This window comes from Orcinus orca, chromosome X (genome assembly GCF_937001465.1).
Source record: "Orcinus orca chromosome X, mOrcOrc1.1, whole genome shotgun sequence".
Lineage (NCBI taxonomy): Eukaryota > Metazoa > Chordata > Mammalia > Artiodactyla > Delphinidae > Orcinus > Orcinus orca.
The window spans coordinates 1,569,803-1,711,316 of NC_064580.1; the positions used below are offsets into that span (position 1 = coordinate 1,569,803).

At 48.2% G+C, this 141,514-nt stretch overlaps 4 protein-coding genes and 1 long non-coding RNA gene across 25 annotated transcripts in view; 3 read left to right on the forward strand and 2 right to left on the reverse strand.

Annotated features, from left to right (window-relative positions):
• Nucleotides 1–16,260: 16,260 nt before the first annotated feature.
• CD99 (CD99 molecule (Xg blood group)) lies at nt 16,261–49,418 on the forward strand. 5 transcript variants are annotated; one of them, XM_049704903.1, is made up of 10 exons: nt 16,261–16,407; nt 31,330–31,362; nt 32,642–32,680; nt 33,944–33,985; nt 34,623–34,691; nt 35,965–36,009; nt 39,161–39,205; nt 41,191–41,304; nt 47,557–47,613; nt 47,941–48,891. In XM_049704903.1, exons 1-10 carry the CDS (start codon nt 16,341–16,343, stop codon nt 48,030–48,032), a joined length of 603 nt encoding a protein of 200 aa, XP_049560860.1. In that variant the 5' UTR covers nt 16,261–16,340; the 3' UTR covers nt 48,033–48,891. The 5 variants fall into 5 exon arrangements, with proteins under 5 accessions (XP_049560860.1, XP_033276157.1, XP_012386945.1 ...); XM_012531490.3 differs by lacking the exon at nt 47,941–48,891 and adding an exon at nt 48,898–49,418 and having other exon boundaries at nt 16,263–16,407; XM_033420266.2 differs by lacking the exons at nt 47,557–47,613; nt 47,941–48,891 and adding an exon at nt 46,436–46,937.
• A 4,423-nt stretch (nt 49,419–53,841) lies between these two features.
• Nucleotides 53,842–79,411, forward strand: XG (Xg glycoprotein (Xg blood group)). 3 transcript variants are annotated; one of them, XM_012531495.3, is made up of 8 exons: nt 53,853–54,535; nt 62,173–62,214; nt 64,801–64,824; nt 65,936–65,998; nt 68,965–69,027; nt 71,587–71,622; nt 73,834–73,950; nt 77,202–79,411. In XM_012531495.3, the coding sequence occupies exons 1-8, from the start codon at nt 53,977–53,979 to the stop codon at nt 77,216–77,218; spliced, it is 921 nt and encodes a 306-aa protein (XP_012386949.3). In that variant the 5' UTR covers nt 53,853–53,976; the 3' UTR covers nt 77,219–79,411. The 3 variants fall into 3 exon arrangements, with proteins under 3 accessions (XP_033276151.2, XP_012386950.3, XP_012386949.3); XM_012531496.3 differs by lacking the exon at nt 64,801–64,824 and having other exon boundaries at nt 53,846–54,535; XM_033420260.2 differs by lacking the exons at nt 62,173–62,214; nt 64,801–64,824; nt 65,936–65,998 and having other exon boundaries at nt 53,842–54,535.
• Nucleotides 79,412–88,677: 9,266 nt separating this feature from the next.
• Nucleotides 88,678–124,380, forward strand: GYG2 (glycogenin 2). 9 transcript variants are annotated; one of them, XM_033420253.2, is made up of 11 exons: nt 88,678–88,855; nt 92,243–92,368; nt 95,926–96,067; nt 101,709–101,883; nt 103,578–103,740; nt 105,882–106,008; nt 107,512–107,734; nt 110,368–110,562; nt 119,242–119,346; nt 120,492–120,599; nt 122,585–124,380. In XM_033420253.2, the coding sequence occupies exons 1-11, from the start codon at nt 88,693–88,695 to the stop codon at nt 122,738–122,740; spliced, it is 1,683 nt and encodes a 560-aa protein (XP_033276144.2). In that variant the 5' UTR covers nt 88,678–88,692; the 3' UTR covers nt 122,741–124,380. The 9 variants fall into 9 exon arrangements, 8 of the variants coding, with proteins under 8 accessions (XP_033276144.2, XP_033276145.2, XP_033276146.2 ...); XM_033420254.2 differs by having other exon boundaries at nt 120,495–120,599; XM_049704891.1 differs by lacking the exon at nt 88,678–88,855 and adding an exon at nt 91,219–91,382.
• LOC117199745 (uncharacterized) lies at nt 93,255–93,839 on the reverse strand. The gene is made up of 2 exons (XR_004481062.2): nt 93,725–93,839; nt 93,255–93,575 (listed from the first exon to the last, which is right to left on the reverse strand). It is a non-coding gene; the product is annotated as an uncharacterized LOC117199745 (long non-coding RNA).
• Nucleotides 124,381–135,170: 10,790 nt separating the features above from the next.
• ARSL (arylsulfatase L) overlaps nt 135,171–141,514 on the reverse strand; it is a 23,034-nt gene continuing 16,690 nt past the window's right edge. For 5 of the 7 annotated variants that reach the window (XM_033420250.2, XM_049704886.1, XM_033420248.2 and 2 more), the window contains 2 exons: nt 140,449–140,570; nt 135,171–135,605 (listed from right to left, as the gene is read on the reverse strand). In XM_033420250.2, the coding sequence (XP_033276141.1) occupies nt 135,226–135,605; nt 140,449–140,570 (502 nt within the window). In that variant the 3' untranslated portion in view covers nt 135,171–135,225. Of the gene's footprint in view, nt 135,606–136,549; nt 139,754–140,448; nt 140,571–141,514 lie in introns of those variants that run through there. The other 2 variants (XM_033420251.2, XM_033420252.2) reach the window with 2 other exon arrangements.

A 141,514-nucleotide genomic window follows, 5' to 3' on the forward strand; every position in this document is an offset into this window, starting at 1 on the left:
GGTGGATGGATGGATGGATGGATAGATGGACAGATGGGTGTTTGAGTGGATGGTGGATGGTGTTTGAGTAGATGGATGGGTGGATGGATGGATGGATGGATGGACAGATGGGTGTTTGAGTGGATGGTGGATGGATGAGTGGATGGATGGGTGGAGTTTGAATGGCTGGACGGGTGGATCAACAGATAGAGAGACAAAGGTAGCTTTATAACAATGACAGCCAGAATTTCCCCCTTTGGGTCAGAAAGGGGGAATTACACCTCCAGGCCTGTGTCATTTTGTCAGCATGGGGCCCTCTTCCCAGCCTCCCGGTGTCCAGAGAAAACCCAGTGCAGACGTAGAGTAACCCTGGGCGGTGAGCCCAGCTGTCTCCTCTGTGGGGTGATCTTCCCCAGATCCTTGAACTGTCCTCGGTCTCTCTCACCTCCTTTGTCAAGTGGAAGTCTCTGGGGTTCTCCTTCTCTGTGACATGTGGCTCTTCAGTATCCGGAGGAAGTGGGGGCAGCCTGAGCCTCTCTGGGAACCCCTTCCTGCCCACCACCTCCTATCTCTTTGGACCACACTTGAAACTCTAGGATGGGCTGCTCGGGTTTCTCTTCCGGGGCTGTTTGTGGGAGTCCCCGCCCCACAAATGCACAGATGCCTTCCCTCACCCATTCCATCCTCTCCTTCCTGCCAGTGAGCTGCCCCTGCTGGCATCAGCCACTTCCTGACACAGGGACCCTTGTTCAGAGCTCGCTGACAAGGCGCCGCCGCCTGAGTGGGAACCCCGCGGGGCACAGCCCACTGCAGGACATTTTTGCAAAAGTCACTCAGATGCCTGGTCGTTTACATCCTGTCTGCAAACACATTTGAACATGCTTTCCTTCCCACTGGGCACATGACTCCTTGCCCTTTCACTGCCAAACCAAGGCGGGGAAGGGAGGGTTGTCTATACTGCCCACGGGGTGGCTGGAGACAGAGTCTCCGAGTGTTTGAAAGTGGGGTCAGAGTGTTTGGTTTCTCCTAGAAGCCAGGCATGTGGCACTCAGGGCCACACCAGCTGAGTTTGCGAGTGGCTGGCGGGGCAGCTGAGCGACCAACCAATGAAACGAGGCCCTGGGAGAGTTGGGGGGCTGGGATGCCATTTCCCTGCCCCAGTAAATTGCATTTTTTTGTCCTAGTTCTGGAGTCTTCCAGCTCTTTTTCCATCCCAAGTGGGCAATGGGATGTCTTTGCCTCTAGCCTGTCCCTGGGGTATCACCCCACCGTGCACTAAGAAAGACAGAACATGGACCAGGAGACCGAGCTTTTTCAGTCAGTGTGTGTATTCTTTTCCCCCATGGTGCGCACTAACTTATGGACACAGGCAACAGACCACAACAGTATTCGAGCTGCCTGTGGATTTGTGACCAATCATAATCACAGGTATTTTCATATCACTGCAGCGGACTTTCAAATATCTTAAAGTATCCTTTATGCTCATCACCACAGCAAAATTATCACGGTTATCATGCCTATAGATGCTTTAATTTAACGGATCTCTAAGTGCATGACAGGGTTTACCTGACAGCAAATGAAACCATGATTTACCAGTTGCCCAGGTGAATTGAAGCATGTTTGACAGCTGGGAAAAATCATTCAGGATTTTTAAAAGTCCCCTATGTAGCTGGATTTTAGACTTGGGAGTCAATCTCGTAGGATTTGCTGCCCGATTTTAAGAGGACACACATGTTTGAAGACCTTGACTGTAGAATAGGTTTTGAAATGCCACGTTGGTTTCTAACAGCAGATGGATCTCATGTTGGGGCAAAACTGTATAGCCTTGGTAGTATCTAGTGTACACTTGTGTGGGCACATGTGAAAATTTGCAATTCTTTTCTATATTCATCTAAAGTGGAAGAGAACTGGAAATAGAGTGTGCTTCTTTTGCAATTCCCATACCTCTGCTTTATTCGTATATCAATTTCTAAGAGGAGATAGTGGGCTCTTTTGCCTTTCAGAACAATACTCTTCCCTGACCCAAAATTTGAGCTGACCTAGAACCATCCCCACTGGACCCAACCGGGGACATGCCAGCCTGAATTTTAGTGCTGTTTAAAATACATTAAAACCTCAATTGCTTTTTGAAGAGCTACCTTACCCTAGGACAAATGTGGAGATATTCTCCTGTGGAAATTAGACATCTATCAGAGCAACCCAAGCTCTGCTTTACATAAGAGACCCACAATTATTAAGAAATGTCGATTCCTTGGGATTTGGAAATACAGTTCTAACCAGAAAACAGGAACTGCATGAACCCTTCCTCTAAACACTTTCAGTCGTCTTTCTGTTCAGAGTTGCATTTCCACCTTCTGTACAAATGCAGCGATGACGAGGAGGTCATGAATGCATGACTGAGTTCACTTCTGTGCGACCAGAGAGCTTCCGTGTTGTGAATGCGGGCATCTGTGATTCTCTCCAAAGGTTTCTCTTTAGTGTGGTGAATGTGTGATGGAGATGAAGATGTTCCGTATCCTGAGGATGGTCCATTTTCCTCCAGACCACAGTCAATCACTGTGGCTTCAAAGGTAGATGTTCAAGCTCAGTTTTGCCCACAGACAGAGGCTGGTCATCACCTGTTCAGCAAGGGCACCATTAACAGTTGTGATCTCCCCAAGAGGAAGGTGATGGTTGTTGTCATATTTTTTTAATTTATTTATTTTATTTATTTATTTTTGGCTGCATTGGGTCTTCGTTGCTGTGCGCGGGCTTTCTCTAGTTGCAGCGAGAGGGGGCTACTCTTCATTGCGGTGCGTGGGCTACTCATTGCGGTGGCTTCTCTTGATGTGGAGCACAGACTCTAGGGTCATGGGCTCAGTAGTTGTGGCTCGCGGGCCCTAGAGCACAGACTCAGTAGTTGTGGCGCACGGGCTTAGTTGCTCCATGGCATGTGGGATCTTCCCAGACCAGGGCTGGAACCCTTGCACTGGCAGGCAGACTCTTGACCACTGCGCCACCAGGGAAGCCTGTTGTTGTCATTTTAATCGTGCCTGAATTTTAGCTGACATCCTGGGGGTGGAAAGCTCTGTGGCTGATACCCATTTCTCAGCCAAGGTGAGAAGCAGGGGTCTTACCTCCTGTGTCAGGGGAAGAGGCATGGACACCTGCACAGAATCAGAGTGTGGAGTGGTGGGAAGGCAATCAAGGGCGTCTACTATAAACGTTTATGATGAATCCCTTCCACCTATCGACACTGGTCGAGGTGCATAGCCCCAGAGGGAGGAATACCCTGGAACAAGCAAGCATTGAGGAGAGAGTGAGGCTCAGGGCCTGGGTCCATGCCACCCAGGAGGATTCCAAAAAGTCTCAGGAAGCTCATTTCTGTTTCCTCTCTGGAGGGCTAGCTTCGGCGACTCATTCATCCAACCAAACGTTGCACAGATAGCTACCGAGCTAACCTGTCTCAGAGAAGCAGCCCAGAGGTGGAGACACAGGAGCAAGGGAAGGCTGGGGCCACCCAGGGAGGGCATAGGAGACAAATCCTCGTGAGTGACGTCAGCGAGCGTCACCTTAAGGGATGTGGTCAGCAAGAAAGGGGTGAATTTTCATTTCAGAACGTTTGCTCTGGGAGCAAAGGATGGATTTAAGGAGGACCAGAACAGAGTTGCAACGATGTGTCCTGAAGGCCAGGGGGGTTGGATGATGGGCAGACGCGAGTGTGAAGGTGACGAGGAACCCAATGGTGACGAGTTCATGGAAGGCTATGCAAGATAACCAAGGGTCATCTTTGTCAACTCATTCATACATTCTTCTGGCGCATAAGCACCGAGTCCCACCGTGCCCCACCGAGCATGTGTGTGTGTGAGAGAGAGAAAGAGAGAGAGATTTAGGGTGATGTAGCGGGGAGGAGAGAGAGATGGCAGGGCGCATTTGCTGAGGTGTGAGAAGAAGGAAAGAGTTCCTCCTTGGGACTTCCCCGGTGGTCCAGTGGTTAGGACTCCGAGCTTCCACTGCAGGGGGCACAGGTTCGATCCCTGGTCGGGGAACTAAGATCCCACATGCCTTGTGGTGCGACAAAAAAAAAAAGAAAAGAAGATTTCCTCCTTGGAGGAAGGAAGAGGTTGCCTACATCTATTGCGTTCGTGTGAATTACAAGACTTGGAGTGTCATGTGAGATCTGGCTTGGATGGAGATGCCCACTGAGTACCATATGTGTGATGGCAGCCATGCCAGTCTCCACGAGACAAAGGTATTCTGGTCTCCTTGTACCTGGAGTCCTATGGAGGGCCAGGAAGGGGAAGAATAAAGCAATATTCTCTTCCTGCATCTTGAAAGAAAGCATCACGGGCACCATCTCTTCCATGCAAAGGAGAAGACACACTCCACTCGCCAGTGACGTGGTTGTCAACGCTCCAGTGCAGACGGTCCTAGACTGTCCAACTTTCTTCAGGTTTGAGATGAGTGCGTGAAGGTTCAGGTCTTCAGGTCTGAAGCACGTCTCATCTATTTGGGGAGCGTGCCCTTAGGAATAGGATGACTTATTCTTATGCGCTGGGCAGAGGGGTAAAGATGGGGGTGATGAAGAGAGACAGAATTGCCCAGCACTGGGGCAGTCTCCGGTGAGACACACGCTATTTTTTGCCTCTGGGTCTGTGCTGTGTTTTTAAAAACATCTGTGGCTGATAAAATAACAAAATACTCAAAATATAGGAAAAATAAGATCCCTAAGATACCATAAAATATCTTCAGTTTATAGAGATCACCCTAATGTATCTTCAATTTGGAAAGGATTCAAATAGATACATATAGAAACTGCACGATAGAGTGAATTTTATTCTGATTAAAAAAAGAATAATTCTTTTTTTGTTCTTTGGACAAAAGATTCCTAAGAAGGAATAAGATTTGAAATATCAATGCTTACTATAAAGTTGCTTAAAGAAAAAAACTCAAAAAAAAAATCCATGGCAATGGTAAGAAGCTTTTAAAACCTCAATCTGCTCCCCGATCTAACATTTTTCAGTTCCTGAAAACAAAACCTGCACCGGGGCAGGAAATCTTACTAATCTTCAGCCCTTCATTCTTTGTGGTTAAAAAAAAGCCCGATTTAGAGCTGCACAAGATCTCCATGGAGAAGGTGAAAACAAAACAGCAGAAGCGAGAAGTGTCGGCGGGAAGCCTGAGCTGAGCCACGCGGAGACCCGGCGGCGGCCGGGGCGGGGCAGCGGGCAGGCATCTGGGTGCAGAGGGCCTCTGCTGCTTCGGTATAGCTTTTGCTTGCGTTCCGCTTGGTAGCGAAGCAAAGCAACACAGCCGTGCAGAAGTACCTTCATTTGTCCTGACCCCAAGCGAAGGGTGCTCCTTCTAGACCAATGAAGATCTTATTTTAACACCACGGTTGGAGGGAAAACACGGACCTGGGGTTTTCCCTGAGACACATTTTACTTAATTTATGATTTAAAAAAAATTTTTTAAATTTTTAATTTAACTCATTTTATATTGGAGTAGAGTTGATTTGCAATATTGTGTTAGTTTCAGGTGTACAGCAAAGTGATTCTGTTGTACATATACGTATATTCATTCCCTGTTAGGCCCGGTGTCACCCTGACCGGAGCACACTGGCTGCCAGACAGGCCAGCTCCAGAGGACGAGGGACATATGATTTTTACGTGGCCGGTGATACCAAATGTCTTCCAGATGCTGGATGACCCATTTTTGAAAAAGTCGAATTCGTCATTAGAAAATGAAGAAGTATATGGGTGTCCTTTTCATTTTCATGGAGTAAAAGTCGCCTTTGCTCACACTGATTTTTAGGGCCATTAGTGGGTTGAAACTTGGGGACCCTTCAGAGACATGTGGGAGACCCCGAAATAGGCTAAGCTGGGGGAGTGTTGAGATGGGAAACGGAACTTCGAGGCAAATAAGCACGGCAGTTGGAGCGCTCTCCACGTGTGATTATTAATGAATGGTTCCTGACGGGCTGTGTGTTGAAAATATTAACAGAGCAGATTCACGCGTCCCGGGAGATGAGGAACCTTACCATTTTATTTATTTTATTTTGTTCTCTTCTATTTTTTTTTTTTCTTGGCTGTGTTGGGTCTTTGTTGCTGCACACGGGCTTTCTCTAGTTGCGGCGAGCAGGGGTTACTCTTTGTTGCGGTTCACGGGCTTCGCATTGCAGTGGCTTCTCTTGTTGTGGAGCACGGGCTCTAGGCACATGAGCTTCAGTAGTCGCAGCACATGGGCTCAGTAGTTGTGGCGCACGGGCTTAGTTGCTCCACGGCATGTGCGATCTTCCTGGACCAGGGCTCAAACCCGTGTCCCCTGCATTGGCAGGAGGATTCTCAACCACTGCACCACCGGGGAAGTACCTCTATTTTTATTTGTTTTATCTTATTCTCTTCTATTCTACTTTATTCCTACTTTATTCTATTTATTTAACCTTATTTATTCTTGTTTTATTCTTAGTCGCACTTATTTTATTCTATTTATTCTATTCTACTGTTTTTATTTATTTTGTTTTAGTTTAGTTTAGTTTTTCACAATTTATGGGATTTCTTTGTATTCCAATTTAAGCAATCCAACTGTAATCCAAGTATTTTAAGACAAAGGGTAAAGATATTCCCTACCTTGATATTTGATGAAATTGTGAATTATTGATCTTATTATTTTTTTTTTTTTGCGGTACGCGGGCCTCTCACTGTTGTGGCCTCCCCCGTTGCACAGCACAGGCTCCGGAAGCGCAGGCCCAGCGGCCATGGCTCACGGGCCCAGCCACTCCACGGCATGTGGGATCTTCCCGGACCGGGGCACGAACCCGTGTCCCCTGCATCGGCAGGTGGACTCTCAACCACTGTGCCACCAGGGAAGCCCTGTAGTAGTTTTTAAATATGAAATTTCACCTTCAGAGATACTCAAATATTTATCGATCATTTTTAGGGTGTAATAGTTTTTAAATATGAAATTTCACTTTCAGAGATAGTTACTCAAATACTTGCAGATGAAGTTTTATGATGTCTGGGATTTGTTTGTAAATAATCCAGGGTGAGATGAGCAATAGATGAAACAAGACTGGCTGAGTTTACAAGCGTACACTATTCTTTTTACCTTTGAAGAAAGGAACCTCCTATTTTAAACGAGACACTGAAAACAGATTATACGGCGCACTCACAGGGGTGACAGGGAAGGAATTTGCTGAGTGGAGTTTGGCTCAGTGATGCCTTGACACATCCTAGCGAATGTAGGGCCATTAAGAAGTGGTTCGTGAAGCCCATTGCTCACGGCGGGCTGAACAGAATGGTGACGACTTTCCCACGTCTGGGCCACTCCCCTCCCCGTGAACTCCAGCGCAGAAGCAACCTCAGAAGACATTTCCCAGTTTCCCTTGCAGTTGGAGGAGGGGACCTGAATCCTGGGGTCTGTGACCAGTTGCATCTGTTCCCAGGCTTTTCATGGGGGCCTCGAGACACAGCTGGAAGTCAGTCTCTCCAGAGGCAGAGATGGGACAGCAAGGCTGAGTTCCCGGGGCTGTGGTGCCCAGAGAAGTATCCTCACAGGCCAATTTTGGGGTTTGGTTTGGGGGCATTTTCCTGTCTGCAGGGTCCCAAGGCTGCTTCTCCAGCTGAAGTCATTTTCTGATAGTGCATAACCAACTAGTGCAAATTTAGCATCTTACATCAACACACGTTTGTTATCTCATGGTTTCTGTTGGGCCAGGAGTCCAAGCCTGGCTTAGCTGGGTTCCTGCTTCAGGGTCTGAGCAGGCAGCCATCCTGGGATAAGCTGGGCTGTATTCTCATCAGATGCTCAGCTGGGGTCAGGTCCACTTCTTGTGGTGTTTGAGGCTGTCGGTGGAATTCATCTCCCAGCAGCTGCAGGCAGGGCTGATGCTTCAGTATCTCGCTGGAAGCAGCTCTCAGGTCACCGATCCTTCTGTATCATGTGAGCTCCTCTATCTTGGTCATTTACCTCATGGCAGCTTGGTTTGCCAAAGCCAGTGACTAGAGGAGAGAGAGAGAGAGAGAGAGAGAGAGAATGAGAATAGAGCTTTTCTTGCTAAGAAAGCTACATCGTGTGTAATCATGGCAGGGACATCCCATCCTTTTTGCCATATTCTCTGGGTTAGAAGCACATCTCAGATCTCACCCACACCGAAGGCAAGGGGATTATACAATATTATAAACATATAAACATTTCATATCTGTGCACCCACCGGCTCTTTTAGCAATTCTGCAAATATCCAAATTCCTTTTGTTTTTTGCAACATCATTCAGAAGTCTATTCTTTGCTTGCACCTAAGAAACTGAATAGAGGACAGATCAATGGTGCAGCAGAATGACCCCAAACAACACTTGTGTCCCTTAATTATTTCTGCCTCTGACTGTCATATGTCTCTCCACCCTCCCTCACAGACACACACATAAATGATGATGTGAAGAAAGGCATGTGAGTGCAGAGAGGATATCGTTAAGAGCATGGACTCATCATTGTTTTATGGGAAAGACTGTCAGCACGGGTCTGATCTTTGTATGTATTTCCAGGGGCTGCCAAAACAAATTACCTCAAACTAGGTGCCTGAAAAACAACAGGAATTTATTTGCTCACTGTTCTGGAGACCAGAAATCTGGAATCAACAGGTCAGTGAGGCTAATTCCTTCTGGAGGTGCTGGGGGGAGAATCTGTTCCACGCTGCAACCTCCACTTCATTCATGTGACCTCAGAGGCCCCCTGTGTCTTCAAATAGGTCTTCTTGGACCACCTCCTGCCTATCATCCATCCTCATCACCCTCTCTGCCCATCACCCTCTGTATTTGTCAGGGTTCTCCAGAGAGACAGAAAAAATAGGATATGTGGACATACATATAAGAGAAGATTTATTATAGAAATTAGTGGTGGTCCAGTGGTAAAGAATCCACCTTCCAATGCAGGGGACGCAGGTTCTATGCCTGGTTGAGGAACTAAGATCCCAAAGGCCACAGGGCAACTAATCCCACACACCACAACTACTGAGCTCGAGCACCTCAACTAGAGAGCCCGCGTGCTGCAAACTACAGAGCCCACATGCTCTGGAACCCGTGCACCACAACTGCAGAGCCCACACGCTTTGGAGCCCACGTGCCACAACTAGAGAAGAGAAAACCCGCACGTCACAACTAGAGAGAAGCCCACGTGCCCCAATGAAGAGACTTTGTATCACAAAGAAAGATCCCGCATGCCTCAATGAAGATCCCGCGTGCCACAACTAAGACCCGAAGGAGCTAAATAATAAATAAATAAATAAATAAATAAATAAAATCATTTAAAAAAAAGAAAGAAAGAAATTGGCTCATGGCTATGGAGGCTGAGAAGTCCCACGGTCTGCTGTCTGCACGCTGGACACCCAGGAGAGCTGGTGGTGGTGTCAGTCCAAGTCCAAAGGCCTGAGAACGCTGAGAAGATGGATGTCTTTGCTTAAGCAGAGAGGGAGCAAATTCCTCCTTCCACCATCTTGTTTTCCCATTCTAGCACTCAGTGGGTTGGATGAGTCCCGTCCACATGGGGTGTGACCTCATTCTTTTGGTTTCCAGCTTTCTGGAAGAGCCTTAGCCAACAACTTTACACTCCTGACACGGCCTCAGATGTAAAATTAAAGCCACATGGGCTTGCTTGCCGGCATCTGCTTTTCTGTGTGTACCACCAAAAATGAAGTATTTCTTATTCATGATCATTTCCAGTCAGTGGCATTTAAACAGGAAAAAATTACGGTTTTGACTGTGAAACATTTCCTGTGACTTTTGGCTACACTAGTGTTCTACTTGTGCTTTTTTTTTTCTTTTTTTTTCTTTTCCTTGATACACTCTCTTTATATTAAGAAGCACCAATATTTCAGATATAATTAAAGACTATTTCAAACACTCCTATATACATTTTTTGAGTCTCAATTTTCTAACATCGGTTCGATGACAGATAGATGAGGGAAAAAATGATTCCTGCCAATGAGAAATGCTGACGATAAGAAATAAAGTTCTAGCGGGCAGGTAGCTGTGTAGGTGGGGGCTTGGAGGGGGGAAATGCTTGTGGGCTTGGCCCTGGTGACTGCCAAAGGCCAACGGGTCAGGTGCTGCCCAGGCTTGAAGATTAAAGCCTTAAGCTTGAAAGGGCACTAGAGCTGACCTGATTCAGCGTAGCGGGCTGGCTGAATATACACCAGGTTGCAGATCTGTCAAGTTTGGCTGACTCCCCAAGAATAATTTAAACATCAGGAGAAAGTCTGGTGAACGTGATTCGGTGTGGCCAGGTGCTAATAACATTTATCCCTCCATCCCTCCATCCATCTGACCTTCCTTCCCTCCATCCTCCCATCCTTCCATCCATCCACTCATTGATCCATCCGTCCATCCACCTACTCCCCATTCACCCATCCATGCATCCATCCACCTACTACCCACCCATCCATCCATCCATCCATCCACCTACTCCCCACTCATCCACCCATCCATCCATCCATCCACCGACTCCCCACTCACCCATCCATCCATCCATCCACCTACTCCCCACTCACCCATGCATCTGTCCATCCACCTACTCCCCACTCACCCATCCATCCGTCCATCCACCTACTCCCCACTCACCCATCCTTCCGTCCATCCACCTACTCCCCACTCACCCATCCTTCCGTCCATCCACCTACTCCCCACTCACCCATCCATCCGTCCATCCACCTACTCCCCACTCACCCATCCATTCGTCCATCCACCTACTACCTACACATCCATTCATCCATCCATCCACCTACTCCCCACTCATCCATTCATCCGTCCATCCACCTACTCCCCACTCACCCATCCATCCATCCATCCATCCATCCACCTACTCCCCACTCACCCATGCATCTGTCCATCCACCTACTCCCCACTCACCCATCCATCCGTCCATCCACCTACTCCCCACTCACCCATCCTTCCGTCCATCCACCTACTCCCCACTCACCCATCCTTCCGTCCATCCACCTACTCCCCACTCACCCATCCATCCGTCCATCCACCTACTCCCCACTCACCCATCCATTCGTCCATCCACCTACTACCTACACATCCATTCATCCATCCATCCACCTACTCCCCACTCATCCATTCATCCGTCCATCCACCTACTCCCCACTCACCCATCCATCCATCCTTCCATCCATCCACCTACTACCCACTCACGCATCCATCCATCCAACCATCCATCCGTATATCCTTCCCTCCTTGCTATCTTCCTTTCTTCCTGCCATCCATTTTGTGTACATGTGAGACTTCAAGTTGACCATCCCATATCCTTTAGCCCTTCTTCCACAGTATGGAGCTTTGATTTTATTGCAGGTGGTGATGTAGTGGACATTGTTGATGCTCCCCAAGCCTGGACACCTGCTGCCAACAGCTATGAGTGTTGGCTATTAACTGCCCCTTCTTCACAGAACGGTCCTGGCCTGAAGATGAGCCACCTCACCCTAAAGGTTATGCCCGTATACTCCCTTCCTAGGGTTGAAGGCAGTGCCTGGCCAACGACTGACGACTGGGGTGGACAGAAGCCCCTCTGGCCTCTAGGAGATACATTCCACGCTCCAGAGTGCCCGGCAGGGTCAGGGTAAGCCCCATCCCCAGCTGACACTACCTCCTTGCTCAGCTCTTGGCCCTGTCCTGGCCAGCCTCCCTAACTTTCTCCTCCCGCGAGCTCTCCCTCCATAACCCATTGGCACAAGAAGGCCCATCTCAGGTTCTGCTTCTGGGAATGCAACTCGAGCCTCCTCTTTCTCAGCGGCAGTACTTGATATTTTCTGCCAACTCCAGGAGGGCACTCTGCTCATATATTTTCTGGACTTCAGGCTTCCCATGGTCCTTCTGTCTGTTCTCACTGCTTCCCCGTCCACGGGTGAGAGGGGAGGTCAGACTCCATCCTATTAAATTACCATCATATTTCCAGGACCTCCTTCCTGAACTAGGTCACACTCTAGGGCGTTCTCCAAATTTCCACTCTTACAATTTTCAAATACATTTACCTCCTATTCAAAAATAATGCAGTGCAGAAAATTTAGAAAACACAGACACCAAAACATCCCTCATAATCTAAGAACTAATCCCTACTAAAGGTTTAGTGTATATCCTGCTATTCACTTTCACTTGTTTATAGAGAGTTTCTATAGAACATGCATTGGCTTAGGCTGTGCCTTTAAGATTTACGAGTATCTGCAAATCATTAAACGTTCGTCTACGATGCTTTCAAATGGCTGCAGAGTTTCCCAGTACACACTGATTTCCTGTAGTGCCTATCGTTGTTTTTTGTTGTGTTTGTTTTTACTATTTTGCTGTTGTAAAGAATATTCTTGATGGATGGAGGTGGTTACGGACTGAATGTGTGTGTGTTCCCGAAAATTCATATGCAGAAGCCCTGATTCCTGAGGTGATGGTGTTAGGATTTTAGGAGGTGATTACGGTTAGATGAGGTCATGAGGATGGGGCCCCTGTGATGGGATTAGTGTCCTTATAAGAAGAGGAAGAGACACCAGAGCTGTCTCTCCGTCATGTGAGGACACAGCAAGAAGGTGGCATCTGTAAGCCAGGAAGAGAGCCTGCCCAGGAACTAATCTGCCCATGCCATGAGCTCAGACTCCCAGGCTCCAGGACTGTGAGAAATAATGTCTGTTGTTTAAGCCGCGTGTGAGCGTGTGTTTTAGAGGAAATATATACCTATGCATGAATATCTGGCTTGGAGAGCAGGTTAGGAAGGGACCAAAGTCAGATGCATTAACAGTTAAAAACTGAAGAGATCGACGAGGTCCCAGCTTAAGACAGGGAGTCACCAAGGGTAACGCTGGAACACAGAATTGCCCTTTGCCTCCATCAAAAATGGTCCAACCTTGGTCACGTCCTGTGGTTCAACCAGCATAAGGCACGTGTTACTGAACCAGGTTTGTGCGCCTGACACCGAGCAAGCCAAACGCTGTGATGCTGAGGTCTGCAGCAGAGAGAAAGGGCTAATTCACGAGGCAGCCAGGTGGGAAGACAGGAGAAGAAATCGCACCTTGGCCTCCCTGAAGGTGAAGGGCTTAGGGTATGTATGGGGCAAAGCTGAGGCGTGGGGAGTGTGTGGAAAGGTGACTGAAGATAAGAAAAAAATGTGTGATCACATTGGTCAGAACGGACAACAGTAAAAAGTCTACAAATAATAAATTCTGGAGAGGGTGTGGAGAAGAGGGGCCCCTCCTACACTGTTGGTGGGAATGTAAATTGATGCAGCCACTATGGAGAACAGGATGGAGATTCCTCAGAAAACTAAACATAGAGCTACCATATGATCCAGCAATCCCATTCCTGGGTGTATATCCAGATAAAACTCTTAATTCAAAAAGATACATGCACCCCAGTGTTCATAGCAGCACTATTTACAATAGCCAAGACATGGAAGCAACGTAAATGTCCATCAACAGATGGATGGATAAAGAAGATGTGGTGCATATATACAATGGAATATTACTCAGCCATGAAAAAGAATGCAATAACGCCATTTACAGCAACACAGATGGACCTAGAGATGATCATACCAAGTGAAGTAAGTCAGAGAAAGACACGTACCATATGATGTCACTTATACGTGGAATCTAAAATTTTGTGTTCTAAAACACAAAAGAACTTATCTACAAAACAGAAACAGACTCACAGGCATAGAGAACAGACTTGTGGTTGCCAAGGGGGAGGGGGGTGGGGGAGGGATGGATTGGGAGTTTGGGGTCAGCAGATGCAAACTAATATATATAGGATGGATAAACAACAAGGTCCTACTGCAGAGCACAGGGAACTGTATTCACTGTCCTGTGATAAACCATCATGGAAAAGAATATAAAAAAAAGAATGTGTGTGTGTGTATCTATTTATGTATAACTGAGTCACTTTACTGTGCAGCAGAGACTAGCACAACACTGTAAATCAACTATACTTCAATTAAAAAAAAATTTTTTTTAAAAAGTGAGTTGATCGTCACTCTGAGAAGGTGCAACTAAGGTCCAGGCTTCTTCATGGGACCATTGTTCAGAAAATGTTGGCATTAGCTTGTTCTGAAGGTTGAGTTTTTGGCCCTGGGATGTGAAAATGTCATCAAGTGGACTCTCAGAAATGCCCAGTTGGAGGGTCTGTGGTGTTGACCAGTCTTACCTGGCTTGAGCTCAAACTGGACACAGCTGAACCCAAGTTCCTGAAAAATAACTCTGGCAAACATCTAACAGTTTAGGCTCTGTGATGCTTGGGGAGCGTGTGAGGCTTTTTGTTTTCTGGGTTTTTTTTTTTTGGTAGCAACAATTAAAGTGATCAGTGAAGGCAGGTTCCAAGTTCATTATGTATTAAGCACGTTACAGTTTAACGCATCTAACTGATGACTCCCCTGGGTTCCCCACTCGGAGCAAGAAGCCTGTTCCCAAATGCGTTCCATCCAGCTCCCAGTCCAGCTTATGGACTTCACATGGGTTCTGTGGTGTTTGGATACAAGGGAGGAAGCTTTTTCAAGTAATTTAATTTTCATTCTGGAAGTTAGAGCTTTCTGAAGCCAAAGCATCTGCATGATGTTATGGAAATTTTTATTTTGAACTAAGGAAGGCAGCACTTAAAAAAAAAAGAAGAGAAGTAGCCAAAAGTCATCTTAATAAATTACAGAAGCCTTCAGAATGCCTCCCTGTAGGGACATAAATCTAAAACCTCCAGCCCTGGCATTCAGAGAGCAATGGTGCCTGAGGTTATGGCTGATGATGGGGACTCAGCCCCTCGGTGACCAAATGCACACAGCCTCCAGAAGCTTCTAAAAAGGGAAAAGTGTCAGCCGTGGTTCAGCTCAATTGTCGGAGGCTGGAGATTTGCCAGGTAGGACCTTTCTTTTGAAGGTAATTGGGGTGAGCTGAAAAGTTCCCAGGGAAGGGTCTTTGGAATTTGACCTTGGCAGGAAGCACATGGTTTCTTTATCTATGCTTCTTTCAGAGGCTGGCTTACCTCAAGGTGCCAAAATGGCTGCAGCAGCTCCAACATCCCCTTCCTCCCTCAGAAGTGCCCTGGACGTCCTCTTGTTTACAACTGACCGGGGTCCATATGTCCTCTATTGGCCCCAAGACTGTGGTCTGGGAAAGGGAAAGTGGTAATTGGCAGAGTCAAGGCTGAAAAGCGAGGGGTAGAAAAACATATAGAGAGAAATTTCCCTGGAGGTATGGGGCTCTCTGGCTGAGTGGTCAACCCAGGTTAGCTACAAGAAGGGACACTTCAAAGACGGTTTTTTTGGTTTTTGTTTTCACCCGAAAATGATTACATTACCTTCCTGCCTGTAGTCTACAATCATGTGTTGGGGTTTCAGTTGGCCGAGAAAAAGAACCACCTTCTCCCTGGGTCCAGGTGTGTTTGTTCAGATTGCTGGTCTTGTAAGATAAGCAGTCTGGGGGCCCTGGGGTGTGGGTCCAGGCACCTCTGGCCAGATGTGTGTCTGACCCAGTGGGTACACGTGTCCGTTGTGTATGGCGGCAGATGGCGGCGGAAGGACAGGTGTCAGGAGGGCAGGGAGGAGGGGCCCTGAGTCATCCCGGGAGCCGGAGGGGTGTGATGGGTAAGACCTGGCCCTGGATGGGTAGGGTCGGGAGGGTAGAATCCCGGAATGTGACTCAGGGCTATTTCTGTCTGACACCTTCGTTCCAGTGTCCTGAAGGGACACGGATAGAATTTTAAGCTAATACCTTAATTTAAAAAATATTGTAAGCCCGGGACAGGGAAGGGCACCCACATTGCAGCTGTGGCTTGTGACTGTCGCCAGAGATGCCTCTCCCCCCACCAACCTGGGCGCCAGCTGCCTCGGATGGGGGAGGGGAGACATGTCCCACCCCTCCCCACCTCCGGCTCGGCGAGGAGACGCTTCCGGAGCCTGGAGGCTCCTGCAAAGGAGGTCCTTGGTCAGGCTGGGAAGTAAGGGCGGCCCTGCGCCCGGAAACCCCTACCCGTGCTCTGCGCTCTGCTACTCCAGACTGGACTTTGGGGACCGCGGGCTGTTGCACCCGAGGCAGGGGGTCCACTCTTAGCAGACCCCGGAGCGGGGGCTTCACTCCGTTGTCTAGAGAGGCCGCCCGGGGGGGTCCCCGTTAAAGAGGGGTGGGAGGGTGGAGACGCGGCCCTCCACTTTGGGAGCAGGAGAGACTGGCCTCGCCCCGCCTCCCGAGCGCGTGCCCTGCCCCTGCGGCTCCCTGTGGCCCAGGGGTGGGGCGGCCGCCAGCGGGGAGGGCTGAGGCCGGGGCGGGGCGACCGCGCTGCACCCTGACCCGGCCCCGCCCCGGGGGTGTCCCTCCCGCCGCCACCGTCCGCGCGCCACTCCCGGGACAGACACTGTGCGTCGCGGGGCGCACCATGGCGCGCCGGGCGGCCCTCGCGCTGCTGCTGTTCTGCCTGCTTGGCACCCAGGTGCCCACCCGGGGTGAGTGAGAGGCGGCCGGTGGGGCTCACGGGGGCGCGGGCCTGGCTTGGGGACCCGCGTCGGGGCCCCAGGGAAGGGCCGCGGGAGGGGGTCGAACCTTGGGGGACGGACGCTCCGTGTGGGGTGGACATACTTCGGGGAGCATAGTGCGTAGGACACGTAGTTTTGGGGGTCGCACTGGGGAAGCATGCACCTCGGGGGCGCGCTGTGCGGGGCCTACACACGTTGGGGGGGGGACGCATGGCGAGGGACGTATTTTGGGGGCGCACTGTGTGTGTGTGGGGGTGGCGCGTGGAGGGCGACGCGCCGGGGAGCCCTGAGCCGTCCTTCCCGCCTAGAGGGACCCGCTGTGCCAACGGGTGGCCAACGGCCCAAGGAGGCGGCCTTACCCTTTCCTCCCCGCTTTCTTCCCGGGCGCCTTTGCACTCACTCCGCAGGCGGAATGTCAGCGTTTGTTTTCACATTCACAGACTCTTAAAAGTTGGAAGGCCCCTGGGTGGGGCGGTGGCCCCCGAGTCCCCTCCCCCTCCTCCTCCCCCCGGAGTTCCTTTCAGTTCCCGGGCGCGTGTGTGCGCCTCTGCGGCCGCCCCGCGCCCCGGCCAGAGCGCTGGCAGGGCCCGGGGACCGCGTCTTTGTTCAGGCGCTCGGTGGCCGCCTCCGGGCGCCACGCCCTGCGGCCCGGGACTAAATTTGGACTCGGCCGGGGAGCCTGAAACCCGGGAAAGGGGGAGGAAGCCAGGAAAAACTCGGGGCTCTAGAAACGCTCAGCAGCTCTTGCGGTGTCCGGGCCGCGGGGACTTTTGGCGAGCGCGCGGTCGGGTGCAGAACGACGCCGCCAAGGGACACGTGTTCTCAGCCGATCGTCCGTGTGTCCGAGTAGATAATTCGGAAAACCGCACCCAAAAAAGTGTCAGGAGAAGGACAGGACGCCCGGGACGCCCACACTCCCCAGCCAACCTGGCCTGTTTCTGGTTCTTGCCTGCGTTTTTCTGTCTTTCTCCTTTTAAAATGGAAGTTGAGATCCAGTTTTCCTGTCTCTCTCTTCTTTTAAAAGGAAAGTTGGGATCCTGCTGGGCGTGGCATAAAAAACGGGTTTCTCCGACTAACGGTTGTTTTCTGTCCTTACGTGGTTATATTTAAGCGCACAGCCACTAGGGCAGTGTCTTTTCAGGAGTGGTCTGGTCGGTGGAGGACACGTTTTAGGAGCCAGACACAGGACAGAGAAGGCCCGGTGTTTACCTGGAAATTTCCAGCTCAGCGCTAGAGGTTGAATGTTGAGCCCTGGTCCCCCGCCTGAGTTTTATTTTGGGGAGGATTTGCTAATCGATGTCTGCATTTTTAAAATGTGTGCCACGTATTCTAGAAGTTGTGTGTTCGTTGCAGGCTTTAGAACCAATTCAGCCTGATCCACGGGAAACTCTTGGAATAGTTTACAGCTTGGTGGGGAGGGCCTGGGATGGGTTTCCTGTTTCTCTGTTTCCTGCCCTAAATCCCACCTAGCTGCCTCACCACAGAGTTCTTCATTAGTGGTTTTGTTTTGTTTTTTTCCTGCCGTGTGGTTGAGTCCCATCTGCTCACGAGAATTTTTCGTGCACCCCCCTGGCTACACCTTCATTCACGTTTCGTGAGTTAATTGCCCTCTGAGCCCTTAACTGTGTGCCTCGCCCCAGGGAGATGGATCACAAGGGGTTCTGGTCGCCCAGGAAGGTACCATCTGCTGGGGGAAGGGAAACATCTCACCAGGCAGATAAGACACAGGGCCGAAGAATGGTGACAGTCCCACAGTTCAAGGACTCAGGGGTGGGGAACACAGCCTTGGCCAGTGTGAGGGTGTGGCTGAGTTGGAAGTTGTCTCTGCTGACAGTTGTTTTTTGTTTGTTTGTTTTTTAACAGGTTTCACGTACAGGTTATATTCTACCCTGTATATAAAATGTGTAATTTTTAGAAGAAACCCAGAGCACCGTTAGCCTGGAATTGCCTGGTTTCTATGCAGGTTGCTCCCAGCTACTCGGGGTTGGTTGATGCTTTCAGCCAGCAGATGTTGGGGATTGAATGGCAGGGGGATGGGAGGGGGGCACAGAGCAGCGCGGGGGTGGAGAGCCAGCCTCGCCCCGAAAGAACAGAGGGAGAACAGAGCCTTGATACGTGCTGATCTCTTGGAGGACGCCTCCCCCGCCCCTGCCTGATCCTTCTGGGGTCCGAGGCAGGGAACGGACTGTTCCTAAGATACAAATGAGGTTTTATCAGGAAAGTTTGCTTTCGAGTTGCTGAAGTTCAGAACACACTTCCCTCTAGAAATCGGGGTTTGGCTTCGTTTCCATTCTGGCTACAGACGTCCGTTGAGTCGGGGGTAGATCTTCATCGGGGTGCAGGTAGCACTGGCCTGGTTTCTGAGGCCTTGGGACCCAGGGCTCTTGTGTTCCCAGGTTTTTCTGGAAATCCCCGTGGGACAGCGTGGGGTGGAGAGACACGGGGGCCCTAGAAGGCAAGAGGCAGCTTCGACTTTCAATGGAGCCCTGCTTCCTCCCGCCACCAGGGACCCTTGGCCATGTCTGGAAACGTTTGCGATTGTCTCAACGGTAGGGGGCGTGCTCCCGGCATGTGGCGGGTGGAGACCAGGGCTGCTGGTCCACAGCCCGCAGTGCCCAGGACGCCCCGTATTAGAGTCACCCAGCCCCAATGTCAGTCGTGCTGAGGCTGAGAAACCCTGACCGAGCGTGGAGACTTCATATAAATCATTTATCTATGTATCCATCCATCCGTCCCTCCATCCATTTGTCTACCTGTGGCTGTGGTTTGCAACCTGGGATGACTTGGTTCCCCAGGGGGACATATGACAGTGTCTGGGGCCGTTTTTGGTTGTCACACTGCGGGGAGGGGGTGCTCCTGGCATCCGGTGGGTGGAGACCAGGGAAGCTGCTGCACACCCCGCAGTGCCCAGGACGCCCCACATCAGAGGGTCCTCCAGCCCCAATGTCAGTCGTGCTGAGGCTGAGACACCCAGGAATTTGTGTCACATGTTCCAGGTTGCTGGTGGCTGGGGGTTTGGTTTCCGTAGTCTTCCTCCAGGTAGGACACTTACATCCCGGGTTTTAGAACTCCTGGCACCTGGGCGACCTAAGTGCGGACCGGGTGGGAAATGGGTCCAGGAAGGTGCTGAATCCAGGACCCCACGCTCCATGCCAGCCTCTGCACAGTAGCCAGTGCCGTTCGAAAATCCAGAAACGCCTATAGGGAAAGCGACACTTCCGGGGCAACTGCTGGGTTTCCGGGGATTCCCTCCTCATCCCCGCCCGAGCAGGTGTGGCTTCTCCGGCTTCCCGTCCAGCTATTCCTGTTTCTGCCTGCCACGCAGAGAAAGTGAGTTTCATTGTCCTGCCTGCGTGTTCGGCTCTGATAAAAAGTTAATTGCGTGTTATTTCCTTTAGGGCTTTGGCTTTTTCTTCATTCTCAGTTTATGATGGTTCAACCCCCCCGCCTTTTTTTTCCATCTGGAGATATTAAAATACTTGATTTTGGGGGGCGGTTTCTTCATGGGGGGAGATGCACTTTTCTTCATCTGGGTGATATGCTGAGTGTTCGGAAAAAGAATGCAGGTGGTCGAGTAGTTATATCCATCCGACGTGTAGGAGGCAGGGTTTTCACGGATGAAATGTGGAATTTTTTCCAGCTGAGGTTTTCCTCCCAAAGGAGACTGACTACCACACACATGGAGCCCATGTGTTTGTTCCTACTGAGATTTTCCAATCACGGTGGCTTCTTTTAGGGAGAAAAGAATCCCATGCTTGTGTATGACTTACAGACGGGGTTAGAAAGAAGACGGAGGTTGTCTTGGGGTGAGGTGTCAACTCATTCAGCGTCCTGGCTTTCCACAGAATCCTTCAGACACCCAGCTGTTGGAGGACGCCCAGCCCTGGTGGCAGCTGGGAAGACACATCTGGCACAAGACATCTCACTGAGTCCCCATGTGGTTTGTTCTGACACCCGGGTGTCCGTCCCATGTAAATCAGTGGAGATTGCCCTTTGATCTCCTTTGCCAGTTGTTAGGGTTAACGATGGAGTGTGTGTTTGCAGATCTCCGAAAGTCCTTTTGGGGGGATGCAGTGGTTTTGGAAGTGTTTTCTGCAGACAGAGGGGTGTGTTCTAACCCTCAGAGGATGACACATACTTGAAAATGAACTACCCGCAAGCACTGTTATCAACATGGGTTTCGTGATACAAGTCACGGCAGCCCCTTCCTGGCGGTAGTGTTTACCAGAGCGTCTCTGGTGGAACAGGGAAGGTGTTGTTGGGGAATTAGAATTCAACCCAACATCAACCCAGAAAGCCTCTCTGCCACGGTAAAAGGGAAAGAAACCCATTTTATGATTGAGTGAGCGTGACGCCAGGATGTGACATGCATCACAGGTGACCCACTAAGGCCGCAAAGACGCACTTTTAAAAGTAGCTAAGTAAATGTCACCCGTTCTATACAGGTCGTCAAAACAGGCTCCTTTAGCCACTGAAAATATTTACCCACCTTGGAAAAGGGCAGAGAAAGATCTTCTGGAAGCAAAGGGCGAGGGAAGAGAAGTCTCTTCCTTTGTTTCCACCAGGGCTTTTATTTTTAATTTACAGTCCCTTCCAACCTTATAGGACAAAGACCCACATCACACACACACACACACACACACATGCACACATACACACACATGCACACAGACACACACACATACACACACACACATACACACATAGACACTTCAGTCACAGTCAACAGCCGTGAATATTCTGTTATATTTGTGTCCTTCTGGGAGAATGGCCAGGTTGTGTAGGATACACAAATGGTTGGTCTTAGGAGAAGCTGCCGTATTGCTTCTGATTTTGGCTTTATCCTCCCAGGGAGTTCTGGTTGCCCACCCAACACTACATGTTCTTTTTTTGTTCGTGCCTAATCTCTTGGGTGAAAGAGGTTAACTAACCAGAATTCCTATGTGTATTGACCTAATTAATAGGACAGGCACACCTCAGAGAGATTGCGGGTTCGGTTCCAGACCACCCCAGTAAAAGCAAGTCACATGAATTTTTTGGTTTCCCAGTGTATGTGAAAGTCATGTTTACATTAGACTGTAGTCTGTCGAATGTGCAGTGACATTATGTCTTAAAAAAAAGACAATGGGGCTTCCCTGGTGGCGCAGTGGTTGAGAGTCCGCCTGCCGATGCAGGGGACATGGCTTCGTGCCCCCGTCTGGGAAAATCCCACATGCCACGGAGCGGCTGGACCCGTGAGCCATGGCCGCTGAGCCTGCACGTCAGGAGGCTGTGCTCCGCAATGGGAGAGGCCACAACAGTGAGAGGCCCGCGTACCGCAAAAAAAAACCGAAAACAAAACAATGAACATGGCTTAATTGAAAAATACTTTATTTCTAAAAAATGCTAACCATCCTCTGAGCCTTCGGAGAGTTGTAGTAGTAACATCAAAGATCACTGATCAAAGGTCACCGTCACACACGTATCATAATGCAAAAGTTTGAACGATTGCGAGAATTACAAAATGTGACACAGAGAAATGAAGTGAACAAAAGTTGTTGGAAAAGTGGCACCAATAAATTTGGTCGAAACAGGGTTGCCCAAACCCTCAGTTTGTAAAAAACATAGTAAAGCTAAATGCAATAAAATGAGGTCTGCCTGTGTCTTTCACATCTGCATCTGTATCTGTCCACATAGGGACACAGGAGTTCCTTTTTTTTTTTTTTTTTTTTTTTGCTTTTTGGAATCTCCTGTTTGTATTCTTCGCCTAATTCTTTTTTTAAAAATTAATTAATTAATTAATTAATTAATGGTTGTGTTGGGTCTTTGTTGCTGCACGTGGGCTTTCTCTAGATGCAGAGAGCGGGGGCTACTCTTCATTGCGGTGCACGGGCTTCTCATTGCGGTGGCTTCTCTTGTTGCCGAGCGCAGACTCTAGGCGCGTGGGCTTCAGTAGTTGTGGCACGCAGGCTCAGTAGTTGTGGCTTGCGGGCTCCAGAGTGCAGCCTCAGTAGTTGTGGCGCACGGGCTTAGCTGCTCCGTGGCATGTGGGATCTTGCCGGACCAGGGCTCGAACCCGTGTCCCCTGCATTGGCAGGCGGATTCTTAACCACTGCGCCACCAGGGAAGCCCCTCTTTGCCTAATTCTTATGGCACTTTTGGGAGTCGGTACACGGCTGTGTTAGTTTCAGCTTTGTCTTGAATGACTCGGTATGGCCACCGTCTCGCTACTCGTATTATTTTTTAAAAATCCCGTAAACAGAAAACCAGAAACTTGCTTTTTTTTTTTTTTTCCTCCCCCTAGAGTTAGATACAAGCCCTCTAAGCGGTGTTTTTCCAGTGGCGATTAGGGACCCTTGGACAGGCTGGGAATGTAGTGCACGTCCAGCAGCGTAGAAACAAAGAAGATCAAATAGATTAGAGTAGAAAACACCAGCATACTTTAGCCACGCTTTGCTAAGTAAGCATCGGTGTGGCTTCGGTGCCAGTTCAGCTGTCTGGGTGGACTGGGCCGTGTCGTAAACGCCTTTATTTCCGCAGAAGGCAGGCGGGGGCGTTTGAAACCCGTTGCAGATCTGAACCCCTTTCCATCGCTCTTGCTTTCTGCATTTGGACGTTTTTGATAGAATCCCTCTGTTTTCAAAAAGGGCCGTAAAGCCGCAGGGCATCAGCAACTTTTCAAAGAGCCAAGTAATGACTCCCAAGGGTGCTTTTGAGAAGGAAAAAAAAAGAGAGAGAGAGAGAGAGAATTCATTTTCATTGCTGCCTGTTCACCGCCCTTCGTGAGAAGGCAAAGAGCCAGACCTGTTGTATTCCGGGACTTGGAAGGCATTCGTCATCCGCAGACAATGCAGCCAGCGAATTCCGGCTGTTTGTTTGTGGATCCGCAGGGCGGCTGTTTCTGTTTGTGCATCCGCAGGGCGTTCCACCCTCCCCTCCCCCTCGCCTCCCCTCGCCTCCCCTCGCCTCCCCTCGCCTCCCCTCCCCTCCCCTCGCCTCCCCTCGCCTCCCCTCCCCTCCCCTCGCCTCCCCTCCCCTCCCCTCCCCTCCCCTCCCCTCCCCTCCCCTCCCCCTCCCCCTCCCCCTCCCCCGCCCTGACTCGACTCAATGCTGAGGAATTAATTAAAGACTAGTGGCCTGGCTGGAGTGAGGTAGCGCTGGACAGGTGTGATTGATGATTGATTGGTGCATGGATGATAGATAGATAGATCATAGGTTTATAGAGGATGGATGGATAGACAGACAGATGGTGGAAGATAGATAATGGATAGATGATAGATAGACACAGGATAGATGGAGAGATGTCAAAAGATAGATGATGGATGGATGAATGGATGGATAAAAGATGATAGATAGATGCGACAGATTAGATAGAAGATAGATAGATAGATAGATAGCTGCAGTACCTGTCTCAAGTGGTTGCCAGTTGGAGGGGGCCATTATCTCACTGCTCTGAAACCACCAGCACCTAGACTCACCGTAAGCACATCACCAGGCAGTGGGTTATAATCTCTGCATTCCTACAAGATAAGGAGCTGACTCAGAGTTGGGGGAGGAATCAGCGCATGGGAAGGACAGAGCAGAAGATGAGTCTCAGCTGGGGTGTGGACTGCATCCTGCTACCACAGAGAAAGCTTTCCTGGTCACCTCTTGGAAGGCAGATGCTGGTTCCCCTGCAGTCCTGCCCCCAGATCTCTCTCCACCCTAGGCTAACTTCCATAAATGCTGATAGATCTGGTCCGTCTGGATGCACCCACGGTGTCTACATTGCTCCATATCCCGGGCTTCTCATGATGTTCTCCCAGGCCGGCATGTCCTCCTTCACTCCTGCTTCTTGTGATAGGACCATTTGCCCAGATTCTCAAAATGAAAAGTCAGCTTTCATTCCTGCCAGCTCCTTCTCCCATATCCGACGTTAGCGAATCCTGTTGATTTCATTTTCTAAATCTTTCTCCACCTATGCTCCTGTCTCCATTTCTGCTTTCATTTTTAAGGCTCCCCCTGCCCCCCCAAAATCCTTCCAGGAAGAATACAAGAAGCCCTTAACCAGTTTCTTCCCTGGATGCTCAGGTACTTTGAGAAGGCCTGGGGACTCCCCCTCAGAATAACATTTCTTTTTGACGCATAAAATAAAATACATAGGACCGCCAGGGAAACCGATTATATTAAACCAGCTACCCAGTGTGCAGGGGAAGAAGATGCTGGCCTTAGCTGAGGGTGTTGGCAGAAACTGCACCAGGACAGCAGAAATGAGAGAGAAGGGACCAGCTGTAGTAAGGAGTAGTAAGGAAATAAAAATCTATACTAGTGGCTTGCGAACCGGCCCCCAAAGTTTTTTCTTTAATTGGCCTGGGGCACAGCCTGGGTCTCGGGACTTACGAGGTCTCCTTGGATGTGCAGCCAGAGATGAGAACCAAGATCTGTATTTGAGCTTCAGAAACTGTAATATGCATAGGAATCACCCATGGAAATGCTTTAGTCTGGCTGGGAGGGATGCTGAGGGCTTCCTGTAGGAGGGCAGCCTCTTATCGGGGCTTTGAGGACTGAATAGGAGTTTTCCTGGTATGGACAGAAGAGATTGGCATTTACGGCCAAGTAGAGGATTCGAGGGAAGCCCCAAGGACGGACAAGGTGCCCAAACTGTATGACCCCTCAAATCATTCACAGGATGCTGGGGGGATTGTAAATTTTCGAGGGACATAGAGTGACATCTATTGTATTTCCATAACATCTTAGAGAAAAACCCGAGTGAACTTCTTGGCCAGTCATAGTAGTGATTGTACCATCCATCCTCAGCATTCAGACTCCATATTTGCAAATCTGCCTACTTGCTACAATTTATTGGTAACTCCCAAATTGATGCTGAGTTCGGGGATTTGTGCCCAGCTGCAAAAACACGGAGTCACCTCTCCGGTCTTAGATTGTAAACAAGTATCTGTGTCGTGCCGCATTTTTGTGCTTTATGCTTGCGATTTTGCTTCTAAGCACGAGAAGGTTGCCGCGTGCCTGAAATACGTGTGTGAGATGAGCTTCCTTTAGGCGGGAGAAAGAGTGCTGTGAGCATCAACAGTCTAGATTAAATAAGATCAAATTCCACAGAAACATGCATGAAACAAGGTTATGTGCGATTAACTGATGGCGGTGTGACCTGAGGGTGCAGGGACTTAACCCTGGAGTTCCCCAGGAGCCATGATTGAATATTATTAGCTCATTCAGCATTTCCGGCGACTGTAAGAACAGAACCACTACGGATGACGTGCCTTGACTGTGATTAATAAACAGAACTGTCAGGTCTAGGTTAGGGGCCTTGGGCCAGGTTTCTGGAGATGCAAAGCCTCTGTGGACTGATCAAGTTTGGGGCCTTCTGACGGGTCATTTAGGGCCAGTGCGAAGGGCAGGGCGGTGACCCAGGGTGAAGGGTGATAAAATTGGAAATGGATTTGGGGCTTTGAATCAGATCCTGGAGATTATCTTTCAGGGTGACGATGACTTGGTTTCCTAGCTCAGGGAGACGGAATTTACCGGGGTCCTAGAACTACCTCCCTACAGCCGGGATGAGGGTCCTGGGCCACTCTCGCCATCCCAGCCCACCCACCAGGATCAGCACCACCTGGAGGTTGTTAGAAATTCAGATTCACAGGCCCGGCTCCCACCCACTGAGTCAGTGTCTTTGGGATCGGGGCCCAGGAACCTGGGCTCCCCAAATTCTAAAACTCACTGGTCCACGGCACCCGGAGCCCAGCCCACAGCGTCCCCGGATGCTCTGGGTTCTTCCAAAGCTTGACCCAGCCCAGAGGGGCACCCCCAGGGTTATGGTACAAGAGAAGAACCTTTCCCCTCCTTGTCACAAAATCTGTAAGGCAGAGTGTTCAATGACATGGCTCGAGAAACGGCAAAACTATGTCTGGAGCAATTCCTTCCTAGCTACAGAAAAGTAAGGGCATCTCTAATATTTAGAAATAAAATAAGATCAAACAGCATTCACCATCACCTCTGGCCCTGGACCAGCCCTGAACAGCAGTGACCAGCCTGCACGGGGCCAGGGCCGGGGGGACCCTGGTGTTGCCGTTGACATTGCAGGGGACTGGGGGCGAGTTCTGGGGTCTCCGTTTCTTCCTCCCTAAAAGAGGGTCTTGCAGATCAATGGTATTATCTAGACAGCTCCAGGAGCATGCAGGCCGTCCAGAAAATTCATCCATGGCTACTGTTAGTTTTACGTGATTCTTACCTCATTAGTAGGAAGATCTGAAAGCCCAAGGAATCTTTTAACTGCCTAATTTTTATTTTGATTCTAACTTTATTTCTAGAATTTATTTCTATTTTGTTTGTGCCTGTATTTATATTATTAGGTTCTGTGTGTAAATGATAAAATTTATGTATAATTCATAATTTCTATAATTTATTATTATAAAAATTTAAATTTTATCTCTACCCTTTTTTCTTTCTAGAGTTTGTTTCATGTATACATATATCCATTGATATAATTCATAGGTTCTGTGTATAAATTATAAATTACATAATTTATAGTTCATTATTATAAAATTTATATTTTCTAATTTTATTTCTAGAATTTATTTCTATTATATGTATACAGGTGTTCATTTACATAATTGATAGGTGTTGTGTATAAATTACATAATTTATAATTTAACTTTTAATTTATAATTATAAAAATTTCTATTCTCATTTTATTTCTAGAATTTATTTCTATTATATGTATACATATGTTCATTTATATAATTGATAGGTGCTGTGTATAAATTATAAGTTACATAATTTATAATTTAATTTATAATTATAAAATTTATTTCTTATTCTAATATTATTTCTAGAATTTATCTCTTATATTTAAACATATATTCATTTACATAATGATAGGTTCTGTGTATAAATTATAATTTATATAATTTGTAATTTATTATTATGCAACTTTATCTTATTTCTTTTCTAATTTTGCTTGTATAATTTATTTCTATTTTATTTGTATATATTTATTTATATAGCTTATAAATTCTGTCTAAAGTATAAATGACATAATTTGTAACTTCTATAATTATATTTAATTTCTCTTCTAATTTTGTTTCTAAAGCTTATTTCTACTTATTTTTATATATTTATATAATTTATAAGTTCTGTATATAAATGATAAATTCTATAGTTTGTAATTTCTGTAATTATTATTGCAACTATATTTTCTTTCTGTTCTAGTTTTCTTTTTTCTTAATTTTTTACTTATTTATATTTTTGGCTGCGTTGGGTCTTCGTTGCTGCGTGTGGGCTTTCTGTAGTTGCGGAGAGCGGGGGCTACTCTTCTTTGTGGTGCGCGGGCTTCTCATTGCGGTGGCTTCTCTTGTTGCGGAGCACGGGTGTCGCAGGCTTCAGTAGTTGTGGCTCACGGGCTCAGTAGTTGTGCTTTGTGGGCTCTAGAGCGCAGGCTCAGTAGTTGTGGTGCTCGGGCTTAGCTGCTCCGTGGCATGTGGGATCTTCCAGGACCGGACCTCAAACCCATGTCGCCTGCGTTGGCAGGCGGATTCTTAACCACTGCACCACCAGGGAAGCCCCGATCTATATTTTGTTTCTGTTCTAGTTTTGTTTCCAGTATTTATTTCACTTCTATTTCCATTTGTATAATTTATAAGCTCTGTGTATAAATTGTGTAACTGATCATCTCTATAAATTATTATCAGCAGTATTTATATCCTCGTTGTGATGTCTGCGTCAGTGCGCCACCCTGATGGAATTTAAGGGAAACCGGATTCGGGCCTCGTGCTGTGCGCTCGTCACTTGCACAGTTCATGGTTGTGGAACCTCAGATTCGCGGTTCAGCGGGTTTGTGAGGCACGTGCAGCTGCACAGCTCCCCCGGAGGAGCCGGCGCCCAGGGTGGCCTTGGGGACGTCCTGGGGCTTGTCCTCGGTCTCGGGAGGAGGGAACCGAACAGATGGCTGGGGGGGGAGGGTGCACGGCGGTGGGGGAGGGCGCACGGCAGGGGGTGTGTGTGCTGTGGGGATGACTCAGGCCCTGCGTCTGGCGGGGCCGCCTCACATCTGGAGGTGTCCCCTTCCGCATCTGGAGGTTGGAGGGGCCGCCTGGAAGCTGCAGAGGCGGTGCAGGCTGCCTCCGATGGTCTGGGCAACGGCAGCCGGAAGAGAAATGCCTGGGTGTCCCCCTCGGATGCCCGGCCCCTCCCCCAGCCCCACTGGGTCTGCTGTTCCTGGGTTTTCGTGCGGGACCCCGGGGGCTCAGCAGAGGGCTCTGAGTTGAGCCGTGAGCTCTCCTCTAAGCGAGGCCACGTCAACGGTACTCAGGAGCCCAGATGCACAGGGAGCGGGGCGGGGCACGGGGAGCGGGGTGGAGCACGGGGCCCAGGTGGGCTGGGGAGGCTCCAGGCCCTGGACACGGAGCTACCAGGCAGACAGACAGACATGTGCACACACACGTGCACGCATGCTCATACGCAGGGCACAGACACGCATACACACACAACACTCACGATGCATATTTGCGCGCGCGCGCCCATGAGCACATACCTGCACCGCACACGCACCAGTGCACGTGGACATGCATGTGCACAGGTACACGTGGGCACGCGTGCAGTTCACCCACATGCAGTGTGCACGCCCGCGGGTGCACGTGGTCACAGACACGCGCACACGAGTATACTCACGTGCACATCCGTACACAGACACACCCACACAGGAGCATGCGCGCGCACGCATCACGTGTAGCAACATCTTACGTTCAAGTGTGTTGCTGTTGGTTTCAACATTCCAAAGAGCCTTGTCTGCTTGTTCTTTCCAAATCCCCGTCCGAAACGCAGCATCGTCCGCTCCTTGAATCGCTCTGTTTGGGGTTACTTGCCTCGCCCCGCCACCGTCAGGTGTGGAGGCGTCCCGATGGCAGGGGCGCTGAATATCTCAGGAAGGTCCCAGCGCCGTCGCTTCGGCAGAGGGAGCATAGAGGGAGTGATAACGGTTGTGGGTCTCTAGGCAGACGTACAGGACCAGAGACGCGCATGTATGTGTAGGCTTTGCACCTGCCCGGGGGGCTCTTCGGGGCTGAACAAATCCCACCCTCCCCAGCCGCCCTGGCTACCACGTGGACATCTGCCACATGCTGCAGGAACAGCTGAAACCACACCTGTCCCTTCCGGGCTCTGAGATCCAGAAACCAGCGCCCCTCCCCCCGCGAGGGCTGGGGTCCGTCCGACGCAGGGCCTTCCCAGATGCTGCTGCTTCTGCTGCCTGTTGTTTTGTTTGTTTTTAATTCGGGGGCACATCTCATTGTTCATGTCGTAGTTTTTATGGAAGTAGAGTTGATTTACAATATTAGTTTCAGGTGTACCGCAAAGTGATTCCGTTATATATATATGTATATATATATATACATATATATATATAGCAGATTCTTTTCCCATGTAAGTTATTACAAGATATTGAATAGAGTTCTGTGTGCTCTACAGTAGGTCCTTGTTGTTTATCTGTTGTATATATAGTCATGTGTATCTGTTAATCCCATACTCCTAATTTATCTGTTCCCCCCTCCCTTTCCCCTTTGGTAACCGTAAGTTTGTTTTCTATGTCTGTGAGTCTGTTTCTGCTTTGTAGATAGGTTCATTTGTGTCGTAGTTTAGATTCCACATATAAGTGATATCATAGGGTGTTTGTCTTTCCCTGTCTGACTTTCTTCCCTTAGTATGACAATCTCTAGGTCCATCCACGGTGCTGCAAATGGCCTCATTTCATTCTTTTTTACCTGCCTGCCTGTTCTTAATACACACATGGAAAATCACACACACACAAATACACTTCCCAAACTGCACGTAGACACACTTACACATGGGCACACGCCCAAACTACACACGTGCACATACAAAACCCCACATATACACATACACTACACACACCACAAATACACACATGCCAGCTGCACTTAGACACACACATGTGCACACATGCAAACCACCCACATACCTACACACAAAACCCCGTGGATCCCAAACAACTCAGTAAACGGACACACACACACACCCCCAATCGCTCACATACATAGCTGCGCGCATACACACACACACGAGAGAGACAGAGAGAGACAGAGAGAGAGACAGAGAGAGAGAGTGAGTTACAGGCTGACACCTGTCTGTGAGACATTCAGGGGGACTGAACACATTGCAACCTTCTGGAGGCCCCCGGGGATGAAGGTGGCTTGTTACACGCCCAGCACTTCCTGACATGGGACACGTGTGCTCTTTGCTTCTGCCCCTGCAGGACGATCCTCTGACCCCCTGTCACCCTCCTTTCCGCTGACCGGACGGTCCAAGTGGCCTGTTCCCCGATTCCCTAACTGTGCTTTCCTTCAATCCATCATTAATTGGATAGAAATAGAAATCGTATTGAAATTGCTTCAGTAAAGCGGTAGCAACAGGATAGAAGCACTGTGGAATTAAAGGCAGTTTCCCCCCTTCTCTGGGATCACAGGAAATTTAAAAGAAAATTTACCTTTTTCTGGGTTGTCTGGTGTTTCTACGAGAAGTACATTTTGGTCGCGTCATTACAGAGATGTTGCTAATCTGAGGGGTTTTTCTCTCCATGTTTTTTCTCCATCATGTATTGGAAATCGTTACTCACCTGTTTCAAAACACCTGCTTTTTTAGACTAACGCACGTGCAGAATTATCACGGTTTCCCACTAATTTAATTGCTGCTAAACTCTAAGGTTGTCCATAATGTAAAACCTAAGCTGACATGTTCTTACGTTTACGCATGAGAGTGAATATTTCAAATGAGAAATCACAGCATGTGATGCATTTTCAAAGCTGCCAGACATCTCAAAATCATGCCCTTTTTTAATTGTCTTCTTAATTTCCCTATTTACTTTTATTTGACTTATTTCTAATTAGACTCTTTTCCTTTTAGGCCAAGATTTTGATTTATCGCATGCCCTTGATGGTGAGTAACATTAAAACATTTTGTAAACTACAGGGAATATTTTATTGGACTATAGCAAATCTTTTGAAATATGTCTTACTGTGATAACTAGACTCACGTAGGACGAGGAAAATCAAGATGCCCTTGTCAGGGTAAATGCATCTTTTTTGGTGGAATAATTTCCACGTTCTGTGGTGGTGAATGAATGCCACGTGGGGTTGCCATGCGCTTGGGGAAGGGGCTGGTCCCCCGTGGGCTGGTCCCCCGTGGGCTGGTCCCCCGTGTGCTCACTGATTCCATCCCTTGGCTGGTGGCTGCATGACCCCAGTCTCTGCCTCTGCCTCACGTGCCTCTATGTTTTCCCATTTCCTTCTGATAAAGGCACTCGTCTATAAGGGTCTGTGCTAATCCACTGTGACCACATCTTAACCAGTGTTTCCAAATAAGGTCACGTTCTGAGGTTCCCAGTGGATGTGAATTTGGGAGCCCAGTATTCAACCGAAAACATCTTTTTTTTTTTTTTAATTGGAGTACAGTTGCTTTACACCGTTGTGTTAGTTTCTGCGGTACAGCAAAGTGAATCGGTCATACATATATATATATCCCCTCTGTTTTGGATGTCCTTCCCACTTAGGTCACCACAGAGCACTGAGTAGAGTTCCCTGTGCTCTACAGTAGGTCCTCGTTAGTTACCTAGTTTATACATAGTACTGTATGTATGTCAGGGCCCCAAGATATCTTTTTCACTCCTGGGGTCCGATGCAGAGGTGTGAGTCAAAACCGTGAGGGCAGTAATATTCCCCAAAGCCAGCGGGGGTTACGTCTTATTCTTGATGATGGAACCCTCACTGGCTGGTGGGGAGAGATGCCGGGGAGGTGTCTGTGGTCCTAATGGCCTCAGCCCACACTGCCTTGGTTGCCTGGGGGTCCCAAGGAGCAAAAGGTGTGCTGCACGCAGTGAATGTGCACAGCCTTTGAGCCGAGGGTCCCGTGTCCCTCCTTCTCCCACACAGGTCCCGGGCTCTCCCTCGTGTCCTGTGTTCTCCCGGGTTCCCCTTTCACTCACAGTCCCCCCACTTGGCGTCATGAGGTGGGAGGGGTCCTTGGTCTCGGTGGCAGCCATGGTCGACATCATCCTATGTTCCTGTTGCCGTGGGTCCTCCAGTGCTTGGCCACTGCCAGGAAAAAACGATGCTTCAAACGTTTTCTGAGTCTTTTTAAGGAAAACAGAACAGTGTCGGGAGTTGCTTTCTGTTTCCCAGCTGCAAGTTTTACTGACAGAAATGTCTTTTCTCTTTAGACAAGAAACCCACTCCGGTCCCACCAAAAAAAGCCACCGGTAAGAAGCAAAGGCGCCCAACATGCAAACACAGCCGAGAAATCGTTGTCGTGCGCCCCAGTTTTCCCAAGAGCTGGGTGAGACGTAGCCAGCGATTCACTGGCTCTGGATCCAGCCTGGTTAATATTTGAATTATGCTGGGATGCGGGTGCTTTCAAGTCCACAGAGGCTGTAAGAGAACGGACGCTGACACTTTGGCGAGATGCGTTTGGGTCCCCTGGAAGGCATCTCGGGATGCCTTTCTCCTGAGTGTCTGTCCCTGGTTTTGGATACTCATTTCTTGGCAGGAACAGTTTTAAGGACCCTGGGACCCTCCTATAACCCATGAGCAAACTTCGATCTCAGCCTCTAGGAGGAGCCTACTAGCTGTCACTAACCCTTTCCAATAAAAGTCAGGAATCAGACCGATCATGGAATTGACCAAGGTCAGATTCATTGGTGGTTAGTCACCCACAGTAAAATCGATGCCCAGAGTTACAGAGCTCTTATCACTGTTTTTTTTAAAAATGTGATAGCTCTCTTCAAATGTTGGGCTTCTCATCTAGAAGGGCATCTTAGGAGGGAAAAGATAGCCTTGTTCAGAGCCAGGTCCTTGCCCTGTGCAGGCACGCGGAGGATGCTGGACCAGTCATTATTGAACAATGAACTTTGCTCCCCGGGGCAGCAACGGTGTTTCCCAGTCGTGACTCGTGATGGGTCAGTACATCGTGTTGGGTGGATACACAGGCTCACCTAGATGTTGCTGGGACTTGCCAAGAGTCCTTAAAACTAAGAAGGCAACCTCAGAAGCCATCAGGAGTTGTCACATCATTTTGTCAAGCACACCTGGGTCAGTTGAATCATTTTCTTGGTGGGCACAAGCCCAGATCTGGCCTCAGACTTCCCCCCTTATCTCGTACTATCTACCTTGTGGAAGTTGTTGGCAACTTGGTAGGGGAAGATGCTAGGATGAACGGTCCCCGGGGAAGAATTGTCTGCAGGCGGAAGTTGGAATTTCAACTCGGTCCATGGGGCGTACTTGATTTATAAATTACTTGCATTGTTTTGGTTTGGTTTTTGCCTTTTATTCCTTTCCTTGGAGAGAAGGAGGATATGGATACGGCCAGGAATTTGGTTTTTCTGTTGAGACGTTGGTCAGACTGATACTCAGGAAAGTGTTTGGAGATGTGGAGATGCAGTGTTTCCTCCATCTACTTAGGCAGTCATTTCTGTTCCTCGTTTCACCCAGAACTTCAGTATCAACTATCTGTTTTTCTCCTTTAGATGATAACTTCAATTTAGAAGATGCCCTTGGTGGAGGGAACAGTAAGTGGTACCTCTTAAATCTCCTATGTGTCTGACTTGCTTATTTATCGTTGCAAAGAGGCTTGTCTCTTTTAAATAAGTCGAATTCGTTTTTACCACGAAAACCTAAGGAATAGATGTCTTGTTTGTTGTGGTTGAGTTTTTTTGGCTTTTATCCGTAGGCCTGCTTTTATTTTAAAGCTCTTACAGTCTTTGGGGTGATATAAGACAAACTGAATATCCTTGCCAGGGCTGGCCTCGTGGGTGCATAGGGTCACACTGGGCTCCACACTCAGAAGGGCTTCCCTCCTCGGTGGACTGCTCTGTGGCCGCCATATTGAATTTCTTAGTACAGTTTAAGCAAGGGACTCTGCATTCTCATGTTGCCCCGGGCTCCGCAAACTCTGTAGCTGGTCCAGCCGTCTGCTTTATTTTCTATTGGAAATACATGAATTTAAGTATTGCAGCTGGCTGATGATGGAAAGAAATCCACAGGTGCCTGTGTGTACGGGTATCCCCATCATGACAAAGTACTTGCCCCGCCATGACAAAGGACATGCTTCCGTTTCTAACTGTTGAGTAAACCATCTGTGTGCAAATGCACGTTTTGTTGTTCTGACTGCAAAGTGCTCATAATTGCAGTTCTCCTCTTTTACAGATGACCCAGTGACACCCGAAGCACCCAAACCAAAACCTAATCCAAACCCCAAGCAGCCCGGCTCTTCTGGTAAGACCTTCTCGCCCCTGTGGGTCCTTGTGTGTTTTTCAGAGTACAGCGATTTCCATGTCAGCTGAAAGGAGGTAATTTCAGATTTAGCGTGATCTTACTGTGAACTCTCTGTGCAAGGTAATGCCCATCTTCCAGTCGTGGAAAACAGTTTTCAAAAAGATATTTTTGGTTCGGGGTTGATTTTTAGTTTGCTGATTTAACTTCCAAGGTTTTAATGGAAACTTTAAAACATTAAATGTAAGATTTTAAATATAGAGAATCAATATGGAGAAACATATCAGCTTGTTCTTTCCCTTTAGAGAAGCTCTTGGTTTTGTTTTTTTTTTTTAAAGGTTTTTGCCGCCTTTTTTCGGACACATCATAGTATTCTCTGAGTATTTGACCAACATCAGTGTTCTGAGTTGAATGGCTGTTGAAACTTCAGATTTTGAGTTGGCTTTTTTGATTGTTTATACATTTGTTTAATTTTTAATGCAGAAAAGTAGAAATACTGTCCATCCTCTACCACAGTGAAGATGGTTTTTCTCCCTAGTATTTTATATCAATTTAAATGAAACAACTGTTAAGGAAAACTGTCAGTCTTTTATTCACACTGTGTCATAACATTATGTTTTGCTTATTAGTATTCCATAAGCATTTTCTTATGTCATTTAATAATTTTTATCATATGACTTTTCTTGGCAGTTATATACTGTCATAACTAATCCCTAATTTTGAAAATGTTATGTTTCTCTGCTATTTTAGAAGTATGAGTTGCAAAGCAAATTGAAGCCACCTTCATATGCTTTCTTATGGTTTTATTTCTTTTTTTTTAAATAAATAAATAATTTTATTATTTATTTATTTTTGGCTGCGTCGGGTCTTCGTTGCGGTGCGTGCGCTTCTCATTGCGGTGGCTTCGCTTGTTGCAGAGCACGGGCTCTAGGCGCACGGGCTTTAGTAGTTGCGGCACGCGGGCTCCGTAGTTGTGGCTCGCGGGCTCGGTAGTCGTGGCGCACAGGCTTAGTTGCTTCGCGGCATGTGGGATCTTCCCGGACCAGGGCTCGTACCCGTGTCGCCTGCATTGGCAGGTGGATTCTTAACCACTGCGCCACCGGGGAAGTCCAGTAATTGTATCTTTGAAAGATTCCTTCCATAGAGTAGTACGTTTATGGGGTTCCCCGCCACCCCATGTCTGCTTTTGATTCTGATACGTTTCCCTTCACCCCAAGACATCAAGACGCTCCCGATGGTTCTGATGTGAGACATGATGCTGTCTTTTTCCTTCTAGATGGCTTTTCGGATTCGGACCTTACTGATGGGACTTCAGATGGAGGTAGGGTTCCCCTTCTTTTTTTGTCTTTCTCTCTTTTTTTTTTTTTTTTTTTAATCTTTTGTCTGCGCCGCGCGGCATGTGGGATCTTAGTTCCCCGACCAGGGATTGAACCCACACCAGGAAGGGCAGAGTGTTAACCACTGGACCGCCAGGGAAGTCCCTCCGTTTTTTATTTTATATTGGAGTAGAGGTGATGAACAATGTTGTGTTAGCTTCAGGTGTAGAGCAGAGTGAGTCAGTTCTACATAGACACGTGTCTGTTCTTTTTCAAATTCTTTTCCTGTGTAGGTGATTGCAGAATATTGAGCGGAGTCCCCTGTGCTCTACCGTAGGTCCTTTTTCCACCTCTGTCTTTAAAATCTTAGGTCCATGTGGAGGCAAAGCAGTATTTAAATATAATAAATAAATAAGTGTAAAATTAATATATGCTTAGAATAGTTATAACTTGATGAAAGATATAGTCTTTTTTATGTACTTATGTATGTATAAATGATAGTGTATACGTATGTTACATATAAATATATTTGTACTATATTCATCTGTTATGTATATGTAATATAAAATAGGTATATGTGTAGTATATGTGTATGCAATATATAAGGTGTAGCCAGACACAAGGTAAAGATCTTCTCCCCCAGGATTCCTTTGGGCCACCCTCAGGAGGTGGGGAAAGACTGTGCGTCAGCCTTGAATTTGGGCCTCACTCTTGGCCCACAGCCTCCTAGGAGGGCTGCAAACTCAGAGCCTCTGGACCTCCCCCTGGAGGGAAGCTCCTTCCATGGCAGTTAACTCCAGCTTCCCCCCGCAGGTAGAAAACCCTGGCTTCAGCCCCCAGTTTGGGAAATCTTTTATTTCTAACTCTGCCATCGAGCTCTGGTTCTTGTTTGTTTCTTGGAGAATGGAGCGTAAACGGTGAATAATAATAATGAGATGATGTGAAGATTTCCCAGGAGGTGACCCATGACTCTGACCTCCTTGGGGAGGGACTTTCATGCTCTGATGTCTCCCCACACTCCCGCCCTGACCCGTGTTCTTCCCCCTGCGTGTAAAATCTGTTTATTGTCCCTTCTCTTTTTAAGCATTTAGGTTATACCAGTTTCTCTTTTTTTTTTAATAAAAAAATAACATTTTTATTTGTTAACTGCCTGATACTCCTTAATACTTTTTTTTGAGTTTATCGTTGATGTACAGTATTGTATAAGTTTCAGGTGTATGATGTAGTGATTCAGTATTTTTCTAGGTTGTACTCCATTTAAAGTTATTATAAGATATTGGCTCTATTCCCTGTGTTGTGCAATCTATCCTTGTAGCTTATTGATTTTATATATAGTAGTTTGTACCTCTTAATCCCCTCTCCCTATTTTGCCCGTCCCCCTGGGCACAGACTGGGAACCACTCCTCCCTACTGGGAACCACTGGGAACCACTCGTTTGTTCTCTGTATCTGTGAGGCTGCTTCTTTTCTGTTATTTTCACTAGTTTGTTGTGATTTTTAGATTCTGCACCGGTTTCTTGTACATATCTTTACGCTTTGATATCGGATGTCCTCCATGTGGTTCCCTTAAGGTGGTTTCTAAGAAGTAGGGTTTCTGAAAGGAGTTCCCACTTTTACATCCCTTCATGGATTGCTAAATTGCTTTCCAGAATGCTGGGATCGTTGATAGTCCCACTGGTAAGAGGACCATGTAAGAGATTGCTGGGTTCATTCCTCTCTGGCCTGCCTTAAATGTTACTGGAAACATTTTTGCTTTGAATCCTTGCTTGTTGGAGTGCCATTGATTGACATCAATGGATGAACCAGCCCCCAAAGGGTTATAAGTCTGTTTCTATCAGTCACGCCCTTACGGTGACATGCTTTTTTATCAACTTGTTTGCCTTCTACTGGGAATGCCCCTACCTCCCCTCTTGAGCTCACATACCTTTCAGAGTAAACCCCTTCTACCCTGGTCCCCAAAGTCATGTCTACAGTGGCTAGCTGTCTACCTTCTAATTGGTTTTCCGTTTAAATTTACATCTCTAGGTGCTGTACAAGATCGCCCCACTTTGAGGAGTGTAACAGACAGGATTCTAGTTTGATACCCGTGTAACGTGCTCTTACCCACTGCGTGTAACAGGCCGTACGCTGGCTCTGTAGCTGCGTAACATGCAGCCCCTCCTTTGTAGCAGGCAGTGTCGCTCCATAGCCATGTAACATGCAGTGCCTGTGTGACTTACTGTAAAGACACACTGGGAGTGACTGGCTGACATTAAACAAAGCTAAAGGCACCCTCACAAGTGTACAGTCCACTGGGTGGATTCCTGGTTTGTGCACTAATAATTGTACAAGCATCAGCTTAACATCAAGTATCGGGAATGGCCTGACGGTCCAGCGGTTAGGACTCTTCGCTTTCACTGCCGAGGGTGCAGGTTCAGTCCCTGGTCGGGGAGCTAAGACCCACAAGCTGCGTAGTGTGGGTAAAAAGAAAAAACAAAACGAGACAAACAACGACAAAAGCATCGAGTATCCCTTGGCATTACATGTGGAAAAAGTAGAGGGGGTGGTGAAGCGGTATCCCTTAGCCCCGGGGAGAGCACGAAGGAAGACCACACCCAGAGGTGGAGGGTCCCTGGATGGCACATGGCTGACAACCACCCCTAGTGAGACTGGGGGGCCTGAGAGGTAACAGGAATGTGCCTGGGATGACCCCATAGCCGTGCGAGCATTTAGATTATACCAGTTTCTTTTTTTTCTCCACTTTTTTTTCCTCTCTTTTTTTTCTCTTTTTTTTCTTCAAGGGTGGAGTAGAGCTGTGCCCACTTCTCAGGTGGGCTCTGAGGCCCTTGCTGGGTTTCTCCCCGAATCCCTGGGGGACTTTGAAGACTCAGTGGGTCTCCTGGGGCCCACCATGGGGCCAGGGGGTTGAGTCAGGTGCCAAGCCTGGGTTTCAGGGATACGGGAGCAAGACAGGTGATACCACCCGCAGAACGAGGACAGCCCCTCCCAGCAGTGGAAAGGGACACCCTGATATTAACGGCCTCATCAATCCCACGGTCTTTTCTCTTAAGGAACCTTCACAACCCAGGGTCAGAGGAGCTGGTCCTTGGTATGAGTTTTTGGTTACAGAACGTCTTCCCAGCGCCATTTATCACCAAGCCTTATTCTTCTCTTACAGGAGGCGGTGATGGCGGCAACCAGAGGCCTGGAGGGGCGGAGCAGGGTACGTACCCCTGGTTCCTGATGTCCTGGGTTCCTCACGTGTACTATTGAGGAAAGCAGGAGCCAGTGGTCACAGCCTCACTTTTAGTATTTGCAGCGTCATCTGAAAGATACTGGCATGAAGAATGGTTCTCTGGACACGCGTTCCAAGGGGGCTCAGCGGAAACACAGGCAGACCCCGGAGATGCTGGGGATTCAGGTCCAGACCACCGCAATCAAGCGAATATCGCGATACAGCAAGTCGCACGAATTGTATGGTTCCCCAGTGCATCTAACAGGGATGTTCACACTACACTGTAGTCTGTTCAGTGTGCAGCGGTGTTATGGCCAAGAAAAAACACCACGTGCAGGCCTAGATTTATAAAACTTTTTATTGCTAATGAATGCTCACCACCCTCTGAGCCTTCAGCGAGTCATAGGAGTAACGTCAGAGATCACGGATACCGTCACAAACAGAATCATAATGAAAAACTTGAAATATTAGAAGAATTACCGAAATGTGATGCAAAGACGTGAGGTGGGCAAATGCTGTTGGAAAAATGGCGCTGATAGACTTGCCTGGCGTAGGGTGGCCACAAACCTTCAATTCGTTAAAAAAAAAAAAAACGGCTTCCCTGGTGGCGCAGTGGTTGAGAGTCCGCCTGCCGATGCAGGGGACGCGCGTTCGTGCCCCGGTCCGGGAAGCTCCCACATGCCGCGGAGCGGCTGGGCCCGTGAGCCATGGCCGCTGAGCCTGCGCGTCCGGAGCCTGTGCTCCGCAACGGGAGAGGGCACAACAGTGAGAGGCCCGTGTACCGCAAAAAAAAAACCCCAAAAACAAAAAAACCCACAGTGTCCGTGACGCGCACTAGCTTGAGGTCTACCTGCTACCGACGGGATCTGCATTTTAAGTTCAGTCGCCCTCCCAAGGTGTCCTAAGAAGGAACGCCACCCATATTACCCAGGGTCCTCCAGAGAAACGGGACCGCTAGGATGTAGAGATGAGTAGAAAGACGCTTATTGTAAGGAGTTGGCCCACGTAGTTACGGAGGCTGAGAAGGGCCTCGATCTGCTGTCTGCACGCCGGACACTCAGGGAAGTGGCCAGTCAGTCCCCATGCGAAACACCGACAACCAGGACAGCGAATGGCGTAGGTCCCACTCTGAGTCTAAAATCCCAAGAAGCAGGATCACCGATGTCCAAGGGCGGGAGAAGACAGACGTGCCAGCTCAGGCGGAGAGCAAAGTGTCCCTTTGTGATCTCATCAGACCCTCAGTGGATTGGACGATGCCCGTCCACGTTGGTGAGGGCATTTACCCAGGCTAACGGGTTCGAACGTTATTTTTTTCTGGAGACGGCCACATGGACACATCCAGAAATAAAGTGTTCCCAGCTGCCTAGCAGGCCCTGGCCAGTCCAGCTGACACATAGGGTGAACCGTCCATCACACCGTCCTCCTTTTTATTCACGGGGGAGGATGTCTTGTGCACCTGCCGTGTCAAGAAGCAGCTGTAGGTGTGGGACGGATGCAGGTAGTTTTAGAATTCTTGGTGGGGGTGGAAACCCCGCCACCGTAGAGCACATGAGACTAACGAAGAGGTGGGCGACTTCTATTTTTCGGAAGGTACATGAAGAGACGGCCATCTGGCTGCTTGAGGCCACACGGCCTCTGAGTGGTCCCCGCTGGGCCCCCTTCCACTGTGGGTTTATCACCCACCTGAGACCTTCCTCACTGAGCCGGGAGGACAGCTGAGCTGGTCCTAGGGGTGGGGAAGAGGTGGGGTTTGGCCTCCCACTGGGAGCCAGTTCTTGAATTGGAAACGGCTTGCGTAGTAAAATGAATTCCGACGTGGCTCCGGAGTGACGGGCCCTCCCTCCGTGGTTACCGGGGGCCCCGCCTCTCAGGCCTCAGCCCCACCCTCTTCCTCCGGGCAGGGCCGCCAGCCCCCGGCGTGGTCCGTGCGCGAGGGTTACGTGTGTCATGGTGTCCTGTGCTTCCTTCCACAGCCGACTCCCCGGGGGTGGTCCCTGGGATCATCGGTGCCGTCGCAGTGGCCGTGGCCGGGGCCATCTCCAGCTTCATCGCCTACCAGAAGAAGAAGCTGTGCTTCAGAGAGAACGGTAAGGCTCTCACCGCCGCGTCCTTTCCGTGGGGCCTTGCTGCTTTGAAAAGCGTGCTTTCTTTTAAAAAAAAAAGAACTAAAAAGCAGAGCTCAGGTTGGCACAAACACGTGGAAGGCGGCCGAGGGGGTCCTGAAGTGGCTAGAGAACTGGGATCTGACTTTGTGGCTTTGATCCCAGCGTCTCCTGCATTTAGCCGTGTGAGTTGGTGCAAGTTACTAACCATTCCATTTTGGGGGGCGGGCGTCCCCGTAACGAGGAGAGATGATAGTCTGCGCTTTAGAATTGTTGTGAAGGTCAATAAGGTCATTGTGAAGGTCAGTAAGGTCATGTGTGAAGGTCAGTAAGGTCATGCGTGAAGGTCAGTAAGGTCATGTGTGAAAGTCTTGACAGGTTGCCTGGGAGAGAGTGAGTGTTGAAGAAATGTTAGTTCTTACGATTCATTCGTTGTTATTTACATGGACCGCCGAATACCACCGTTACCAGCACAGAGATCGGAATTCCATCACTGGGCATTTTGGGACTTTGTACTCAAATGCTAAGTTACTTAGGATTCGTCCTGACATCAGTGAGTTCTGCTGTTCTGAGCACAGTTTATGTTTGTGCATCTCTGGAAGGTTCTGTCCAGGTCTGGCTTTGAGAACCAGCGAGGGCTGGGTTGCGGTGTTTGTGGCTGTGGCTGCCCATCCTCCGTGGAGGAGGCTTGTGGTATCTGAACTTCCCTTCTGTGTATGACCCTAAGTCCTTATCCATGCTTTGCCGTTGGCCATAGATGTCATCTGCCTAAAGGACCCTTTCCTGAGGGTTCTTGGGAAATTCCCAGAAGACTTGATGGAGGCCAAGTTACCCTCTAGGGATGGAGTTTATCCTTCATCTTCCATCATTCCAGATTTCTAGGTTCACAAACACTATTTATAGCCTGAAATTAAAAGTCTGACACAGCGTTTGGATTCAGAGACCTAAAATAAGAGGCCATTTTTATATCCCTCTGCTAGCAGTGGAGGGTAAGGGTGCCTGAGTGCATCTTATTTCCCTCGTGTGAGTGGGTCGCCTTCCATCTGGCCGCGCTCAGGAAAGTGTGGTTGGCTGGCGGAATGGTGGGCGTCCAGCAATGCCCAAATGGATAGATGACCAAGTTCCAGGAGATACTTACAAAAGATCTACAGTTAGAACCAAGTGGGGGGAAACAGCACAAAAGAAAACACCGTTTTCTTTTGCTTCTCCTAGAACGAGCGAAGACTTAAAAGACTAGGGATTCGATAGAAGTGAATTTCTGTTTCCTTTTCAATCACACTTTCCACTTTCTCTGAAGATACTCAAACTCAGAGCTTGACGCCCAGCCAGGAGAGGAAGGCGCTCGCTAGGCAAGATAAACAGGAAGTCCTGGCCCCGAGATTTCCTGAAAATCTTCAGGTGAACCCCAGTTGGACTCTGGAATTACAAAGCATTTCTGTTACCGTGTGAATGGGATATATGACTCTGGATGTTCGTATGTCGAGGCACAGGGATTTGAGGAAACACCCAAGAGTCTTAATAGACTTGACATCATCTCATATTTGGAAAAGGGATTCAGAAATTGGGAAAACCAAGTGTTCTGCATCCCACCCTACCCCACCCCGGGGTCTTGGTCTTGGGTTCAAGCACTGTTCCCCCATTGCAGGGGGAAGGGGTGGGCACGGAAACGGAAAGCTTCCCGGGTAGAAAGAGTTGAACGTACGATTTGCAAAACCAAAGCGAACTTTCTGAAGAACTGGCTCAGAGCAGGCGAGGGTTCAACTTTTGCTTCCGGAGAGGCTGGCTACATTCATTCCCCTAGAACATGTCCTCCAGTCTGTCTTCGTAGGCTGAATTAACATTAGGTGCGACTTTACATTTTTGATTTGCTTTGTGGTTTTCACAGGTCCGTGCTCTTGAGCTGATGCAGATGCACAAAGAAAAAGGAAAAAAAAGGGGGGGGGTGAACCTTCATGAGGGAAGGGAGCGGGTGTTTCTGATTTCAGAAAGTAAGCACTTTTGTCTCCAGCTGTAAAGTGTCCAGCAGTGACACAAAGAAACTTAGGTCCCTTTTCTCATATAAGCACCGAGTCGAATGCAAACAGTGAGCATCTTTCTGACTACGTGCGGTTTATAGACCTGCCTTATAGAATGAATTCAGTGTTTGTTGTCAGTTATGTGTTTTTATGAGCAGAGATGGCCAGGTATCGGGTACATGACGATGCTAGACCTTTTCAGGTCCGTGCAGGACTATTTTATAGGCTTTATTTCTGGGGTGGTTATTTTAAGGTGTGCAGCTGTGAGCTTGGAGATTTCGTAAGGAGGATGTGGCTAGAGCGTGTACAGTGAGCTCGCGTCCTTGGAGGAAGCGTGGTTTGGGGTAAACCATTATTCTTTGAGCGTGGCAGTTTGCAGAGTGACTTTCCGGGACCTCGTTGTTGTATTGAATTTTGCAGTGTCTGTTGAATTTGCGCCAAGCTTCCTCTCGAGCACTTACGGCGGAAGCAGATGTGTTTTCCCAACGTGCAGACACATCCATCTAGTACTGTCAGTCTTGATATATACTTAGTTAAGAGCTTCTCCGTGTTACATTTTGTGAGAAGGTATGAGAAAACCTCCACGGCCAGCAAAGTTTGGTAGCTCTGTCTTTTATGCCTAAAGCTTTGAAGTTGTGACTCTAGGAGTTTAATCTGGTTTTCTTCCAAGTGATGCAAGCTGGCCTCTTAAAGCCGTTTTGGGACGCAGGCCCCTGGTTGATGTGTGTCTTTGCGTTTTCGTGGGTTGGGTTCAAGTCACCAGTTTAAATGATGAGTGATGCTGAGACTGACCCGCTGGAACAGGGCACAGTGTTTGGTTGTTGTCACTGGATGCGGTCGATAGCTGATTCTCGTTGCTCACTGCACATCCGCCAGCTGCTTCCCTTGTCCTTGATGGTAGCAGATTCTTGCGGCTTTGGTGAAATGAGCTACTGGCATGTCCTCTCCCTCCCTTCTTTCCTTCCTTCCTTCCTCCTTCCCTTCCTGCCTTCCCTCCTTTCCTCCCCACCCCCTTCCCTCCCCCCACTTAATTCTGGTGCCCACTCTGTGATGCTCTGCTCTGTCAGCCTGTCTCCTCAACTTCTGAGCCCAGAGGGCATCTTCCTAACCGCTCTCACTGCTGCCTGGGCTGTGGGCACGCACCTGAAGCAAACCTTTCGGACGTTTACTTCTCGTTGTTTGTTTGTTTCTCTTTCATTTTCCTTTCCTGACTTTCCGTTTCAGATGAGTCGAAGACCTAGGGATGAGCAGAAAACCCCCGGTGGGGCCTCAAGATCGTCCTTTCCGATCCGTGTTTATCTACCAAGACGCAGAGTCGAAAGCAGACCTTGTCATTTGTCCTTTTCCTTATTAGTAAAACTGCCACCGTGATGTGTTTCTCCCAGACCAGATGCCATACCTTGAATCCTATATGTTTTCTCCCTTCACGGTGCACAGAAGCGTATGATACTATATTTTAAGGCCCAGGTAGCTTCAGAATAAGGAAGAGAAATGCAGACATTTCCTTTTAACGTAAAATCCAACAGAAAGAAATGGTACCGGCGGGGGCTTCCATGAACGAACCAGGTTTCTCAGCATCCCCCATCCTTGCCAGTGTATCCTGCAGCGGGTGAGCCGTCCTGTTTTCAGAGTCCTGGGGCAAAGCCGGCCCTGGGTCATAGGGTTTCATCTTTCACGCTCATGATGGAATTTTTACCCTTCTGATTCCATAGCCCCTGGATTTTTATGGTCCATTTCCATGAAGTATTTCCTAACTCTTTCTCAGATCAGTTTTTGCCAATTATGTGAATTTCCCAGTTCGCAGCGGGTGAAAAAAAAATCTACATATTTAGGCAAAACCTAAAAATCTCACGATCTTAAATTTCTGAGGTCAGCGGAGAAGTGAGTGTTGGGATCTTGACACCCTAGAATTCTTGCATCCTTGTATATCCCCGTAAGCATGGAAGTCATCGCTGCATTTTTTTTTTTTTCTTTTTAACATCGGACCATCTCCTTCTTGTGCTGGCTTCTCGGGCTTCCCTGGTGGCGCAGTGGTTGAGAGTCCGCCTGCCGATGCAGGGGACGCGGGTTAGTGCCCCGGTCCGGGAGGATCCCACATGCCACGGAGCGGCTGGGCCCGTGAGCCATGGCCGCTGAGCCTGCGCGTCCGGAGCCTGTGCTCCGCAAGGGGAGAGGCCACAACAGTGAGAGGCCCGCGTACCGCAAAAAAAAAGAAGAACCCTGCAACAGAGGCTCTCCGTGCCCCTCCCGTGGGCCTGGTCATCTTCCACCGGTCACCTTGCCGGCCGTCTGGGTCTTTGAAGAAAGCGTCTGCAGATTTCTTGGTTCTGATGAAATAAAGCCCGTGTCGCGGTTAGCACAGGGGTGCATTTAAATCGAATCTCTGTGCCCCAAGAATGAAGTCCTGAGTGTGAACTACAGATGAGACCCTGCCAGTCAGTGGTCTCTGGGGTCTGCTTTTGGCCCCCAGTGCCTGCTGTGTTTACATAAACAGCCCGCACACAGAGAGACCCCTAACGCTGCCATTGCTGTAATTGCCTTCATAGCTCAAGCGGCTCCTGGCTTAAAAGAAAGGCATGTGAGTCGCTTTGGTTTTGAGTTTGAGATGGGGTGTGTTTGGCCTTCTGAGTTTTGAGGTTGCAGCGGGAAGATGCACCTGGTGGAGCCCGGGTCTCCTCTTAGGGGTCCACGGAGCTGGGTTGGGCGCTTGGCATCGGGGAATCCGGCCCTGCATCCCTGACCACACGGCTCCGGCTAAACGGGATCCCAGGGGGCCGATCCCTTTCCCCGCCCACGAAGCACCCACCCACTCTCAGGCTCTCCCCAAATGCTGGGCGTTGGTGACACCAACATCAAAACTGGGTGTGCCGGCATCCCCTCCCCCTCCCCCCAAATGCCTCTTCAGATAATGGATTGAACATGTCTTTTACTTGTTGGAAATAACGTTTGGCCCCACATGGATTTGGGTTTGGCTGTACTTTATTATTTCCCAGGGGCATTTCTTTTTTTCTTTTCCTTGAACATACCTGGATATAGGGTTTCTGCGGACCCATTAGAATATTTTGACTGGGCTTTTTCTTCCTTTGTTTTTCTTTTGGTAGGGAGATTCTTTGTCATGTGAAATTAAAGCACATTTAGGATTTATCGTCATAATAGTTGTACAATGTGAGTGTGTTCAGAGCCTACCTCCTGCCTGGCCAGCAGAAGACGTGACATTGGCAGTGACCGCCCTGCAGTGTTTTCACAGATCTCTTCAAACTCTCTCCTCTTGGGGTGTTTCTCTTTCTTTCTTTGTCATCTTAGAATTTTGGTCTCTGACTGGGGTCTCCTTTTGTGGTTGGGGGAAAGGCTGGTGGCTCACGGAATCCATTTCATACAGACGAGGGGATGCGTGTTTCTGGGACCGGGATGAAAAGTGGTGTTGGGTGTTCATGCGTGATGCTAACCCCAGATGCTTCTGTTTTGCAAAAATCAAAGCTTCAGGAATATAGGAGAACGGTCGTCATGGGTCCCGTGAGCTACTTCAGTCCTTTTCACGTCATACATGCTTCCGTGTCCCTTCCCAAGCATGCAGTAAAGAAATAAACATGTTCTGACTGGGAATCTCTCCTGCGTTTTTGTTTGTTTCTAACTGAAGTATAGTTGGTTTACAATGTTGTGTTAATTTCTGCTGCACAGCAGTGATTCAGTTATACACATATACGTTCGCTTTCATATTCTTTTCCATGATGGCGTATCCCAGGATATCGAATCGAGTTCCCTGTGCTCTACAGTAGGGCCTTGTTGTGGATCCATCCTCAGCATTAGCCGTTTGCATCTGCTCATCCCAGTCTCCCACTCCATCCCGCCCTCCACCCTGTCGTCCCGTCCTGTCCCCCGCCCCGCTCGCCCGTGCATTTTGAATTCTGTCGCCTCGCACTGTATGCTGGGAGATCGTTTCTGGGGGCCGGCGGGGCGCGGCATGGCCCTCTTTGCGTTGACGTATGTGTGTTCGAAAACTTTTGGAGTAGAAATTGGGAAATAAAATGATAGACTGAAAAAGCATGGGAGCGAAGAAACCAGACCCCGCGAGGTGCCCTTCATGCCCTGATGAACAGGGCGGTCCTCTGCTTGGGGGCAGCGGATGGAGACAGGAGGTGGGAGGCCAGTTCAGCTTGAGAGTGACCATCAGGGCGCGTTGTCTTGGTATTCACCCTCCTGGGGCGTTTTGTTCTTCTTGCAGCTGACCAAGGCGAGATGAACATGGAGAACCATCAGGGCACCAACGCCGAGCCACCCGGTAAGAAGCGCCCCGAGTGGCCCCCTCCCGCCCCCCCGCGGGTCTGTGTTACCTCCTCTCACCACTGTCCTGCTCAGATTCTTGGATGGGATCCTTTGTGTCTCGAAGTTTTCAAGGGGGTTCTCTGGGGAGATGCTACATAGACTTTCCGGGGCTTGAGGCTTCCGGTGAGACCTAAGTCTGCTTCAAGTTCTCTTTAAATGTCGGCCAGGAGAGTTTTCCAAGTGTCGCCCCACTGCCGCATGGCCGGAGTCAGCAGGTGGCCGGATTGCATCTTCTGAGATGCACCCTTTGCAGCATTTTCACGTGCTGCGGTCACTTTTACAGAATCCTCCCAACCTGGTAGAGAATTGGACCAAGAACAGGAGGTGGTGCAAATTATGGAAACTTCTCAGGGCCAGAGGTGGGACGTTCAGTGATTAGAACCACTTCTGAAAACGGCAGGAAAACACAAATTATGTGTCTATACACCTGTGTGTGTTTCTTTCTTTCATTGGTGTATATATGTGGAGACCCACTCCTTTGCCCAAGAAAGGCAACATTTATTGCATAGGATGCCTGTGGAATTGACATAAGTTTGGGGTTTTTTTTTTAAACGTTTTTGGCCACACCCCACGGCATGCGGGATCTTAGTTCCCCAACCAGGAATTTGAACCCATGCCTTCTGCGTTATAAGGCAGAGTCTTAACCACTGGACCACCGGGGAAGTCCCGAGATAAGTTTTTAGTGAAAAGTTAACATAGTTTTAATTCTAAAAATACGGACTTTTAGAAAGTGTCCAGCTCGTTGCTCTTTCAAATAAGGGAAGGATGTGTAACATGAGCTATCCTTTTTTAAGGACAAGAAAATGCGAAAGAGACCTCCAAAACAGAAATGAACTGATCCGAAAATCTTAGCCCTGCATTGTTGTCAATGAACCAACGCCGTGGCCCCTCATTTACAGAATTATTTATTCTGAAATTTGTAGTTTACAGACATTTCTTACCGTCTCAGAGAAGTCGCTAGTAGAGAATGCCTCTTCTTAGTTTCTTTCTACTTTTCCCGAAGTGTCCGTTTTTTACGAGTGACCGTTGCATCGTAGTATGAAATGTACTGAATTGTTTTTTCTAACCAGTTAGATTTAGTGTTTGCTTTCTGTCCGCAGTGAGTTTTGAGCACACTTCTATCTTCTGTAGAAACAGAGTCACCCGCTTCTGGAATTTTCCACCTGCAGGTACTCGCGTGCTTGTCGGGGCCGCTGGGGGTGCCTTTTAAAATCTGTTCTTGTGTCTTGGTCCTCTGCAGTTCAACAGACCCTTCTGGAGAAATAGGAGGTCGGCCGCCAAGTGATTCATAGCAGGATCTCGAGCTGGCCTGCTGAGCCTCTCCAAAGATCGCCTGCAGGGACAGAGCGGCCCCGCCGGAAACAAGCCCCGGCTTGTCCGTGCCTTTGGTCAACTTGGGATTCCTGGTTTGAATCTTGAGGTGCGTCACCACCGTGCTGGGTGGGTGAGATTGACTTGGGATGAGTTTTGCCTCCAGAGGGCAATTACACTCACCTTCTCCACGGCCCTGAGGGGTTTCCCGTGTGCTGTGAAAGGCTGACCGACCAAGTTCCCGTCATTCAACCCCACTGAAGTTCCCCAAACAGAAACGCCGCGCTGTTTACAAATTGCCTGTAAATTGAATGCGTCTGAACCTCTGCCGACATTGACCTTTTTATAGAGTGAGGTAAGCCTTCAGCTAGTTTCCTCAAAAGTTCTTCCATTTACTAGGATTTTTTTTTTTTGCCCACACCAAACTAATAAAGAGAAATTAGAAACCAAGTACTTTTTACTTAATGTTTTGCCATGGGGTGACTTTTAAAAAAGGTTGTGAAACTAGTGGGATGGATCCCCTGTTCCCTTCTCTGGGGCTGTAAGACGGACGATCGCGGTAAGTGCTCGCTCTTTATAACATCTTGCAATGAACGGAATGCCTGCTCTTCTCCCGGTAACACACAATGACTTCTCCACCTTTAGAAGCATTTCCCCCGTTTAGGACAGCGCACGCACTGCACAGCGCCCAGAATGCTTGCTTTTATACAGAAGGGCTTTGCGTGGACTTTTGTGTTCATCTCGGGAAGTGCAGAAGCCCTGGTGTTGCAGACGGGCTGGACCCCACCCATAGACTACCCTCCGCGGAAATAGTAGTTTCCAGTGGCACAGGCTTGCCTCGTCTAAAGCTCTTAGGATAGTAACCCAGAGCAGTGGCGGCTTCCTGGGAAGACTTCCTCTTGTCACGGATGATGGTGTAAAGAACTGTTGTGTGTTTCACATCAGCCTCTCCAGGTTCAAAGGTATGACGTTAAGCACACCTGCGTGGGCTGCCTCCACAAATCACCTAACCTGGGAGAGGGCTGCTATGAAGTATCAGTCATGAATGCTGGGTCTTTCTCCCTTCTGAAGCTCAGAAACTCTGCCAGTAGTTTGAGGGGTAGGCATCTGCGCCACCCCCTGCTGTTGAGGACTCAACCCCTCTCCATGCCCGTATCCTTTCTGTGACCTCTCCTCACTGCGTTGTTTAAAAGCGTTTGGAGTTTCTTTCTCGAGGTATTGCTGGAGACCGTCGTCTGGCTCTTTAACTTGTTCTGTCTTTGACACTATAATAACTTTAGAGTATATGAAATGGTGTAAAAAAAAAAAAAAGGATTGGTATTTATCCTATCCATTCATTGCTGCGTTCAACAAATACCTATGACCTGGTGTGCACAGTGGTGAACATGACATTCAGGATTCTCCAGGATGGAACACAAATAAATGACATCCATCCGTGGATGGGGTCGGCCAGTCGTCAAGAGCTGAGGGCCAGGTTGGTCAATATGCTTGGGTTCCCTCGCTAACTGGCTCAGAGCACCTGGGTACAAAGGTGGAGAGCGTCCATGTTCTCCCCAGTGAGTCATCACGGGTTGCCTTTGAGGTCAAGATTGTGCACACTGACTTGCTTCATAATAAGAAAAAACGCATGCAGTCTTTGTAACTCTGAATAACATTGGCATTTTTATAAGCATTGCAATCATACTCTAAGCATAAATGCCTCATTAAAGAAGAGAAGAGTGAAAGGATGGGTATTTCTTTAAGGATATGAAATTATGACTGATTCATAAATAAGTATACATTTAAGAAATATGTCAACTAGGCTTTTCTTATGGATGGTGGATGTACATTGTTGTAGACTCGGTTTAATTTCATGTTCACATTAAAATAAACATGATTTTATCAAAGTTCTGTCTTTTGAAAAGTTGAATTTAAATTATGTGGCTTGGATCATTAAATACTTGGCATAACGATTGCTTTTTAAAATCATTTTGGAGCTCCCATATGAAGAAATCACAGTCCAACAGATTTTGAAATCAACAGAAAGATTTTATTTAAGGGCCAAAGGGAGACAATACCAGTGGAGGATTTGTTATAAGTCTGGGTCATAATGGATTTGATTAACCCACTTAAGCTGTGACCAAGTTTTTGCTGTCAAGATGCTGCAGTGAATATCTCTGTAAGCACATTTTTGTGGCTGTGTGCAAGTGTGTGTGTTGCATTAGTGCCTGAAGTTGGCTTCGTGAGGAAAAAAAGCATGTGTATATTTAATTTTTATGGACACTGCCCAGTCATCCCCCATACAGGTGCAAATTCATGATACCCCTCAGTGATGTCAGATCTGTTTCCTCACTGCCGTGCAAACTCTCTGATTGGTGCCAATCTGTAAGTTGAAAATGATATCAAATCAACTGTGTTTGCATTGCATTTCTCTTAACACAAGTGAGATTGAGAATCTGTGTAGGGGGGACCCATTTGCATTCCATTTCTGGGGGAAATGAATGCATCTTGCCTACGTTTATATGTGTTATCGGTCCTATCCTTATTGATTTGTAGGAACTCTTTACATATTAAAGATGTGACTGTGAAGTAAGTAGCAGATACTCTTTTTCACTTTATCCGTCACCTTCTAACTCTGAAGTGATATTTTCCCCCATTCATTTTTATTATTTTTGCACAGTGAAGTTAGTGGTTTCTGGGCTTGCTGTCATACTTCTAACACTTCTGTGGGGTTTCTTTACATTAAAATATTTGATCCCCTAGGAATGCGTTTCTGTAAAGGGAATGAGGAAGAGATTCCTTGGTATTTAGTTTTTTAAAAACCGCCATGGGATAAGCCCATTATTCCCAAACCATTTATTGAATAATCCATGTTTTCCCACTGATTTGAAATGCAGTTTACATCATCCACTAAATTTCTGGACCTCCCAGGGCAGGAAGCATTTCTTTATTTTTTTCTGTCCTATGGGATCCTTTACAGAAAAAGGTTGGTAACACCTGCTTGAATACATAAAATACCCGTACTTCAAACTGCGTCTTGCAGGGGTCAGGTGTGGTGGAGCAGGTAGTGGCCAGTTATAGTATGAAAAAACAGCTATAATAAAAACAGTAGAGTTTTAATTATTTTGCTGCCATAACAAAATACCACAAAGTGGGTGGTTTAAAGAAGAGACATATATTCTCTCCGAGTCCTGGAGGCTGGAATCTGAGATCCAGGTGTGGGCAGGGCTGGTCCCTCCTGAGGCCTCTCCTCTGGGCATGTAGACGGCCGTCTCCTCCCTGTGTCCTCACTTGGTGGAGAGTTGTCTGGTGTCTCTTCTTACAAGGACGCTAATCCCATCATGGGGGCCCCACCCTCGTGGCCTTATCTAACCCTAATCACTCCCCAAAGACACCACCGTCTAACACCATCCCATTGGGGTTTATGGCTTCCACAGATGACATGTTGGAGGGACACAAGCATTTGGTCCACACCACTGGGCGATGTGCTCAGCACCCCCTAGAGGTGGTCCCACAGAAGCCCTGGGTCCCCCCTTTCTACCATGTGCCTTTGCCCCACCCCTTCCTCAGCCTCCACTCTCCATCCCTCCCCTCCCCTTCCTACCCAGCCTTTAAATTCAGTGTGAGGTAGGACTTCCCTGGCTGTCCAGTGGTTAGGGCAGGAGGCGCAGGTTCAATCCCTGGTCTGGGAACTAAGATCCTGTATGCTGGTATAAAATAAAATAAAATAGAAGAGAAGAGAAAATCAAATCAAATCAGTGTGAGGCTACAACCCTCCCCAGAAGCCTCTAGGACACAAGCTGGGTGCAGAACCTCCCAGGAGCCCCCCAGCCTTGGTGTGCTCCCCCATATTACCGAACATTACACTGCAACTCTCTCCTCCTCTTTGTAAACAACTCTTCTTTCTCTGTCTCCACACAGCCGGCATCTAGCCTGCCTCTCTGGCTCAAAACAGCTGTGCGTCAAATGTTTGTTGAATGAATGCACGAGCTCATCTGATGTCCCACACTGTGGAGCTGGAAACTCTGGAATTTATAAACCTGGTGCTTCCACTGCTGCATAGCACAGGGACATCAGCTTGGGGCTTTGCGACCACCTAGAGGGGTGGGATAGGGAGGGTGGGAGGGAGATGCAAGAGGGAGGAGATGTGAGGATATACGTATATGTATAGCTGATTCACTCTGTTACACAGCAAAAACTAACACCATTGTAAAGCAATTATACTCCAATAAAGATGTAAAAAAATGAAAGAACTTACTGTATAGCACAGGGAACTCTACTCAATACTCTGTAATGGTCTATATGGGAAAGGAATCTTAAAAAAAAAAGAGTGGATATATGTATATGTATAACAGATTCACTTTGCTGTACACCTGAAACTAACACAACATTGTAAGTCTACTATACTCCAATAAAAGTTTAAAAAATAAAATAACTCTGGTGCTTCCAACCAGTTCTTTTTTTCTTTTTTAAAATTTTACTGAAGTATCATTGATTTACAATGTTGTGTTTAATTTCTGCTGTACAGGAAAGTGACTCGGTTATACATGTATACATTCTTTTTCATATTCTTTTCTGTGACAGTGTATCACAGGGTATTGACTATAGTTCCGTGTGCTGTACAGTAGGACCTTGTTGTTGAACCATTCTATATATAATAGTTTGCATCAGATTGTACTATAATATATATACTGAGATGTATGTAAAATGTATACATTTATATATAAATAATATATATATCGCATATAATATAATTTCTATCTGAAAGGTGTAACTCAGGTGTATGCAATTGGAAACAAAATGCTTCCCTCCACACAGAGGGGTTATTTTCTAGAAGCCTCTATCCAACCACTTCTTATACAGCTCAGGTGGAAAGCGCGGAGAGAGGGCCAGGTGAAATTCGCTTCTCTGGCCCCAGCATCCCCAGCCAGACTGACTGTCCCGGACACCTACAAAGAAACTGAGGTCCACGGATGCAGCGCGACTCTAAAGGTACAGCGTCTTCAAGTCGTAGAAGCAGAGATTAAACATGAGTCTATACTCTGATCGTTGCCTTGGCGCTCTGCTGGGTCTGGCGTTGGCGTCGCCCTGCAGGAGGGTTCAGGGGAAGGACCCCGGGCAGGGAGTGTCCTGCCTGCACCCAGGGTTGGCGCCTTTGATGCTGGTGCATCTCCCATGCCCGCGGGAAGCAGACCCAGGACACCCATTGGTGCGGGGCAGCCACCCGTTTCCCCAGCATCCTGAGGCTGGTTGGCAGCGTAGCGCAGGGAGGCGGGCTCCCCGGGACGCCCTTCAGCATATACGGGCACACGCCTCGCGGGCTCCGGGCCGTGCCGTTTGGGACGGAACGCCCAGCCCTTCGGCTTCTGGCAGAGGCACTCCAGTTTGGTTCATCCTTTCTGCTTGGAGACATTGCCTGTTTCCCTTGCAAACTGGGAAGCAGAAGTCAGCACATCCGTCCAGCGAGGGTGGGGTGGCCGGATCGCCCAGCGCGCGCCCTGAAGGTTCACCTGAACGGAAACCGAGGATGGAGCCCTGGTGGGGCCTCTTCTGCCTCATGTTCCTGTGTTCTCTGATGCACGTCCGAGGTAAGGGAGGGTTTGCTCTGGGGAGAGCCGCGTGGGTGTGCATTTCTATCTGGCTGCTTTAAAAAAAAAAAAAAAAACCCGCCCCAAACCACTTCCACTCAGGAAATGGCTCTAAGGTGCCAGATAGTAGAAAAACAAAAAAACAGACCAAGTACGATGGTTTTGAGGGGAGAAAAAGGGGCCGGGTACCAATTCGGGGTCTGGGAATTGGATCCAGAAGTGTAGGATGTGGACTCAGTACTTAGACGCGCACTGTTTTTGTGGTCTGCTTTTGATCTCTGTGTGTCACACACGGAAAAAAGTGACCCGTGTTCCTGGGGAGTGTTGGGATTTTTCAATTCCTTGTTTTCGATTTAAAATAATCAGTGCTGCGTTTCTGGATGGGGACAATGGAACTGAGACCCAGCTTGGTTCTGTGGGACTGATCACCCAAGATTGGGTTTGCTGGAAGGGCAGCCTCCGTTCAGGTTTTTAGTGACATTTAGTGACATTTTTTGGTGACATTTCTCACCAATGTCACCCCTCCTGTTGGCAAATGAAAAGCATCTGAATTGTTTACGCCCCAAACTTCAATACAGGTTCTTCTGGTGATGCCAAGATTTTGGTTTGTCGGGGAGCAGAGGTGGGGAGGGACCTAGTTTGGGAACTATAATTTACCCATGACATGGAGGATTTAACCACAATTGGATAAGCTCCTTTGGTCCTCATTTGAATTTTAGGAGGTGGAAGCCCAGGCAGGATTTAAGAGTGAGAAGTGTTGTAGGTTAGGCATTGAAAGGATTTCATTTGGATGGCAGTCTTGTGACATTTCCTGTTTATCCTGTTTGAGGATGGTTGTTTAGGGGCAGATGTGGTTTTGTGAGACATCCTGGCACCCAGAGCCCAGGATCTTCCCCGAGACCCTTCCAGGAAACCTTGCTGTCTGCACATCTTGCCCCCCGGCACGTGGGTCACGCAGAAACGCAGTCCAGGCGCTTCTGTTTGCAGGGAGTCGTTAGTCCCTGAACTGACACCAGGGCTGAGAAGAGCAAGAGAGCAGAGCTCTGATTCTACACAGACCCGCCCAGAAACCGAGACAGCAAAACCTGTCTGAGCGTTTATTCCTGCTGCTGTGCACACGGTAGGAACTGTGGGTTCACCTGCGGGCTCAGGCAGCTCCACCTCCTCCCAGGCACGGTCGGGTTGCTCCTTTGGAGATAATGGGATGTCGGATTCCTTCAGCGCGTCACGTATGTGCTGGGGAAACGTGCTGTGGATTTAACCGCTGTTCTTCGGAAGAGAAAACAATGCAGGAGCCGGCCCTGGCTGACGTTAGCTGAGTGCTCCCGAGGATGCCCAGGTTACGTTCTTTCGATGAGGGCGTGACTTGCGACAGGCTCTGCGGGTGTTAATCGAGTTCATTCTCACAGAGCCTTGGGCTGGGGCTGCCAGGCGTGGTGCACTTTTTCTTTCTTTCTTTCTTTTTAAATATGTTTCCTGTTTTGATCGAACACGGAACTTTTTTTTTTCTTTTGGAAGATGATATTATTTTATTTTATTTTTGGCCATGCCGCACGGCATGTGGGATCTTAGTTCCCTGACCAGGGATTGAACCCGTGTCCCCTGCATCCCTGCGTTGGAAGCGCAGAGTCTTAACCACTGGACTGCCAGGGCAGTCCCTTAATGCCCTTTTTTTTGGATGCCCTCTTATAGATGGGTACACGGAGGCACAGAGGTGTTCCATCATTTGTCTGAGGTCCCATTGCTGGGAACATGCACAGGCAGGAGAGGTGCGAGGAGGGACGGGAAAGGTAGTGAGGTCTGGATCAGGGTGCGTCGGTGTGAAGATGTTGTGCAGCTGGCCCGAGTCCTCGGTAGTTTGTTAAATGCATGGACCACCCCCTCACACCCCAAACCACCAGCAGCTGTCGGCGTGGGCGAGTTCACGAGGTCCCCAAACACTTCCTGCAAGGCTGTCAAGCTGCTTGTTACCAAGGCTCCGGAAGAGCAGACTATCGCTATGGTGAACGTCACTTAACCGTTCTTAGAACGACTAAACTGTGTGTATAAAATAAAATAAGAATTTGATTACAGTCCTGAGGCCTAGGGGTTTACAATGCGGCGGTGTCAGATTTCCAGTGTATTGAATTACCTTTCGCTGTCAAACCTGGATGCACTTGAAGGACCAGGAGACCAAGACAGGTCTTCGAAAAGCTGATAGAAGCAGAGATGGAAACTCCAGGGGCTGCTTGTTGTGTTTGGTTTGTTGAGAAAAAAATCTATCTATCTACCTACCTATCTATTTTCTGTCTATGTATCTATCTATCAACTATCTAACATCTATCAACTATCTATCTACCTATCATCTATCTATCAACTAACTATCTAACATCTATCAACTATCTATCTATCATCTAGCTAGCTAGCTATAATGCAGGTATAACTCTAGATTTTGTATATATATATACATATATATATATTTCCTTATATTCCCTTTTTTTCCTGTATATCTATTGTATCCTGGGTATACATTACCATTTTCCTGTATCTATATTATACAGTGGCTCTGAAATCCCCTTCTACATGTATTGTATCTTCTTCTCTTATCAGACAAGACTAAACATGTGTGTGTGCTTAAACAGAGCTCCTTTTCTACCTACAGACTAAAAAAGTACCGGCGTCCCTTGGTATTTGAGGGGGATTAGTTCCAGGACCCCCTGGGACACCAAAATCCATGCATGCTCAAGTCCCTTATATAAAATAATGTCATATTTGCATATAACCCACGCACTTCCTCCCGTAGACTTTATTATTTTTATTATTTTTAATTTTTATAAATTTATTTTATTTAGTTAGTTTTGGCTGCGTTGGGTCTTTGTTGCTGCGTGCGGGCTTTTCCCTAGTTGAGGCGAGTGGGGGCTGCTCTTCATTGCGGTGCACGGGCTTCTCATTGCGGTGGCTTCTCTTCCTGCAGAGCACGGGCTGTAGGCGCGCAGGCTTCAGTAGTTGTGGCTCGAGGGCCCTAGAGCACAGGCTCCGTAGTTTGCGGCACGCAGGCTCTAGTTGAGGCGTGCGGGCTCGGTAGTTGCAGCGCGCGGGCTTAGCTGCCTCGCGGCACCAGGATCTTAGTTGCCAGGCCAGGGATCGAACCCACGTCCCCTGCACTGGATGGTGGATTCTTTACCACTGGACCACCAGGGAAGTCCCCTGAAGTAGAGTATTTTTAAAGACAATTGAGCCAGAGTCAAAAGGGGCACCTTAAATTTGCCTGAAGGAAGTCGGGCTTTGTTCCCTGGGAGTCCTGCTTCAGCTGGGTGAAATCCCTCAAGGACAAGAACGTCCTACCCATGTATGGCGTGCAAAGTGGCTTAACCTGTGACCGCTGGTTCCCGGAAGGACTGGCTTCAATTAACCCACGCTTCAGATGAAGCCTGTAAATTCCTATGTAAGGAATGGAAAGCAATTGTCTTGAAGGGCAGCCGTTCCGACACTGGCCGGAATAATAAAATCTAAGATCCTGCCTGCCTGTGAGGGGTGGGAGTCTTATCCCCGGATGGACCCACTCAAGGGTAATTAAATTCAGCACCTATAAATGCTGCTGCTAACGGCTGTAATAAGGGTTTTAGATAGTAATCAGTTTTCCCCCCTCTTCTCAGAGCTAGCCTGGGGCTGGTTTTCTCCTTCAGAGGGAATAATTCAGGAATTAGTGAGTGGGAACTGGGACACGTGCCTCTATCGTGGTTGCCGTGGAGGCGTGGTGGGTTTTTTCTAGTGCATGGTGTCCTCCTCAGCGCCGTGTCATGATTATTCCAACAGCTCTGCCCTTTGCAAAAATTCCCTTTGTCCTGTAGGCTTGTGGGTCTGAGAAGTTCAGGGAAGCAAACTCTGATACAAAGCATCTTAGAATCTTGCTGGGGTAGAATTTGACTGGGGAGGGAGGGGATGGGTTACTAGAGATAACGAGAGAATTCCTCCAAGTGCCACTCAGGTGGTTTCGTCTCAAAATCCCTCCTAAATAGCTTTGTTTTTGGAGGGTAGGGGTTCTTGGGTATGGTGCTAAGACCTCCCGCCCGGCAGCATGAGTCCTTTTCAACGCCCATCTCCAGGACGTCAGCAATGGGTGACCAGCCTTATGATCGCAGACCCCACGCGGCTCCTTTCCCCTCGGTGTTTACAGAGCCCAGAACATGTGGAATCGATTAGCAACGGCTGAGCCAGCTAAACTAAGCAGATCAGAAACACGTCTTATGTTCCCGGCCCCGTCTTAGGCTCCGATTGAAAAAAAAAAAAAAAAGCTAGTGGAAGTAGTTGCCCTGGGGAGCTGCATCCCCCTGCCCCCCAGCTCCACCGAGGTTGAACCTCTGAATCAGCAGCGTCCACCTGAGTGATGTCCCTGGCAGGGCTGCACCCGGTGGGGCTACGATGTGAAGCACGTGGGGAGGGTCTGGGCTGCAGCCCCTCTGGGGCTAAACCTCTGGCCTGCGGGACTGGATCGTCGCCAAGTCCAGGGTAGGGGAGCGCCTCATACTGGGTGCGGTCCGCCGGCTCTGTGCATGAGTCATGCCCACGGGCCTCCCAGCAGCGCCACAGCTAGGGACAGCTTCCTCCACGACCTCCCCTCGTCAGAAGCATCTCCAAACGGAAGGAGGCTGCTGGAAAGAGAAGGGGACACAGAATGGGGTTAGGGCAGGGCGGAGGGACTTGGCTGTTCTCAGAGCCCCAGACGGCGCTCCCTGGCTTCCGGCCGTGAGAAGGCCAGCCGGCAAGGCTACCACATCCCCAGAGACGATCCAAGGCCCTTTTGGAAAACAGCTCCCGCCCAGCCCCGTTGGTTGTGCGATGGATTCGGGAGAGGCCGGGAGGAGACAGATAACAGAGGCTTTGATCATCTCAGAACAGGCAGTGGCCTGACGCTCAGGTTGGAGGACACTGTGTAGGTGCTTCTTCACGGGACGCCTGGAACTCCTGGGAAGAGTCCGGTGAGAGTTATCTGTAAACTGCCAACTGGCGATTAGAATGCAAACTCCGGAGCTGCCCTTGTAGCTGAGGGGCACGGCAGGGTGGGGGGCGCCCTGCACCGGTATCTGTCCTTTCAAACTGGAGGGAGGGTCAGCCACAGCCCCACTGGCAGCCCTGGAAGGGATGTGTCTTCAGAGTCCCCAAGGCTGACGCTGATTCCTGTCACCCAGCCCCTGCACAATGACCCAGAGCAGAGAGTGGCCAGCTTGTCCCCAGAAGAGGACCTGGCAGAAGCTGGAGGGACACAGACCCTGGCCAAAGAGAGGGGCGCTGAGGACAGATGCGGGACCTCCCTGCGTTAGAGACGGCTCTCCGGGGTTTCGCCTCTAAACGCACTGAGCCCCGGCCTCCAGTCCGGACCGTGAGGCTGCCGGCGGATGCCCTCTGACCTCAGCTCCTCTGCCATCCAGTTTCAATTATAATGAATTGTATAATCTATGGATGCTGTCTCAACAGAGCTCTTTTCAAAAGCTCTTTTTTATCAGCCAAAGATGAGATACAAGTTGGTCAGCTCAGAGGTTTTCTGATTGGGCTCCTCTAGTTTTAGAGGCGGCGAAGGTGATGGGTGGGATGTGTGTGGGAAGAAGCCCTTAAACTGGCAGGAAAGGAACACTCAGCTCGTTAAAAAGGTTTTGTGTGTTTTTTTGAGATAAAAGTCACATGCATCAGAGTCACCCTGTGAACGCTTTGAAAGTGAATAGTGCAGACATTTTTGTTTAGCATGTTCACAATGTTGTGCGACCATCACCACCATCGAATGCCAGAATGTTCTTATCACCCCCATAAGGAACCCCATACCCGTGAGCAGTCGGTGCCAGTCCCCCCGACTCACTTGTTATCCACCCAAGTTTCTCCGAGTTGAGCTTGTAAGAAAACTGAAATCCAGCCTCCGCTTCTCTCCAGACCCTAGACTTCTTCATAGTATTTTTAGCAAGTCTGAAACTCGCACGCCAACAAAATATCTGGGCCCCTGAACACTGGGAGGGAGCCGGGGTTGAAATGTTTGGGAAATGCTTGCGGGGGTGTCACGGAGAGGCGAGGGCAGCGCGATTCTGGGCCTCAGTCCAAGATGCATTCTGTCTTAGCCATAAAGGAAGATATCCACAGTTCCAGCCACGGAGCCGCCACCGTACCGCATTTCCCAAAGGCATCCCCTGAGGTGTAAACTGGGGTCAGAGTGTCTCCCGGTGCGTAAACCACTATCTTCCACACGGCTCACGTGTCACCTCCTCCAGGCAGACCTCCAGGTCGGCTCACACAAGACGTGCAATTGCCCCCGCTGCCTTGTGGTCCCCGCTACACCCTGTCCCCACCTTTAGGGATATTCACGGGTCTCTCTCCCCTAAAGAACCAGGAAGCAGGGCTAGTGTCGTGGAAGGTCCCGTCCCCATTGGGTGACAGTGTGCCTTGATCAGAGTCGCAGTTCGTAGATGTTTGCAGGATGCACGGGTGCTTTGGCTTTCCAAGACATCTATGTGCTTTGCTCGAGGCAGCTGAGATCCCAGGAGCATCTCCCTCCTGTTTAAGACGGGGCTACCAGGAACTTCCCTCGTGGTGCAGTGGTTAAGAATCCGCCTGCCAATGCAGGGGACACGGGTTCGAGCCCTGGTCCGGGAAGATCCCACGTGCCGCGGAGCAACGAAGCCCGTGCGCCACAACTACTGAGCCTGCGCTCCAGAGCCCGCGAGCCACAACTACTGAGCCCGCGTGCCACAACTACTGAGCCCGCGTGCCTAGAGCCCGTGCTCCGCAACAAGAGAAGCCACTGCAATGAGAAGCCCACGCACCGCAGCAAAGAGTAGCCCCCGCTCGCTGCAGCTAGAGAAAAGTCCGCATGCAACAACAAAGACCCGGCACAGCCAATAAAATAATTTAAAAAAAATTTTTTGTTTTCCTTTTTTTTTTTGCGGTACGCGGGCTTCTCACTGCTGTGGCCTCTCCCGTTGCAGAGCACAGGCTCTGGACGCGCAGGCCCAGCGGCCATGACTCACGGGCCCAGCCGCTCTGCGGCATGTGGGATCCACTTATACGTGGAATGTAAAAAATAATACAAATGAACTTATTTACACAACAGAAACAGACTCACAGACATAGCAAACAAACCTATGGTTACCCAAGGGGAAAGCGGTGGGGGGGAAAGAATAAATTAGGAGTTTGGAATTAGCAGATGTCAACTATTGTATATAAAATAGATAATTAGCAAGGACCTACTGTACAGCACAGGGAACTGCATCCAATATCTTGTAATAACCTATAAGGGAAAAGAATCTGAAAAAATATATATATGTATAACTGAATCACTTTCGCGTACAGCAGAAACTAACACTATATTGTAGCTTAACTATACTTCAATAAAAAAAAAAAAAGGACGGGGGTGCCGTCATCTTCCTTCGGAGGTGTCTTTGGTGAGGGGCCCAGCCTGCCAGGAGAGCCAAGATGTTGGCTTGACAAACACACCACAGGGGACGTGGAGAGAGAGAGGGGGACTTTGGTCTTCCGCTGACCTCAGGGTGGGTGCTGGGCTTGACCTTTGCACCAGGGGGGATGTCTGGGCAGGTGGGGCCAAGGGGGTGGAGACAGGTGTCAGGGGGCCCCGACGGTCCCGTCGCGGTGTGACCTAGCGCCCTGTCTCCCCACAGGTCAAGGTGACTTTGATTTGGCCGACGCTCTCGATGACCCCGGTAAGTGCCCGTCTTCTCTAGGAGATGCTGTGCTTCGCAGCCTCTGTCAGCTCTGTGGTGCCTCGGGGCTGGGGGTGGCGGGGATTCCGAATTCCAGGCAGTGAGAGCTCTGTTTTTCACCTAAGACACAAGCCCCGGGAGATGGACCTTCACATCCGGCCTTAGCTGTGGGGCTCGGTCTTATGTCTTGGTAGGTCTGGGCTCCCCAAGCCAGGGGTCCGCGCATACCCTGGAGGGTTTTCCTTCTCTTAAATGTGGTTCACCTCTATTCGCGGGGCATCTACGATTTGGAAGACCCCCCCTACACCCCACCTGTGTGTGGCCACTACCCTTGAGGTCAGCTGGACCTTGCCAGCAGAAAGGCTGACTGTACATCTCCTGGGCCCGGGAGGAAGGTCTGGATTAAGGCCCACAGTCAAGCTGGGTGGCAGGAGCGTTCAGACCTAGGGGCTTGGGGAGGAAGGAAAGGTTGTGACCTGCAGGCACAGTGGGAAGAAACATCAGTGCTTGTCTACTCAGAAAAATCAGCTTCTCCTGTCATCAGGAGAACCCCCGGTCCCTCATCGCACATCAATTACGGTGGATTTTCCGAGAAGTAAAGAAGGGACGTGATCACCAGACCCACTCAACTTAAAAAAGGATGACAACCAGGGCTTCCCTGGTGGCGCAGTGGTTGAGAGTCCGCCTGCCGATGCAGGGGACGCGGGTTCGTGCCCCGGTCCGGGAGGATCCCACATGCCGCGGAGCGGCTGGGCCCGTGAGCCACAGCCGCTGAGCCTGCGCGTCCGGAGCCTGTGCTCCGCAACGGGAGAGGCCACAGCAGTGAGAGGCCCGCGTACCGCAAAAAAGAAAAAGAAGCTTGAGAACCAGGGGACAGGGTGGCCTCCAATAGCGGCCTGTCACCACTTCTCCACTTACGAGCCAGGGAGCGACACTCAGCACTTCTGTACTCTCAAAGGAGCTGCTTTTAAAATGAAAACACACCTTAGGAATCATAGAATTTTAACAATATTTCTTCTGTAGAGAATGACATTTTGAAAGATATTCATTATCTAAGTTTTTACATTTCTGATATGTTGGAATTTTTACTACGTATTATTTTGTAATCCGAAAACTTGCAGACATGTAAGAAATAGAAAGAACAAAATAATGGAGGCAAGACCTGCTCCCTCCGCAGTTTTCCCCACTGACTGAGGCTTTTGCTAGTGGTAACCGTGACAGAGCAGATATGAGATTATTGTCAGAGCACCAGACAAGCGTAGTGATGCAGGTCAAAGCTGACACGCTGCTTCCCCCGTCTGACTGCAATGGTGAAGGGCTCAGTCCTTCCCAGAGTGGACGGGCTGTGAGGTCAGGGTTATAGGAGGGCCAGTGCTTGCAGCCACACTGCGGGGCATTGGGAGGTACCGCCCCACATTCAGCCTGGGTGGTTGGCACAGGGTCTGGGATGGATAAAGAAGGAGCACGCCCAGGGTAGGGCACACGCAGCTGAGGGCTGTGGTGCAGAATCATCAGAGGCGTTTTATCAATTAAAAAACGTCATCAACCTGTGAACTGGCAATTCCCCTCCTAGGAAGAAAGGGAAGGATTGAAAGGAGAGACTCAGAGGCATACGTGTTTACAGCGGCGTAACTCATCATCGCCAAAAGGCAGAAGCCACCCAAATGTCCATGGACGGATGGATGGAGAAACAGCCTGGGGTCCAGGCACACAGTGGAATGTGACTCAGCGATGAAAAGGCGTGAAGCTCTGACCCAGGCTACCACGTGGATGGACCTTGAACCCACGATGCTCAGTGAGAGAGGGCTTTCTGCAGAGAGGAAGGACCCTGTCCACTGTGCACCCGGCAGTTCCAACCTCCCTCACCCTTGTCAGGGGCCACCCCTCCAAGCACCTTCCCCCAACCTCTTCCTCCTGCCCCTGTCTGCCCACCCACGCTGCACCCCCCAGACTCACTGAGCGTGGCAGACAGGTATGCTGCACCTGATGCCCCGTGCATGAGTGCTGACCTCAGGGAACCGAAACCACCTGGGAAGCTGTGGACCACCGCGTTTACACACCCCCGGCAACAACAGGCACTCCGCAAACTTTTGTCACGTGAAGAAACACGTGCAAGAAAGTGAGAGAAGCATCGTCCTGGAACCGGGGGAAGCTTCTCTCCAGATCTGCCTTCAGCCGCCCTACCTCTGCTCTGCAGGTACGTTTGTGGGGCACCAGCTCTGCGCCCCCTGCCCTGGATGCTCTTTGCTCAGTCGGTCCTCCTGCTGGCGCCCCAAATCTCGCTACCTCACCTCCTGCAAGGCTCGGATGAAACTTACTTCCTAAGGAGCTTAGCCGACCGCCCCAGGAAAGCTTTGCTCCCCCAGCGGGACCTCTGCATAGCTCCCGTGGAGACTGGTGGGCGTGGGTTTTAAAGATGCTTTTGTTTCCCCCCCCACCCCCGAATACAGAGTGGAATTTGTGTTCATATCATGTCTGTGTTAGCGCCTTGAAATTCTCATTGTTTATTAGGGCATTAACGATTCTTTCTTGGAGCTGCACGTAAATCCTCGAAGCGTACTGAATGTATGTCCTTTCTGTCCACAGAGCCCACCAAGAAGCCGAGCTCAGGTGAGGGACTACCTGGCTGCACAGAAATGAGGCTGCGCCCCTGAGATGAGGTTTTGGAAGGTGTTTCTAGGGACGTGGAGTGTGTGAAAGAGGGGCAGGTGTTTAAAGCAAAGCCTAGTTCTTGGGGAACTAGAAATCAAAATCACAGTGAGACATCATTCCTACTAGGACTGCTAGAATCAAAATATGGGCGATACCAAGTGTCGCTGAGGGTGTGGAGACATTGGAGCCTTCGTGCGTTGCTGGTGGGGATAGAAAACGGTGCAGCCTCAGCGGAAAACAGTCTGGCAGCTGCTCAGAAAGCTACGTATAGAATTTCCCTATGACGCAACAGTTCTACTCCTGGGTATAGACCCAAATGAACTGAAAACAAGGATTTCAACAGAAACACGCACACTTAGGTTGATCGTGTATAATTCCTACGTTAGTCCAGGAGAGAAAAATTAAGAATAAAGTTGATGAAAAGAAGGATAAAGTTGATTGAATGAAGAATAAACTTGATTAACTAAATAGAGAAAAATGAAGAATCAGCTTGATTAAATGAAGAATAAAATAAACTTGATTGAATGAAGAATAAAGCAAACTTGATTAACTAAGTAGAGGTCCAGAAATTTGAAAAAAGAAAAGAAAGGAAAAAAAATAAAATAGTAGGAATAACGTAACGTTAATTACTGTAGATGTAAAATGATTTAATGACTATGTTAAAGACAGGGCTTAAAGCACGTTTAAATCGGTTATATGCTATTAAACAAAGTGAAAGTAAATGTTTGCGTAAAGAGTTGGAGGCAGATACCAGAGGGAAGTGGCATCACGTAGCAAATGTCGCACAAAATAATCTTCAAGGAGTAAACAGTTTTTTGGTTGTTGTTGTTTTTTTGCGTACAATGTAAAGGCTAAACAGTTACTTTTGTAACTGTGTGTACGCAGTTTTTTCTTTAAGGTCTACGTTCCGAGGTTTTCCATCTAGCGGCTAAGTGATTTTTAGCGGCTCGATGGTGATCTGTGAGCAGCAACTGTGACTCAAATACAAGATCTAGTTCTTATTTTATAGGCTGCTACTGACGGAAGGACATTCTTCTCTTCTAAACATGCAGTGTTGTCTTCCCCACAGATATCTACCCAAAGCCCACGCCTCCCCACCAGCCACAGCCCGGAAATCCCGACAACAGTGGAAGTAAGAAAGTTCATTCATTTCAAAGCAAGTTTGATGAAAGGTGCCTCTTTTTTTTTTTTTCTTTTTAACTATGAGTTTTCATCTGACTGCTTCTGAAGTAAGAACCAAGTCAGCTTTTATGGGGGCGGGGGGGAGCAGTTTGCATTATTTTATTTCCTCGTTGCTCAGACACTTGGAGAATACTGAGCATTTGGGGACGTTGTGCATTACTGTCCTGGAATTTTAATCAGGCTGGAGGACGAGTCTTCTTCTAGCTGTTTCCGCGGTTCCTAATAAGTTCCCTTGCACTGTGCATTTTAGGTAATTTATCTTCAGTTTCTCCTTTGTTTTAAAAGCTTGGCAGACACTGTGCCTATAGATCACTTTAAAAAAAAAAGGGGGGGGCCGGGAGGGGGGTAATATTAGCCAATAGCCCATAAAGTCCTCAGCAATTCAAAAACCCTAAAGACCTAAAAGCTGACCAGGCAGAGGTGACCAGTGACACTGGCCAAGTTGAGAGCTTGCGGAAGCTTCCTGGAAGCTTGGTGTGGCCTTGGGATGTGTGGAAATTCATCTCCTCGGCGGTGGTGATGGCCATGGTGAGGGAGATGTCATGAAAAGTAAGACGTAAGGTTCTACGAAGGTGTTACCTAATTGCAAAGCAGCCCAGGCCACTAACTGCGTTCGTTAATGGACGCTTACGTCACTACTTTCTCATCCTTGATACCGAAACTTGGCCTCTGTACAGCGGTGCCAAATTGAATCTCAGAGACAGAGTTTCAGGTGAAGTAGAAAAGAATAGCTTCGTTGCTTTGCCCGGCAAAGGGGGACACAGCGGGCTCCTGCCCTCGTAACCGTGTCCCTGGGCTTCCCTGGTGGCGCACTGGTTGAGAGTCCGCCTGCCGATGCAGGGGACGTGGGTTCGTGCCCCGGTCCGGGAGGATCCCACGTGCCGCGGAGCGGCTGGGCCCGTGAGCCATGGCCGCTGAGCCTGCGCGTCCGGAGCCTGTGCTCCGTAGCGGGAGAGGCCACAACAGTGAGAGGCCCGCATACCGCAAAAAAAAAAAAGTGTCCCTACCTGGGGTGGGATTCGGTGAGGAGTTTTATAGCAATGGTTCAAAGGGTGGGGCTGCTGAGAAGGACCAGGGTGCCTGCAGGGCCTGCACTCCTTCAGTCTAGACATCACCTGGGCTCAGGTGGTCCCCTGATGGGCTTCTGTGCTTCCCAGAGGTTATCCAACTGTGGCCTTCTCTTTGGAATGAAGAAGGCCTTATCGAGTAGTTAACATCGTCCATTTGTTGGGGTTTTCAGTATCTGACCAACAGTATTGTCACGTGTATCCCTTGAGGGGAAATCAGGACCTGCCCCCAGGCTGCACTATTGTGTCTTCACTGCTCCTCCCTGGTCTCTGCATCCCCTCCCTTCCCTGATTGGCAACTGCGTGAATCTGCCCGTTGGAATTCAGGGAAGGTCATGGGGGCTGAAGGAAGCCTATTTCCTGTAATCAAGAAATGGGGGACACAGGAAGGCTTTTGTGCCCAGGAGCTCCACAGGGCCCTGCTCGGTTTCATCCCCTTTCATTTTTTTTTTCCCCTCCAATTTTAACATCCCAGCTCCATCGATTCCTTTCTTGTAAAAATCCCTCCCAGCCTTTTCAACAAACTATTGTCCAGTGGAGCGCTGTTGTTCTACAAGGTGCGGATGGAAATCCCTCCTGGGGAGCGTTTCTTGCTGCAGGCTATTTGGGGATCTCGGGTTAAACGTATTCCCATGGGCTTCCCTCCTACGGGGTCCAGAGAATGTTGGATGCTGGCCATCCTGTAAGATGAGTCACCCGGACCAGGGTGACTCACCCACCCCAGGGCGTGGGTAACAAGCCTCACGCTTGGGAGGGGTCCCTCTGTGACTCAGGGTTCCAGCAGCTGACACATTCCAAATGAGAGGAAGGTTGCTTTCTGGCCTTTGTTTTCGAGCTCTGCTAAAACCCAGTGGGGAGATGCCTTTACAATGGTACCCCCAAATAATGAATTTATATTTGATACGAGTTATATGCCTTTTGGTATCAGCCTGACTGTCCCTTAGAAGCTAGTTCTGCTGATGGTTTATTGTGTATTGGGGAACACGTCTTGATTAAGGGGTTTTGGAACACTGATGAGACTCAGTGAGTATACTTTCTGCCTGACCCGTTTGGAACGATTCATAATGAAATGATAGAACGTGTAAAAACAGGGACGCAGCAAACTCAACACACACAGCAAACGAAGAGGGGAAAGAACTAGATTAGAACTTAAGTATGGAAACAGCAACACAGGAGTGGAAGCTCTCCTTAAATTTCACGCTTGCCCTCTGGCTCACCCAGGTCCTGTGTGTGTCTCTTGAGAAGAAAGGTGAGTCATTGAAGGCAGTGGTGAGCAGTCCCTTGAATACAGGGTGTTCTGGAACATTCTGCTGTGCAAGAAAGGCTCTGCAGGTGGAATGGGAGATCCTGGCAGAGACAGCGTTTTGTGCCAAGGCTCTGGGGCAGGAAGCTTGGGCTAAGTTTGAAGGGCAGATTACGGGCATTTGTGACAAAAGTTAAGATTAACTCCAGTGAGGGAACGTACACACGCACAGCAGGAAGGGTAACACGTCATCAAAAACGTGAGATGCTTCTGTCCTGGTATTGATGACGGGCTTTTGCAAACAACGTGACGTTTGCGATAACGCTAAACATTGGAACGTTCACAGGGCAGCGTCTGCCAGATTCTTTTCAGGAATCCGTGAACTTCTTGCTTTCAGAACCAAAGGAGGAGGTTCTGGGCGCCAAGGTCAACACGGTGTTTAAAGCTTTGGAGATGTTGAGTACCAGAGGCTCTGTGAAGGCGAGAAACAGCAAATATAAACAAGCCGGAATGTCATGTTGTATTTCGGCCTTCTGTATTGTGTGAACGGTTCATTGCGGGAAGATGTCATTCTTTTCCTAACATCACCTTGGTGTTTTCCAACAGATATCTATCCAAGGCCAAAGCCACTGCCACGTCCCCAGCCTGGCAGCTCTGACAACGGTGCAGGTGAGTCCGGAGTACTGAGATGCCTTCCGGAAGCATTGGGAGGGATGCAATGGACCATCTCGGAATTCTGTCCTCGGGCGCGTTTGAAATACGCAGAGGTTCTTTAACAAGGAGTCCACCTGCTGTTACCAATCTCTCTGTTGACGGAGGATGCATTTTGTTTTGTTTGGGGCTGAAAGAATGCAGCGCGCCCCAAAGACATCTCATGTCACTATGGAGGAAGGGGATTCTCTGTGTCCTTGGTTGCCCTGTTTTGGGTGTTCCGTTGAGTTTTGCTTCCCCTGTCAAGAGCCGTTTGGGGCCACGTGGCCTGAGTTCCCACCATAGATCGAGTGACGTGTTGGGAATCCACGCACCTGGGGGAGGACCGCTCGGGAAGGGATGCTGGCTCATGGTGGTGGGAGAATCACAAGAATTCCACGGCTTGGCCAGACACGTGTGCCGACGGGTGGGTGCTGGGCAAAGCTCAGCGATGAGTTGGGCAATGGGGAGTTCCCCTGTTTCCGATTCTCTTGAGATATTATTCGAACGTTGAACTCCTAGGGTGCAAAACACCGTTGCTTACGCCCAACCAGACAGCCTTCAGAGAGATCCAAGCATCCTTTCTCCCCTGCAGGTTTCAGCTTGGGGTGGGGGGCGTGTCTGTCTCCAAGACCTGACCTCTAGATCCTAAGCTGTGATCCTTTCTCTGCATCCCTTTGCACTGCAGCAGGAGATCATGTTATACTTTGTAACGTGCAATGCCATGCAATTGTGGTTAATTTATTTCCTTGAGTTAGAATGAAAAGTACACACACGCACACACACACGCACGCAGGGATTTTTGCCTTTCCTCCACCGATGCATCCCCAGAGCCAGAAGCCAGACGTGGCACACAGTAGGTCCTGTAAAGATCAGGTGCATGACGGCGACGGAGGGCTCACCCCTAAACCCCTTCATCAGGACACATATACCCTCCACTGTGTGGTTGGCTTGAAAGGTCTAACGGCCCCACCTCCAAAAGGCTGTGCTCTTTGGCGGACAGCGTCCAGCAAGATGTTCCTAAGGGGTTCTCTCAAAGCTGTTCTCTGTTCCAAGATGTTTCAGGAGACACCCTTTTATCATTATTATTATTATTATTATTATTAATTATTATTGGCCACGCGTCACGTGGGATCTCATGGAAAATTGTATCCGAGCCAGATTATTGGGTGATCACCCAGGTAGAGCATCTCAGAAAAGTCTGAGAGCTCTTCCGCCCCGTTTGGAAGTCAAGGCCGGGCTTCCCTGGTGGCGCAGCGGTTGAGAGTCTGCCTGCCGATGCAGGGGACACGGGTTCGTGCCCCGGTCCGGGAAGATCCCACATGCCGCGGAGCGGCTGGGCCCGTGAGCCATGGCCGCTGAGCCTGCGCGTCCGGAGCCTGTGCTCCGTAGCGGGAGAGGCCACAACAGTGAGAGGCCCGCGTACCGCAAAAAAAAAAAAAAAAAACCAAAAAAAAAAGAAGTCAAGGCCCACTTCTGTAAGTTTTTTGAGACAGAGGGCTGGACCTCGCAGCATGTACTAGTGACAGGTTACGCAATCTAAGCGTCACTGTGGCCCCTTACAAGATGGAGAAGGAAGGTTACCTTGTTAGGAGCCATCTTGCTGGCGCTGGGAGAATGCTGCCGTTTACGGTTGAGCAGATATTCCTGCCGATGGGGGAGGTCCGACCAACGCCTAAGGCAGGTACAGGATGCCCAGCGAGGGGTGGAGAGTGGAGGCCAAAGGGAAGAGAAAATTTCTTAGGTTTAAATGTTTCTTGCCCGGCCATGAAACCTGAATTTTATTTCACATAAAGGATATGATAAACGACACAGGTGAACGGGCAGATGAAGAGACACAGGGCGAGGGGGTCCCAAGTTAGGAGCTTCTGGAGTTGGGGTGCACTGCCTTCCACCGTGTAGATAAATTCACTCACTCGGAAGCTCTCCAAACCCCGTCTCCTGGGCTTTTGCAGAGGCTCTGTCACGTGAGCTGGATGAACTCCTTGGCCACAGGACAGGGGTGAGGCTGAAAGCCCCCACCCTCCCATTGCTGGTTGGTTGTCCCGTTTCCAAAAGTCACCTCATGCACATAAACTCAGGTGTGGTTCTGAATAACAAAAGACACCTTTATCTCTTTTGTCACTTCACAAAAGACCCCTTTATCATTCCTATCATTTAGGAAATTCCAAGGGGCTCTGTGCTTGGATTAGGGAGGAAAACCAAATACGTATATTTCTGATGAAAATCACAGTGTCCTGTCTGCAACCTCTTTGTAAATCTTGCTTGAGGCTAGGGGTGGAAGTAGCAGGTTGGGGTCCAGGCCCGGCCCCCTCCACCTCCACTGGTCCCGCTCCCCCCCAGCTGTAACGCCTGCATCTCCCCTTCCTAGCTCTGTCTGTCCCCACCTGCCCGCTGGGAGGCCAGCTCCGTGAGAGCAGAGGTTTGGTCTGCTCTGCTCGTGGCCGTGTCCCTATCAATTTCATGGCGCTGGCAGCAGAAGGCAGCCCGACCAGCTCTTCTGAATAAATGAATGACCGTGTGCTTGTCCCCTTCTAGGTGGAGACGGCTACCCCTCGTACGGCAACCCACAAGGTAACACACAGGGGCGGGGCAGCCCACCTTTCCAGGAGCGAGCTCTCCACATCACTGTGGGATGAAGTGGGGGTAGACGTGTAATGATTTCAACCTGAGGGTGTTCAGGGAGCACCTACTGTTCCCATGCTCGTCTGGAAGCTCCTGAACACACACGTCTGTCCTTCAAGGAGGGGTCCATCCTGTGGGGGTCAGAGAAGGAGGGCGAGGACGGTCCTCAGGCTGCAAGATGCCTCGGAGCTCTGAGAGCAGGGCTGGGGCTCGTGGACTTGCCACTGGGCCACCAATGGCGTCCCTTTCATTGACCACTACTGACCGGTAGCCAACATGGAGAGGAGAGGGGAAGTCATGGCATTCAGCCTTGGAGAACCCCCAGAGGGCACTGCCAGCCCCATCACAGGTCCAGAAATGGGGGCTGGAGTCCGGATGGTGGGCTTTTGTTGTGTGTCCCTGGGAGGATGGGGTCCAGTCTCTTGGTCATCTGGCATTTGGGTGGAGGGTGACAGTGAATCTGCCCAGCTGACCCCAAGGCTTTGGGAAGAAGAAAGGTATTGAGTCTTTCCAACCTTCAGACCCTATCCCCATGCGGAGCCTCAGTGCTGCTCTTTGCTGGGTGTAGGGACATTCTGGGGAAGTCCGTGGATGCGTCTCTCCTCGTGGGCAGGAGGTGGGGCAGGAGGGGTGCATCTCAGGGCAAGAATCCAGGTCTGACACGTGGTTTGACGGGGTCCACGGCAGGACAGAGGGACTCATCCTAGCCTGGGGCAGAATGGAGGGGGGTAAGGATGCTCCTTGAGGGGCCCATCTCCAAGGCCGGGTCTAAAGGATGGGTGGGAGGCAGCCAGGACAGGAGAGGTAGGTGCTGTGCTAGGTCGGGCTGGGTACACCCCCGGGAACAACTGTAGTGTATGGGGCCAGGGTGTGGAGTGTGATGGGCAGGGGGCAACACTTGGGACTGGCCAGGCGACCCCATGGGCACGTCTGCACTTTCTACATGCTCCATGGGAAAAAGCCTGCCCCTATTTAAGCCTATGTGACACATGGATCAGAGGGCCAGTGATGGTCAGGGAGATCAGTGTTAAGACCCACTTAGTTCCCAGACTAAAGAGGATGTTGTAGAGACAGTGGACATGGGGGTAAGAGGTCAGCCTGGAGGACCATTTGGTAGTCACCATTGATATCACGTGGTTGATTTGTATGGGATGGCAGAGAGGAAAGAGGTGTATCAGTTAGCGGTGCTATGTAACAAAAGAGCCCCAAACATAGTGATTTTAAACAACCACCATTGATTATGATTATGTGAGTCGCAATTGGGCTAAAACCAGCCCACATCCATCCAAGAGGCCAGGCCAGGCTGGGCCACAAGGCAGCCAGACACGGTACCAGCGAATAAAGAGGAGCATCACAGCTTCACGTCTGCCGGTTCTACTGGCTGAAGACCCAATTCTCAGGATGATGACCTGGACCCCCCCCACCTCCCATGCCACCAAGTCACATGGTAGAGGGTGTGCATGGGGGGTGGGGAGCCCTGGAGAGCGGGGTCCAGCAGGGCACAGGGTGAGACAGCAGCACAAGGGAGGGATAGATCCCTGGGCGCCGTGGTAACGCTCTTCCAAGCATCACGGGAGCCACATCCACGGCATGGCCACTCATCTGTCCCCTACGACACGCCGGGCACTTGCCTGGGTCTGATGTAGGACATGGGTGGTTATTTTAGATGGAAGCAACGATTTGTTCTTCTGGGGAAGTGTTGATTTTTGTCCCATCAAGCTTCCATACCTTGGATTTTGTGCAGGAATACCTAAGCTTCCCTTAAAGCATTGATGTTTGCTCTATGGTTGTGTTCAGAGCCCCAGCGTGATTTGAGGATCGGGCTATCAGGCACTTTTTGGTTAAAAAAAATTTTTTGCATGAGTGAACATTCTATGTCCCCAAAGCTACAGATTCATCCAAATTCACAAATACATGAAAAAACATATCAAGCCTATCTTCTGCACAAAACTGTTGGATGCCCCAGTCCGGTAAGACTGGTTGGTAAGCTCTCCTGAAAACAGAATCACTTCCTCAGGCTTCTTGTGTGAATTCCATCATCTGCCCATGAACAGGAGGGTGGGGAGGGCCGGGGATGTGATTGCAGAGTTATTTACAACCAGCGGAGTTCCGGCTGGCTGTGTTTTTCACAGACCATCTTACTTTTCTGGGTTCCTGCAGGCAACAAGATAGCAAAAATCGTGTCTCCTATCCTGTGCGGGGTGCTGGTGACCCTGGTGGGGGCAACGGCCCGCTATTTCCAGTACAACAGGAGGTGGAATTGTTGCAGGACGAATGGCAAGTTTCCCTCCCAATTTTATCTTCCCTAAGTGTAAAGCCTGATAAGTATATGAATAAATGTAACAAAACAGAAGCAGACTCACAGATACAGAGAACAAACTAGCGGGTCCCAGTGGGGAGAGGGAAGGGGGGAGGGGCAAGATGGGGCAAAGAGATTAAGAGATACAAACTGCTGTGTATAGAATAAATAAGCAACAAGGATATGTTGTACAGCATAGGGAATAGAGCCAATATTTTATAATAACTTTAATGGAATACAATCTATAAAAATGTTGAGTCGCTCTGTTGCATGCATGAAACTAATAGAATATTGTACATCGACTATATTTCACTTAAAAAATTACTTTAATAAAATAACAACCAAAACAACTTAGGTCCAATAGACACACTGACACGTCTTCCCACGAATCATCTGTATCTAGGAAATTTGTTCTTAAGATGAAAAATGTTTCATTTTATTTAGAATTTATTACTTTTCAAAAAGTCCTTGAAGTAGTTTTGTTTTGTTTTTTTAACATAGGCCTTTAGAGCTGATTTGAAACCACACCTAAATGATGGCTTTTAAGATCTCTTCTTGTTATACATTTTTTTTAATTGAAGTATATTTGCTGTACAATATTATATGTTACAGGTGTACAATATAGTGTTTCACAAGTTTTAAGAGTTATACTCCATTTACAGGTATTACGGAATATTGGCTATATTATGTTATAAAATTCTTTGACAAATATACGTTACTTAATTTATTTAACTTAGGTAATGAAAGGCTAAATCCTTTTGAATACAATCTATCAAAAAAGTTCACGCAAAATGCGTACTTTGATTTCGTGAGTAAAAGGTTTTGTGTCTGCTTTTGTTTAACAAGGCAATGTGTTTAAAAATATTGCAAATAGAGTTGAAAGCAGTCACCCGCGATGCACCTGTGTGAGCTGTGTTCAAGTGTCACACTCAATAAGTGATATATTTTGAATTAAAAAATACTTTCTGGGGTCCTTCGCTGGTAATGTTATTTCTGATACAGTCCAGTGTAGACCCCCTTGCATAATGAAGGGATGTTAAAGCTGGGCCTTTATTACGGACCCACGGGGGACTTGAGAGATGCTTTTGAAAAGGTTTTCTCATCTGTAAGATTTGGTTTCACTGCCACAGACCTTACATAAGTAACTTGCTTTTGTTTTCAGTGAACTTTCAATCACAAGGGAGTCAGCAAAGATATTTGGGTGGAGTCTGCAGTGTTTGGACCCTTCTCCCAAAAGAAAACCACAGAAGGACTAAATTGCAAACCTTTCTGTCGAAAGGTGCACAGCCCCCAGGGAAATGGGTTGGGGCCAGGGCTGGGGGCGTGCTGGGACTTTCTGCTTCACCTTTGGGTCCAGGCTTCCGGGTTTGAAGAATTACATGCCCAAGGACGGGTGGGTAGCCGTCCTTGGGAGCAGAGATCCTGTCTGCTGAATCGTGAAAGCCCTAAAGACATCGCTAAAGGGAAGATGGGCGGGGGGTGGGTGGAGAGGGGAATGCTTTATTGCAGAAACAGCAGCTCAGATGTTAACTCGGGGTCTCCCAAGGTTTGGTCCTGAGACCAACCGTGTCTGAATCTGTCTGTGTTTTGCCAGGGGGCCTCCACCTCCAGGAAGGAAGCTATGAAACAAAAGCCTGTTCCAGGAGTATTTTTTTAAGGATTTGGGCGAATTCAAAATCCCAAAACCTACCCTTGGCCTCCCTCTGCTGGTGGGTCGGTGGTACTGAGCAAACCCCTGGCCGGGGCGAGCCTTGGTGTACGTAACCCCGGACCCTGAAAGTTTGCGGAGCGGGTGGGGAAACAGATTATGAAGAACAACGTTACTTTCCGGGCAACATGCCTTATCATTACAGAGACACTGTGCATTAATTTCGCTTGCATCTTCGGCCAAACTCTGTAAGCACTTGTGACCCCGGGAGCTCAGGGCTGAAAATGGGCAAGGAAAGTGAGGCATCATCTCAGGCGCAAACGTAAGGGTGGAGGGAGCCCCAACGAGCGAAGTCACCAAGATCAATACTATTTTAGTGCCATATTTTTTTAAAAAAATAACAAAATGGCAAACTACAGCCTGCCGGCTTGCTGCCTGTTTATGTCAGTAAAGTCTTACTGCAGCGAGAGGCAAGTGAGGCAAGACTGCAGCCCACGTTTATTTCACGTTTTGATACTATGCTCACGGTGGGCTTTTCTGGGCTTTCATTATGATTTTTTTTTAAAAAAAACACTGCATTCAAGTATTACGACATATCCTGGGTTTTTTGGCACTGCTACAACTTCGCGGCCACTCACCTCCCCCTATTTGAATTTCTGCAGCAGGGGCAGCTTTTGTTCTTTTTGGTTCATACCCTTCCCGTCTATCTGAGGTGGAAGCCCTTTCTGGTTAAAGCAGTGTCCTGTCTTGAAGCTCTCTCCTGCCTTTTTCGGGACTAGATAAAATACACGTCCAGCTGATTTACTTTGCTGTACAGGAGAGACTAATACAACATATTATAAAGCAACTACACTCCAAAAAAAAAAATTCTGTCTGCTTCCTCAATTATCGTTTAATGATAACTTCACCAGGTCCACGAAGGGACCGAACTTGGCTGCGGTTGTGTGAAAGTTACCGAGCTCAGAGAGTCAAGACATGCTGTGACATCATTCGGGCACCCCCCCCACAGTGTGCAGGACTGATCCTTGCTGGGTGCAAAACCCGTAAACCATCTAAGAAATATGGCAGCTTGACCTTCCCTCTGTGGTCCGGTGTTGATGCCCACCATGTGGCCAGGGAATGCCCACTCTCTCCCGAAGGATGGCGGGCACGTACGTTGGCCGGCTCTGCAGGGGTTAGGAGCAACGCACGACCTGTGCGTCTGTGTGCAGCCCAGTCCTGGAGCTTGTGTGTCTTGCAGGGACAGTGATGGGGATGGGGGCCTCTAACCTGGCGACAGAGGTCCATGCGCTCAAGGGGACCGTGTGAGCCTCACACTTCGCCTTTATTTCATCAAACGGACGTAATAGTAACTCCCCGTTTAGAGGTTATGAAGACTAATTCGGCCGCATCCCCCAAAGGGGTTTCTACAACTAGGAGTGGTCACCCAAAAGATAGAGTTACTCGATTCACTTAGAATGTTCTAAACCCTGAACAGACAGAAAGCAGCAGAAAAGATAGCAGGCTTTGAGATCAATCCGTATAGTTTTTTTTTTCTTTTTTTCCTGGCTATGACATCTTGCATCCAATCTTTCCTTACAGAACCAGAAAACATCTGAGGCCTTCAAAATCCACCCTTTGCTTTGAGAAAAGCTCCACCCAGACAAGAACCACCCTCATCACTCCCGTGCCATGTTCCTTTCCTTCTCCGCTTAAGCAGCTGCCCTGAAGGGTTTTCCCTCCTGTTTGCAATAGACGTGCTACCTAACCAAGAATGCCTAATTCCTCAGACACATCGATCATCATAAGGTAGACAGCTGGACCTTGGGTTGTAAAATGACTGCTTGATCTGTTGGTTCCATCGTGAATCCGGACAGAGAGTCCAGCTCTGGAATGAACTCCGAAACTACCTCCTGGTGTGACCTCAGGCCATCGACGTGGTCACAAAGCACAGGGGCAGCAGGATAGCACCGGGGTCTTGGGCGGGAATGCCATCGGCTTCTAAAAGATGCAGACAGACTGCTGTTTGGGTTTCCAACAAGCTGGGGTGAGAAGATTGACTGATGCCGTAAGTTCCTTAGTTATGTCAGGAATCCAGACCTGTTCACCACCGCCCTTGAATCGGGAATGAGTGATTCCCGACACTAACGGCAGAATTTGAACGTTATGTCAGCTCCCAAGAGTATTGTCACCTGCAGAGGATGAGGCTGGATTTGGGAAATTTAAGTGCAAAATCGCTGATGTGGAAACCGTCTCGGGGAAGTGATCATGGGGTGCTTTTTTCCTGTGAAATAGTCCAGTTTCTACATTTTTTTGGAGAACGTGGGGTAGAAATAGAGGTTTGCAGATGTTGTGGCTTTTCGTATTAGTTTTGGTCTTTGATCCTCTGTGGGTACCAGTTCTTAAGGCGACGGCAGTGCCTTCCTTGGTTTATACTTTTCTTTTTACTGGACGAGATGATCTTCTATCCTCAAATATCTAAACCGCATACTAGCTGTTTGGTTCTATTTTAGTAATGCTTTAGGGGAGAGGGAAAAGGATGGTTTGGGCAGATTAGTATAGTTTGATTCAACTGAGATTAATGCTGATAGAATTTTAGAGTTTAAATATTAGAACCAAAGAGGAAGCCAGCCCGCTAGAGTCTGGATCTCATAAAGAGGACACGTTAACATTCCAAATATTTATGCCTTGAGCTCACCCTTAAGGATTGAGAGCTGGTCTGCAAAGAGAAGTCGAAAGCAGAAGGCGTTTGAAAGAGCTTCCCCAAAATGGAAACGAAATTAAAACTAAAGGTCCTGATTAGACGGCTCAGAATTGCATGCCTTCCCGTCCTGGATTTACAAAGATTTGAGCCATTTGAAGACTGTATTTCCTATTTTACGATGAAGGTCCTAGGACTCTTCCCAAATCTTGTTAAGCTTCCCCATAAGTGAGGATGCCCGCTAAACATGCCCGCTAAACATAATTTAACTCTTGTTCAAAAGTGTGTGTATGTACACACACAGATTTACACACAGATGTACATAAATGGAAGTTAAGCATTTTGAAAGGTAACTCCATCCACTTTCTGTAACTGTCATGGGCAACTTTTCATCATTTAAAATACATGTAAGAGAAAAAAAAAATTGGCCTTGTTGGTTGTGTTCTCTTTTCTATATTTTGCACATATAACCATGAGACAGCGGTGAAAGGGTCAAAAAGTCATGAAGCTATGTAGCTTTGCATGTATCCAGGAAAGCCCTTTCTACTCCGTTGTGCATCCTTTGGGCGCATGGCCTTGGAGGCTTATGGCTGAGATGGTCGCCCCCCCCCCCCCCCCGCCCCGCCACCAGCTCCGATGGACCCAGCAGTTGTTTGAGAACCAGAGGGGCATCTGTCACCTTCCAAAGGAAGAAATGGTGTCCTCAGTACCCTGTGGAAGAAGATGGATTATGAACACATAAAGAAACATACAGTTGGAGAACAGCGGAATAAACGTCACCCCGATGACAAGAGGAAGATACGGTTAGTGTTCAATGTCGTTTAAATTAAAGTATGTGAATAAGGCTCTCTCGGGAAGCCTCTCTTTAAGGCTTTAAGTTCTGGGGATCGAATGTCCAGCGTGGTGACTCCAGTTAACAATACTGTATTCTATACGTGAAAGTTTTTAAGAGAGTAGACTTTAAGTATTCTAACCACAAAAAGAAATGGTAATTATGTGACAGGATGGAGGTGTTAGCTAAGGCTGGGATGGAAATCCTATTGCAGTGTATACACAATGTACACCTTATTGTATATATATTGTATATATCACAATGTACACCTTAAACTTCCGCAATGCTACGTGTCAATTATTATCTCAGTGAAGCTGGGGGAAAAAAAAGCTCTTTCTGACATTTTCTTCCGGAAGCGTTTTTTGCTTGGATTCCGTAGGCATCCAGCACTCCGCATGCACAGATGATCATTTCAGTGGTCTTGGCAAGATTTTCTTCTTTCTTTCCATGGTACATTCACTATAAATTTAATATTCTGTGATAGTTCATTTTCTACACACATATATGTATCTGGGGGAGTGCAGCTCACTCAGTGACCATACGTTTCTACTGACGTCATAGAATCTGACTTTCAAATGATGTTTACTCCCGACGGCGGCGAAGCTTGTTCATTTCTGAGACCGTTTCATAGGATCTGCGTGTGCATCTGTTCTTTTATCTTCTTTCAGATAATTTAGTGTAGATTTGGTGGCTTTTTCTTGCAGACATTTGGACGACTCCTTTCTCTGAGCTCATCCATCAGTTTCTTCGAAACTCCTTGTGGTTCGCGTTCGAGAAGGTCTCCAACATCTCACGCATTTCAAATGCAAGGAGGCATAATCTGTAGTAGAATCATTTCTACCTTCAGCAAATGTTTTCTAACATTTTGTTTGTTTATTGAATTCACTCTTGCTTTGCACCCTCTGGTTTCTTACGAAAGCAGATTTACGCTGCCCCAAAGGTGGACACATTCATCCAAACCCTCTGTTACTTTTCTGGCTGTGTTAACCTGAGATAGTCATTCTTAAATCTCACCGATCTTCCTTTTCATTCATTGACAAGTGTCACGTTGAAATGTCTCGTGACGCAGGTGACAGATTTCGGATCCCCATCTGTAAAACTGCGAGCCTGGGGCAGGTGCAGATGAGTTCTGCTGGTTTGCAATAGCTTTTCAGAACGCAAGTTCTAATAGCAGTAACCAACCATGTAATTCTCTCCTCGAATTCCTGCTCTGAACCCATCAACCTTTTCAGGACACGTTAATCCATTTTCACAGGGGGCTTGAATTTTTTTTTTTTTTTTTCCAATTAAGCCCACTCAGATAGTGAGAACCATAGTAAAGCAACTCATCAGAAGCTAGTCACCAGCTTAAAAAACCGACGGTTCAGCCACCGTTTCTGAGAAAATGATTCCTCTTTTCACTCGTAAACTCACGAGGGGACATTAGTTCTGGAAAGCTCCCTGCTTTGGTAGAAAGAGCACAAAGCTGTCTTCTGATCCTGTTTCTTACGATGACGATGAGGCTGAAACCAGGCAGACTGAAAGCCCGTGTGGTTCCTGAAACCCACCATTCTGATGGGGCAAACTTTTCTTTGGAGAGCCGCCTTCTATGTTAACAATGTATTTCTTGAATCGTCACATTTTGGGGACACACCCTTGGCGTCCATCACATCTCTAACCCTGGCAGCTTTCACCTTGGCCCCCAAAGCAGGTGGTACTGTTAGCAGTTAGGGTTCTTGGCCTCCTTAAGCAATAGAAATTGATCAGAGGCCAGACAAGAAATTCACGCCAGGCTTTATTGGGGCCCCTGCTGCAGCGCGGGGCGGGGGCCGGGGGGGGGGGGAAGTGAGAACAAGTAACAAGTTCCCTTGTTTGCTCGCTCCCTGGTGGGGGCAAGCTTGTTCCTTAAGTGGGCTGAGGGTACGGGTGGGTCCAGGGGTCGGGCTGGAGGGGAGGCTTAGGTGGGCTGCCCACCCCTTAGGTGGTGTTGTGTGCAGGGGGCATGCGCAGGACCCTGCTTTCGCTCCGGGCTCTTCAGAAGTGGCAGGTGGGCTTTTTGGTCTCTTTGTATCTTATTGTTCATCATTTGCCCCAACTGCGCATGCACGCGGTTATTTTTAGTCCCGTACATTTTCTCTGTGTGTTGCTGCTCTAAGAGATCTCTGTCCGGGCACAAGCCCTGCAGCAAAGGGTCCCGGGTCCCAGCCTGTCTCAGTACTTTAAAAGTATTATTATCTCTTCAAATGACTTTTTCAGCACTTTGCCTGTTTTATTCCCAGGAAATGGTTTTTGTTGCTTCTTGGGGTCCTCCAAACTCCCGTGGTTAGGAATTCTGTGGAGGGACCATCCATGAATCCAGGTCCGGTTGTTGTCCGGAGATCTGTTCTCTGCCTGTTGTGTAGGTGACCCCGACACACCGACAGTGCATCTACTCAGAGCTCATGCAGAAATGGCCCCTTTCCCATCTCTTGGTCTCTTGATTCAAAACACAGGGTGGGTAGTTACCCTGCAGACGGGTAAAGTGAGAGGTTCTGCAGTTTTGCGAGGATTTGGGTCTAGGTGATAATTGCTTTTTTGAGCCCATCAGAGGCTGCTGTCTTCCGGCCCATGAGAGAATTACATTTCACATTTTGCCCGGGCGGCCCCCTGAAAGTGTTCAGGGCTTTGTTCTGTGCAGAAGGGATACTGTATGGTGCATGGATTTTATTCCATGTGATAACTTTTCCATGCAGACGGGACCTTGGACCCCAGGAGAAAAGAATTAATGAGATGCAGAATTCCATGTGTTGTCTTGTGATTCTAATGACTTTTCTGTAAAGGGAGAAGATGTGTATATGTATTCTGTAAAAATAGAAAGATGTTTTACTTAAAGGGAGTTAAGCCTTAGAGCTGCAGAAATTTCATTTTTTTCCAATATATTATTCTTAGGTCTATAGTCTTAAAAATCTTTTAAAACAACCTGCACAACAATTTCAAAATTCAGTAAACAAAAGAGGAAGTATTGGATATTAGTTTTCACTCAATTTACTAATGAAAATTTCCCAAAACAGAGGCGGTCCTCCAATTCATATATCCCCAAGAATCTTATAAAATTAGACTCTCCTGACACTGCGAAAGCCCATAGTCATTTTATATTAATTAATTCAGTTAAACCGAGTTCCATTTTGTTTATTTTTACAAATAAACATTTTCTATGACACAAATGAACTTAGCTATGAAACAGAAAGAGACTCACAGACATAGAGAACAGACTTGTGGTTGCCAAGGGGGAGGGGGGATGGGGGAGGGAAGGATTGGGAGTTTGGGATGAGCAGATGCAAACTGTTATATATAGAGAATGGATAAACAGCAAGGTCCTACTGCAGAGCACAGGGAACTATATTCAATATCCTGTGATAAACCATCATGGAAAAAAGTATGAAAAAGAATATTAAAAAAAGAAGAAATGACACAAAAACCTTAATTATATACCATTTTAAAAAATAAATCAATTGAAAGAAATAAACATTTTCAATTTGGCAGACAGAGAATGATTTATTAGATCATCAAGCCAATGTTTAATCTATCAAAGAGTAGCAATCTAGAAAGTGAACAAAATAACTGATGTTCTGATTAGAAACACCAAGTACCAGTTTGAGTAATAGTAACGTCAACGACATACACATATGTTCTATTTTAGTAGGAAGACATGAAAAACTTTTAAGATACATTAAATATTTTACACATGTACACATACACATGGGTGTCGTTGACAGTAAATTGTTAGTAAAGGTATAACTAGTTCCAAGGTTGACGGGGCAGGTATAGTGTATTGTAGTCCCCACCATGCACCCTCCAGGGTCAAAGTAGTGACTATAGAATTCAGGAGATTTACAAAAGAAGTCTCCCCCAGAGTGCTCCATTACTTGTCGAGCCATTGTACATTTGTGAAATGGCTTTAAAATTAGTTTAACACTTTTAAAAATCACGGTTAAAAAAAATGGGTAATCATCAATACCTTGCACATTGCTATAGCCCACGCACACTAGGGAATCAGAGACTCCCATTGGATGTCCCATGGAAAAGGTCACCATCTGCTATGGTGTTTTTAACGTAAATGTTAATCTTGGTGGGGTTATTCGCTGCCTATTCTGCTTTCTTTAGAAACCCAACGTCTTCTAACACAGCTTCTGTCTGAGCCTGTTGGTGAAAGGCTCGTGAGATTTCCTGGGAAAGAAAGAAAGAGGGTCAAGGCGTTCATGGGCCAGCCCCATCCTGTGAACCCTTATTTGCAGGTCAGACCCATAAGGGATTAGAATTAGCTCGTCTGGTTTCCCACCACGTACTATTCTGGTTCCTGACACTAAAGGGCTTCGGTGATGTGGGTTAGCCTCTGCCCGAGTCCCATCTTCCTAATGGAGGCATGTCCCCCGCAGTTCCAGATATAAATGCAGTGCACATCTGTGCCTTGCAGCTATCTCCCTCCGCATCGTGGCCACCCCTTCTCACGCTGGCATGCGTCCAACATAACTGCTCCTCTATGAATAGCTGGGGATGGATAAATGGTCTGTGGAAGCACAGACGACGTTCCAAACTCCCCTTAACTGAAAATAAAAACAGCACTTGCACCTGACAAACATGGAACATTTTGCCCCTGGGGTGGAGGGCTGGGGGCAAAAGCTGAGATGCTCACCTTCGGCCGTAGACCAAAGGGGAGTTAGTTAGCGAGATGGGACCATTGCAGTCCCAGCCCTTTCCCCGACCCTGCGCATTCCCTCACCCACCGCCTCTGCCCACACTTTTGTTCTCTAATCTTGTACCCACTGCCCACATCTTATGCACTATAACTTTTTATTGTTTAGTGCCCGGTTTTTCCCCTCCCCCCCGCCCCCAGAAGGTACATCTATAAAAGCATGGGTGTGTCCATAACTACTAGAGCGGTGACTGGCATGCAGTAGGTGCTCAATAACTATTTATTCAATCAACACTTGGAAGAATGAATGAATCTGTCTCAGCTCAGGCTCCCATAATAGAACACCACAGACTGCGGGGATTCAACAACAGACGTTTGTTTTTCACGGTTCTGGAGGCTGGGAGTCTGAGATCGCCGGGTGGGCAGATTAGTTCCCGGTGAGGCTCTCTTCCAGATTTATAGACGGCTGCCTTCTTACTGTGTCCTCACATGGTGGAGAGAGAGCTCTGGTGCCTCTTTTGCTTCTTCTAAGGACGCTAATGCCATCATGGGGGCCCCACCCCCATGACTTCATTCAAACCTGCCCAGGGGCCCATCTCCTAACACATCCCATTGGGGGTCAGGGCTTCAACATGTAGATTTTGGGGGACACACACATTCAGTCCATAGCAGAATTTCTTTTTTTAAAACAAAATTATTTATTTTATTTTTGGCTGCATTGGGTCTTCATTGCGGTATGTGGGCTTTCTCTGGTTGCGGCGAGCGAGGGCTGCTCTTCATTGAGGTGCGTGGGCTTCTCACTGCAGTGGCTTCTCCTGTTGCAGAGCCGGGGCTCTAGGCTCACGGGCTTCAGTAGTTGCAGCATGCAGACTCAGTGGTTGTGGCTCGCAGGCTCTAGAGCACAGGCTCAGTAGTTGTGACGCACGGGCTTCGTTGCTCCGTGGCATGGGGGATCTTCCCGGGCCAGGGCTCGAACCCGTGTCCCCTGCATTGGCAGGCGGATTCTCAACCACTGCGCCACCAGGGAAGTTCAGAATTTCTTATTTAGGCCACAAACTTCACATTACAGAGGAGGTGTTTCCTCTTGTTATTTTAGCTAAAGACCTTTATGTGATGAGATTAATAGAGATATGAACAAATGTGAGGTTTTAAAATATATATTATGAAATAAAATGTACCAACATTTGGAACACCTCCAGATGACCCATGCATGATATTGCAAGATCCTAAGTGGATAAAGGATCCGTCTGAAGTTCAAGATAAAGCTGTGGATTCTAACTTTATAGAGTACAGAATTCATTGATTGGTATCCAGATTCCATGCTGAAATCATGGAACCTTAAAGAAACTACCAATTATCAAGTTTTGGTGTGGCATCAAAGAAGAATGTCAATTGTGTGAAAACCCTATTAAAATATTCCCCTCTTTTCTAACTACCCATCTGGGGGAGGCCAGATTTTCTTTACCCATTTCAACCTAAACTATTATTGCAACAGAACAAATGTAGAAGTAAATATGAGAAATTAGTCATCTTCTATTAAGCGAGATATGAAAGAGATGTACAAGTGTGTAAATTAATGCTACTCTTTCCCTCTCCCCCAGTTTTTGTTTGGGAAAATAAATTTATTTTTCTGTAAAAATATGTTATTTATACAAAATGGAATGGGTTTATTATTATCTTTAAACTTATTAAATGAATAAATATCAAATTTTTTCAGTTTTAGGGGCTTCCCTGGTGGCGCAGTGGTTGAGAATCCGCCTGCCGATGCAGGGGACACGGGTTCGTGCCCCGGTCCGGGAGGATCCCACATGCTGCAGAGCGGCTGGGCCCGTGAGCCATGGCCACTGGGCCTGCGCGTCTGGAGCCTGTGCTCCGCAACGGGAGAGGCCACAGCAGTGAGAGGCCCACGTACCGCAAAAAAAATTTCAGTTTTAATTTCTAATACAGAAAATATGGATACTTATAAATAAATATGTAAAAATTTCAGTTTTAAATTTGAATATAAAAAACATAGATATTTATAGACAAATATCTAACATTTTCAGTTTTAATTTCTAATACAGAAAATATGTTTCTTTAAAACCTACATAAGCAAAAGTTCTTTGGGTTTCGCACTAGTCTTTCAGAGTGTCGGGAATCCAGTGACCAAACTGCTTGAGGATTTCTGCCATGTGGTATATAAATTAGGATGCTTTTATGCTGAAGTAGCAGAAAGTCCATCTCAAAATAGCTAACACTCTAAAGACAGTATCTTGTAAGGGGACTTACTGAGGTTTAGGGCGTCTGGACTGGGGATAATTTGAGGATTTAATGGTGTTCTCTCATGGTTCACCGGGTATTAACCAGTTTCACTCCTGGCAGAAAATGGCTCTGTAGCTCCAGCCATCACAGCCCCACCCACTAATATCTGCAGGCCCAATTAAGGCCATTTCCTCTTGTGAGAGTGAAGACCTCTTTCCAGAAGCCAGCCGCTAACCCCGCCTCCTTCCTCACTCACAATGGGCCACACAGCCCCTCGCTGAAATTGGGACGCATATATTCTGGATTTATGCGTCCCAATCCAGTTCTGTTAAAAACAAATAACAGAAAAATGAATGGCGGTTGAGTGGTTACCAGTAGCACGTGACGTAAATGCTTTGCTTCCTGTTTTCTTGCAGTTGTGGTCTTTTATATCTTGTTTTCTTTTGTCTTTTATATCCTGTTTTCTTGCGGTTGTGGTCTTTTATATCTTGCTAGGTTAATGTGTACAGATAAAATACAGATATATAAGGACTTCCCTGGCAGTCCAGTGGTTAAGACTGCGCCCTTCCAATACAGGGGGCGTGGGTTCCATCCCTGGCTCGGGAACTAAGATCCCACATGCCGCGTGGCCAAAAAATTACAAAAGAAACACAAACGGATCTATCATTGCGGCTGGGATGCACGCATACATGGACGTATACATACTGCAGACATCTTTTCTCTCCGTCTCGCACTTATCTTTCAAGGTAATTCACAGGATCTTTGTCACAAAAACGTGGCAGGTGACGCAGTTGGCTGGCATCTTCTTCTGGCTCCTGGGCTTGAACTATGTCCGCCACGGCGCCCTGTAACTTTCCAACAATGTTGCAACCGACGTACCAACGAAAGGCTCAATTTCTCTGAATGGCTCCCGGGGAGGAGGCAGGGTCACCTTCGCCGCGGGCAAACCTCCTTCGGGCGGCACCCCGAGAAGAGACCGCCTTCCGCTGATGGCGCCCACGGCTCACCAGGTGCCCACCCTCCTGGCTTCCTGGAGACCCTCCCCCTCCCCCAGAGGCACCGGCAGCGCCCACGGCAGGATGCCTGCTCTGGGTTTCAAAACGGACCTAACCTTTGCCCAGGGATCTGGGAGGACTGCCTGTGGCTGACGGCCCTCTGCCCTGCTTTCCGGCCTCCAAGGCAGAGCTGGAAGGACCGGGTGGGCGAGTGTGGGGGCAGGGGCTGGGGGCGCGTCTACGGAACTGGGTGCTGGGAGGCGAGGCAACCTGCTCGGCGTCCTGAGCCTTCTCTTTAAACATCTCTGCAGTTCCCCCCAGCTCCTGTCCGGGTGCAACTTCCTTCCCACCCCCTCTAGCCCCTCAGGCTGCCACCGGTCCCTCCCCACAAAGCCCAGATGTCGGCAATCAGAACCACGGTTGTCAACCTTGAGGGTGGATGGGGCGGGGAAGGGGGGGCTTGTTAACACAGGGTACGTATGAGAGACTCAGTTTCCTGATGTTCGGGAGACCTGAGAACGCGCATTTCTCAGAATTTCTCAGGGGATGCTGATACCGCTGCCGGTCCAGGGCTGACCCAGGGAAGCAAAAGATGGGTGGGGGGGCGAGCTCGGAGTGAAACACAGCCTGGGGGGGACCAGCGTGGGTGGGTGGGTGGGTGGGAGGCGCTGCTAACTTCTCCCAAGTGTACCAACCGCCTGGCGTTATTTCCCGTCCTCCTGGGGCTTGGGTAGATTTCGGAATTCCTAGGATTCTTCACCAGCGGGAAAGCATCATGAAATGGTGCGTTCAGGGATGGGGCTGAAGGAATCCGCCTGCGTAGTGTCTGGGTTTCAACTTGGCCTTGAAGGTGCTCATTTTCTCCCCAACCCGGCAAGGACGTGCCGTGATCCACGCCCCCTCCCCCAACCTGGACTGTAGCTTGTTAACCCTCTCTTCCCCTCTGGGCCACAGAAATCCCCTCCTTCTCTCAGCGGGCGTCAAAACAGAGACACAATTGTCAAGCTGTCACAAGTGGGGAGGGGGTGCTCCTGGCACCTGGCGGGTGGAGACCAGGGAAGCTGCTTCACACCCCACAGGGCACAGGACGCCTCACATCAGAGCCACCCAGCCCCGAATGTCAGTAGTGCTGAGGTTGAGAAATCCTGACTTAGCATCAGAGATTCTATCTTCTATTTACCAATCAACCTCTCTCTCTATATATATATATATTATAATTGTAATTAACCTATCTATTATCTATCATCTATCTGTGTATCTATCCTGTCAATCTATCCACATGTCAATCATCTATCATCTTCCATCATCTCTCTTTCTCCCTCTCTCTCTGGCTGTAGTTCGCAACCAGAGACAGTTGTACTCCCCCAGAGACACTTGGCGATGCCTAGGGACGCTTTTACTGTCACAGCTGGGAAGAGCTACTGGTATCTGATGGGTGGAGAGCAGGGAGGCTGCTCCGCCCCCCACAGGGCACAGGACGTGCCCATGACAGCAAAGACTTTGGTCTTTGCTATCTATCTATCTATCTTTGGGTCTATCATCTACCTATCTATTATCTATTATAATTCTATTATCATTTACCTGCTAGATCTGTCATCTATGTATCTCTATCTGTCTATGATTTATCTATCTGTCTATCATGATCTATCTGCGATTGTAGTTTGAAACCCTGCATGGCTCTCTCCCCAGGGGCACAGTTGGTGATGTGTGGAGTCGCTTTGTGGGGTGTGGGTACCAGGGATGCTGCTGCACAACCCCAGTGCACAGGACACCCCACATCCGAGAGTCACCCACTTCTGAACGTCCCTGGTCCTGAGGTGGAAATCCTGCTGGCAGGTAACTTCTAACCCAGGGCAGAGGGAAAATTTTAGAATCTCACCACCCCGCAATGTGGACTGAAGGACACAGACGCTGTCTGGGACGTTTCAAAGGGGACCTCTTGTTGTCGGAACGCTCTGGCGGGTCCTTTTCCCCATATCCCCAGTGTCACACAGGAGCACTGCACCCCTGGGGCAGAAAGAGGCCAGAATGGGACCAAAGGGAATGACCCTGTGGCACGGGTGAGTGGGGACACTTGGCAAACACTGGAGACAACAGTCAGACAAGCACAGAGGCTGGGAACCCGTCCCCTTCCTCTGGAAGCCAGGGGGCCGCTGGGGGCTGAGGAGACCTCGGGGCTCAGAACGGACCCTTCCTGAGACTGTCCGGCTGCGTCAGAAGCACCTGAGCCTCTTTCAGGTTGGCTGGCAGGGGACAGAAACCCAGCACTGTCATATTAAGAGAAAGACAAATATCATTTGATGTCACTTACATGTGGAATCTACAAAAATGATACAAATGAACTCGTGTACAAGACAGAAACAGTCACAGGTGTAGAAAACAGACTTAGGGTTACCAAAGGGGAAAGGGATGGGGGAGGGATAAATTAGGAGTACGGGAGTAACAGGTACAAACTACTGTACACAGAACAGATAAACAAGGACCTGCTGTAGAGCACAAGGAACTATGTTCAGTATCTTGTTAGAACAAGATGGAAAATAAATGGAAGTAGATTCTTTGTATTAATCTTTTATTAAAAAGCAATAGATTCTTTTCTATAATGGAAAAGAATTTTGAAAAGAATATACATGTAACTGAATCACTTTGCTGTATACTAGAAAGTAACACAACATTGTAAATTAACTATACTTCAATTTTAAAAAATGGTTAAGGAAAAAAACAAAACCAAACCCAAACCAGCACTGACTGCAGGAAGAGTCTTCCCCTGGTTGTTACTCATATCCTGATGCTTCCACCAATGGTTCAGAAGCTGCAGGGATTTCGGGGAGACTTCTAGAGGCCCAGTAAGTCCCGCAGACATCTTGCAGCACCCCGATAATAAGTACGTGCACATAGTGCCCAGGGGGCGGGCAGAGGGGTCCGTGCCCTTTTCCTGCTTAGCGACATCAGCCACACTTTCATCGCATACGAGATCTGCATTCTGCAGACAGCGTGATGAGGTGGGGTCCTGCCCTAGCGTTTTCCAGCCGGCCTGGCCCAGCTCTGTCACCTGGACGCGATTTCTGAGATAGCTCTGAGCCCATCTGTGACGGGATGCTGAAAACACCTGCGGCATCTGTCCCTCGAGGCCGATGGCTATCCATCCACGTGCTGTGTCTGTGGACAGATGCCCTGAGGCTCTGGGCTCTTGCCTCATCTGTCTCCCCACATCATGGCACAGGGGATCCCCTTCTTATTCCAAGGCAAGTGAGCCCCGATGGCTTCTAAGCCTGCCAAGCCCCCTGTTCCCCATGGGGCATGAAATCCAGCAAAAAGCCCAGACAGAGATCCCAGTCTGCTGGGCGCTGGGTGACATGCACGCCTTACTGCGTCGATCGCTGACGAGGTTTAGCATCGGCTATGTCCTCTCTTAAGATTTTTTCTGTCACTTCTTGAGCTGAAATTGTACCGGTTCCCAAAGTGTGAAGTGTGGAACCCTGAGGGGGCGGGTTCCCCGAGATCAGGACATCCGCGTGGGAAGAACTCCTTTGCCTTTGTTAAAACTATGTGGACGTTTGCACAGACGGTGGAGAAGCAACACGGGGCGGGGGGGGGCGGGGGGTGAGGCCTGCTGGGGCTATAGTTGGTGTAGTGGAGAGATGACCCCCCCCCCGGACGCCTTCCACACCCCCCCCAGGTGACATTTTCAGAGCAGGAAGCCCCGTTACTCAGGAATGTCCATTCCTTCTGTCGATCCGTGTTCCCTGGACCCTTGATCCCGTAGGACATGACAACGTGCTGGATGGGCAAGGTCCAGCAGGTGGGAGAATTCCTGAGATACCGCCTGGTTTCTCGGGCCCCTGGTGCTTACGCGCTCCTATGGCCCCAGCCAGTGGCTGCACCCTCCCTGAGGACAGCATCTGGCCCACTCCTCTCTCCTTCTCTACAACCCGCCGTGGCTCACAGGGTTCAGATGGCGACTCATCCACTCATGCGGGCATGCACTCACACGTGCATTCATTCATTCCATTCGTCCACTCCTGCATTCACACATTCATTAATTCACTCACTCATGCGTGCATTCATTCATAAATGTATTCCCTCGTTTATCTACTCCATTCATTCACTCATAATTCTCTCCCTCCCTGACGCACGTATTCAGCAGCCGAGATGCCCATCACTCCATCACTCACTCATTGATTTTCAGTTACTCTCTCCTGCGTACACGCACCGTGCACGCTTGCATGCCCCTTTCCTTTGCTCACTGAGCGTTCGTTCAGTAAGATCACGTTTCCAGCGTGGCCTCTGCCCGGGCAGCGCGCCGGCCTTGGGCCCGGCCCGGGAGGCCACTGCAAAGGTTTACTTTGGGGCTGGCCGGTTAAAGGTGAGATGTCCGAGCGGAGACGCCTCAGACTCCTGGATTGGGCGGGGAGGGGTCGGGGGGCCGGGGCGGGGCGAGGATGCCCGGCGGCCGCTGCCCCCTCCGGCTCTCCTTCCGGGGCGCCAGGGGCCGGGCACGAGGCGGCGCCGGCCTGGCGCGGGGCTGCGGCGGTCGCGTGGACCAGCGCCCGGAGCTGCAGAGCGGGGGCGGGGGCGGGCTTCCGGAGCGCAGCCCAGCAGGCCGGGCCGAGGCGCTGGGGCGCCTGGGACGCGTGGTGGGCGCAGGGCAGGGGCGCCGGCCCGGGCAGAGGCTGCCGGAGCGCCGCAGGTGCCGGGGCGCAGGGGCCGGGCGGCGCGGAGGCGGCCTGGGCGCGGCGGGGACTTGGCGCTGCAGCTGCCCGAGCGCGGGGGAGGAGCGGGGCGGGGCGCAGGGGTGCGGAAGGCCGGGGGGCGGGGGAGGCGCCGGCGCCAGGCGGAAGCTTCGGGGGCGCAGTGGAGGTGCTGGGCCTGGGGAGGGGCGCGGAGGCGGCCTGGGCGCTCGGGGGGCCTGGGGGCGCGCGAGCTGCCCGAGCGCTGAGGAAGGGCGCGGGTGGGGGGCGCAGTGGTGGTCGCGGGGCGAAGAGTATTCTGCGGGGCGAGGGGCGCCGGGCCAGCCTGGGACACAGGCTGCCCGGGGCGCGGCGAGGTCGCTGGGGACACCCGGGCGGGCAGGGGCCGGGGGACGACGGGGGTGTGGGCAGAGGCAGCCCCGGAGCGCAGAGGGAATATGGGGAGACCGGGGTGGGGAGGGGCTGACCCGGGAGGGGCTGTAGGGCGGTGCTGCAGCCCCGGGGGTCTGTCTGGAATGCCGAGCTGTCTCCGCAGGCCCGGAGCTCCGCGCGGGTCGCCTAGAGACGACGCCTCCGCCAGGCCCGGCTCGAGGCCGCCCCCGCGCCCAGGCGCACTTGGCCGCCCGGTGCCCACGGCGCGCTGGGCCTCAGACCATGCCGGGTGAGTCGGGAAGACCCCTCGTGCTCAGCCTCCCTGCTCTCCTGGCGCGGCTCAGATTGGCCCGCGCTGGGGGCACCCCCCGCTTTGCGCGCGCAAGGTCGCCCCCAACCCCTCAGCTCCCACGGTGCGCCTTCCCAGTGACCACCGGGGCTGGAGAGCTTGGTGTCCCTGGGGCAGGTGGAGATGGGGGTCTCAGCAGCTGGGAGGCGGGCGAGGTTTAGTTTGGTCAGGGGGCGCTGAGATTTGGTAATTTTCCTTCTGTATAAAAGTAGCCCTTGGAGATTAAATGGGCTGGTTTGTTGGCCAGCGTGGAAACGCGTGGGCGTCTCACGGACGCGGAGACCCGTGGGAGTTCGTGCCCCTATGGCTCTGGGAAGACAGAGCCTGTGGTTCCCCTCCCCCAGCCTCGCCCCTCGAGGTCAGACTGGAGGCAGAACTGGTTATTCCGGTAAAGATCCAGGGTTAATCCCGCAGCGGGGCAGCAGGCCGACCGTGGCCAGATGCTGGGACTTCGGCGAGCCCTGGCCCCCCAGGGCTGCAATTTGGTCCTGTCTGCCTTCTCTTGGGTCTGGAGTGGACATCCGATTTGGACAGTAGACTTCCAAAGCGTAGAAACGTGATGATGGAGCAGTTCCCTGGGGATCCAGTGGTTGGGACTCCGTGCTTCCAATGCAGGGGGCACGGGTTCCACACCTGGTGGGAGAACTAAGGTCCCATATGCTGCGACATGGCCAAAAAAACAAAAAAAGCTCCCAAGAAATGTGGTGATGAAACATAACCTCCACCCATGGGAAAGATGCCCGTCCCGTTTTTATCATGAAGACATCCCGTGCTTGCACCAGTCCGGGCCTGAACATGCATGAGCGCATTTTTCAGAAAAAAAAAATCTGGTTACTTTTTATTCAGAGGAGCGATTTGGTAATTCAGGGAGCGGTTTCCATGCTTCTGTACCTCCTCTGTGCCTTAGAGAGGAGAATTGTTGGGGCAGAAAAGGCAGATATCCTGCCGTGGGCTGCGGTGTGCTGTCAGATTCTTGCAGAGAAGCAGAAAAGTCTGTGTGTTCCAGGCGGCGGTTTGGAGCTCTGCAGAGTGAAAAACACATTTTCTGCCAACCCGCTGGGGTCAATATAATGGTAGCATTCAGGAGGGTCGTTCGGACACATCGGCCACGGAATGTGCTAGAAAGAGCCCATCTGGGTGTTCAGCACTTTGCAGGGAACAAAAAACACCATTGAGTATAAGAGGAGGGGCAGAGGAGGAAGTCGGGATGTTATTTCGGGGGAGGGTCCGGGGGTGGGTTGTAAGGGGGGTGGGGTAGAGGAAGGCGAGGAAGAGAAGTAAACATTTCTCCCAGACCTGTTATAAAACTGTCAGCCACCGCCGTCTTCAGGATGAACTCGGTTTTGCGGCATTTTTTTTTCCCCCCAACCTGGGGCTGGAGGACAGCCACCCGTTCTATTTCTGTTTTCCCACCCTGCACGCATGCCAAAAGTCCCCTCCCCAGCGCCCTGCCTGGTGGAAACAAAGCCTTTCAATGCAGGAGGCTTGGATAACTGTGGCGTGTTGTTTTGATGCCACGCCCAAACCTGACAGATGGGAGTTTCTTAGAGGTAAGGTGGTGTTGGAATCTGCAGACTTGTCCGTGAAGTTTTCAGCCTTTGGGACATTAACATCCACTGGTCTGCCTTTGCACTTGAGACGGAGATTTTATCCAGCCATGATTTTGCACCATCATGCCCCGGCCCCTGGGGGCTGGCCTTTGGAGTCACGTGTCTTTGACCTAGAACGTGACGTTGAGTCTTGGGGTCGCTGGAGAAAGGGGGTCTTCTCTCCACTGGGGCTGTCTTGTCATCCTGTTAGCAGAAGGCATAATCCCTCCCCCTAGCAAAGGGAGAGTCCAGTAGTTCCATAAAATCTACTCTGCAGACCCAGCCCTGTCTGTCTCCTCCCCGAGAATCGGAAGCTCTGGACAGTTGCCCGTCGCTGCTGCCTGGTCCCACTGTAGCCCACCTGCCCCATGCCTCAGCCATCTGGGTCCCCAGAGACCTCCCAGATGATGTGGCTCTGTCTATAGGTAGAGATAGGTGATAGATACAGAGAAATAGATAGGTGATAGGTGAATGATAAACAGCTGGATAGACAAACGTTAGATAATGATAGATGGGTAGAAAAATGGCTGGATGGGTGGATAGCTAGACAGATATCTTTTGGGCTGCTGACTTGAGTTCTGAGGTCTGCTGTCCTTAATACTCAGCCCACAGTGGAAATGCCAGGAATTCTCATTCCCTCTTAATACAGGATAATGTGTAGACAGGAGCTGTTGGAACAGGCACACTTGGGCGTTTACCCCAATGGAATGTCAAGGGTACGATGCCAGCTGCAGGAAAACCGGCTCCAGAAGCTTGGGTCCTGGTGTTCTGTTTGGCGTGACGGTGCCTTTGGGCCGTGCTCTGGGCAGGGCACGGTGGCTGGAGGGGAAGACCATCTGGTCTTTGAGAACTGAGCTCTGTGTGTTCCAGCCGTGGGCTGTGAATTTTAATTTCGGTCGACAGCAGGGGAGCCAAGGCCTGGATTTCTGGATCCCTTTGTTTTTATCCTGGCAACCAGCTCCTGGGGGTCCCAGACTCACACTGCTTCAAAGTCCCCGTTAAAGTCAATGTCACGAGTTCCCACTTAGATTCAAAACTGCCATAAATCGGATTGGCCGTCCGAGTTTCTTCCTCTGCTGTGGAGACATTAGGAAACTGAGAGCCTTTTGGTTAATGAGACAATATATTTTCCCTTCTCCCATCTCCTCGGCCTCATATATCCTCGAGTTGAAGTCTTTCCAACAAGTGGGTTGTGTGGAATTTAATTAATGGCTTTGGCCATTCCTTCTGAGAGCCCAGTTCTTTTGAGCTGGGTGGGAGTCCTCACGGTGACTCAGAAAATCCAAAGCTTTGTTTCCACCTGTTGCTTTGTGTTCGCCCAAGACCCACCTATTTTGGGTGAGTTTTTGAGACTTGAATGCAGAATCACATAAGGGGTCTGAGCTATGCCCATTTGCCGTGTGGCAGCACCAGGAAGGCTTTTTTAAATTGAAGTCTGGACGATTTACAACGTTGTGTTGATTTCAGGTGTACAGCAGAGTGATTCAGTTATACGTATATATCTATTATTTCGACTCGTTTCCCTGATAGGTTATTACAAGATAATGAATATGGTTCCCTGTGCAATACAAGTAGGACCTCATGTTTATTTTATATACAGTAGTTTGTATCTGTTAATCTGAACCAGGGAATTTTAATGATGCTCCTCTTGGCTTTGTCTCACTCGTGTTTAGGGTTTCCTCTTTTCCTGTGTGTTTTTTTTCTTTTTCTTGTTTTGAAGAAGAATTGTTTTGCTTTATTTTGAAACAAAAGGATGCATGTGAAATGTCCTTGATGCGTATCTTAGAACAGCGAACAGTTATTGAGTTAGAGTTGTGAAGCTTGAGAGAATTGGAGGTGACCCTCAGCCCCGCCATCCCATGAGACCCGTCGAAAACATAACCCTGTTGTTTTTGTCTGTGTCCACAGTGTCTGACCAAGCATTTGTCACGCTGGCTACCAATGACGTCTACTGCCAGGGGGCCCTGGTGCTGGGGCAATCATTGCGGGACCACAGGGCCACCAGGAGGCTGGTGGTGCTGGTCACCCCTCAGGTGTCCAACCTGCTCAGGTAAGACTCAGACACACACCTGGTCCTTCCTCCTGAAGACGCAGGTCCCAGCCGTGGTTCGTGGGCCCGGACCACCGGCTGTCCTGGGGGGCCTCAGACACTTGCACATTGCCCTGCGGTCGTTATTAAGGGAGGAGGCTCTGCCAGGGGTGTGGCCAACTTCAGAATCCTTGTAGACAACACGCTGTGTGGGTACCGTGTCTTGTCTCGACTACGGAAATTCAGATGCCAGTTATTTTGGGGGGGCAGAGGGCAACTTTGAGAAGCAACTGTCCTAAGCTAAGTTAAAGATTTTTTTTAATGTTTTTATTGAAATATAGTTGAATTACAATGTTGTATGATTTTCAGGTGTACAGGAAAGTGATTCAGTTATATGTACATACATATATATTCTTTTTCAGATTGTTTTCCCTTATAGGTTATTACAGGATATTGAGTAGAGTTCCCTGTGCTCTACAGAAGGTCCTTGTTGGTTATCTATTTTATATATAGTAGTGTGTATCTCTTAATCCCCAATTCCCAATTTATCCCTCCCCCCTTTCTTCTTTGGTAACCATAAGTTTGTTCTCCATGTCTGTGAGTCTGTTTCTGTTTTGTAAATAAGTTCATTTGTATCATATTTTAGATTCCACGTGTAAGTGCTATCGTATGTTATATGTCTTTCTCTGACGTACTTCACTTAGTGTGACCATCTCTAGGTCCATCCATGTTGCTGCAAATGGCATCCTTTCATCCTTTGTTATGGCTGAGTAATATTCCATTGTATACATGCACCACATTTTCTTTATCCATTCATCTGTCGACGGACATTTAGGTAACTTCCATGTCTTGACTGCTGTGAACAGTGCTGCTGTGAACATTGGGGGGTGCATGTTTCTTTTTGAATTAGAGTTTTTTCCGGATATATGCCCAGGAGTGGGATTGCTGGATCATAAGGTAGCTCTGTTTTTAGTTTTGTAAGGAACCTCCACACTGTTTTCCACAGTGGCTGGATGCGACTTAAATTTTAAACTTAAATACTACATAGAACACTTTGCTGATAAAATTGAAAGTAGGAAATACTTGATCCTTCTAGGGAAATTCAGATGGTCCACATGACACCAGAAGAAGTGAAGCCCTTCTGCTGACCAGTAACAGTGGGAGAAATGGAGGATGTTATCAAAGGCTTCTCTGGGGGAAGGACCTGGGCCTGGGCAATTGTAAGGGATGTTCTGTAAAACTGGGCCCGATAAATTAATTTCCATGCAAAAAGAACTATCTGAGAGCCTAGGGGGAAAAAAATCAATGTGTTCCTTTATTTTAAGACACTGTGCTAACCTTGATACGGAAACTTGATTTACAGATTTGATTGTGTTTCCATATAGATGAGAAAAGCCCCCCAGTACAGATTATCAACAAGGCAACTCTAGGCCTGGAGTAAAGAAATAAATGATGCTGGATAAACAACAGGGTCCTACTGTATAGAACAGGGAACTATATTCAGTATCCTGTGATGAACCGTCATGGAAAAGAATATGAAAAAGAATGTATACGTATGTATAACTGTGTCACTGCTATACAGCAGAAACTAACACAACATTGTAAATCAACTGTACTTCGATAAAATAAAGAAGACAAAAAAAGAAAGAAATGATGCTTGCTGTAAGAAAGCAAGGATAGTTCATTGTATAAAAATCTATCATTGGGCTTCCCTGGTGGCGCAGTGGTTGAGAGTCCGCCTGCCGATGCAGGGGACGCGGGTTAGTGCCCCGGTCCGGGAGGATCCCACATGCCGCGGAGCGGCTGGGCCCGTGAGCCGTGGCCGCTGAGCCTGCGCGTCCGGAACCTGTGCTCCGCAACGGGAGAGGCCACAGCAGTGAGAGGCCTGTGTACCACAAAAAAAAAAAAAGAAAAAAAATCTATCATTGTAATTCATCACATCGCTGTATCAGAGAAAGGCAATGATGTGATCCTTTTATATAAAAGTTGAACACATACCCACATGATTTCCAGGTAGATTTTGAAGATAAAGGTAAAATTTAAAGTGTAGGAAAATCTTAGAAGTCGAGATCTTGGCATGACTGACATCTGGGGCTGGATGACCCTCGGATGCGGGGCGTCCTGTGCCCTGTGGGGTGTGTAGCAGCCTTCCTGGTCTCCACCCACCAGGTGCCAGGAGCACCGCCCCCCCCCCCGCGCCAACCCTCCTTGCCTTTGTGATAACGAAAAACGTCTCCAGATACTGACATAGATGACTGCTTCACGTGTCTGCCATTTTTAATTACACACAACAAAGGGTACCAGAACTGCTGTTTGTCAGATGTATTTGTGTAAACGTAAAAGGTAAAACAAGCCAATTAGGGAGCCCATTTACAAAATTTATAACGAGGAGAGGGTGTTGTCCATAGAATAATGAAAGAACTCTTCCAATTGATAAGCAGAGATGGATGGATGGATACAACCAGGGTAGACGGCATGACCAAGGGATACGTACTCTGTCTTCACAGACATTGAAGTCCTGCCACATCAAACAGCTCAGTGATACGTATGACGCGTCAGGCTGGCAAATGTGTTTTTAAACGTCGGTGTTTTGGGAGGGGGGGCGTGCACAGACCTTAGTCATTGACATTAAGTGTTGTCATTAGTCTTTAACCAAATTGGCCGTCACCCATTCTCCCAATAGTGTTTCAGATGAATGGATGCTCGAGGTGTATTTCTTCTTGTCTAAGATGATTCCTGCAGGCCCCAAAGAGAAAGAAAAGAGAAGAAAATACATTTGTGTGCAGCGGACGTTTCCCTGTGCCCGGGCCGCTGGGTCTTCAGAGTCAGACCAAGGGCTGCAGTGGAACCAGCGTTGGGAACGGTGACCCTGGGGGTAGCCACGCATCCTTGGGGGGACCTCTTTGTGGTCCCATCATCATCTCCTGAATCATGGTGTGCGTGGAACAGTTACATAGAACTGATAAAGCCAAAAAAAAACCAGACATGTCTGTTCTCTGCTAGATTCCTATCTCCTCAGCTGTCCAAAGCTGTCAGCACGTTTTTTCAGTCTTTCAGTCTACTCATGATGAACTGTAAAATATTCAGGGACAGTGTCACAGAAAGACTGGGAAAGGCTCACTGAGGCAGACCTAGTTGCACTGTTGTAGAACCAGTTATGTATTTTGCGGTCGTTGGTAGGGTTGAGGAACGGTGCTCTGTGATGCAGTCAGGGCAGTAGGACATAAACAGTGACCTGTGACTCCAAATGACCAGGGGGCGGTGTTCAAGAGACTGCCATTCCTCCAGGCTGTGTGGTACATCCATGGCTGGGGGAGTCTTTCTGCAGGGAAGGGGACCCAGTAGCATGTGCTTGTAGGTTCACACAAATTGCATTCTTGAAACTTAATTCTCCCTCCAGGAATTTAAGTTAAGGAGGCAAGGAGAGCTGAACAAAAGCCTATAAGGACATAGGTGCTACTTGTTGTAACGTAGAATGACATTTCTTGGCCCTCTACCTCCCTCTTTATACAATCTTGAGGATGCCATAAATGCCATAAATAACTGGGTAAAAAGCAGGAGGAAATTGGTGATGGCGTGGTATTTTCTTAGAAAGTTACTTTGAATACTGTGCAACGTGAAAGCACAAATGTAGAGTAGAAGTGGAAAAGCTACTAAGGAATAGAAAAGATAGACTCAGAAGCTCCAGCATCTGTCAAGACTGGGAGTTTCAGAAAGGACAGGAGTGGAGAGAAGGGATTCAAGGAACTATTTCAGCTCTGAGGAAGGATTTTAGATTGTGGGTGTTCCCTGAGCACTGAGCAGAATGAATGAAGGAAACCCAAGTGTTGATGATACAGAAGGTACCATTTCAGAGCACGAAGAAAGAAGAAAAAGTACTAAAGGCATTTCAGGTCTCAGCCTGGTTGAGACAGCTGATGCCTCAAAGCTCTTAGACTACCTAATTTTGAAATGAAATGTCTGTATTCAGCTAAATGCAGTTTGAAAGCAAAATCAAGATGTTTCAAATATGCAGAAGCTCAGCCGTTTTACCCCTCAACGACCTTTGAGAAAAAATTACTTGAGGATATACTCAAGCACAATGAAATGTGAATCCAAGAAAGAAGAAATAGAATGTAAGAAGCTGTGCAAAACAAATAAACGAGTAATATTGAGAGTTAATTGGGAATGTATTGGTGAATAATTACGAAAACCTGGAATTAACAGTCCCCATGGGAGGTGGTTGGGGGTTGAAAGAGGAGGGAGACAGGTGAACGTACGCTAATATTCCTGTCTTGTCTGGGGCGAAGTTATAGATGATAACTGTTGTTACATTTGATAGGAAACAGTAAGGTTAAATAGATGCGTTGAGGGTTTAAGGGTGGCAACCACCAGAGGACTAGAAAGGGTATAAACAAAAAACACAAGGGAGAGAAAAAAATCGAAACCAAGCAATGAAAAGTAGGAAAGAATTACAAACAAGAAAGTACCTTCTTCAGTGCGTGATATTGTGGAGTGTGTGACGTCTTGGTACTGGTGACATTAACCTTGGTCTCCTTTGGGGTATCTCTACTGTAAAATCATTATTTTTGTCTTTGTAATTGATAAATGTCTTGGGAGAGGTACTTTTAGACTATGAAAACATGCTGTTTCTCCTCAAAACCTTTACTCATTGCTTTTAGGGTTCATCCGTGAATTTTGTCTGCAACACTTACCACTGTGATGTTCATCTAATGGTGATTTTTCTCTTTCCATCATTCCTTCTACATTTATTACTTGGAATTCTTCTGGGAGGAAGAGCTACCCCTCTTACCCCATTTACTTATGTATTCACTTGTGATATCAGTGTGGATCCGTGAATATTCATGTTATACTTTAGGTTTTGTTGTTGTTGTTGTTTTTGCGGTACGCGGGCCTGTCACTGTTGCAGCCTCTCCCGTTGCGGAGCAGAGGCTTCGGACGCTCAGGCTTAGCGGCCATGGCTCACGGGCCCAGCCGCTCCGCGGCATGTGGGATCCTCCCGGACCGGGGCACGAACCCGTGTCCCCTTCATTGGCAGGCGGACTCTCAACCACTGCGCCACCAGGGAAGCCCTAGGTTTGTTTTTGTTTTCTTGCCCAAATTGCGTCAGCTTTGGCTACTGGGACCTCCTCCTGACTGACTTACTGTATCCTTTTGACATGCCCCTATCCTTTTTCTAGCACCTTCTTAATTTTCTGTCATCGCAAAGATATTCCAGGCAATGATGAAGTAGAATTCAAGCAAAAAAAATTTTTAATGCAACAGAGGCACATTTCATTTTGATGAAATGTACATTCTTTCAAAATTTGAGTCTCAAAACTTGTATGCAACGAGCGATGTAGGTTTTGAATATGTAAAGTAAAAACTGATGGAGATCTTCTGTTGGTTTCTACCTACTCAGCCTTCCCTTCTCACTGCCCATGCACTTTGGAAAGAGAAAGTACCTTCCTAAGAGATGACCCAAATCAGTCTGTGTTAAGACAGTTTAATATGTCTTGCTTTTCACGTTTGCCTAAGTTTTAAGCATGAATGGAACATGGGCAAAGCCATGAGACCCACATGGGGAAAATAAAGCCTGGTATGAAGACTGCAGCAGCAGGGGACAGCATGTCTCATGCTAGATGGTGGGCTGTTCTCCTGGGATTTGGCATGTCTTTTCCAGGGTGATCCTCTCGAGGGTGTTTGATGAGGTCATCGAGGTGAACCTGATAGACAGTGTAGACTACATCCACCTGGCCTTTCTGAAGAGACCTGAGCTCGGAGTCACCCTCACCAAGCTTCACTGTTGGACACTCACCCATTATAGCAAGTGCGTCTTCCTGGATGCAGATACCCTGGTGAGTACAAGAGAGGGCAAGGACCAGACCCTCCACCTGTTGAGGAACCCCCGACAAAGACCATGCTGCTCCCTCCTTAAGCAAGCTGCTAGCTTGTGCCGGTGGGTCCCCACCAGGTAACGTCCATCACTATCACCAACATCGTTTAGTCGATCAACATCAGATAGAACACATCTACTGCAGTGAACCCTGCTGAGTACACTGGGATGCTTGAAGGCATGTTCCTTCCCGAGGAGGGGTTTGTAATCACATTATTTTATCTACACAAGGTAAAATATTAGAGAAGTATTCTTTCTTGATTGTAAATTAGAGAGTCCTGAAGGGACTGGTACACCTGGCTTCTGAAGCTGTGGGGTAGTTATTGTCATGTGGGGTAGTTGCCTTTGGTGTAGGAGCCCAGGATGGGCACGTTCGTGAACAGCCATTGGAGAGTTGAAATGTAAAATGAGGTTGGAGTGTCGGAGATACATGCGAGCTTGTCTTGGTTGTGCAAAAGCAGCTCTGTAGGAAAACGGGGGTGGAGAGGAAAATAATAAGTGCGTAATCAGAGTAATTTCTTTCCCAAACAGCACAGTTCAGAAAGCCGGTAGGTGTTGGAGAGAACTGCTGTTGGTGGTCAAGCTCTCGAAGACAGTGGATTATATGATATTGACTTGCAGACCTCTCTGTTTATGGATTTCCGGTCTTGTAGGTCACACTTGCTAGAGGAAAGAGAATATATACAATTAAGAGCATTTCGTGGAGGATCTTAAGAACCTTGAGGTGATAATTGCATTTCAGTGACGGTGTTACTTCAAACCCTTGAAATAAACCAGGGAGCAATCTTACACACACACTCTTCTCTTTTGAATATAAGTCTAAAAGAAGAGAGTCAGGGGCTTCCCTGGTGGCGCAGTGGATGAGAGTCCGCCTGCCGATGCAGGGGACGCGGCTTCGTGCCCTGGTCTGGGAAGATCCCACATGCCGCGGAGCGGCTGAGTCCCTGAGCCATGGCTGCTGAGCCTGTGTGTACGGAGCCTGTGCTCCACAACGGGAGAGGCCGCAACAGTGAGAGGCCCGCGTACTGCAAAAAAATAAAAAAAATAAGAGAGTCAGTCAAAAAATTGGGTATAAGTTTCCCATCACTGAACGTTGTCTGGCCCATTGTGAAGTTCCTGTTGCATTTCTCACTTGTGCCCCCGAGGTTAAGAGAAGCGTCGCTGTTCCTGAGTCCAAGCTTGTACTGCTCACCACACGAGACAGGCCAGTAAATTGAGAGACGAGGTGTTGGAGCAAGGAATAATGACTTTATTCAGAAAGCCAGCAGACCGGGAAGATGGTGGACTCATGTCCCAAAGACCCATCTGCCCTGAGTTAGAATTCAAGCTGCTTTTATACTAAAAGGGGAGGGGCTGAAGTCCTGCTACTGGTCAGAATTTCTTCCTTCTTGCAGCCATTCACAGGTGGGCCTGATGAGGCTTTCCTGTGAGCGCAACAGAGGTATTTTAGCTTAACACTCATTGCACCGGAGGCAGGGTTCCCGGAGATGGGCCATTATGTATTGTTTAAGCTTATGGGCAACATCCCTTTGGTGATTAACTTGCAGCAAAAGCAGTAGAATACAAAGGTTAAACTAAGAGAAACAGGTCTAATATGGAGTCAGATTGGTTCTTCCCTGTGAGATCGTACGGGTCCCCCACGCTCTGTTTCTCCAGGTGCTGTCCAATATCGATGAGCTGTTCAGTAGGAGAGAGCTTTCTGCGGCCCCGGATCCCGGATGGCCGGATTGCTTCAATAGCGGGGTGTTTGTCTTCCAACCTTCCCTGGAGACGCACGGCCTCTTGCTGCGGCATGCCACGGACCATGGCAGCTTTGACGGTAGGTGAAGGGCAGCTGGACATTTGTGGGAGAGAATAGGGCCTGAACACATCCCTCTGCCCCACCGACAGCTATAGTCCCCACCACCCCGTATCTGTGAGCGGCAAGTTAAAGTTGGGGATTGAAGAACAAGTGCAGGAAGAGATGAAGATATAAGTAAGTAAGTACACAGTAGAGAGGACCGTTGACAATATCTTCGATGGGTAGAAGGGAGAACTCCTCAGTCCTGATCACATAGGATGTGTGGACAACCTTTCTTTAAAGGGCCCGATAGGCGACTTCCCTGGTGGTCCAGTGGTGAGGACTCCGCACTTCCACTTCCGGGGGCACGGGTTCCATCCCTGGTTGGGGAACTACGATCCCGCAAACCTCGCGGCGCAGCCAAAATAAAATAAAAAAGGACCAGGTGATTAATGTTTTCAGCATCGTGGGGCGTCTCATCTCTGTGACAGATATTTATCCCTGTCGTTGTAGGGTGAAATCAGCCATTGACAGGACTTAAATGAGCGTGAATGTGTTCCAATAAAACTTTATTTACAAAAATGGGTGCAAGCCTTCGTTGGCCAACCGCGATATAGAATAAAGGGGAGAATGAACTGAAACCAGACAGTTGCCTGAACAGGCGTTAGTCCATGGGAAAAATACTAGAATTTTTGTAATGGGAAAGAAAATGGTAGACTATTGAAAAATTGGAATGTAGATTGGTGCAGCCACTGTGGAAAACGGGATGGAGTTTCCTCAAAAAACTAAAACGAGAACTGCCATATGATCTAGCAATTCCACTTCTGGGCATATATCCAAAAAAAACCCAGAAACGCTAATTTGTAAAGACACGTGCACCCCAGTGTTCATAGCAACACTATTTACAGTAGTCAAGCTATTGAAGCAACATCAGTGTCCACAGATGAGTAGATAAAAGAGATGTGGCATCTACACAATGGAATATTACTCAGCCATGAAAAAGAATGAAATATTGCCATTTGCAGCAGCATGGATGGACTTGGAGGGCATGATGCTAAATGAAACAAGTCAGAGAAAGACAAATGCTGTATGCTGTATGGTATCACTTATATGTGGATCTAAAAAATACAACAAACTAGTGAATATAACAGAAAAGAAGCAGACTCATAAATACAGAGAACAAATGAGTGTTTATCAGTGGTGATGGGGGGCAGAATAGGGATGGGGGATTAAGAGGTACAAACTATTAGGTATAAAATAAGCTACAGGGACATATTGTACAACACTGGGGACAGAGCCAAGATTTTATAATGTCTATAAATGGAGTATAATGTCTAAAAGATTGTGATCACTGTATTATACACCTGTAACTTACATACTATTGTACAGCAGCTATACCTCAATAAAGACATAATAATAAACATTGATAGGAAAAAGAAAATAAAAATTCCTTCTAGGTAAGGACGAGGTAACAAAGTTGGCAAAATTGATGGGAACAGCGATTGTCAATACCAGATAGAATTCCCTGGGGAGGGGTGGAGAATTTTGGAGACCGTGTGCGATTTTATTATTAATTGTTTGCACCATCGGTGGAGAATTCTGGAGAGACTATGCACTTTTTATTTTTATTTCATTTTATTTTCTTTGTTTGGCTGCTTTGGGTCTTAGTTGTGGCACGCAGGATCTTTGGTTGAGCTGTGGATTCTTCTTTGTGGCATGCGGGCTTCTCTCTAGTTGTGGCGTTTGTGTTTTTTTTTTTCCTGTCTCTAATTGTGGTGTGCGGGGTCCAGAGCACATGAGCTCTGTAGTTTGCAGCACATGGGCTCTCTCGTTGAGGTGTGCGAGCTCAGTAGTTGTAGCGCGTGGGCTTAGTTGCCCCATGGCATGTGGGATCTTGGTTCCCGGACAGGGATCATACCTGCATCCCCTGCATTGGAAGGCAGATTCTTTACTGCTGGACCACCCAGGAAGTCCCAAGACTATGCACTTTTTAAGTGAATGGAGTGGGTTATCCGTCACTTTTGAGACAACGACCATGTTTTAGTGGGTTGAGAGAGGAAATGTAATTTGTGCGCTGGGATACCCGTGTCTTTCCATGAAGTCTTCAAACATGTCTTGCATTCTCCTGGTGCACTGTACCATTCTTTATTAACTTCTTTGTCTGTTTGTTAACTCTCTAGGGGCAGACCAAGGCTTGTTGAACAGTTTCTTCAGCAACTGGTCCACAGCAGACATCCAGAAACACTTGCCATTCATTTATAACTTGAGTAGCAACACGGCCTACACCTACAGCCCTGCTTTCAAACAGTGAGTTTCATGCCAAGCCCAATTCTTCTAGACCTGGTCAACCATCCTCTCTCAGAATCTAATATCACCTTTTGGCATTTTGAAGGAAAAGAAAAAAACCAGATCATCCTGCTCGCTTATTTATTGCTTTACATGATAGGTCATCAAGGCAGCTAGGCTTAATGAGAGTGGTTCCCAAAGTGTTGCCCAGGGCACCCCCAGGGGTTCCCTGCCCCTCTCTCAAGGGTCTTTGAAGTCAAAGCGACTTTTAAAAACTTAATTTTAACATGTCATTTTCATCTTTTCACTCTTGTTTTCTCATAATTGGACAGTGGGATTTTACAGAAATGCCATGACATGATGTGATAAAAAAGCATTGTACTGAATGCAGGTGGACATATGAGAAACCAACCGTCTCCTCGTAAAACAGGCAGTGTCACTCGTTTTACAAATTTTTAAAAATATGGTTATATAGAGAGTTATATTTTATGAAAAGATACGAAAGATGTGGCATTTTACGCATTTTAAAAAATATATATAGTTATAGTTTATGAAGAGATATGAAAGATGTCACTTTTTATACATTTAAAAGGTATATAGTAATATATAGTTATAGTTACACTTTATGAAAAAATATAAAAGTTATGTTAACATACAATGGGCCCACGGTTTTTTAATGAGTTGGTACATGGGTTTTCTAATTTCTCAGTTTTAACCTCTGTGGCGGTGAATATGGACAGATGGAATCCACGTGAACAAACATTTTTTGTTCCTCTGTGATTTGTAAGAATGTCGAGAGGTCCTAGAACCAAATGTGTGAGATCCACTGCTCTGGGGGACATTGTTATAAGTGAAAATGGAAAATCTGAGAAGATTTTGAGCGTGCTTTTTTAATAGGGGCTGCACTGCCCCCAAGGAGGCAGACACTGGTTTGTGGGGTGTAAAGCCATCATATCCTTTTTAATGTAAAAAGCACGGCTGTACCTACAGAATGTCGATATACAAGGCAAATACGATATTAAAATGTCATAGGAAAGCAATGAAGAAAAAATTGTTTAAAAAGTTTCGAGGTTGGTGAGAGTGGTGATAATGAAAAAAAAAAAGTCGAGAGGGTAAACTTCACCATCTTGTACAAGAAGCCAGTTTCCTGGTCTGCAGCTTGCGTTATCTACTATAAAATCAACTTTTAAAGTTTTTATCGTTTTCAGGATAAGATGATTTGGGCTACGGTACTGCCCATCTTTCTAAAAGACTCCTGATTTCTTCTTCCCGTTTTGGGGAACATCCCAAGTGAGTTATGATTATGTTTCTTGGTCTGTGGAAAATGAAAGGCTGCAAACGTGGATTGATGAAGCAGTTATTTTTACCGCAAGTCTAGGCGGTCGTTAATGACAGGATCGTCCATAACTCGTTGAGATGCATCTTTACGTCCCGCTGTCTGTGATGAGTCCTGTGGTTGTCACAGGCTCTCTGTGTGTGGTCACTTCCAAGAGGAAGGCCGGATGCTTTGTGTTTCCTCCTCAGATTCGGCTCGAGCGTGAAGGTGGTCCACTTTTTGGGGTCCACGAAGCCTTGGAACTACAAGTACAATCCCCAGACGGGCTCCATCTTGGAGGAGGGCTCTGGGTCTGTCAGCCAGCATCAGACGTCCTTCCTTAACCTCTGGTGGGGGATTTACCACCGCAGCATTCTGCCTCTTTATGAAAATATCCTGCACGAGGACGAACAGACATCTCCAGGACACACGGTAAGCACACAATACCCTTGACATCCAAGAGTTCAGACCGGGGATAAACTCTCCGTGATCCACACCTGTGGGTTGTCTTCAAATACACGTTCCTCCCTCTTTTTTTGGAGTCTCTTCTCATTTTTGTTTATAAGTGGTTTTATTCTTTTTTAAAAATTAATTAAGTTATTTATTTTTGGCTGCGTTGGGTCTTCGTTGCTACACGCGGGCTTTCTCTAGTTGCGGCGAGTGGGGGCTACTCTTCGCTGTGGTGCACGAGCTTCTCATTGCGGTGGCTTCTCTTGTTGCGGTGCACGGGCTCTAGGTGTGCGGGTTAAGCAGTTGTGGCTCGCGGGCTCTAGAGCGCAGGCTCAGTAGTTGTGGCGCACGGGCTTAGTTGCTCCGTGGCATGTGGGCTCTTCCCGGACCAGGGGTCGAACCCGTGTCCCCTGCGTTAGCAGGTGGATTCTTGACCTCTCTGCCCGCAGGGAAGTCCCTCTTCTCATTTTTTATGTTTTAGGAAAGACAGATTTAGGATATCTTAAGCAATTATCAAGTTATATTTTTATTTATTTATTTTTAAAATGTCACTTTTTATTCCAAATTCTTTTTTTCTGGCTTACGGGATCTTAGTTCCCTGACCAGGGATTGAACCCACCCCCTCAGCAGTGAAAGTGCAGAGTCCTAACCGCTGGACCGCCAGGGAATTCCTCACCAAGTTACATATTTTAAAAAAATCTGTCAAGGCCTACATTAATGAAAGAAATAAGGTTTTTTAAAAGTTCAATGTCTATAGACATGTTCATTAAAAAAGGACGGAATTAGAAGATAGTAAATAATGTTGATACACACCAGGAAGGGCTCAGGCAAGGAAAGATACGTCATTTCGTCGCAAGAAAGAAAGACCATAGTTGGAAGTTAATGGCCAGCCAAACTTTAGGTCTTGTGCTAGTTTTCCTTCTGCGTCTACATCCTATATTTAATGCAGGAGGATGCTGAAAGAGGCAGGCAACATTTTTTTTTTTTTTTGGTGTAAAACCGTAAATGTTTCATGAGCAGAATTGCTGCTGTGATTTAACAGGGCTGATGCATAAAAATAATTATTTATGTTATGTTTTTTTTTTTAATTTTATTTTTTATTTTATTTTTTTAAAAATAATTATTTAAATTAGCCGCCTTCATCAGAGAAAGAGCCACTCACAGATTACGTGGCTAAAGATGATTGATTACAAATGTCATTGGAGGGGGCATTTTCCACTTTCCCTCCTCGATTGAAGTAGCATTCGGAGGTGGTTTCTTTTTTTATTTAATTTAATTTATTTTTATTTTTGGCCGCGTTGGGTCTTCATTGCTGTGTGCAAGCTTTCTCTAGTGGTGGCGAGCAGGGGCTACTCTTCGTTGCGGTGCGCGGGCTTCTCATTGCGGTGGCTTCTCTGGCTGCGGAGCACGGGCTCTAGGCGCCCGGGCTTCAGTAGTTGTGGCACGCGGGCTCAGTAGTTGTGGCTTGCGGGCTGTAGAGCGCAGGCTCAGTAGTTGTGGTGCACGGGCTTAGTTGCTCCATGGCATGTGGGATCTTCCCGGACCAGGGCTCGAACCCATGTTCACTGCATTGGCAGGCGGATTCTTAACCACTGCGCCACCAGCGAAGCCCCATTTGATTTTTTATAACTGTAACCCTACATGCTCTCCATAGTAGAGTTTCTGCAGTGAATTTTTTTTTTTTTTGGCTGCAACTGGTCTTAATTGTGGCCTGTGGGATCTTTAGTTGTGGCACTCGGACTTCTTAGTTGTGGCATGCATGCAGGATCTAGTTCCCCGACCAGGGATCGAAGCCGGGCCCCCTTCGTTGTGAGCGCGGAATCTTACCCACTGGACCACCAGGGAAGTCCCTCTGCAGTGGACTTAACAGGGAGGCACCTGCCTTGCCAAAGACCTTTTATTTTTAATTTTATTTATTTATTTTCGGTACGCGGGCCTCTCACTGTTGTGGCCTCTCCCGTTGCGGGGCACAGGCTCCGGATGCGCAGGCTCAGCGGCCCTGGCTCACGGGCCCAGCCGCTCCGCGGCATGTGGGATCTTCCCAGACCGGGGCACGAACCCGTGTCCCCTGCATCGGCAGGCGGACTCTCAACCACTGCGCCACCAGGGAAGCCCCAAAGACCTTTTAAAATAAGGTCCCAGGAAATTTTATTTCCTGGTCAGTTTTTGACTAGTGCATGTATCGGTACAACGGAGTGCAGTGTCCGCAGATGCTTGCGTTGGGATCTTGAAACGAGTTCACATTTTAGCGTTTTTACTATGGTTTCTGTTTGGTGCACCTGGGTGCTGCTTTTCAAGAGAACTAAAGCTTTCTCTGACCATGCGACACGAATGAGTAGGAGTTTATTCAGATTCTTGATAGGAAGTTGCTGTTCTTTTCTGCAAAGCAGTATGCGAGGTACTGGGTTGGCTAGGAAGGAAAATAAGACCAAGTCAGGTGGTTCTAAGAGTGAAACGTGGAGACCCTGTGCCTGGGGGTCCTTCCTACCTGGAGCAGTAATGTGAACGCGGATGTCGGCACTGGGGACCACTGGCCACACGGGAGGGGATGGGCAGCGGGAGATTGGCAAAGATGTCAGGAGGACCTTGCTAACTGTGAATACCTTTTCTTGCAGTCTCACCTCGGGGGCGCTGGGGTGCCTTGTTCAAGTTCAGCGCCCACTGCTGAGGGGTCGTGTGCAAATGCTGTGCCCCGCTCCAGGGAGCCCTGTACCAATTGGGCGGAGGGGCCCCGCCAGCCTTGGCCTGAGAGCACCATGGTGGTGGTGGAGGAGACCCCCGCTTCGCCTGACGCATGCCCTGTGGAAGATGTAAGTATGTGCTCTTCGCACCGGTGCGATGGGGACACAGACGCTGGTTCCCCCGCGAGGTGAAGAAGAGAGGATGCTCCCCGGGGTCCCGGGGAGGGGCTGGGGGGACGGGAGGAACCTGTCTTCAGTTTGCTCTGTGGTATTAGGGCCTCCTGAGTTTCTTTAGAGAAAATGGCAAAATTGCACGTCACAGTAAAGCCAATGACAGCTGCATCTAATCCCTGGAAGCTGGAAATGCTGCCTTATATGGAAACGGGGTCTTTGCAGGCGGGATTGAGTTAAGGACCTTGACGTGGGGACGTGGTCCTGGCTTATCCGGGGAGGACACAGTGTCGTCACGAGGGTTCTCCTAAGAGGGAGGCGAAAGGAAGGTTGATGAGATGGGAGAGAAGCAGGAGTGAGACGGGGAGCGATGGAAAGATGTGAGCTTCTGGCTTTGAAGGTGTACGGGAGCCACAGGTGCCTCTATGAGCTGGAAGAGGCGAAGAAATGGGCCATTGGCTAGAACCTCCAGAAGGAACTCAGCCTTGCCAAGGACAGCTGCCCAGTGAGACCCAGCGTGGACGTCTGACCTCCAGAACTGCTAACGTCATCAGTCTGCATTGGTTTTTTTTTGTTTTGCTTTTCACACTTCCTGAAGGTTGATTCTTTTGCCAGGTGCAGCCCTAAGCACTGTACGGTATACTGTTCCTGTTCAGCAGCACCAGAGCACAATTCTTGTGTCCATTTTTTAAAACTAATTTCTTTTAGTGTGTCGTTGCTTTACAATGTTGCGTGAGTTTCTGCTGTACAGCTAAGTGAATCAACTCTACGTATCCATATATCCCCTCTTTTTTGGACTCCCTTCCCGTTTAGGTCACCACAGAGCACTGAGTAGAGTTCCCTGTGCTCTACAGTAGGTTCTCATTAGTTATCTATTTTATATATAGTAGTGTATGTATGTCCATTCCAATCTCCCAATTCATCCCACCCCACCTTCCCTCCCCCCCGGTAACCATAAGTGTGTTCTCTACATCTGTGTCTCTGTTTCTGCTTTGCAAATAAGTTCATCTGTATCATCTTTCTAGATTCCACATAGCAGCGATATTACACGATATTTGATTCTCTTTTTCTGACTGACTTCACTCTGTATGACAGTCTCTAGGTCCATCCATGTCTCTGCAAATGGCACTATTTCGTTCTTTTTTATGCCTGAGTAATATTCCATTGTATATATGTGCCACATCTTTATCCACTCCTCTGTTGATGGACATTTAGGTTGCTTCCATGTCCTGGCTACTGTAAGCAGTGCTGCAGTGAACATAGGGGTGCATGTGGCTTTTCTAATTATGGTTTGCTCTGGGTTTATGCCCAGGAGTGGGCTTGCTGGGTCATATGGGTAAATACTGTTAGTATTTTGAGGAACGTCCATCCTGTTCTCCACACTGGCTGCACCAGTTGACATTCCTACCAACAGTGCAGGAGGGTTCCCTTTTCTCCGCATGCTTGCTAGTATTTATTGTTTGTACATTTTTTGATGATGGCATTGTAAGCCAACTAGTTTGTGTCTCTAAAAATGAGAAGGTCATTGCCCTTCTATAATGAAGAGGTGCTTTTTTGTGGTGTGTGTGTGTGTATATTTCATTATTTTGCACTCCCAGGCCATCTTTGCAATTAATTATGCAGCATTGCTGCCACCTACCGGCCGTCCATTGAATGATTCACTCTGGGTTCTTTATTTTGGGGATTTGGAACCAGTCCAAAAAACCAAAAAACGATTATTTTCATAAATGCCTGTAACTGCGGAAGAGCTGGGTGTCTGGATCTGGGATCCTTATTCCAAGTAGCAGCCTTTGTATGTATAGTCATGGCAGTGTCGAGGAGTAGGTCTCCGTTTTCAAAAGTTGAATATCTCGGGCTTCCCTGGTGGCGCAGTGGTTGAGAGTCCGCCTGCCGATGCAGGGGACACGGGTTCGTGCCCCGGTCCGGGAGGATCCCACATGCCGCGGAGCGGCTGGGCCCGTGAGCCATGGCCGCTGAACCTGCGCGTCCGGAGCCTGTGCTCCGCAACGGGAGAGGCCACAGCAGTGAGAGGCCCGCGTGCTGCAAAAAAAAAAAAAAAAAGTTGAATATCTCATTTATTTCCCATATAAAGGCATGTGTTAGATAAACATTTTTTGCAGTTTGTTATCTTCTCAGCCAAGTGTCCTGTCCTGTAGCCTCTTGGGTTGGGAAATGCAGTTAGTGGAAAGATTAGGGATGCCTTTCCTTGTTTTTTTGAAGTTGTTGGCTGTTTTTGCTATGGTTAATTTCTAAATGGTATCCTTGGATGAAAAAAAGTACCTAGTTTAGACCAATTTGTTAATGTTTCCTATATGAGGAGTGGGTTTTGTTTACCTTTTAGGAAATCTGTCTCTAAATCAGGGTCATAAAGCTCATCACCTCTGATGTCTTATGGATTTTTTATTCTTTTTACATTCTAGTATATAATTGATCTGGAATTGATGTTACGTGATGAATGAGTTTGGGGTCCACATACATCACTGTTATGTGTGGATCTGTAATGAACTCAGCATGGTTTGCAGTCAAAACTGTTACATCTCCACTGCTTTGTCATGTCTCCTTGGCCATCAGTCAGATACTCACATGTTACTAGGTGGCTCTGTTTTTGGAGTCGCTAATCCTATGGGTTCCTCCCCCCCTTGGGAAATGGTATATACGTATATTTTTAAAATTGAAGTATAGTTGATTTACAGTGTTGTGTTGGTTTCAGGTGTACAACAAAGTGATTCAGTCATACATACATATATATATATATATATACACACACACATATATATATATACATATATATATATATACTTTTTCAGATTCATTTCCATTATAGGTTATTATAAGATAATGAATATAGCTTCCTGTGCTAAACAGTAGGTCCTTGTTTATCGATTTTATATATAGTAATGTGTGTCTGCTAATCCCAAACTCTTAATTTATCCCCCCCCTTCCCCTTCGGTAACTGTACGTTTGTTTTCTATGTCTGTGAGTCTGTTTCTGTTTTGTAAATAGGTTCATTTGTACCGTTTTTTTAGATTCTGCATATAAGTGATATCATATGGTACTTGTCTTTCTCTGTCTGACTTACTTCACTCACTATGACAATCTCTACTTGCATCTATGTTGCTGCAAATGGCGTTATTTCATTCTTTTTTATGGCTGAGTAATATTCCATTGTATATATGTACCACGTCTTATATATGTACACGTCTTCTTTATCCAATCATCTGTCGGTGGACAGTTAGGCTGCTTCCACGTCTTGTGAATAGTGCTGCTGTGAACATGGGGGTGCATGTGTCTTCTCAAATTAGAGTTTTCATCTTTTCTGGATACATGCCCAGGAGCGGAATTGCTGGATCATATGGTAACTCTGTTTTTAGTTTCTTAAGGAATCTCCATCCTCTTCTCCGTAGTGGCTGCACCCATTTACATTCCCACCAAGGGGATGGAATTCTTACTTGGCAATTCCCTTACAGTGACACTCAGAAGACGTTTCAAAATCACCTGACTTCCATTATTTCTCCAAGAATTCATCTCCCAGTCTTATGTTTATACATTTGAAGGTCATATGTCTTTTTGGTCTGCTTTTAACATCTTTCTCTTAGGCTCTGGTTTTTATCATAATGACTTTTTATTATCATTTGAATTTACCCTATTTGGGTTTGCAGCACTTATTGAAACTGTCTTCCTTCTGCCCATTCTTTCTCTGTCTGTGTCTCTCTCCTCTTCCCACTTCCCTATCCTTCTGTGATTCCCATGACATCTACAGTAGGAATTTCATCGCATCCCATGTGTCTGTGACACACTTCTCCCATCTGTCTTCCCGTGCTTCCGTCTACTGGCCTGTTAACCAGTCTTCTCTTTGGCTGTGTCTAATCAGCTGTTAAACCCACATCCTGCACACTTTATTTCAACTATCGTGTTTTTAGTCCACATAAACGCCAAATGTTTACGAGGGGGTTTTCAGTACTCCCTTGAAACTCTCCAACTTGTCCCATCATTTAAAGTATTTTCCACGTTCAGTTACAGTCTGTGTGCCGTCCACCATACATCTGCGTCTCACGTGGATCTGGCTTTGTGCTTTGATTTCGTTTTTCTCTTGATTTTCACGCCTTTGGTCTTGTCTCACTGCGTGCTGGTTGATTTCTGATTGACTGCAAGACATTGTGTATGGAAAAATGGCAGGGATCCTCTGAGGCTCTGAATCACAGGATCACCCAGAGAGCATTTCTTTTTTTTTTTTTTTGCAGTACGCGGGCCTCTCGCTGTTGTGGCCTCTCCCGTTGCGGAGCACAGGCTCCGGACATGCAGGCTCAGCGGCCATGGCTCACGGGCCCAGCCGCTCCGCGGCATGTGGGATCTTCCCAGACCGGGGCACGAACCCGTGTCCCCTGCGTTGGCAGGCAGACTCAGAGAGCATTTCTTATGTGTTGTTTTTCTTTTTTCAGCAGGAAGTTTTCATAGAGATGGTTTGCCCACACGCTATTAGAGGTTGAGTTGGAGTGAAATTGGGTTTTGGTGTTTGTGAAGGTTGGTCTTTTGCTGGTTCTCTTTTCAGTGGAGTCCTAAATGAAAGCTTGTGTTTAGAGTGTCCCTCTTGGATACCTCATTATTTATGGGCTCCTCAGGGCTATAGCCTTTCAGTTGCCTCGAGGGGAAATAAAAGAAATATGTGTGTGTGTGTGTGTGTGTGTATGTATATATATATATATTTTTTTTTGGTCTAGAATTTTAAGTTGCTTTTGGCAGGAGGTTTACCGGGAAACAAGTAGCTTCACCCATTGATGAAAGTGGAAAAATCCCTCTTCGGTTCTCGAATAGATTTGTATATTTACACTTTTTAGTTTTCACCACCTCTTGCAGTCATAACGTTCACAAGATGATAGCCCATGATGCAAAGGAGTGTGTCTTCATCATGTGTCCTAAACTTACCTGCTCGGGCTGTGTATGTGAGCACTCTGTGTCTGTCTGTTGGCGGTCCATTCCCTGCACAGTCTGGCTTTACGATGCTCTCTTTCTGCTTTCATCTTTCTGGGCTTAGAGTCACTGGATTCTCAAGCTACTTTCCATCCTTCAGCTGCTCTGTCTTCTTTGACCTGAGAATCCTCTGAACTGTTTCCAATCTCAGAGTCTCTCTTTTCAAGGTGACCCAAGCTTGCAGCAGCTAGTTAGGGGTGTGGATCAGTGAAATAGTGATCATCTAAGGAGAAAAATAAATGCAGAAGTCACATTTTACGTAGGTGTGTTCGTAAGCCTGCCAGCCATTGGCTGAAAGGCTGGCATTGCACCATCATATTATCAAATCCTTGTCTTTGAATTCTCTCCTGGCTTTCTGCACATGTGAAGAAAGACGTCCCTATTTGTGGCTAGGAAGAGTAAGGGGAATATTTACTATTACTGTTTCAGTTTATATTTTAGTTGTTAATGTTCATTGTTTTTTTTTCTCTTTTTTTTATTGAAGTATAGTTGATGTACAATGTTGTGTTAGTTTCAAGTGTACAGCAATTAAACATATATATGTATATATATATTTTTTATATTCTTTTCCATTATAGCTTATTACAAGATATTGAATATAGTTCCCTGTGCTATACAGTAAACTCTTGTTGTTCACCTATTTTATATATAGTAGTTTGCATCTGTGTCTAGGGGTCTCGTTCAGAAGTTTGTATCTACGTCTAGGGGTCTTGTTCAGAAATGTTAGCGTGAGTTGACATAACTTCTTTTCCTGTTTAAATTTGTAAGAGCCTAACACATCTGCAGAAGACAAGTGGAAAAGTTGTATTATTAGTTCATCCTTTCTTATCAAGTAAATGACCCTGAGTTAAATCTCTTCCAAGGAAGGATAAAGTTTCATGATGGCCCACGTGGAATTTATTTATGTGTTCTTTCTTGAGAGAAATTAAGCTGACAAAATTGACATTTTCCCTAATCCGGTTCAACTAATCTTTCTGAGATTACTCACATCTGTTGGCAATTAACCGTTTGCCAGGCCAACTGCTTCATTTGTCTGTTACATCAAGTGTCCGTGCTGTGTATGATTAAAGAACTTGAGTTTCAGAGACAGTAAGTAATTTATCCAGTTTCTTTTTTTCAATGGGTGTTAGGATTCAAACTAGAAAATTCCACTACCCAACCCTGATTGGATGAGGAAATTATTTATTTTTATGGTATTTATTATTTGTAGATAGTGCAATTATCTCATTCGTCATTTTTTTTCCCCTAAAGGTTGTTTTGGTGTTTTGTACACCAGGGAGACTTAGGATGCATTAATGATGTGGATTGAATAGGGCTCGTAGAGGGCTTGGTAGTCAGAGAGGTGTGAATTCAAATCCCCCCTCTCTCACTTGCTACGTCTGGCATGTTTAACGAGTATCTCTGTCTGAAAGTTCAACTTTTCCTCAGTAAGAGAAGGGATCAGACTCTCTACGTCATGGGGTTGTTGTGAGATTAAAAGGAATAATGCGTAACAAGTTTATGAGTTTAATTTAGGAACCAGTGTTGAACACCTAATGAAAAGGAGCTGTTATTATCCTGGCCTTTCATGTTTTGGATAAAGTTATCATTTTATTTTTTACTGTAATTATTAGAACTTAATTTTATTTTTGGCTTTCACGTACATAATCAAGATCAGGAAGAATGAGCCCATATTTTTTGTTTTTATTTTTTTTTTAATATTTTATTGAATTATAGTTGATTTCCAGTGTTGTGTTAATTTCTGCTGTACGGCGAAGTGGTTGTTATACATGTATCTGTTCTTTTTCATATTCTTTTCCATGATGGTTTATCACAAGATATTGAACATAGTTCCCTGTGCTCTACAGTAGGACCTTGTCATTTATCCATCCTATATATAATAGTTTGCATCTGCTAATCCCAAGCTCCTGATCAATCCCTCCCCCGCAACCTTGGCAACCACCGGTCTGTTCTCTGTATCTGTGAGCCTGTTTCTGTTTTATAGATAAGTTCATGAGTGTCATATTGTAGATTCCACATGTAAGTGATATCATGCGATATTTGTCTTTCTGTCTGACTCACTTCACTGAGTGTGATCATCTCTAGGTCCATCCATGTTGCTGCAAATGGCATGATTTTGTTCCTTTTTATGAGCCTGTATTTTAATTGGCACTTTCAAGTTGACGAGAGAGAAAAAGCGAAATTTAAAAAGAGCGACTTTATGAACACAGTGTTCTCGTCTACGTTAAAAATGTTTTTACTGAATTTCACCAAAAATGTGCTTTTGTGCACTTTTTACTGCCAACTTACTTCAGTTTCCTGATGTCCTCCTTTACCTCTGCCTCAGGACATTTGCACGTGCGTGCTGTCCTGCTTTTCTCACCATTGTCTCTTTCTCCCCACGTCTCCTGCTCATCTTTCAAACTTTGTTCCAGATGTTACTGCTTCAGGAGTCCTTACCCCTCCTGACGAGGTCGATCTGACCTTGATAAACCTGCCCTTGGTTCTCTGTCATTTTCCTTTGCAGAATTTTACAGGATTGTCATCTTATAGTTGTTATTGGTGGGACATTCATCTCTCTCCTTAGACAGTAAGCTGCATGAGGGTGGCCCACTCTTTGGTCTTCCTACTTCACCCTCTGTGAATATCCTTTGGACGTATACATAGGTGCCTCCGTTAATACAGGGATGACCTGCCCTTTCTCCGAAACGGGAAAGCTGGTACCAGAGATTTGGGAGCTGGGAGTATGAGTTGCCAGCCTCCGCGTCAGGTCAACTCACTCAGAATCTCTGGGGCAGTGGCTGGGGAATCTGCTTTCCCAGCATGGAGACTGGTTTAGCTCTGTCTGACCGCCACAGTCGGGGTCAGCCCAGCCCACGACACGATTCCTGCCGTGTGTTTGCCGTGAGGATGGGCAGCTGTGTCCACGTTCTCTTCTCTGTAGTTACATCGCTGGAGCCTTTGGACTTGAATGGGCTCCAGCCTGGGGGCACGGCCTCGGCCCCCAACCCTGAATTCATCGGGGTGGGCTAGCTACTGTAAGAAATAGCCCCCCAAATACATACAAGTGTATTTCTGGTGCGTGTCACACTCAGCCCAGGCGGTAAAGCTGTGCTGTGGTCCATGCGGTCTTGCGGGGATCCAGGATTCCTCCCCTTGGCCTCTGCTCCATCACCATCCAAGGAAGCCCTTGTCCACGGCGGCTCCTTAAGAAAGGGTTAGGCTCCCACGAGGAAGCCACCCACCGCCTGTAATGCATTAAGTCGTGTCCTGTGCCTCTGGGATGATCTTTGCTACGTACCACCCTTGGGAGAGCTGAGAAACTAGTCGCTCAAATGGTTTTCCGTAGGGTTTCGTTTTCCTGTGGAATTCCGGCTGAAATTGGAAGAGGTTGTCTGCCAAGGGACATTGCTCTTCACCTGACCTGTGGGGACAGAGGGTAGGAAACGGGTCCCCCACCTCAGCACCCAGTCTGGGGCGGACTCAGATCACATCTCCTCAACGCCGTGGGTGAGAATTCATCACGTGGTCCTGCTTAGATGCAAGGAGCCCAAGACGAAGCAGCAGACACAGGCGTTGGCGAGCTCCTCTGAGCCATATTTGCCGTATTTGGAGGCAGAAAAGCATCGATTGGGTGTTTGTATTTGCACGAAGGGTTGTCCTAACTTGGCGTTTGCTCTTTTTTTTTAGATGATAGGTTGGCCGGAAATGGAGACTTCCGCTGGAGTGATGTGTGACCCGTTGTCACCACCCTCCACCCAATTCGCAGACTTCACAGGGACCCAAACCAGCTCGGTATAACTCACTTCTGTTTCTTTCTAATTCTTTCTTTTTTTTTTCCTGTACCACACAGCATACGGGATCCTAGTTCCCTGACTAGGGATCGAATCTGCGCCCCCTGCCTTGGAAGTTCAGGGTCTTAACCACTGGACCTCCTGGGAATTCCCTGCTTCTCCTTCTTAAGCATGGCCGTGTCTCTGCATGCCTGTCCATCGACCACCAGAGGAGATGCCCCATGGGCTTCTTCACCATCCCGTGACCTTTCTAAATGGTTTTTCCATTGTGTTGTGATGAGTCTCTTTATTTTCGAGGTGGATAGGAGACCTGGTTGTCTATTCAGATTTTCTTTCCCTCCTCCATCACTGAGTTTTGTGTTGGTCCTTTGGTCATTCTCTTATATCTTGCTTTAGGAAGACTCAGAAAAGAAAAAGATACAACATCAAAATGGCCTATATGTCTTCCTTAATTTTTGTTAAGTTTTCGGGACAACTTTGCACCCGTGTTTCATGTCACTGTTCAAAGGCTTTCCCTTTTTTTTCCCCCGCTAAATCTACCCGAATGAATCTGGGCTTTTGTTCCCAGGCATCCTCAGAAGATTAAATCCAGACAGACTCTTAATCTCGCTGGCAGACCATCTTAGTCAAGTGCTTCCGTAGACATTTGGTCTAAACTAATTGCCCCTCTCTGAAAAGTATTTTTGTTGCTGTTTTAAAATTTTTACTAGAGTTGATTTACAATGTTGTGTTCGTTTCAGCTGTACAGCAAAGCAAATCTGTTATACATACACATAGATCCACTCTTTTTTAGATTCTTTTCCCATATAGGTCATTACAGAGTATTGAGTAGAGTTCCCTGTGCTCTACGGTAGGTCCTTATTAGTTATCTAGTTTATATATAGCAGTGTGTATGTGTCAATCCCAGTCTCCTGATTTGAAAATTTAACCTTTACGTTGCATGACAAATGTCAGCATCTCATCTTGTGCAAGAGAAAGCTGGGGAGAAGTTTAGAGTGGCAGAGCACACTCAATGACTTATTTATTTAGCACAACCCATTCGTTTGGTCTTATTTTCCCAGGAAAAAGAGTTCTCTGTCATTTTGGTTAAGACTGCGGTCCTGTGAAGCCCCCTGCAGACTAACGATGGAACGGTTATGTTTCTAGCAGCCCGTGGAGAGCGCGGAAGGTGGCCCGCCTCAGGAAGCCTTGGAGCCACGCCGGGAGCCCCCTGTGGATGTCACCAGGGACCCCAGTCTCCAGGATGCTTTGGAGGTGGTGTCCTCATTGTCTGCCTTGTCCAGCTCTCCTGATGGACGCTGTGCGCTAACTCAGGGGCCGGCTGCGTACACGCACTGGCGTTACCCCCATTTCAAGCCTCGCTTGTGGAGAGAAGAGTCCGCCTGCTTCTCCCGCTGCCTGAGACCCGTTTGTCTTGCGTTTGCCCGCGGTGGTCGGTCCACCCTCTTTCCTGTCCTCTGCTCTGATCATCACGCCCGTTCTCTCTTCAGAAGCTGTTCTGCAAAAGTTAATTGACGTTATGGGGCTGTGCTGTGTTTTCCCGCAAAGTGAGCTTGGAAGTTCATGCACACTGTCTAAAAAGACGAGCATAAAAGCTGGGAAATTTGGTGGTGGGGGAACCTTTCAATCCAAATCGAGCATGCGTTGATTTCTTCTTGAAGAAGGAAGTAAAAGATGCTTTCTTCGTGACTCTCCGTCTTACAGATGCTCTGGCCTTAAACTTCAGGCTGTGCGATGATGCTTTTAATGATGATGAAATGCTTTCATTTCTCTCTAACCATGATCTAGTAATAATACCTTTTGGTCTTTTAGAGCAAATACAGCTCTAGAGGTGAGTGTTGGGTGTAGGATGAAAATTCGTGTTGATTTTTTGGATTGGGTTTTTGTCTGTTGAGGCTGCGGTAACAGAAACACCATAGTCTGGGTAGCTTATGAACAATAAGAAATGGATTTCTTGGTGTCTGGTGAGAGCCCACTTCCTGGCTCACAGAGGGTGTCTTGTTGCTGGTTCCTCACATGGAGGAAGGGGTGAGGGAGCTCTCTGGGGTCGCTCTTCTTTTGAATTTATTTTTTAATTGAGATATAGTTGAATGTGTCCCATTCTTTCCAGAAAGTTTTCATTCCCGGGAACTCACGGAGCCCCAGTCCAAGCGCTCTTAGCGGGGAAACGTGCTGAGTTATCCTGGAAAAGATCTTGTTTTCACTCTTGCAGTTTCTTTGAGCAACACGTTGGCAATGTTTCAATAAACTGTGCGGGGATGAGTGGAGAAAGCAGAACCTTATATGTAAAAACTCTTTGAAAGCATCGTGGCAGATAAACAGTGGAGAAAGTGTTGCATGCCTAGTGGATAGAAACAGTAGCATAACTGTCTGGTGTCCAGTACTGTCCACCCCCCAGCCCCCCTTTTGCTGATCTATTTGCGTGCCAACCAAAAGTCAGGTGTGTGTGTGTGTGTGTGTGTGTGTGTGTGTGTACACATTTGCGTATTTATAATTTTCCTCATACGTATCCTTTAAGAAGATGGAAACCCTGCCATGGCAAGAAAAAAAAACGATTTAAATTAGTATTGAAATGGTCTTGCCAGGCTGTCCAAAATGTCATACACTTTATTTACACAATATGAACCTTTTCTTCATTTCACGTAGTTTGGTTACACACAGGGATACAGAACGTGTTTTTTTTTTTTTTTTTAACTTTTATTTTGGAGTAGAGTTGATTAACGATGTTGTGATAGTCTCAGGTATACAGCACACTGATTCCATTATACAGAGATCAGTATCTATTCTTTTTTCAAATACTTTTCCCATTTAGGTTGTGATGTAATATTGAGCAGAGTTCCCTGTGCTCTACAGGAGGTCCTTGTTGGTTATCCATTTTAATTATAGCAGATGCAGAACCTTTTTTTGGTGGGTGGAAAGATTAAGATGATCATATAAGTGTGTGTGAAAGGGTTTAGTGGCTAGACATTAAAACAAGTCTTAGGAACAAGTGGACACAAGTACAATGATAAAGTATAAAATTTCAAAAAAGTCAGACCAACAACGCATCTTCTTGTCAGAAGGTTGTATTAAATTCAGCGTGTGGTTTGTTCAGAAGCAAAGTGTCAGCACCGTCTCCCTGAGACGTGGTGAGGTTTGTCCGTGGAACCGATTGCTCAGCCAGGTGGATGCCCGGGCCGGCTTTCACTCTCTGACGACGGTTTTTCTAACACCGTCTCCTGTGGGCTTGTCTTCCCTAGGTGGACCTGGCCATCTCCGTCTCCGAGATTTCCATCGAAGAAAAGGCACTGAGTCCCGATGAGGAGCGGAGGAAGTGGGAGGAGGGACGCATCGATTACCTGGGGAAGGATGCGTTTGTCCGGATTCAGGAGAAGCTGGACCGCTTCCTGCAGTGATGGCGCCATGGCGTTGGGTGGCCCTGTTCCATGAACATCTCGAGTCCTTTCCGAGGGAAAGACTCTTCCACGATGTGCCTCTCTTTATGGTTGACCAGCTTGAGTGCCTCATGTCAGTCACGTGGTCCATCCAAAACCCAGCTCAAAGGCCTGTGTGACCCCAGCTACCCATGCCTCCTGGGGGTTCCCCAGGAGGTTGCATCTCCTTACACCTTGTTGGCAAAAGGGAACAGGAATAACCTTCTGGTCAACCCTGGGTCTCTGGTCTTGCTTGAAGGAGCTCAGGATTCTGCCCTGGGCAGGTCCTGCCGTGTCCGTCCTACGTAGGGTTAGATGTCACTGCAGAGTTTCTGTCCCAGTGCCCGTAACACGAGGAGAGGTATTGAGTGCCCTGGGAGCCTTTATTCAGTGCCTTGGGACTTTGCAGAATGAAAAGTCCTTCCTGTGAAGACGAAGCAAACGTTCGGATGCCTTGAGCGTGACTCCAGTGTGGACTTTCCCAAGCATGGCTGAGAAACACCACAGCTGTGGTTCCTCTTCGGCAAAAATACCCAAGAGGACTTGCAAGTGCATTGACAGATGCCCCGTGGAGATGTGTCAGAGATATTTGGAAGGAAGATTCCAGCTGGCTTGGGAGAGGTGACCGCTTCCAGACTGGTTGACCTACTGGTGTAGAAGAACCCAGGGTTTACGCTGAGGGGTGTCTGGTGGCCACGTGCTCACGGTAGCCGGATTTGGTCGAGTCTGTTTCGAGGCAAACCTGTATGTGGCCCCGGACACCAGGCTGCCCTGTGCTGGGTCACACTACCTCACTTCACAGTATGGAGTCACTGTGCTCTCCAAGCCGTGCCAACTCGGTTCTTTCGGGACAGTTCTCCGTTTGATGACACTAGACGCTTTATCCCATGAGAAAGCCTCACCTCCAGAAGCATCCGGAAATGAATGCGGTATGTTGGAGTTTCTCCCAGGGTCATTGTTGGTTGCCACCGTAGGATAATTAAAGCCGGATGTCAGTCGCTGTACTGAAGAGAAGGAAATGTAGTTTTTAAATGTTGGAATGGTTTATCACACGTGTGCAATTGAAAATCATGAGTTCATTAGACACAGGTGTGGAAGAAGCCTGAGAGGGCTGTGTTCAAATCCATCTGAGGTCTGGGTGGACTTCTGGGGTTCGTTGTGGCATTCACTTGTGTGAGGTGTGAGCTATGGAGGGGGTTGTTTCTTTTTATCTATGGCTGAATGATCGGTCGTCTTGGTTGGTTTCACACAGATGATGCTTCAGGGGCTACTTGGAAATAGCCCTAGGGACATAGTCCTTGGGTGGGTTGCATGGGGTGATCACCAACCATTAGAGTTATCCCGTAACTTTGTGTTGGGGAAGGAACGTCTGTGCTCTGAGCCATACTGTTGGACTAGAAGAAACGGGAGCCTGAGTCTGGCATCCGTGAGAGGAGGGTTCCAGGAGATGAACATCTGAGTCCGGTCCAGCTTCTCTGGAGAAGAGGATTCTCCAGTGCCTATGGTCGATCGCACATTGGCTTAAAGTGTACGCTTAAAATGGACTTCTGCTGTGCATCCTAGGGTCAGTCCTCACGTTTGGACAAAGGCTAGCGCACTGCAATTAAAACTTTAAGACAGCAGTGGGGTCTCCTTCGGATGTGTGTTGGGGTGTGTTCTGAGCCATTGGGATAACACAGGAATGGGACGCCTTCGTCCTGCCATGAACTTAAATAACCAAATGGGTTTTTTCAGAATGGATGGTAGCAGTAAAATGAGTAGAACTGTTTACTTCTTACCCTCGGAAATCTCATAAGTTCTCTCCAGGCATGCTGCCTACTCTCCTAGCATTGACTTGTCCATTTCACCCATCCATCCATCCATCCACCTATCTGTCATCAATCTATCCATCCATCATCTATCCATCCTTTCATCCATCCATCCATCCATCATCCATCTATCCACCCATCACATGGTTTTTTGAGTTCTCTCCAAATGGCAGGCACTCTGACACGTGCTCAATGAATACATGAGAACGTACAAGAACCTGTAAGAACATTTTAACGACGTCTAAGTGATATCCACCCAAGAGGTGTACTACGAGGTTATTTCCTGAAGAATGCCAGTGCCAGGATTTGGGCTGTGTAATGTCAGGACTGCAGAATGAACATAAGTTGAATCTTTGAGAGATGTGATTTGACCTATACTATCACTAATATTTTGGTACATAGGAGTTTTTTTTAAAAAAAAAAACACATTTAATTGTTCTAGAAATATTATCCAGTTATTTTGGGGCAGGATGAAATGGCAGGTGAAGAAGAAGCATTTCCAGATGCATTGACCTGGCCAGCTGGATTAAGGTGTGTAGATTTACAGGAACACAGCAAGTATTTTTGTTATTCACGGTCACTTGGTCAAATCCTGGCGCTGAATGCACAGGAGTTATCCTAATGCTGCTGAGTTTCGGTGTGGAAATGCAAACAGCTTGAACTAAAATAGGGTTTCTTTTAGCCACCACACCTGAATTAGGAAAAGTAGACCAATTCTTCCCGATTTCATAGACCTCTGCCCTTTAGAGTACCATGCCGTTTTTACCTTAGTGTCTTAAGGTAATGTCTTATATACCACTACTGTCTTAGTACGTTTTGTTGTTCGGGGTTTTTTTTTTGGAAATTTATTTATTTTATACAGCAGATTCTTATTAGTTATCTGTTTTATACATATTGGTGTGTACATGTCAATCCCAATCGCCCAATTCATCCCACCACCACCACCCAACCCCCGCTTTCCCCCCTTGGTGTCCGTACGTTTGTTCTCTACGTCTGTGTCTCTCTTTCTGCCCTGCAAACCGGTTCATCTGTACCATTTTTCTAGGTTCCACATATATGTGTTAGCATACGATATTTGTTTTTCTCTGACTTACTTCACTCTGTATGACAGTCAGTAGACAGCACCGATTGTTAACCAAGGTAATGAGCAGAGAGAATCAGCAAGTTTACTATAATAATCAAATTGTATGATTTAAAAAAGGGGAAAAAATGGGAAGGAAATCGCAAAAAGAGGTGGCATATGTATACATATAACTGCTTCACTTTGTTGTACAGCAGAAACTGACACAACATTGTAAAGCAACTATATGCCAATTAAATTTTTTTAAAAGTTAAAAAAAAACACAACCTAGCACTGGACTGTCGCCAGAACAAACCGCTAATCGGGGAGAGAAAGATGGGACTTGATGTCACGTAGACACTCACACAGCTTGGGGATGGGGACAGACATTCAGAACACGGAACAGGATGGGCTAGTGCACAGCACGGTGATGAAAGCTGACGATACTGTATTACGAACTCGGAAGTCGCTAGGAGAGTAGATCTTAAAAGTTCTCATCACCAAAAAGAAAGGGCAACTATGTGACCTGGTGGAGGTGTGAGCTCATGCTTGGTGGTGACCGTTTGGCGAGATTTATAAACATGAAATCAGGGCTTCCCTGGTGGCGCAGTGGTTGAGAGTCCGCCTGCCGATGCAGGGGTCGTGGGTTCGTGCCCCGGTCCAGGAAGATCCCACATGCCGCGGAGCGGCTGGGCCCGTGAGCCATGGCCGCTGAGCCTGTGCGTCCGGAGCCTGTGCTCCGCAACGGGAGAGGCCACAACAGTGAGAGGCCCGCGTACCGCAAAGAAAAACCCCATGAAATCAGGACTTCCCTGCTGGTCCAGTGGTGAAGACCCCGAGCTTCCAATGCAGGGGGCGCAGGTTGGATCCCTGGTCAGGGAACTAGGGTCCCACATGCCATGCAGTGTGGCCTAAAAATAAATAAATGGATCACAGAATTTCAAAAGTAAATAAATACATGAAATCATTATGTTGCAGCCTTCAACTTACACCATGTTTGCACGTCAATGGTAATAGAGCTGGGGAAGAAAGAAAAAACAAATCACACGCATTGGTCTCTGGTGGGTCCCCCAGTCTGCGTGATACATGCACGGATTTCCTGGTGGGGTTAGTTAACTCTGCCGGCTTGTTGCTGCTTGTTATGCGAAATAACTTTTCTAGAAGGCCACTCCTTGGTATCAACAAAACGCACAAAAATATTTCTCTGGCCAAGTGCTTTGTAGGAAATGTTGAAAGACATGTCCTTTTAGAGCAGTTTCTCAAGGACCTTTTTTTACCCCCTGCCTTTTCCTGTAAGTTCTTGGAATGAGTCCTTTACTAAGTCATCCAAGAACTATTTTTCGATTATTTACTGTTCAAGGAACCAGGAACCTCTACAAGAGATTTGTAAAAATATAACCTTGGCAGTTTGGGAAAAGACAGTAGGAAAACAAGTTGGGAAGAAACCTTATACTGCTTCCTTTTCAAAGCAATCTGCTCCGGTAGGTGTCCTTCTAAGAGACAGAAGAGGAGAGACACAGACACAGAGGAGAAGCCCCAGGAAGACAGAGGCAGAGACGGGAGGGATGCGGCCACAAGCCCAGGGACGCCTGGAGCCCCCAGAAGCTGGAAGAGGCGGGAAGGACCCTCCCCTGGAGCCTCTGGAGGGAGTGCGGCCCTGAGACACCTTGACCTCAGACGTCTGGCCTCCAGGATGGGGGAGGATGGACTTACAGTGTTTAAAGCCTCTGGTTTGTGGTCATTTATTACAACCACCCCAGGAAACTAATACACACACTGTCAGCCTGTCTAGATCTCAGCTCTTCATCAAGACTGTGTCCTCCTCCAGAAAAGCTTTTCTAGACCTTCCAGGTTTCAGTAGTGGGCCAAGACCAGTATAGAAAGCGCCCAGTATTGGGGACCAGATGTGTACCAAGCATTTGATGTCCCTGATTATTTCATCTTCCAATACCCTGGGCATGGGCACCTACTATTTCCCGTAAGGGTTTGACCAAGTGCAAAGGCAATGCCTTAGAGAAAGGATGGTCTTTTCAACAAATGATGCTGAGACCACTGGACATCCATAGGCCAAATGATACAGCTTGATAGAGGACTCTTAGAACGCTTGGGTGGGTCTTCTTGAGCTGCCATAACAAAGCACCCCAGACCGGGTCCCTCGAACAACAGACATTTATTTCCCCCTGTCCTGGAGGCTGGAAGTCCGAGATCCAGGCGTGGGTAGGGTTGGTTCCTCCTGAGGTGTCTCTGTTGGGCGTGTAGATGGCCGTCTTCTCCCTGTGTCCTCACAAGCAGAAGTGAGGACATCTGAGCGAGACGGATGGATGGCACCCATGCCCGTATTCTGGTTACCATGGTTACTCTATTACTAGAGCTGGATGGTTGAGGGGAAACAGGTAAAGGGCACATAGAAGCTCTGGTGTGATTTTTATTTCCTACAACTGCACGTGAATCTATAATTATCTCAATGTAAGAAAGTTTATAAAAAGAAAATAGACAGCTGTATACATCTCATGCTATAGTGGCGTCAACTGAACTTGAGTTTCAGGGATGAACCCAAAGACATCATGATGAAGAAACAGAACAAGAAATTTGCACCCAAGACTGCTTGCTTCCAAACTCATATTTTTAACCACCCTGGAAAAAAAATAATAAAACCCAGTGGATGAGGGTTCTGATTTCTCCATATTCTCACCAACACTTGTCATTTTTTTTTTTTTATTCTAACCATCCAAATGGGCATGAAGTGGTATCTCACTCTGGTTCTGATTTGTAGTTCTCTAATAAGTAACGATGTTGAGCATCTTTTCATGTGCGTATTGGCCATTCCTGTCATCTTTAGTAAAATATCTGTTGACATCTTTTGCCCATTTATTAGATCATTTGTCTTATTTTTTAAAAATTTTTATTGGACTATAGTTGATTTATAATGTTGTGTTAGTTTCAGGTGTACAGCAAAGTGAATCAGTTGTACATATACATATATCCACTCTTTTTTTCATTTGTCTTATTATTGAGTTGCATTCGTTTGCGAATATTTTCTCCCAGTCTGCAGTATATCTTTTCATTTTCTTAATGAGTGCTTTGAAATTTGATAAACTCTAATCCACCCCGACAGATCAGGCTTTTGCTACCTTATCTAGAAAATTCCTTCCTAACCTAAGAGGACAAAGATTCTCTCCTAAGTTTTCTTTGGCAAGTTTTGTCGATTTGTCTCTTCTGTGTGGGTCTCTGGTGCATTTTGAGCTCATTTCTGTGCACGGTGTGATAAGGAGCTAAATTTGTCCTTTCGCATATTTTGAAAATCCAATTATGTCAACACCGTCTGCTGAATCCTCCACTGCGTGTTTTAACAGGCTGCCAAAGCTCTGTGAAATTTCCCTAGTTTGGACATTTGAGTGGGTTCCCCAGACCCTGCAGAGCATACTCACACTCCTGCAAAGCTTTCCTTTAGAGGTATTGATGGGGGAAAAAAAGTACAACCTAAAAGGTGAGAATTATGCTTTATTCAGTGGACTTTGTGAGGATGGAAGCCCTGGACACAGGTTCTCAGATCGCTCTGAAGGACTGTTCCCAAGAGGTCCGGGAGGAGCCTGGATAGATAGGAAATTAAAAATAATAATAATAATAATAATAATAATCCCAGATAGCTGACCATGAAAAGATGACTGCTAATTAAAGAAAAACAGACATCTCAAGTGCGTGAATGTAGCGCTTTTCTGTGTGTGGGGAGATGCAAGAGTCTGGGCTCACGGAAACCATCCTTCTGATGTGCACCGTAAGTCTCAGGCCAGGGTCCTGTTGTTCTCCACCCTGAATCCCCACCGTCGGGGGCGCTACAGAGGCTGAGGGCTGCAACATCCTTTGTTTCCTGAGAAGGCAGGTGACATTCTTTGCCCCCAGAGGCGGAGGAGACGGGGCAGGAAGACAAAAGTGCAAGCCGGCCAGTAACGGGGGGGTCAGAAACAGCCCGTGCACAAGCGCCCCACTGCCCTGCGCGTGGACAGGGCTCTGAGAGCGAGTGAGCTTTCCAAGGGGCTCGGGCTTCCCTGGTGGCGCAGTGGTTGAGAGTCCGCCTGCCGATGCAGGGGACGCGGGTTCGTGCCCCGGTCCGGGAAGATCCCACATGCCGCGGAGCGGCTGGGCCCGTGAGCCATGGCCGCTGAGCCTGCGCGTCCGGAGCCTGTGCTCCGCAACGGGAGAGGCCACAGCAGTGAAAGGCCCGCGTACTGCAAAAAAAAAAAAAAAAAAAAAAAAGGTAAGGCCCAGAGACGGGCGGGATGCACGAGTGATCACACAGCTACCCCGAAGCACGGCGGGGGCGGCCAGAGAGCCGGGGGTCTTGGGGCTCCGTCTCCTGTCCGGACCCCTGTCCCCCTGACCATTTGCGGGCTATAGGGTCACGTCCAGCATCACCTCACTTCTAGGCAAGGAGGGAGAGCCTGTGTCGCTATCACAAACCCAAATTGAGTCACCAGGCTCTCAAACCCTACCCTCGCCTGCAGACGAAAGCGCGAAGTGTTTAACCACAGCCAAAGAGGATACCTGTGGACGCACGTCGCCACGGAATCCTCCAGCTGTGCTCCCTCCGTGAGGGGTGCCTCACTGTCTGATGATTTAGGACAAAGGTCAGCAATTGATGGACAAATCTGACCCTGGTTCTATTTTCGTAAGTCCCTCTGGAGCGAAGAATGGTTTTCACGTTTTTTTCAAGAGTTGGACAAGATAAACAGAACAAAAAGAAGGATATGTAAGGCGGACCTTATGTGGTCCACGCAGCCGACCAGAGTCCCGTGTGGCCCCTCACGGAAAAGCACTGCTGACCTCGACCCCTGGATTTGGAACAAAAAGGTCTTCCAGCGTGTTTGGTATGTATTTCTGACACATACCTGGTTGCCAGAAAGAATTAGATGGGACTGCCTTACAAGAGGAGAATGGCTTACGCCGGAAGGGTGAACGATTTCATAGCAAATCACTGAGAGGTGAAGTTAAGGATGGTGTACTGGGCGTGGCGTCCTCCTGCCTTGAAACCAAAGGTAGTTTATCTAAACCAGGTGAGTTGTACCCCTGTCACCTTATGAGCTTGTGTTGGCAGAATGCCTAGACAGGGTGTGCCCTGCTTGCAGACGGGCTGGTGGGGCTGGTGGTGGATGGAGGACCAAGCGAGTCAGTAGGTTGTGGAAGAAGGCCAACACACCTAGTGGACGATGCTCTTGGGGTCTAGCCCCACAGCTGGATGAGGCATGCAGCAACGCCCGTGGCCAGTGGCCTCAGGGTTTTCCTCAACGAATCAATGACTTAAATGAAGACAATCCGAGGACTTCCCTGGCGGTCCAGTGGGTAGGACTCTGTGCTTTCACTGCAGGGGACACAGGTTCGATCCCTGGTCGGGGAACTAAGACCCCACAAGCTGCACTGTGCGGCCAAAAAAATACCAAAACAAATTAAGAGAACCTCCTTGCTGGCTATAGGGCGCCCCCCGGACCCTGCTCCCAAAGTGCCTGCATTTGGGGTCGAAAGAGACAAACTACAGACATAAAATCACAGAGGCTGTTTCTACAGGTGGTGCTGGGCAGTCAGACCCAACATCTTGGCGGTTTTCAAGGTCAATCCAAACCCACTGGCCACAGAGGGGTCGACTTGGATCTAAATTGTTGCTTGCTTTGGTCAAAAGCTAGGAGATGATGTTCCAACGGAAGGGTTTCCTTGATGTAAAACAAGATATTGGGACCCTAGGACCAGCCAGCTTTCTACCCAAGAGACATGAAACAAGCTGTGTCCACACAAAGATTTGTACAGGAAGGTTCGTAGCAGCATTATTGCTCAGAGTGAAAAAGTGGAAAGAACCCAAATGATCCATCAGCGCAGGAATAGATTCCTCAGTGTGTCGTTCCCATAGCAACCAAGATCCCCAATGCCAAGATCATGTGCCATTGTCAGTAGAATATTCGGTTTAAACGCATTCGCTGCTTTGAATTCTCAAGTCCTCAGAAGCAAACACACAGTGAGTAGAACCGCCAAAGAATCCCTGGACAGAAAAGAAAAAACAAAAAACGCAGAAATAAACGTCTCTCCCTTGGAATGAAAAGTCGGCCTTTCAAACCAGGTTGCTGGGAAGGTGTGTGTATTTTTCCACTACTTTAGGATTTAACAAAGGACGGCCTCCAGCTTTCGAATTCTTTGGTCCCAAAGACTGCCTAATCCCACGCGCCGCAGGAAAGTTGAACGCGCTAGCTTTTGGTTTTGAAGGCCCTGGTCGGCCCAGATTCGGTTTATTTCACTGAATGCATGCAGGTCTCCACCTTCCCATCGCTGTGTAAGTAAATTCTCACTGCAGGACGGGCGCGCCTTTCCCGCGTCTCCGCTGCGCTCCGGGGACGGGTCGCGGCCGGACAGCTGGAGAGGGGAGGGGGCGCCCAGGGGCGGACGGCGCGTATCCTGGAGGGTTTGGGGAACACCGCCACCCTTCCGGGGGAGGCGGGGGGGGCTGTCCCAGTGCAGGAGGGGGTGCATCTTCGTTTTGGGGTGGAGGGGACACGCCGGCGCTCGGGATGGATGTGGGGGGTCGTGGCAAGAGAATACAGGAAGGAGGATGTGGTCGCGCTGGGGGGCCGCCTGGAGGAGGGAGCCTAGTGGGTGGCGCCCTAGTGAGTGTGGGAGGGGACAAGGCCGCGCCGGGGGGGCGGGGACCTGGGGGTTGGACCGGAAGTGTATGGAGAGCGGGGGGAGGGGAGAGGACCTGGGGGTTGGACCGGAAGTGTATGGAGAGCAGCAGAGGGGAGGGGCGGGGACCTGGGTTTGGACCGGAAGTGTATGGAGAGCGGGGGGAGGGGAGAGGACCTGGGGGTTGGACCGGAAGTGTATGGAGAGCAGGGGAGGGGAGGGGCGGGGACCTGGGTTTGGACCGGAAGTGTATGGAGAGCGGGGGAGGGGCGGGGCGGGGACCTGGGGGTTGGACCGGAAGTGTATGGAGAGCGGGGGGAGGGGAGGGGAGGGGAGGGGCTGGGCCCGCTCTCTGCCGGGGCGTGGCTCGCCAGGTCCCCTTCCTCTTCGCGGCCCGCCCTCTTTTGTTCCTTTCCCTTCCGGTCTCCTCGCGACCCCCAGCCCCCCGTTTCGTGGGGCGAGCACTGCCCGCCTGTCCCCACGCGCTTTCGTCCCGCGGGTGTACAGGCCAGAGAACCGGCCTCCAGCTGCCTTGTGGTGACTCCCGTGCCCCCAGCCCCAGGATCCAGTAGGCACCGGGGCGCAGGGTCCCGCGCACCTGGCGGTGGGCGCGGCCCGTCCCGTGTGCTCCGTGGGTCCCCTGGCCGAGCGCAGCCTGGAGCGCAGGACTTGGCCGCGAGCGCTCCGTGTCCCGGGCCCGCCCACGAGATCCGGGGTGTGGCGTCCTCTCCCTCCCTAATCCGCTTAAAGTCCTGGGGCCTCCGGGGAATTGCTCTGGTAAACAGGTTTTCCTGGGTGGCTTTCTCGGGGCGGGCACTCCCAGGAGACTGGGGCCAGGAAGGAGCTGATTAATCCTGGCCGGGGCTGGGCACGGTGAGCACACCCCACCCCCCCCCGGTCTTCCTCCTGCAGGCTGGCCACCAGGATGTGAATCCAGACTCACGAGGGTCCAGGATGCCAGACTTCTACTCTATGGCCAAGGGGAGAGGCGTTTAAATGTGTTAGCCTCGTTGGCCCCTCAGCCGACTTTCTGTGTGTGCGTCTGCGGGCCCGTGGGAGTTTGCCTGGTGGTCAGTGTTTACCAGGTGGGCATTGGAAATCCGTGTTAACCAAAAGCCTGGGGCGTAACGGGGTGTTGGAATTTACAGAAATGGGGCTGGAGATTCTGTTTGGAGCAGAGACCTTTGCCTTTTCATGGGTAGATTTAGTTGGCTTGTTTTTGACGGGGTGATGGCTTTAGCTGGATTCATTCTTGGCCGTTGTTTATTGCAGGCGCTTTTATCAGTGGAGGACTTCTGGGGAAATACCACACAGATTGAGGCCTGGAGGGAGGGGCAGGAAGCCAGGAGCCCAGGAGTAGCTTTGCATAGAATTTGGCAAGGGTGGAGACCAGATTTGATCCGTTGAAGAAATTCTGCATTGGAGGCAGTCAAGATTCCCCAAAACTGTGCAGAACAGGAGCCCTGGGGACACTTGGGCCAAGTACCCAAACAAAATACAGGGTGTCCTGAGGGTTTTGGAATGGGAAAGAGGGATGGGGGCCAGGGAGCTGCTGCCCCGAGAAGTACTATTTGGGGGAGGTTGCATAAGCAGGTAAGAAGGAACCAGGCATGGCTTTGTTGACATAAGAGAAGCCATTTTTGGCTGAAGCCGTCTTGGGATCTAGGCCTGGCCGCCATGCTTGCCCTTGAACAGGGCTTGGTAATTAATGATCTTAAGGGAACCAAAGAGCCAGCTGTTACCAGGCAAGAGAAGGAACAGTAGCAAAGATCACAAACCAGCGGTGACGCCTCCCAGTTCCGCTTCAGTGGGGATTAGTCTGAAGCCTCAACCACCAGATCCACTGGGACCTAAAGGAGGAGGATGATACTGACCTTTTCTGACCCTGTGACTTCAGTCAACTAAAGCTTAGACTCTGTGGACCTCGGCCCCAGTGCAATGCTGAATTCTCCCCTGCTCCAGCCCCTTCATGAATATGCATGTGCCACCCAAGCCCCTTCATGAATATGCATGTACCACCCAAGCGTTTTCCCCACCCCCTCCATGAATATGCATGTACCCTGAGATTAACGCTTCCCCAGTTTTGCTGTTCGGGAAACACTGCTTTGGGAAAGGGCCGCTGTGTTCTCCCTACTTGCTGCAGATGATAAATCCTTCTGATTGTGGCTTGGTTGTGTCTTTGGCTGCACACCCACCAAGAGGCGACCCCAGTTTTCGGGTAACGGTCCTGGGGTCTGGCCTTGATCTTATGGGTCTGAGTTCACTTTAAGGAATGCAAAGACTCTAGTGGCTTCAAAGTATCAGGGACAAGGGTGTGGATGGGTCTGGGAGGGAGGTGACAGAGCACAGCTCCTATTAAGTGGCATGTGGGATCTTCCCGGACCGGGGCGCACTGTGTCCCCCCCATCGGCGGGCGGAATCTCAACCACTGCGCCACCAGGGAAGCCCTGATTCTTTTTTTAAAGTAACTTTATTTTTAAATTGGAGTATAGTTAATTTACAATGTGTTAGTTTCAGGTGTACAGCAAAGTGAGTCAGTTATACATATACATATATCCACCCTTTTCCAGATTCTTTTCCCGTATAGGTTATTACAGTGTATTGAGTAGAGTTCCCTGTGCTCTACAGCAGGTCTTTATTAGTTATCTATTTTATATATAGTCATGTGTATATGTTGATCCCAATCTCCCCATTTATCCCTCCACCCCCTTTGCCCGCTCGTAACAATAAGATTGTTTTCTATGTCTGTGACTCTGTTTTGTACATAAGTTCGTTTGTACCAATTTAGTACTGTATTCCTGAGCGGTGAGAAGCTGAACCTGAATTCGGTAACACTTTGTCTTTAGAGTTGGTGAAGGGATTCAGCCCCACACAAGCAGACAGCTTGTCTTCAGGCCATTTTATTTTGACCCCAACGGAGATCCCTAGGGAGCGGGGACCTAGTTTTCCCCGGCGGTCGGCTCTTGTGGGTCAGCTTCCCGATCGCACCAGCAGAGGGGGAACCGACCACAGCAGGGCTGGAGCCACGGCTTCCAGAGGTTGTCCGGCATGTCCAGCTGCAGTGGAACCGGGCTGAGCGTCCGGCGATGGTCCTCCACGGCCTTTGTGATTCTCTCCATCACCTCATGGAATGAGGACTCCGTGTCTGGCGTGAGGGCGTGGGCCTCGGAAGGGTCTCTCGAGAGGTCAAACAGCAACGGTGGGTCATGATGGGCTACTTTGTCCCCAAAGCATGGGCAGACCCCTCTCCCGTAGCAGGCACTGGCTCCGGCTGGGTGGAACACTGGGGTCACGTAGTGGACTTTCCACACTGCCCCTCCTGGAGGAAGGGCAAGAATTGGGGAGGGTTGGCATGGAGACACAGGACACATTGCTGGAGAGCTGGGTGATTCACAAGTGCCAGGGGCTGGAAGCAGCCCAGGTGTCCATCAAGTGATGGATGGATACACAGCATGGGGGCCATCCACACAGTGGAATATTACACAGCCATGAAAAGGAGTGAAGCTCTGACACAGGCTGCCACGTGGATGGACCTTAAACACATGTTGCTCAGAGAAAGAAGCCAGACACAGAAGGACACACAGTGTGTGATCCGTTTATAGGAAGCGTCCAGAACAGGCAAATCCACAGACACAGAAAGTGGGTTCATGGTTACCAGGGGCTGGGGGAGGGGGATTGGGGAGTGAGTATTTAATGGGTTTGGAGTTTCATTTTGGAGGTGATGAAAATGTTACAGAGCTAGATGACGGTGAGGTTTGCACCCACTGTGAAGTGCTAAATGTCACTCAATTTTTACATTCGAAAAGGGTGAATGTTATGGTGACGTGAATGTCATGGACTGAATGTTTGTGTGTCCTCCACCCCTTCAATCCCAGATTCATTGTGGAAGCCTTGAGCTCCAACGTGATGGGATTAAGAGATAGAGCCTTGGGAGGTGATCAGGGTTAGACGATGTTGTGAAGGTGGGGCCCCCGGGATGGGATTTGTGTCCTTATAAGAAGAGAAAGAGGCCAGAGCTCTCTCTCCCCAACATGAGGACACAGGGAGAAGGTGGCCGAAGCTGACCCAGAAGAGAGTCCTCCCTAGAACCAGACCGTGCTGGCACCTTCATCTCACACTTCCAGCCTCTAGAACTGTGAGAAATAAGTGTGCATTACTTTAAGCTCCCTGCTCTGTGGTCTTTTGTTATGGCAGCCGGAGCTAAGATGGTGAGGGAGAGCGCCACAGAGCTGTTTACAAAAAAGAATGAATTACTTGTCTGGTCGGTGGTTACCTAAGTGAATTCTCAGTGATGTTTTTCCTGAGCTTCTCTCTAGCTGTGAAGGTTCCACCAAGAAAAGGAGGGAAGGAAGGAAGGAAGGAGGGAAGGAAGGAAGGAGGGAAGGAGGGAAGGAAGGAAGGAAGGAAGGAAGGAGGGAAGGAGGGAAGGAAGGAAGGAGGGAAGGAGGGAAGGAGGGAAGGAGGGGAGGAAGGAGGGAAGGAAGGAAGGAGGGAAGGAAGGAAGGAGGGAAGGAAGGAAGGAGGGAAGGAGGGGAGGAAGGAGGGAAGGAAGGAAGGAGGGAAGGAGGGGAGGAAGGAGGGAAGGAGGGAAGGAAGGAGGGAAGGAGGGAAGGAGGGGAGGAAGGAGGGAAGGAAGGAAGGAGGGAAGGAGGGAAGGAAGGAAGGAGGGAAGGAAGGAAGGAGGGAAGGAGGGGAGGAAGGAGGGAAGGAAGGAAGGAGGAAGGAAAGAAGGGAGGGAGAGAGTAGCATGCATCTGTAAGACATCCTCCAGCGTCTGAGAAGACTTACTACCTAGAGGTCAGCTGGCACCAGACCTAGCTCAGCCTCAGGAAGCGATTTTGACCAAATGGAAGGAGAGACTGAGGCTGTCCTCACACCAGCACTGCCCCCCCGCCGTGGGTCAGACCCAGGACTGCACAGCCTGAGCCCTGCGGCTTCCTGCTGCGCGGGGAAGGAGGCCCCCACTCTCCCTCTGGCATCCCCCCGCATCCTCGCAGGGCAGCAAGTCTGGGGAAGCCACACGTGTAACCAGAGGGCAGTGAGCGGGACTCTGGTGGCTGTGCCTCTTCCAGGACCAGGCGGGAGGGTTCCCTTGGATCCTGGTGTAGGAGGACCAGGGACCAGGGAGGGAGATGGGGCAGGGCTGGGGCTGCTCCTGGGACCTGGACAGGAGAGTGAGAATGAGGCCAGGGGTCCCCATGCAGCCAGCAAGTGTGGGCAACCAAGACCTGTGGTCAGACGGGCATCCCATTCCCTTCGTCCCCACAGCCACCAGATTTCCCTGCGCGAGCCCTGGTTCCCAGGCTGGCACCGCTGTGGTTTGGTGTTTTTATGGGAACACTGGCTTCTGTTCCCTTCGAAGCATTTATGGTGACCTGCTGTCTTTTTTGGGTTTTTTTTTTTTTATATTTATTTACTTATTTGGCTGCGCTGGGTCTTAGCTGTGGCACGTGGGATCTAGTTCCCTGACCAGGGATGGAACTCCGGGCCCCCTGCGTTGGGAGCGCGGAGCCTTAACCAAAGGATCCCCAGGGAAGCCCTGCGACCTGTTGTCTTAACAAGTGTCAGTTTTCTCACCTGTGAACTGGGGACAGGAATTGTGATCTGCTGGGGTTTTCAGAGTAAAATGAGTTCATCGGCATCGGACGGACACTCATTCAATGTCCGTGCTTGTTTTCATCGTTCAGCAGATGAGTACAGAGAGAAGACAGACAGAGTCATAGGGAGGGGACTCAGGCCAGAGAGCGGTAAATAGACACCAGAAATGAGAAGATTGCCAAGAGTGCCGGATGCCTGGAAGAAAATACAAGCGGTCCAGGTGATGGAAGGCGGACGTGTGCAAGGTGCGGGGTGGGGTCATAGTGGATGCGGGACGTGAAGGTCAAGAACGGAGGATGGTCAGCCTCCTGAGCATGTTCTCGATGGCAGGGACGGGTCGTGCAAAGGCCCTGAGGCAGTAACTGCAGGTTCTAGAATCACAGGGTGCAGCTTGGTGACTGGGGGCTCCTAGGGTCCGAGCTTTTGCCCCAGAGAAGGGGAGGGGCTGGCTCATGTCACAGGGAGGAATCGGTATGGTGGGTGGTCCTGGAAAGGTTTTCATGGAGGGCTAAGTGGACAATGGGAGTGGGATGAAGAGTGGACCTGGGGAGGCCGGTGAGGGGGCCGTCGAAGACACATGGCAAGTAGGAACAGGGGACTTCCCTGGCGGTCCAGTGGTTAGGGCTCCACGGTCCCAATTCAGGGGACGTGGGTTTGATCCCTGGTTGGGGAACTAAGATCCCACATGGCATGTGGCACGGCCGAAAAACGAAAAGTTAAAAAAAAAAAAGAAAGTAAGAACACACTCCCTATCTACCTTGAAAAAAAAATTGAGATGTTTGCCCAATAACTGAGAGAAGAGAGGTTCGGTAATGGGGCAGCCACGGGGTAAAGGAAAAGAGGATGAACGTTGATCCCAGGTATCGGTGCCACTCACAGCAGTGCTTGAAGGTTGGGCTATGGAACTGAAGGAAAGTTTAAAAAAAACCCTTAAAAAGGGAAATCTATAATATGTGACTTTAAAAAATCAAAAGCGTAGCAATAGAAATCATCCCTAAGCATAAATGCTGGTAGACTGAACTGTGCAATTGAATGAAAGTTTTCTAAAAAATCTTAAAAGGGGAAATCTATAGTATGTAAGTTTAAAAAGGCAAAAATGTAGCAATAAAAATTATCCGTAAGCATAAATAGTTGTAGATTGTGCTAGGTAATTGAATGAAAGTTTTTGTTGTTTTTTTTGCCACGCCCCATGGTATGCAGGATCTGAGTTCCCCAACCAGGGATTGAACCCGTCCCCCTCTGCAGTGGAAGCACGGAGTCTTAACCACTGGACTTCCGGGGAAGTCCCTGAGTGAAAGTTTTTTTTTTTTTTTTTTTAATCTTAAAAGAGGAAATCTATGTTATGAAATTCTTAAAAACCCAAAAATGTAGCAATAAAAATCATCCCAGATGATGATACTACTGGAAAGGATGGACAGGAAAAGGAGGGAGATTTTTTAAAAATCTATTGGTAACTTCCTCAAATAAGGGGGATTCCAAAAGGTATTCTTTTATTCTTGTTTCAGACAACTGGACATGTCCAGAGAATGGTTTTGAGGCATAAAGAAAAAAGAGTGAGTTGAATTGCAAGAGGGCTATAGGCCTTCCCAAACCCTGGAAGAAAACCAAGTCCTTAAGGCAAATCCACAAAAAAGGGAGAAAATGTCAGGGCAAAATGCAGAATAATAGAGAGGGAAACAGAAATGAAGAAAAGAGAAGAAACTCAAATAGCTGAAAGTCTGTTACCACAGACCAAGGCAGAGGCAGAACTCAAGCAGTTAGAAAATTTAAAAATACAGTTGTTTAGTAAATCCAAGAGCTGGATTTAAAAAGATTCATGGAAACAGAAAACCTCAAGCAACTCCAGTCAGACGATGATGGAGAATCCAGCTATAAATATGGAAGCAATTAAAATACAATGAAATGACTTGGTAAGGGAGTAAAGTGCTTGGTAAAACGAATAGCTTTTCAATAAGAAGTGCGGAGACATAACATGCCTCAGTTTGGGAACATTTGATATTGTAAAGATAACACTTTCCCCCCCAAAATCATTTATACGTTGAAGACAATGGATATTGATATTCCTGTGGGATTAAAAAAAAATAGTTGCAAATGATTTTACAATTCTTTTGAAAGGACTGTTGGGCCACAACAGCCCAGAAAAGTTTGAGATGCAAAAATTATTCACTAAACATGTTACTGCTTGTTTTACAAAGTTATCGTTAATCTAACAGGTATGAGATGGTGTCATGAAGTTAAGACACGTGGAAAGCAAATATAGATTAAGAGGACAGACTGGAAAGGTTAGAATCAGGTTGGAACACCTGTGTGTGTACACGTGTGTGTGTGTGTGATGATAAAAGTTGCACCTCACCTCATGGGGCTGGGGGACGGGAAAGCCATAGACCAGAGAATTCCCTTCCGATCACCACAGGATGATCGACAGTGAAAGGATGTTGCCGGCATCAGAAGAAAAATACCGCCAAGAAGGAAATAAAGGAGCTCGCGTGGACATGCAAAAGCCACAAAGAAGCAGAAAATGCGAACGGAGGCCAAGACATGACTCCTTCAGGCAGGCTACTCACTGTTCCGTTGGTGCCACCGGGCTGCGTGCAGGAAGCTCTCGCAGTAATGCATCAGGAACTCGTGCTCCGAGTGCTGGGCTGTCCCCAGGAGCAAGGGCAGCAGGTCCCGGCCATCAATCACCCTACAGGCAGGAGCACAGGGACTCAGGGCGGGGCTGCTGGAAGGTGGGCGTGGCCTTAACAAGCCCAGGGCCGCCCCGGGGCAGTCAGCACCCCATCCGCCTGCACACAGCGCCTTCGGCTAAAAGACGTTGGAGGGTCCAGCTTGCTCGGCTGAAGTAATGGTCCCCCCAGCCTTATTCTGAAGGCACAAATAGCTGAACAGAATGGAAACACCTGCTTGGTTCTATATGGACTTGAGCTTTAAGTCGTTATAGAACATGCGGCATTCAACAAGACCTGGAATCATTTCATAAATATATGTAATAAAAGAAATCTATATGCCTATGTAGTGTATATATGCAATATACATCATTATATAAAAAATATATACATTATATGCACAATATATATCATTATATACAAATAGACATATATACACTATATAGGCAATATATAATATATACACAATATATGTATTATATATTCAATATATACACTATATATTATATATACTGTATATACAATATCTAGACATATACACATACCACATACATATACCATAGATATGTGATATATATACCCACCATATATACATAAAATATATGCATACTGCATGGATACACCATACATAAAGCACATATATATATACACCATGAATATACACAATATATATCATTTCATTTCCAAACGTGTATTCATATATACATACACACATATGTTTACATATGTGTGTGTATAAATATATATAAATGTATATATAAATAAAACCAAGCAACAATATATGGCTGAATTTTATCTTCTAGCAAAATACATTTGTGATACATGATGGACAAATTTTTATTTTTAAAACAAATGAGATATTATAAATTAATGTTAAAAATTAGCAGCCAATTAGGAGGGAAAAAAATCAACCAGAGACATGATATTCAATTAAGAGAAGAGAAAAGAGGAGAATGTAATATTC

Excerpts from the sequence above, each read along its gene's own strand:
- CD99 (XM_049704903.1), top strand. The coding sequence starts at position 16,341 with ATGGCGCGCCGGGCGGCCCTCGCGCTGCTGCTGTTCTGCCTGCTTGGC. Across the intron at positions 36,010-39,160 it reads TGATGGGACTTCAGATGGAG|GAGGCGGTGATGGCGGCAAC; the intron begins GTAGGGTTCCCC and ends CTTCTCTTACAG. Across the intron at positions 39,206-41,190 it reads GCCTGGAGGGGCGGAGCAGG|CCGACTCCCCGGGGGTGGTC; the intron begins GTACGTACCCCT and ends TTCCTTCCACAG.
- XG (XM_012531495.3), top strand. The coding sequence starts at position 53,977 with ATGAGTCTATACTCTGATCGTTGCCTTGGCGCTCTGCTGGGTCTGGCG. Across the intron at positions 62,215-64,800 it reads CGACGCTCTCGATGACCCCG|AGCCCACCAAGAAGCCGAGC; the intron begins GTAAGTGCCCGT and ends TTCTGTCCACAG. Across the intron at positions 64,825-65,935 it reads CACCAAGAAGCCGAGCTCAG|ATATCTACCCAAAGCCCACG; the intron begins GTGAGGGACTAC and ends TCTTCCCCACAG.
- GYG2 (XM_033420253.2), top strand. The coding sequence starts at position 88,693 with ATGGCTCTCTCCCCAGGGGCACAGTTGGTGATGTGTGGAGTCGCTTTG. Across the intron at positions 88,856-92,242 it reads GGTGGAAATCCTGCTGGCAG|GCCCGGAGCTCCGCGCGGGT; the intron begins GTAACTTCTAAC and ends CTGTCTCCGCAG. Across the intron at positions 120,600-122,584 it reads GTCTCCAGGATGCTTTGGAG|GTGGACCTGGCCATCTCCGT; the intron begins GTGGTGTCCTCA and ends TGTCTTCCCTAG.